Source organism: Panthera uncia, unplaced genomic scaffold (genome assembly GCF_023721935.1).
Source record: "Panthera uncia isolate 11264 unplaced genomic scaffold, Puncia_PCG_1.0 HiC_scaffold_150, whole genome shotgun sequence".
NCBI classification, from domain to species: domain Eukaryota; kingdom Metazoa; phylum Chordata; class Mammalia; order Carnivora; family Felidae; genus Panthera; species Panthera uncia.
Window position 1 is genome coordinate 1 of NW_026058140.1, and position 144,179 is coordinate 144,179.

The following is a 144,179-nucleotide window of genomic DNA, read 5'->3' on the forward strand; positions in this document are numbered from 1 at the left end:
GTCTCAAAAATAAATAAATGTTAAAAAAAAAATTTAAAAAAAAAAGCCAAAACGTAGGGGTGCCTGGGTGGCTCAGTTGGTTGAGCGTCCGACTTTGTCTCAGGTCATGATCTCACAGCTTGGGAGTTAGAGCCCTGCGTTGGGCTCTGTGCTGACAGCTCAGAGCCTGGAGCCTGCTTCAAATTCTGTGGCTCCCTCTCTGCCCCTCCCCTGTTCATGCTCTGTCTTTCTCTCTGTTAAGAATACATAAACATTAAAAAAAAAAAAAAGGCAAAACATAAACTCAAGAAAGTTGGAATTACATTATGAAGCATAACATTTTATTTAATTGTTTTCCTACAAGTGCTGTCATTATCTCAAATAATTTCATCAGGGTTTTTATCATCTCCACATTTTTACACACAAATGTCTTCATATAAAGGGATTACTTTTGCCTGACAGGTCAATTAGCATCATAAACACATAAATTCTTCAAATCTCTATTTGGAGTATTAGCTCTTTTTCATTCTGTGTATAGGCAGGTGCTGATCTTAAAAGCAGCACATTTAGCAAGAATTTAGTCTGTTGTCATTCAGAGACTGTAGAGTCAACTAAAGGAAGAAACCTGACTGTGCAATAAAACTGTCACAAACACAGGAGCAATGCTGCACACTTAAAACCCAGGAGATGAAAGTCTGGGGATGATAAGATTCTGGAAAATAGTAGCATCACATTTTAGTTTCTCTGTCTCATTCAAGTCTGTATTAGCTATAAACTATGTCTGTAAGTTAAGTCTGTAGTTAATTAATTACCCACCCAACATTTGGGGTTAAAATTTCAAAAGCAGGGATTCTTTTTGTTTTTTGATAAATACAGTTACATTTTAAAAAATAATTATTACATTTTTTTTATGTCTGATAATTGAGTATTTACTGTGAGCCAGGCATTGTGCTAAGTGCTTGACAAAATATTTAGTCAGTTAATCCTCCCAATGATCCTAAGGTAGATACCTTCTACTTTCATTTGTTAAAGGAGGTATAGATAGATTAGATAACTTGTCCAGGTTCACACAGATATTCAGGGGCAGCATTTGAGCTCAGACAGGAAAAACATAAAATTTGTTTCAAAAATGAGGTTCTCTAAAATGTTCTAAATTAAAACAAGAAGTAGAATATTATTTATAATCTATTTTACACATTGGCAAATTTATCCCTTATCTCTAATCCTATGACTAAGGCATCATTATTCAAGTTTTGTGGGTGAAGAAACTAAGATTTGCTATTGAAGTTCATAACTGTAGACATTGTAGTAGAAAGAATTACTTATTAATGAAAGCATTTATATTGAATATAAAATGAATAGGTAAAATCTCATTTGTCACTCTAAAATGGAAAAAATGGTGGTTAAATATTCCATAAAATATAAATAAAAGAAAATGCAAACACCTGCATCTCCAAGATTTTATAACTAAAAACTTGTGTTGAAAGTGTTCTCCAGGTAATAAAAAGAATTAGAACAATGATTTCAATGTATATCACTTTGGTCTTTTAGAGTTACACTGCAAAAGAATTTTAAGATTTTAAATAAGCCTCATGACATAATTAACCCATACCACTGTCACATCCTTTATAACTATCTTACCCTCTGAATATCTACACAATTCTAAAATCCTTGGCCACATGCCCTTAATAATATTTTTTTTCTTTTAATTAATTTTTTTTAAAAAAGGTCTTCTAAAAATACTCTTTAAATTTATGGGGCACCTGGCTCAGTTGGTTAAGCAACAGACTCTTGATTTCTGCTTAGGTCATGATCTCACCATTCATGAGTACCAGCCCTATGTCAGTCTCCATGCTGACCACACAGAGCCTGCTTGAGACTCTCTCTCTCTCTCTCTCTCTCTCTGCCCCTCCCCCACTTGTTTTCTCTCACGCGCACGCACGCACTCTCTCAAAATAAATAAACAAGCTTAAATAAATATTCCTTAAATTGAGGTAGTTAAAGAGAGGCGTCTCTATCATTTGCTTCTTTAGACCATCACCCACACGGTGGTTCTGAAATTGTCCCTGGTGGACATACCTTTGAGTTTATTGTGCTCGGAGTCCGCTGGGAAGAGGGAATCTGGAAAGAGCTTGGGGAAGGTGAGTCCTGCATACTTGGGCCGATTCTCCACATAGTTTCTTACTGTGGGTTGCAATTTCTTCATGAATTCTGGGCATGGCGTTCCTAATTGCTCAATCACCTTGTTCCACTGGTCAATATCTGAGAATTGAACAGTTAAGGGCAAAAAGAAGCAGACCTACTAGGTCTTGCCTTTCACTAGTTGGGAGACTAACTGCTTCTCAAACTCCTGAGTAATCATCAACATGACTGGAGTTTTAATAAGCAAAAAAGGACAAAAATCTCAAATCAGAATTGTCAGACAATGAACCCTCTTGGAATTTTAAATTCACTTGTGGCATATATACACTTTTGGGGAATTAGCACTACTTAACAAAATAGGATATCATGAAACAGTCTTTGAGTTGTAAATATTAAAAGGTATTTAAAAAACAGAAGAATTTCTTATATTGAGATAAACTTCTATATAACCACGTGATTTAAATGAGAAAAACGCGACAAAAATATTTTTGATGTGAAAATACCTCAATAACTTATTTCCTAAAAATGAGAAATACATAAATACTTTATAAGATGCATTTACATTGTTTTAAATTCCTTTTAAGATTTTTTTCCTCTTTTCTCTAGAAAAGAGGAAATCTCATCATCTGTTAATGTTACTAATGCATTAAATATGGGATCAGTATAATTTTTTATCATAAAAGAACTCATTATTCTTCAACAAAGAGTTAAAAAAATTCTACTTAGCAAAGTAGTTGCAGTTTCATACCTATTTTTGTTACTTCTGATAGTAGTGCCCTGCATTCCTGAATATTGCTTTCAGTGAGATATGAGCATAAATACAGGATGTTCAACTTAACAAATTTCCATCCAAGTATAAGTGTTTCAAAAGTACATTAAGCATGGGGATTTTTTCAGGAAAATATTATCCCTCTATGAAAACTAATACTCCCCAAATTAAGGATCTTTGACAGACACACTCACTGACTGAGATTTTCTTTTTCATCTGTCATTAATATTTGATATATCAGAGCCTTAAGACATGTCAGAGCTTTGATATGTCAGAGCCTTAACCACCCATGAAAACTCTGAAGAACCAACTGGAAGTTGATTTCAAACAAATGTCCTTGCCATGTGTCAATGAATGATAGAAGCCTTAGAAATTATTCTTAAATACAATAACACAGGAAGTGCTCTCTCTTACATTGTTTATTTTTCTACAACTCTGTCCTTTAGTGTTAATTAATTATTTTCTGCAAATGTAATTTGTGACAACTCAGGGATCTAACTATAGTATTACTCTGTTGAGATTTGTAAAAACTTTGCCCCTCGCTCTTCAGGAGAGTTAGACTGAAAAAGATCAGCACTCCTAACAAAAGACAAAATTAACTACATTAAACAAAAACAAATACTTAATGCAAAGTAGATAAAAGATTAAACAAAGATAATATCAAGCTAATTTGCTAATCCCCTTCTATCTCTCATATAATCTTAAGGAATAAAATTTAAATTATTACATATCCTCTCAATTACTGAAATAAAAAAATAAATGATTACGTAGTATTAAAAAAGTGAAATGTGGTTGGGAAAAACTGAAGAATATTCCTTTATAAAACAGTAGAGCAATTAAATAAGAACATGTTTCAATAAAAGTTCATCTCAGTTACTATGTGCATGAGAATATAGTAGTAAGTCAGACTCATTAGAAATAAAGGAACTAAAAGATTACAAAAGGTTAGAGTAAAAAGTTACTCTTAGACAAAAACTTATGTTAGTACTATGGACATAGGTAAGCTATAACTACTTAGACATATTTAAATAGAAAACGCCAATAATTAAAATTAAATAAATCTCCACGTTTACACTGTAAGTTATTAAAAGACGTCTACTCTTTAATACAGTTAGGTTATCATGGGCCTACAAAGCCATCATTTAATCATTGGTCACACCTCCTTAGAATTCTGAAGACTTGATGTGAAATAAAAATAAGGGCAAAGAAGCAGTCAGATTTTCCATAAATGACTCATTTAACAAAGTTGGAAAAATACTCCCAACACATTATTATATTGTAGTTACATTTGGCTAGAGTAAAAAATAATTAATTGCTTGTAAAGTAGCATTCCCAATAAAATTCCATGGTATTTTTACAATAAATGTTAAGGATAGTCAAATATTCTGGAAGCTATTAAATAAGAACTGTCAAAATATTTCTTTTTACAAATCATAATTAAAGTCTATGGAAGCATTCAGTGTGCTTCCTACCTTGGATTGCTTTTTAGATGAAACACTTGCTATGGTCTTAGATGTAATGGTTTACAAAAAGAAGGGAAACAAGAATATTATTGACAATGTGCTGTTGAACATTCTAACTGCAAATGTGTGGTATAGTCATCTTTAAAAGTGTGTGCCTTTATTTTAACCATTCCATTTCAAGTTCGTTCTTCTTATAAACACTAATAGTTATATTTAAGTAGTAAGTTCTTGCTTTCCCGATGTTCACAGGATCACAAGATGAACAACTGTGTCCAACTACTCTTAGTTAACCACCTGATTTTTCTTTATAATCATAATCAGCTAAATAAAAGCCAAGATTAGAAGTCATATCTCCTGGCTCCAAGTCCAGTACTTGTTCCAAGAATTCAAGTAAGGAAAGGAGCAAGTTTGGAATTGATGTGGTAGAAATTGCTTTAATTTCACCATAAAATTGATAGTATGCTTGTCACAGGCTCAAAAAAATATCTCTGAAAAGGTATCCCTCGTCTATCAGGTCAACATATTCACACATAAAATAATTAATTTTATTAATATTTTAAATAGAAAACAAGGTGACGAATTTTAAAGGAATTTTAAAATTATCAGATTTCCACAATGATCATATTTCTAAAAGTACATCAAATATTAACTAGATGTTTATGATTATGTGTTAAAAACATCATAAATATTTTTTAAAGAAGGACAAAATTATTTTTGTGAAAGGATTTATTTATTTTACAACACTCAAAAGTCATCATTTTTACACTGAGTTAGGATCTGAATATTTATAGATTCCTGCCTGTGCAGTTATCAAAAAAGCAATAAATACACATATTTTATATTTTTGATCTACTATTTTAGAAATTATCATGCTTAACATAATTATCAAAGTCATTTAATACAAGTGAAAAAAATGTCATCTATGAGGAACTATTTGACAATTTCCTTATCTAATTCTAAATTCACTATATGAAAAATAGTCATATTACCAAAAGTTTGATTTTATAGAGTACAATAACAAGATAATGTGCAAATAGTGACTATTACTAATGCCTTCAACAAATAATACTACAGGGATGAATAAAACAAAGTAAGTACAGATTGTAAAGATAAGTATCTGAAATCCCAAAATTGAAAATTATTCCAGTAAATTTTATCAATTAGCTAAGAATTAACATTTCAGGTCTCCTTTTCCTTTACCTTCCTTGGTTTGGGAAGCTTCTAAAACATTATCACAAACTGCCTTGAACGTAATGTACAAAAAAATGCTTTATCCTTCTCTGGGTATTTTGGATCGTAATTGTGAACATAATTTATTCTATGCACATTTTAGCTTTCAGAAGCTACTAAGTGGAATCATAAAGAGTTGTTTAATGACCTCATTTCTACTATGCCTTTTAAACAGCTGTATCTTCTTTTTATGTTTTTTCCCATCTTTGGTTACCTTCTGGTATTATGAATATGGTTTCCGGAGTTGACACCTCCATGAATTTAGACTTGCTGTCTATTCTGCCTCATAGTCAATATTTTGTGGAAAAAAAAAAATTTCTAACATCTCTTTGAAATTTGAAGGATATCAGTGTTTGTCTCCAAATTCGTAACTGTATTTTTAAAGATAATTTTTCCCAAGAGACCAGTCTGTTTAGAAAAGCTCCAGGAGAAGCTATTCTGTCTTGCAAGCCAACCAGCTTGCAAGCTTTGGTACTGTGTTGACAATTGTGTGGCTTTATATTACCCCTTAGGAAAGAATACTGCAATCAATCAGTAATGTCTGCAATGAATGTGCAATAAGGAAGTGGAGACATACATGTCATTTGTTAGGTGTCATGATATAAAACTGTGGCTCCCAACTTTGAATTTTTATAATATAGGGAACTTATAAAATATAGATCCCTTCCCTTTCCATGTTGATCTACAAGATTCTGAGTCCACAGATCTAGCATGCTATTTAAAAATATCAATAGTAATTGCAATCCAGATGGCCCTTGGACTATATTTTGAGAAATACTAGTGTAGAATGTACTAAAAGTCTCTTACAAATTACTAAGTCCAGACTTAAGAATACAGTACTAACATATTTCACTTTAATGCACAAATTAGAACAAGGTCGATTTCACCAAAAGATGAATCCAGACCTATTTGCTATGGAAAATGTAGGGGTTATTCACCTGGAAATACTTCAGTGAAAGAAAAATGCTGACATTTATCCCTCTTCCTCATGTCACTGTCTTGAAAAGATGATAGGAAATTACAGCAAGTGGTATACACAGTCTCCCAGCAGAGGGAGAGGGGTTCTGCCCATCATCATCTAAGGAAGGATGAAAACAATATGTTGCTATCACCCATGGGGTGCTGTTCATAAAGAGTACAAAAGCTATTCAATATAAGATTCAAAATATAGACTATTTAATTCAATAATTACTCTATTTCTCTACCATAAAATTTGCCCTCAAAAGAACTCTTACTACTTAGGACAATTTTAAAGACGAGAATAGAAATATATATAAACACATATGACGTAGTTCTGGATCCAGATTTTCATGGTTATGTCTTGAGCTGTTTTATTACTTAAAATTCTTTTCACGCTTTTTTTTATTTGAAAATGTTCTTTTTCTCTCAAAAGTCCCCCTCCAACTCTAGTAACACGAAATATGAATAAGTGACTTAATGCACAATAGTAACTAACATTTGTTTTCATTATAAATGGGTACAGGAAGAAGAAATATTATGAGCCAAAATGCATTAAAAACCTCAAAGCTAACCATTTGAGTAAAGGCTATTTGTTCCCTGGCAGCAGGCCGTGAATGGAATACCATAGGACACAGAACATCCAAAGGCTGATATCTGAAGCATGATGCATATGGATTTCAGCATAGTCCATTTTGTCTTATAAGTGTATTTATTACTGTAATCTGTATTTCCCTTACAAAGCAAAAAATGAAGAGACATTTCACATATAAGCAAATCCAATCTATATTAATACGTTGTCACAACAGTTGAATATTTATTAAGCTATTGAAGGTTTATCTTTGGGGACTCTCATTTGCACATATCCCTTATAAGACTCTGTACCTAATTTGATATTTGTAATATAAATAAATTATTGTTTTTACAAAACACCTTCCTCAAGCTACAATATCCTGGCCTCATAAAGACTGGATCTGACACTATCTACAGTTTGAAACTGGTAAGAGATCTTGGAGATAATTTGGCTTCTATACTTTATAGCTGAAAAATAGAGCTGAAAAAAGAACTTTTAAAAATGTTAAATATAATGGCTTTAAATTTTTTTAATGTTTATTGTTGAGAGAGAGACAGAGAGTGAGCATGAGTAGGGGAGGGGCAGAGAGAGAGGGAAACACAGAATCCAAAGCAGGCTCCAGGCTCTGAGCTGTCAGCACAGAGCCTGATGTGGGGCTTGAACTAACGAATTGTGAGATCATGATCTGAGTGAGTTGAAGTTGGACCCTTAACTGACAGAGCTACCCAGGTGTCTTCAGACAAAGGTGGTAATAAAACAACTCCTAACACTAAACAGAAATATAAAATTCTATTTAAGGAGAGTTTTGGAAAACTGTAGTCTCTTATTTGAGACCCTTTGATTAAATCCATTTCTGGGTATAACACTACATATAACAAAAGGGAGATGAAGAAGGGACAATCAGGTTTATATGAGATCAAGAAAACAATGCCACTTAAAGCACACTTGACAAAACATTTTATGTTTAAAGTTAAAAAACAAAAGGAGACTATCTCTGCCCCCATCCTAGTACTTTGACCCTCTTATTCCTATTTATAATCCCTTCAATACAGTGCCTTTTATCAGAAATCTCATGACAACAAGGATTTCAGTCAGTTTGTTTACTGATATATCTCTGGAGACAAAAAGTGCCCAGCACATATTTAGCAATATTTGTTGAATAAGTGAATGTCTACTTGAAGTTCAACCAGAGTTTTATAATGGAGATAATGTAAAGAATAGGACACTGAAAATATTTTAAAAAATGAAAACAGAAATTCCAAGAAAAGAAAAGAAAAAAATAAAGGAAAGAAAATAAATTTATACTTAATTACATGGTAGAAAAACAGCAAATAACGAAAGACCAAGGAAAAAATCCTAAATGAAGGCAGAGAGAAAGGACAGACTATATTCAAATATGACTATCAAATGGACAGCTAATTATTCACCAGCAATATTGGAAACAAAAAGCCAGGAGAAGACTATCTTTAAAATGCCAAAAGAAAACAACTTACTAATCTGTAATTCTGTATCCAAAAAAACTATCTTTTAAGTAAGGGAAACTCAAAAAAAAAAAAAAAAAGTTTCATCATCAAAGACTTTTACTAAAGGACTTTCAAAGGGTGTTCTTTAGGAGTGAGAAAATGATCTCAAAATATATCACATCAATAAGAGAAAGGATAAAAACTATATGATCATATCAATAGGCACAGAAAAGCATTTGACAAAGTACAATATCCATTCATGACAAAAACCCTCAACAAAATAGATTTAGAGGGAACACACCTCAACATAATAAAGGCCATATATGAAAGACTCACAGCTAATATATCCTCAATGGGGAAAAAGTGAGAGCTTTTCCCCTAAGGTCAGAAACAAGACAAGAATGTCCACTCTCATCACCTTTATTCAACATAGTTCTGGAAGTCCTAGCTGCAGTAATCAAACAAAAAGAAATAAAAGGCATCCAGATTAGTAAAGAAGAAGTAAGACTTTCACTATTTGCAGATAACAGGACACTATAAATAGAAAACCTGAAAGACTCCACCAAAAAAACTACTAGAACTGACAAATGGATTCAGTAGTAAAGTCACAGGGTAGAAAATCAATGTACAGAAATCTGTACAGTGAGCAGAAATCACTAAAAATGAGCAGCAGAAAGAAAAATTAAGAATATAATCCCATTTACAACTGCACCAAAAATAATAAACTACCTAGGAACAAACCTAACTAAAGAGGTGAAAGACCTATACTCTGAAAACTATAAAACACTAATGAAAGAAAATGAAGATAATGCAAAGAAATAAAAAGACATTTCATGCTCATGGACTGGAAGAACAAATATTGTTAAAATGTTTATACTACCTAAAGCAATCTACAGATTTAATGTAATTCCTATCAAAATACCAAGAGTATTTTTCACAGAACTGGAACAAATAATCCTAAAATCTGTATGGAACCACAAAAGACCCCAAATAGCCAAAGCAATCCTGAAGAAGAAAAAAACAAAACTGAAGGTATCATAATTCCAGACTTCAAGTTATACTACAAAGCTGTAGTAATCAAAGCAGTATGGTACCAGCACAAAAATAGACACATAGATCAACAGAACATAATAGAAAACTAGAAATAGGGCATCTGGTGTCTCAGTTGATTGGGCATCTGACTCTTGATTTCCAGGTCACGATTCTCATGGTTGTGAGTTTGAGCCCTGCATGGGGCTCTGCACTGACAGCACAAGGTCGGCTTGGGATTCTCTCTCCCTTGTCTTTCTCTCTGCCCCTTCACTGCTCTCCTGTTCTCTCTCTCTCAAAAATAAATACATAAATATTAAAAAAGTAAAATCCAGAAATAAATCCACAATTATATGGTCAATTTGAAAAAAGAGGAAAGAATATGCAATGAGGAAAAGACAGTTTCTTCAACAAATGGTATTGGGAAAACTGGACAGCCACATGCAAAAGAGTGAAACTAGATCACTTTCTTACACAGTACACAAAAATAAATTCAAGATGGACCGAAGAGCTAAATGTGAGACCTGAAATCATAAAAATCCTAGAGGAGAGCACAGGCAGTAATGTCTGTGATATCAACCATAGCAACATTTTTCTAGATATGTCTCCCAAATCAAGGGAAATAAAAGCAAAAATAAATTATTAAAACTACATCAAAATGAAAGTCTTCTCACAGCAAAGGAAACAATCAACAAAACTAAAAGGCAACTACTGAATGGAAGAAGATATTTGCAAATGACACATCTGATGAAGGGTTTGTACCCCAAATACATAAAGAACTGATATAATTCAACACTCAAAAACAAATAATCCAACTTAAAAACAGGAAGAAGAAATGAACAGACATTTTTCCAAAGAAGATACATAGATGACCAACAGACACATGAAAAGATGCTCAACATCACTAATCATCAGGGAAATGCAAATCATAACTACAATGAGATATCACCTCATACCTGTCAGAATGGCTAAAATCAACAACACAAGAAACAAGTGTTGGTGAGGATGTACAGAAATGGGAATTCTCATGCACTGTTGGTGAGAATGCAAAATGGTACAGCCTCTGTGAAAAACAGTAATGAGTTTCCTCAAAAAGTTAAAAATAGAACTATTTTATGATCCAGTAATTGCACTACTAGGTATTTACCAAAAAAATAAAAATAATAATTCAAACAGATACATGCACCCCTATGTTTATTATAGCATGATTTACAATGGCCAAATTATGGTAGCAGCCCAAATATTAATTCATAGATGAATGGATAAGTAAGTGGTGTATACAATGTAATATTATTCAGCTATTAAAAAGAATGAAATCTTCCCATTTGCAATGACATGGATAGAGCTAGAGAGGATAATGCTAAGCGAAATAAGTCAGTCAGAGAGTCAAATATGATTTCATTCATATGTGGAATTTAGAAAAACAAATGAGCAAAGGGAAAAAAGAGAGGGAGACAAACCAAGAAACGAATCCTTAACTATAGAGAACACACTCATGGTTATCAGAGGGGAGGTGGGTGAGGGGATGGGTGAAATAGGTGATGGGGATTAAAGAGTACACAAATCATGAAGAGCACTGTGTAATGTATAGAATTTTTGAATCACTATATTATACACTGAAACTAATAGAACACTGTTGATTCTACTGGAATTAAAATTTAAAAACTCAATAAAGGTTTAAAAAAAAAGAAAAAAATTAGAAAAACAGATTGTCCTGGTGTATTTAAAATTGATTCTTTTTCCCTCCCCACTATAGGAAAAATGAGGTGATCTTTCTCTCATATTTTCTGTAGGAACCTGATCAAGTTCCTGGAGGTAAATCTAACAATGTTGTGGTTCCATGCGACTGACTCTCCCTGGAGTTTTTAAATCTGAGAGTTGTCCACGCTGAGTTTCTAGAAGCTTGTCAATTATAGTTCAGATTTTTCTACCCTTGACATGAAACCCTATATTAGCCTGTTTCTCTAACGGTTGGGAGCAGTAGTTTTCTCTATGTCTTCCCCTCCCTTACAGATCAAAGAGTGTTGATGATTTTCAATCTATTTAGCCTTTTTACATCTTGTTAGGATGAAGTGACTACTTCCAAGCTTCTTAAATGTGGAACTGGAAACCAGAGGTGTATTTTATTTGATTTATATTACTGTAACAGTCATTATATTCATATTTTGATTTTCATGTAAATTGTTGTCGATGTGGAAGAACAAAGCTGATTTTTAATGTTGAAAAAAGGAAAATAATCTTAAAATAAAGGGCCAAATTGCAAGAAGTAGTGATAAGCCAAGAAAATTATAGAATTCTTTCATATCAAGGTGAATCTAAACAAATTCTAACTGTGTGCAATAATATTATAATATTGTCAATGTATGAGGCTAAAGAAAAAGAAGTAAACACTGGGTATATATAAGTTGGTACAGTAATGATCTAAATTAATTTGTGCTAAGATCCTTGAGTGTTCAGGAGAAAGAAAAAAAATTATCTAAATTAAAATAGCCAATTCCCGGGGCGCCTGGGTGGCTCAGTCAGTTAAGCGTGCAACTTCGGCTCAGGTCATGATCTCACAGTTGGTGGGTTCAAGCCCCGCGTTGGGCTCTGTGCTGACAACTCAGAGCCTGGAGCCTGTTTCAAATTCTGTGTCTCCCTCTCTCTCTGACCTTCCCCCACTCGTGCTCTGTCTCCGCCTCAAAAATAAACATTTAAAAAAAATTTAAATAGCCAATTCTCCACATATTGATCTATAGACTTAACACAGTTTCAGTATAAATACCAATAGAAATCTTAGCAAGCCAATTCTAAAATGTTTATGGAAAATCAATGATTCATTAATAGCTAAGATACTTCTGAAGAAAACAATAAAGGTGAGGTTTACCTTACCTGATATAAGTACACAATAAACATTTGTATTAAGAAAGGGTAATAGTGATACAAAATAGACAAACAGTCCAGTGAACAGAATATAGAGCCCAGCATCCCAGAATACCCCATCCCTCAATATGTGGAAATTTGAGAGAGACAGCATTATAGACAAGTAAAGAAAGAATAAGCTAGTCAGTAAGTGGAACTGAAATAAAATAAATTAGATCTCTCTTTAACATCATACACAAAAATAAATTCCAAGTGAACTAAAGGCTTAAATGTAAAAGATTAAACTTTAAAACATTCATAGTAAAGTTACAAGAGAATATAAAGGCATCAAAGGATTCTTAAGACCTAAAAATGCATGAACTATAAAAATAAAAGTAGTCCAGTGAATTTACTCTCCTACAAATAGGCTTTGGATTATCCATTTTTTGTTTTTGCTTTTACTTTTATAAACAATGAAGCTATGAATATATTCAGAGACTGGACTACTTTACAGCAATGAAAATGAACTGATGAATTAACATGAAAAAATCTCAAAACTACAATGTTAACTTCAAAAAAAAAACAAGTAGCAAAAATAATGTGACTTGTGCCATATGTAAAACACATGAAGCTAAACCATATGTTGTTTAGGGATAAATTTACCTGTGGTAAAAAATATAAGGAAAGTCAAGAAGACTGTAAAAACATATATTTAGGATGTGATGACCTCCAGGGAGAAAGGAGGAAATGACAGGGGAGAAGCACACAAAGACATTCAAAGTTCTATTTTTTAATCTGAGTGGTAGTATATATGTGTTCATTTTATTAATCTTATCCAAAAGCTATATATTTAATATTAATTCACTCATTTAATATAAAATATTTTATAATTTTTACAGTAAATATTTCTGCTGTGATGAAATTCTTTAAATTTCCCAGAGGCATCTCAGTAGTTGAGTTCTGATTCTTCTACAGTTAAAAACATTTGATTTGAATAAAATTCAATTAATATATATTAAAATACATTTAACAATTAAGTGGCATGTAAATATACAACATTTTAAGAACTGCTTTTAGGGGTGCCTGGGTGACTCAGTCGGTGAAGTGTCCTACTTCAAATCAGGTCATGACCTCACCGTTAGTGAGTTCCAGCCCCATATGGGGCTCTGTGCTGTCAGTAGAAAGCCTGCTTCAGATCCTCTGTCCCCCTCTCTCTGTCCCTCCCCCGCTTGCATGTGAGCGCACATGCCTCTCTCTCTCTCAAAAGTAAACATTAAAAAAAAAGAACTGCTTTTAGCTATCTAAATTTCTCAATGCTAAAAATAATGTGTTGAACTCTTTTAGAAATAAAAGGTAAAGGGTATAAGGCCTTATTAATATCTTAAGTTTTGCTGTTGAATTGATTTATAAAAGAAGAAGATTTGTATGACTCATATCACAAGGACTTTTAGCATTTATTTTGAGAATGTCTTCACATAAGTGAGGATATGTTGATTAAAATAATACGACTTCTAATGATGGATTGTATAGATGTATAATATACATATTGTATACTACTAACTCCATTTTAAAGGTTCTATTTAGCTAATGAACTTAGACATAATTTTATTATTCTTTAGATAACTTATTTCTAATAATAGAGAATTTAAAAAATAATTTGTCTTGCATTTTAAGAGTTTATGATATTCAGTTCATAATTTGTTTGCTTGAAAAAGACTGATTTAAACTTAAACCAACATGTTTGAAATCATTAAAAGACCACCTCTTACACTCAGAGGGGCCACTTTAGAAAATAATTAGCATTTATCCTTCAGGAATGTTAACGCTATAAGAAGAAATCCAGAAATAACTCAATATAAAAATACCAAGCTCAGGCATTGAAAGGGCATCCCATATGAGACTTTAACATCAGTAGCAGCCTAAAGCTTTACTTATAAGGGATATTTTTATTATAAAATTTATTGTAAAATTGGTTTATATACACAATGGAATACTACTTGGCAATGAGAAAGAATGAAAAACTTATAAGGGATCTTAATACCCAAGTTGGAAATGATATCCAAGCAACTTCTCCCAAGAAATGGATTCTAAGAACTGTTAATCTGTACTTAATAACTCAGTTGTGGAAATCTGATTTGATCTTTAAATAGAAAATGTAAGGAAAGTAATGAAAATCAATCATTTTAATTTAGAGGTGGGAAATATTTGTTTCAGTCATTGATTATTCTACCACAATGAACTTCTGAAAAAGCAGAATACAAAGTCAACAGATTGAGTTCATTTTAATTAAATGCCTAAAATTAGCCAAAACTTAAGAACTGTTTCATGTTCATGTCCGAAGACCAAAGTAAAGTTTAAAATCCTTTGGAATTAAAGAAACCCTGTTTTTTTTTTTTTTTTTAGAAATCTGAAGGAATTTAGTTTTTATCAGGCCAACTTACTTTTAAACAGCAATTACATAAACAAGAATGTGGCAAATTTATAGATGTTATCTAATAAAATGTATATGTAGAAGACGAAACTGCAATATAGATAGAAAAACTTTAAAAATAATGTGTGTCATATTTAAGACTAGAAAAAAGAATAGGAGAAAAACAGTGTAGCTTTATTTCTTACTGAATAAAACATTTTAGGCTAGTTCTTTCACTGAAAAAAATTAATTGAGTGCCTAACACAGTCATTTCCCAAACTGGTATTTTAATACATACAGAGAATATATATATGAAACTACATATATCCATATAAGTAATATATTAATCCCCAAAGCTAATAGTTAATCATAATATCGTTAGGATACACTGTGTTAGTAACTAAGTTTCTATTAATTATATATTAAAACCCCATTATTATAGATTTGATTTGATTTTTGAATCATGGTCATATAAGCAGAGGTTTTATCCTCAGTTTGATGAGGACATAATATCTTTATAAGTGACTTGAGTGTAAGAAAATATTTAAATTAAGGAAATAGATTATTATACACCCATATGCTAATAACACATTGTCTGTATCTATTTAATGTGCAGAGCCTCTGGTATCTTAACAGAAGATTTACTTATTCAATTGATAGAAATTTGTTTCTTCAGATATTTTATATAATCATTATTAATTAATGAGGTTTTAATTTTTGCACTTGTTAATAATGTAGATAAAATAAGAACAAGGAATTGGATCTATTATTCCTAGAAATGAAGTAAATGACAGAAAAAATTTTGAAAGAGGTTAATCTTAAAACGAAACTCATATGCATGCATGAATATATGTTAAAATAAACCTATCGTATTTGAGGGTGAAAATAAATCTGATTAAAGATTTCCATGTCAAAGCTCAGAGCCTGGAGCCTGTTTTGGATTCTGTATCTCCCTCTCTCTCTGCCCTTCCCCCATTTGTGCTCTGTCTCTCTCTGTCTGTCAAAAATAAATAAACATACAAATTAAAAAAAAAAAAAGATTTCCATGTCAAGTGAATATTTCTTAAAAGAATAAATCTCCAGTCTTAAAGCTGAAATATTTTGTCATTTATTATCTAGCTATGAATATAACTTAATTTTAAAACATCTACAACAAAAAAACAATAGAGAAGAGCATATCACTGTTACAAGTTTCATAGGACTGAATTTTAAGGCAGACCTTTTGAAAGCATGCTGAATGTTTCATATTTGATACTGTATTATCCCCATAAGATCTAGCTAGGAGGCAAGGTTACTCTACCATGATGCCAGCTGGTAAATATTTGACATTGGAGTCTCTTAGAACCAAAGGCAGTGAATATATACCATCAGCAGTGTTGTGTCTGAGGCCAAAGGGAACTGATTGAGAAAGATACCCATAGAGACCACTGGCTGCTAAGAAGGATACGATCAGTGCCAGGAAAGAGCACTGCACCTTTTATCATTTCTCCCATGATGCACCCTACTGACCACATGTCAACTGAAAACAAAAATGAAATGAAGATAAACAAGAAGATAGGAATAGAACAGCAAATAAATGAAAACACTTGGTTACTCATGCGATTGAGCAATGGTCTGACCTTTTACTGACTGGCTAGGAGGCCAGTCTTAAGATCATTAGTGTTTTAAAACATTGAAGTGGGAAGAACACAAGTCAGGGCCCTCTCTGCTATGCAACTGAATTAACTCAATACTACTTAATGTATGATAATATTACTTTGCAATTATAATTCAATGATTAATTTAGTTTCTGATTTAAAAGGTCTAATTTGCATTCATCTCCTAGAATCCTACTTATTCGTATTGTAAATTATTCTAGATTGTGTTAATATGGGAAACATGCAAACTGGTTTCTTTTTTATTCTTTCATATACCATATTTGAAAAAAAAAAAAAAGCTGAGCTGCCAGCAACTTCAAAAGAAAGGGTTTCTTTTACAAAACACATTTACTCTTATTTATAAATATGAATAAATATCCGGAAGCAAAATGCCAGTTCAAGAATGAATATTTCTAAATATGCTGGCTCGGTTTCATTGACTCCCATCAAAGGAGCATGTTTCTAAACAGGAAGTCTTGTCTTAGTCTTATACACATGGTTGCTTTATAATGGTAAGAAACACTGGCTTTCAAAACAGGATGGTTCTACATGAAATCAACAACATGATTTAAGTGCTGACACTGCTGAGACTATGAATCCAAAGAAACCTGGAATTCAAGGTGAAATTATGATGGTTTCTCTCCTATTGCCAGTTATCATCCAGAACTTAAAACCCATAAGCCGGGACAGAGGGTACACAGGGAGGGGCAAAATGGGAAAAGGCGAAGCAAGAAAGTAAAATCTCTCTCTTTAACCATACTTGATTACTCACGTGTTCCTACTGAAAAGTCAGAAGGAGAGATAGGTCATTCTTAAGGGGGAAAATAACCTAGAGGAATAAGGGATGATGAGGGGGAGCAAATAGGGAAGGGCATTAAAATAGCAGTACACTATAATTTTGCTCCACTTACTCTTCAAATTACATTTTGTAATTTGGCAGTGACCTAAAAGAATTCCTCATGAGATTCTTTCCAATGTGAAAATCTCACTCAGGTTAAACTCAAAGTTTCCATTGTTTGACTTAACACCTAAACGGAGTGATCACTGCAAAGAAATGGTTACAGATTTGAAGGTGATAAGCATACCAAGAGAAGCAAATTTGTTTTGCTTCCATTTTAGGAAAGCAAGTGACATGCAAAAATATCAGGGAAAGATAGAGCAAACAGTTGTGCATCCCTTTATCATTAATGCATTTGTAATTATGGATAATTATCCATCTCACAAGAGGTTGGAATTGTGAGAATCTTTGATTAAAGAAAAAAAAGAAAAAGTGTCTGAAAATGAATTTGTTTTGGAATTGCAAGTATTCTTATCATACTGTCCAAAGTGACCAGTCTAAGTTGCTATTTACATTATATCTATTTTTATAGATATTGTGGAAGACACAGACAAAAAAATAGAGAGAGCTAATAAACTCAATAAGCAGGATTTTCTCTTGCCTGCATCCATTTAAACACTTGGAAAAAGTGGCTTCTGCCACAAACAGAATCTGAGAGTATCTATCTGGGAGTTAGAAAACATCTATTTTTATTTTTTATTTAATGCAAAAAAAATCTCTTCTATATTATCTCATTTTTTTTCTTCTGCAGAACCAATTCCATTGCTTTTTAACTCTATAACTTTGGTCAAGTTACTTCAGTCTCTAAATATAAATTTCATCCTCTAAAGTGCAGATGGTAAATAGTATTTATCATGTAGAATTTTTTAAAAGACTTGAAAGGATTGTGCCTGGTAAAGATCCTTCTACGTTGCCTGGTACATGGTAAGTATGATTTATATACTGTAATTAAATATATTCTGGAAAGGTTTATTTATTTAATATTTATTTAATATTATATTTAGATGTAATAAAGAAATCTTTCCAAGGATCACCCACCATTCACTGGGTGATCCTTTCACTCTTAAAACCACTTGGAAAGGCATTCCACATATTCAATCACAGCTGATTCTATGGAACTTCTTTCCATTATTGAAATAGCAATTACCCTGCTTCCTCATCTAAATAACCATCTTAAATTATGTTAATATAGCCTATGATCCTTGACCACTGTTCTCCTAAAACTGGCAAATTTTTATCTTTCAGACTAAAATCCCTTGATTTTTCATCCCCTCATATATGCCTTTAAACAACAGCAATAACCGTAACAACAGGTGATCGAAATGGAATCTTAAGTCCTTGTGTTGCTTCAGTTTCAAGTGGTTCTAGACAGTTGTTGGTTTAATAACTGGTATCAATAACTGGTATATCTCCCAGTTCTTCTTTGTGTGGTTTTGCTATATCTAGATATTTCAAAGGAAAAGAAGACCATCTTTGGAAATTTATCTTTATGTCAGAATCCAAAATACAGTTAATAGACCATAAAGCTTGTCATAAAAATAATGCAGAGATACAAACTTTAGATATGAACTATCGATTAATATAATGAATTCTATTTTCTCTATTTTAAAGTATCTTTTCTGAGTAACAATACCGTAGAAATTTTTCCAATTTCCATTCCCATTTAACTTTACTCGCTATTCATTATTCTTACAGATTATCCATGTTTATGCCACCTAAGTGCTAAGCTTTGTGTCTAGAAATGATAAGCTTTATTACTATGAATTACAAAAGTATTATATATGCACATGAATTTATATGGATTTTTATACACTGAAGATACGATTATTTCTTAAGATAAAGTCCTTGCATCAGATTTTGTGAATTATTCATCACAACTAAAACAGGAAATAGGTAATAAAAGAATTTGATACTAAATCTTGTTGGAACAGAGAAGTGGGGGTTGGTGGTAAGCCTTCCCTCAGCTAATATACATAACTACTTATCAAGGAGACTATATTATTTTATGATATTTTCAAGATATTCCATTGAATACTGATTGTACATAGACCTGAGAAGAAATTAGCAAATTCAGTTACTGTAGGATTTTGATGCTGTCTGAGACAGCCTGTATTTGGGTCTCCATAAGAGTTTTATACACTAATGCTGTCCAGTTAGAATTCTCAGCGCTTTCATGAATCTGATTTATTACATTTCCTCTCCCATCATCAGTATTCCCATAGGCAGAAAGCAGATTCATTTGCAATTGTGACATTCAGAAACTGAGTCACTTTCCCTAGAAGGGATGTTAAGTAAGTTTTGGTTTTACTAAATTATGGTGAGAAAATCTAAGTGAGAAAATCTCAAGTGTCATTGTATCATTTGTCAGGCATTAGATTATGCTAAATTATCTCTTTTCTATTCTAGCCAAGAGACAAAAATGATATAACATAAGCCCTGGCAGCTTAAATCTAAATAAAGAAAGCATTATATTGCTATTTCCACATTCTGTCCAATGGCTTGGGTTGTAATCTACAATGAAATATTTTTTGAACTATGTGAATTTCTATCCAGAAACCTGGTAAATGTCTTCCACCTAGGAGATTTTGTGGCTCTGGTAACACAATTGTGAGACCACATTGCTTTTCTCCCTAACCTATTTCTTCACTTAGCATAGGATTCAGAAAATGTGCTTTGATAAATTTTCTTGTAAAGCATACCTCAAAATATAATAGCAAGAAGATTTAACATAATTTTCTAATATCACAGCACCATTTCTTTGAAAAATTTGTTTCAAAAGTTATAAATTTATATATATAACAAGTGCACATTGTTTTAAACTTCAGTGAAAAGATGGAATTATAAAAACTAAAGAAACATACATATTTTGCACATGTGAATCTGAATAAGAAAAATAACATTTATAGAATGCTAAATATTCAGAAATAAAAACAAGATTTTTCTGAGTCTACCCATTCAACTTGCTTTTCTTGTTTTATAACTTCTATGTCATAATATAATTAATTTTTAACCATTATTTAAAACATTTTGTATTCCTGGTTGGCTTTTTTTACAAAACAGAAAAAAAGCCATTGAAACTTATAATAAAGGAGAAGACTTTAGCTTTATATTAAATCATAAACCAAGCTATAGGCTAAAAGACTTATAAGATATTTCCCATAAAAAGACTGAATAATTTTTTTACTGTACCAAAATATTTTAAATGTCATCTTTCAAAATCCATGCACTTCTGTAGTGTATGTATATAAATAAGTAATTCAAAGATATCCTAATTTTGAAAAAAAATGTCTTTTTCTTTAGGTTTTTCATGTTCTAATCAACAAATAGTAAATGCTGGCTCCAAATGTCTCACATGCTCACCAATGTAAGTATCCTCACTTCATTCTGTACATCAAGTTACAAAAGTATTTTAGTAAGTAGCAAACTTTTTCTTTCTTTTCATTGTTGTCAAAATTTCACAGATAATTTTGGTTTCTCATCATTTGAGAGAAATTTTATTCTGGGTAGCCTCTTAGTTATTTTCATTTTTAATAGTTTATCTAATTCAATTTGAAGGTTATTTGGGCTGGAGTGTCTCCAAACTAATTAACTTCATAACATAAAAACTGTACTTCTTGGAGCCCCTGGGTGGCTCAGTTGCTTAAGTGTCTGACTTCAGCTCAGGTCACAATCTCATGGTTCATGAGTTTGGGCCCTGCATCAGGCTCTGTGCTGTCAGCGCTGAGCCAGCTTCAGATCCTCCATCCCCTCTCCTCTGCCCCTCCTCCACTTGTGCTGGAGCTCTCTCTCCCTCTCTCTCTCTCTCTCTCAAAAATAAAAATATTTTTAAAAATTGTGTTTCTTATCTTTGAAGGTATTTAGAAGTATGTGTCTGTTTGTAAACATCTAATGTTTTTATCACCACAGCAATCCTGTAAGACAGGGAAAGGAAGTATTTTACAAAGTAAATTAAAGTTTAGGGGGTGTCACATGACCAAAGTGAACAGAACTAGATGCCAGTTCTTGGAGCCCTATTCCAGTACGTACTTGACATTCATTTGACTGCAGAAGGCAGAAAGAATGTCCCACACACTGCTCATGGACTCTGTCCTGAGGACCAACAGGGCCCAGGGCAATTTGAATAGAATTTCACAGTAATGACTAAGGAATGTGTTTTATTATTTGTGTAGTTCTTCCCCTTCAATATTTCACAGAACTCTATGTACAGAACTCTGTAGGGGGGTAGGGGGAAAATAACATGCTTTTAAACCTGTCTGTATGCATTTCCGGGAGACAGGGAGCTTCTGGGGGACTGAGCAGTCCTAGTCCCAGCTCCTAGTGGAGCTTTATGAATGCTGGCTCTCAGCAGCCCCTCTCCAAGACATCAAGGAGTAGAGGCCCAGCTCCTCAATTTCTTGCCTTCTGTTCCACCCTGGAAGTCTGTCCTCACTTGCTGCCCCCTTGCAATATATCTCTCTGAACTCCTTTTATGACCTTCATGACTTATCCTGCCCTCTAGTGGACTCTGGCCTAGTCTCAACTTCCTGGGTGAGAGATTTTCCCCCTGTAACTATGTCCTCCTTCCATCTTTACAGACCACCTCAAGCACCAGCTCTGACTCTAGTGATTCCTGTCTTACTCAGATTTTTCTCAAAGTAATAACAATAAAATAGTTGTATAATAATAATCAAATAGTAGTAAAACTAATGGTGAGAATAGATTCTTTCAAACAAGTACGTACAGAGAAATAAAGGTGAAACGTCTTATTTTTTCTCATGTTCATGATTATCTGCCATTCGCTTATGGGTATGAAAAAATGGCTGAAGTCTTACATTGCAACTTTACTTAAATCATAAGCCATATCTTGTTTGAGATAATACTGTACCATCTCAATATTAGGTAAAAGATTATAGTAATGTATTAGTTGCAAAAGTTTATTAGAAAGTAAGCATGGTTATTTCAAAGAGGTAAGAAGGATTAAGAATCTCTATCTGCATTAGATGAGTATCATCCACAACCTCTAATTTTTATTCACTTTACTTTGATTATTCCTAATTTTCATGTTCACATTTAGAAAAGATATGACATTCATTAAGTTTGAGGATGTTTTATTTATTTATTCAAATACACTTTTGGCAAATCATTTATCTGTTCCTTAATAACTTGGCTCCTTGGCAAGTCTGTATGTACATCCTTTTCATTCTAATTGGAATTTCTCATGTCTTCAGAGGGAAAAGCAAAGGGGTCTATTTTAGCAATCAGATCTGGCATCATTTGGAGAGAATATACTTGAGGTCTAGCAATTTCAAATGAATACAGTGTGCCTATCTTTAATATCATGTAGGTCCAGGAAACTCTGGCCAAGAACTCTAGATGAAGGACTTCACAGGCCTTGCTCAAAGAAGGTGTGGCCATTTGAAGAAGAATGGAAGAAAAAAGGTAAAAAGAATATATCTAAGAGAAGTAGGCTTAAGGAAAGAATTTGTAGTATATGGAAATTCTACCAGTATTATGAGACTTCAGTAATCAAAAATACCGCATGCCCTGGTTGGGGTTTGGGGTGGGTGAGGGAATCAGTGACTAAATATCCCTTAAAAAAATTATGAGAAAAATCAACCTTACTATCTACTATTGTTAAAAGAGACAAAATCTGAATGAAATGTAAAGTCATTGACAACCTCTTTTGTGATTGTTGGACTCTTAAAGAAAATAATGGACCTCATATATTTACTGCTAACTCAAAATTTATCATGGGCCTAAGAATTTTTAGTAATACTATACATTATGTCAATAAATATGCTATGAAATAGGTTTTAATCATAACACTGTAATAAAAATTGAGTATATAATAGTATATGTTTGTATAAACTATTAATACATTAAAAACAAATATTTTATAAATGGTCCTTTGGATATTAAAAAATAGCAAATTAACAGAAAAGGAAATATGTATGTATGTATATAATGTATTTGTTTTGCCAATACTTAAATAATTAAGAAACTACCCTGTGATATAACCTGGATCATATCAATAGCCAAGAAATGTACACGTGTTCTCAAAATGCAAATACAGTTTTAATTTAGGCATATAGCTAAAACTTCAGTCATCAATGATAATTTCATAAGATTTCCCAGTTTGTCAAAGTGTTTTACTATTTTTGTCATAGGTTCAGATAAAGAAAAGGAACGTTAAAAAGTTCTGTGGAGAGAGGGGAATAATGATTATGATTATAGAATATTACCATATAATTTTTCAGCCTCAGAGAAATTTAATAAAAATTACTCTGAATAATTATAAGGGAAAGTCAAAGAACTTATGATTGCTTTGTTTTTAAGTCTCTGAAAAATCTTAGAAGTAGTCAATTAGCCTATACTAAGCTTTGATATTACTTCCAGTAAGTGCTGGAATCTTTCAATATGCTAAAATATTGGTAAGATTCTTCTCTCCATAATTACTCCATCAACCCCCAAATGTGTATCTAATCACCATGGTTAGTGAAGTTAATTCAATGCTCTGATCTCTCAATTGTTGCTGGGAAACTCTAATCATAAAATTATAATAACTGCATGTAAAGATTAATGAAACAATTCCACTCAAAAATACAGAGTACATGTAATCCACTGTTTAATAGAGATACTACAGTTTAGTTTAATTTTTAAATGTCTTCATGACTTCAGACATTAAATTATTTTAATTATAGGTAAAATGAACTAAGGATTTAAATACAAATGGAAACATTCCTAGAAAGATGGCAGTTCTTCTAACACGTTTTATCTGTAAATTATTTACTCATATTTAAGTAAAATTTAACTTAGCAAGATGTTTTCCACTATAAATGTCTTCATGTAACTTTTCCATTGACTTTTAGGTCTGTATGCAGTCTCATTATCACATAGGGCAGTAGGCTATCAAAGACCATTATTTTATATGATCATCACTGAGACAAAGGAATACAGAATGCAAATCCTTATAATGTAAATTTTTATGTTGGAATTTATTCAATTTCTAGGATCACTTTTATCAAGGATATATATTTTATGTATTGATTTTAGCACAATTTACTGTCAGTTCCAAATATTTTCCTGAAACAAACTATAATAAAGGGAAAAAAAGATCTCCAAGAAAATAATTATTGGAAGAATACAGAATTATCAATATGGTGCTATTATCTTTGTTTGCTTCTTTTTCTGAAGGATATCTTGGGTTAGAAATGTCTTGACTTTTTCTAATTGTATTGGCTTTTAAATTTAATACTGGTAAAAGAGGAGAAAAGCAATCCTGATAAATGCCTGAAGAGCTATATTAGATCTCAGAGCACCAAGCCACATGGAAATCAAGTGACCTATAACAACAATGTCATGTGGAAATGAGATATTTTGTGACTTATCTTCCACTAACTAGGGCATTATAAAGATGTAGCTGTGCAACTTCACTTTAAGTGTTGTGAAGTTCCCCTTTTTTTGTCTGAAATGTACTCCAAAGACGAAAACACATACACATACACACAATCCTACTTTTATATGAAACCAGTACATTTAAATATGAATGCGAATTATAATATTGTTCTCATCAACTACATTGGATATATAATTTATCCTCAAAATATAAATAATTTAAAATAAAATGAAAGTAAAATGAATTATCATTTTAATCAATATAAAAATTATTGAGATGTTTTACATGCTTTCTTTTTATATCCTCAAAATCTAGTATGCATTTTGTGTATAAAATATATCTCAAATCAGACTCATCATAATTTAAATACTGAATAGCCACATGTGGCTGCCTATTGGACAGTATAGTCCTAGAAGATGTCATTACTCTTGCCTTATTATTGGAATTTAGAGAATATCTTACTAATATCCAGCAGAATAAATAAATATCTACATAATGAGTGCTCATAGTGGTATAAACTTCTCACTGAGTCAACTAAATAACAGTCATAATCTTACATAATAAAAGAGTTCCTTAATACAGCTTTCTTGTTAACCAAATATAATATTTAATAGTTATAGACCACATGTTTATTGCCAATTTCTAAAACAATTTCATATATAATAATATACTGAACTCAATATTGCATTATCACTGTTAAAACTGGAAATTGTTGTTGTATTTAGATTTGCACTATTGTGTGTTAGCAGGGTATTTCTATATGCATAAAAATATATTCTCTATTAATATGTAAACTTTATTACGTATATATTACAAACACTAATATGTGACTTTGTTAGAGAGTAAACTTTGGATCATTTTAGACATATATCAGCTCATTTAATAATTCTAAATCATACATATTTCTCCAAGAAATTTCTATTGTAATCTAGCCCAGAACTCAAGGGTAGAACTTGAATAAACACTGCTTTTTAAAATTCTAAATTTCATTGGAAAAGCGATTATCTGTGTCTCAGTCAACTTGACTTGACTGTCTCCAAGTCAAGTAAGAGAAGCTTATATTAAACCCAGCTGATCTCTGGCAATTTGAATAACAATTATGGTTTTTAAACGTGGAAGTTCATGGTTGAAGGGGGATATGCTATATTGACCTATTTAAGACTGGATATAGTGTCAAGAGTAATTCAATTCAATGAAACTATAGACAGAAGCTTAGGATATCAACAAGGAGAGAAATTATTATGCCTAAATGTTGAAGAAGCATACAATGATTTTAGGAAAAAGATGGAAAATACTTGCAAAGAGTGACTTCTTTTGCTAGTTACAAAGATATTTTAATAATTTGGGATTTGGTGACCTCTATTATTTATGAAAAAATAGCATTGCTATTTTGAGTTACAAACAAGAAAATAATTTAAAGGAAAAAAAGCCCATTGAAATTTAATTAAAACAAATCATTGCAGTAGGTAATCTTCAGTACTGGTCAGATTATATAAATCATCACTTTTTTTTAAATCACAAATACACCACTTACCCAACTTTTTGCTTCTATCTTTACTCTCCTGGTAAAATCATTATGTGTTTAAAGGGAGAGAGAACAAAACAGGTAAAGCTGCAGCAAAAGGTACAAGGATACAGTCCCTTCCTGGAAAGAGGATTTTGTGGCGAACCATTTCTCCCATAATGCATCCCACAGACCATATATCCACTAGAACAGGAGAGAGGGAAGTGAAGAAAAGGGAGGAAAGTAAAGTAAACTAAGATCATTGATCTCTGAAGGAGGAGGAAAAAGAACAGTTTCATTAGAAGGTACAATTTTTGTCTCCCCCCAAAAGTTGCCCCAAAATTAAAACCAGCACTGTAATATTACATTAACAATGTTTAGCATGAGAACTCAAATTAATTTTTAAAAATTACTTTATGGGTACCTTAGATTGCCTCTGTAGTGCCATAAAAGGGTGATATGGAAAAACAGCAGATAAACCAAACGTGTCTCCATGGTGGGTGGCGGCTAAAAGCCACCAAGAGGTTTTTTATTATTTGCAGGATATAGAGAAAATAATCTTAAGCAACCTACAGGAGTGGCTGTTTCCATTTTCTATTACACTCAGTTACATGGAATAGGGCAACCAAAAACTGCTTTTTTGTTCCCTTTGTTTTGTTTGTTTGTTTGTTTGTTTGATTGGTTGGTTGGTTCAGAATAAGGTACATGCAAGCACATCCAAGAAACTACGAAATGGCAGGAACCGTGGTTTACAGGCAGAAGTATTGGAATCCCTGGTATTCAGGACTTAGTTTTTCCTTCAGAGGTTATCCTTGTAATAAACATCAGTTTTAGTTTCTATTTGAAGTATTTCAAAAATAAAGATACGATCAATTAGCACATATATAAAGGAGTCATCTGGAAGTAAAGTGAAAAAAAGTATTAAAGGTGTTTAAAAATTGTTTTATTTATTTGTTTGTTTTCTTTATTTCTCAGTTGTCCCAGTTGTTAACAAAACATGCTTCACCTTCTCTTACCAATCTTTACCCTCTTCCAACTTGCTTTTTAGTAAGGATCAAAGGAACTTTGGGGCAAAGACATTAGGCTGAAATGCTCCTTGGGGAAGGAAGGCAGGGTTAGGTGCACAGGATAGCCAGGCATGCCTGATGTAGGAACAAGCGGGTGTTTCTGCATGATAACCTTCCTCTCATATGCAAGAGGGCAGCACAAGGGTGTTAGCTACATCTTCACAAATCTAGAGAAATGAAAAAGCTAAGGACGTGACTTGCAACCTTTTCTAGTGAGAGAAGGAAAATGGATGAAATTACATGCCATTTGTTCTGCAAAGATCTGGAACACCATCAATAGGCAAATGCAGCCCCTAACGCCAGACCTCTGTAGATCCTTGATTTCTTGAATTTTTTAATTAATTCCCCTTTGACGTTTTACAAGTAACCTGTGAAAAAGGTCTACAAATGTCTTCTTTTCCGAAGAAGTTAGATGTGGTTAGATTATTCCTTGGGAAGAGGACTAGATTTGCCTCTTCCAAGTCAAAAAGTAACAATTCTGCCATTGCTCACCAAAGTGAACCTGACCTTCCTAAGAGCTGACTTTTCACTTTCTTCTGCACAAGTGCACAAAAGTATTGGCTCTCTTCTAATGTGAAAGTACACAAAGAAATTTGTTTAAACTGGTGACCAGGGAATTTTCATAAAGGTACCCTGTAGCACCTGCACATAAAAATATATAGATAATTATTTTTGTAAAACTTACAAAAAATAGACTGCTAGGAATTAAATAGAATAAAACATAAAATAAGCATGAAATGTACATTTAGGATATATATATATACATATATATATACATATATATATATATGTATATATATAAAATCTTAATTTAAAAGAATTTTAATTCCTAAATATATTGGATATATATTTTTAATATGCTACATTACTTATTAGAGATATTCTTTTCAAAATAATGTACTTCAATGCATTCTAATAGGTATTTTATAAATCCTTTAATAAAATCAAATTGCAATACATTTTGAGGATTCTACTTTTTCTTTTGAAGTGTTCATGAATACTAGAAGTAACATAAAATTTAATATTTTCTCTATGATTCAGAATTTGGAATTACTAGGTAATTGCTATCCTAAATATTACTTACAGAGCAGTTTAAAGCATTGAAGAGACTCTTACCTAACTTGAACAATTTGGATTATTCTAAATTGATTATCCAATGAGCATTTGTAAAGATTCTTGCTCCAAGGCTCTGTGATATCTTTTTGTCTTCTCCTAGGAGTAGAGCCATCAATCTAAGATAAGCCATAAAGCCAAATGGCTAACTGTAACAGACAGATTTCTTCCTGTTTTCATACTCAAAACTCTGAGTTGAGCTGCAACCCAAACAGCATTTTTTCTCAATATCTACAGCATGTGTGCTAATCCATATCTGTTTTCAGATGCCATCCACAATTCTTTTTAGCCATAACATTTTAGTGTTCTTGCAGCAAAGCTTACTTTTCAGAAACATCCTTCACATTTTTAATGAATGATTCTTCATAGTAGTGTTTTTAAACACCTCTTAATATGAAAGCTGGCAACCCTATTAAAAATATACATTCATATGCATGAAAAAGAACACTGCCCTTGGCCATCTAAAACATATGCACATTTTCTTCATGGTTTCTGTGACTGCTATGCAGAAGCCTCCTTACCGTTCTCCTTGTAGCCCATTCCCAGAATAACCTCAGGGGCTCTATAATAACGGGTAACCACATAAGGAGTCATCATGAAACTTGTGCCTGCCGTCCTGGCGAGTCCAAAGTCGAGGATTTTCAATGTACAATCAGACTTGACTACAATGTTACTTGGTTTTAAATCCTGACAATAGGAAAAAGAGAAGAAATTAAAAGCCAGAAGCAAACGGAACATATGATCTCTATCTACTCAATTAATATGGCAGTCTTGCAGTAGTATTGATAGGGCTCCCCTTGCCTACAGAGCACAATATAAAGCAAATGATTAGCTTTTTATATATATTTTTAAGTATCTTCAAAAACTTATTAAACCCAGAAGAGAAGTGTACTATCAATTTTACAGTTTAGGCTCATCTTGGGAAGAGCTCTTAGAATAAATAACATATCATTTATTGTCATCTGTTAGATTTTTCCTTATGGCAACATAAACCTTTCAGCTTATTTTTCATTTCTTGGCCTGACAGAAGAGTGAATCAAGGCAGCTGTCTTTGTACTGCCAGCAACAAACTGTGGAAATGAATGGTCTTATTTCAGCTGCACATATGACCTCTGCCAATCAAGGGCCTAGAAAACATGAGGCTTCTCAGAAGCCAACTCTCAATGAGCCGAAACAAAATGCTAAACGAAATCAACTGAAGTATAGCTACAATTTTCTTCTGTATGTTAGTGGACTTTGTGCTAGTTCTATAGTCAAAGAAATGAGGAAGTACATTATATTCAACCTACCCCCCGCTACATAAAGAAAACAATCTACAGTTGCTCTCTCTCTTCTCCAAAGGCACTTTAATTATAATTCTGGAGTATGTATTCTTACCCTGTGAATAATTCCAGCAGAGTGGAGGTGCTTGATGCCACACAACATTTGGTATAGCAGGTAAGACATTCGCTCATGGTCTAATTCCATCTGAATCACCTGACACAAGTTGGCATCCATCAGTTCCATTACTAAGTAACTGGGAAGTAAATCCACAAGGTTAGTCCCAAATCACAAGATCCATGAAGTCCTTCAAATAGGTCAGAATCCTCTCCCAAATCTGTAAGTCTTCCAAACTTCTCAGTTCTACCTTTGATTGAATTGAGAACATGAAAACTTTCCAAGTATTACATATATGTTAGCCATGGTAACTCTACCACGAGGTCACCAGCAGAAGCAGCATTTATTAGTGTGTGGTTCCTACCCATATATTTTCTACCTTCATCTTGTCCTCACGTTTCCCTGAATTCACTGAACTGTTTCTTGAGTATTATGATTAGAAATTAAAGAAAAAAAGTCAGGGGTCATCTGGGTGGCTTAGTTGGTTAAGTATCCAAATCTTGATTTCAGCTCAGGTCATGATCTCACGGTTTGTGAGATAGAGCCCTGCATTGGGCTCTGCACTGGGCAGGGAGCTGGCGTAGGATTCTCCCTCTCCCTCTTCCTCTGTCCCTCCCCTGTTCATGCATGCATGTGTACAAACACTCTCACTCCCTCAAAAAAAAAAAAAAATAGCATCTCCTATTAAATGCAATGTATCTGTGCCAAACAAGACAATGTGTTAAGATTTACTTCCTCTCCTCTGCTATTGTCACTATACTTCTAGATAGGTTATTTTTGTACAAAATCAAAGGCACCACAAAAAATAGAAATAAAGATTTAAAAATTATTTTTATCATATCCCTTTTCTTGATATTTCTCAAAGTGAATAGACTCATTCCAGAAAGCTCACAGAATCAATTAATAATAAAAAATACATAATAAATAATAAATCTTCTCTGATTGAACCAAGAACATAGAACAACAAAGCACAAGTGCCAGAAGGCCAAAAAGAAGCAGAAGTATCTTTCCAGGAAGGAACACCAGAAACAGAACCTTCTGTTCTATCACTGGATCCCTTTCATTTGCTGTCAGCTCTTAGTTCCCTTTAATCTCTACAAGAGATTTCATCCACTGATGTATATCAATTTCCCTTGAGTTATATAAGTGCTATGCTCTTCCTTCCTTCATGAGTTTTGTTACTTACACATCCTGGAACTCCTCCAGTGTTTTCTGGGGTGTGAAGACATTTAATAAACTAATAATCTGGAAAAGAAATAGTAGAAGGGACAGAGGAAAGAGAGAAAGAAAAAGGGAGAGATTGAATTATTCAAAAAGCATACTGAAACAAGTATTTAATCCAACTCAAAGTCACACACTAGTGCTATGGTAGCAATAGAAAAGTTGGGAAAAAACTTCTAGAACTGTTTCACAGAACATAGAAAAATGTACTCAGAAAGGTCATATATATGATATCTGCCTTTGGGTTAAATACAATTAAAAGCGCTCAAATTCTTAGGCAGAAGGAAGAATCAGAGAAAATATATAATTGTGTAAATGCTTTAGAGTGTGATTCTCCTTGGTAGAATATAGAGTTGTAATGCAACTAAGCAAAAATGGAAGGAAGCCATGTAAGAAAAAGATGGGCAGCAGCAAAACACCCAACAAGATGTAGCAAGGTCATGGTTTTCCTCCAAATGAACAAGACGGTGCTCTAATTTAAGATTTTTTTGTGTGTTACTACTTTAGTTTCTTTTGCTTCTATTTCACACACAAATACTATTTAAACTAATGCTATACTGATATGTTTGGGGAAATGTATAATATCCTGGATGATATCAATAATGAATTTAGTGGAAAATGTATTTTAAAAGTTACTGCAATTCTGTCTCTTAAATTTTTTGTTGCCTGCTTTGGTTATTTTATATATTAGGTAGCAAAGAAGTTTACCTTCTAGCATAAGTAAATATTCTCTACTAACGTCAGTGGGACATAAAAATAAAAAATAGGGATAACGATCTTCTCACAGGATAGATGCAACCATTTCACAAAACTGGATAAGTACAAGATTAAGATTTAAACATCTTTAAACTAAAAATTAATAAATTTTGGTAAATTTTGTAAGTGGTATAGAAACATATGAAATAATGAAAACAAAACAAACTGATTATAAACATCTGAGAAATGTGATCAAGTCCACAGAATGCTTTGGGTCACATGTAGTTTTCATTTGTTGAGGAATTATTGAGAAAAAATTCATAGTACAATGCATATTTTCATACACACACACACACACAAAATGTATATATGGCAATGGTTATTACATATTAAGAAAACTATGATCATCTCTTCTAAAGGAACCTTAGGTTCTTTAGGTTATGGAATATGCATATAGAAATAAAATTATTTCAAAATATCTTTGAAACTTGTGATGAAAGTGTCTTATTCTGTATACTGATAGTGTGTGCTGAAACAATGTGTGATATATCTGTCATTGTATGTACATCAAACATATACAGTGGGTTTGTTTTTCTAGTATTTTATCAATATTGCAAAGTAATTCATCTTGATATTTGGTCAAACAAAAACATCAGAGATTGTGCACAGGGCACACACACACACAACACACACAAACAACCCTTAAATATGGAAAAATGCTAACCCATAACACCTGGTAAATAATCTAGGTATTTGAAAATTAATTTAGAAAATAGCATTACAATTTTGAGTAAATCAAGATTATTTTAAAAGGTTAATTCCTCACTATGAATTCTTATTTTCACTGGGGCACCTGGGTCACTCAGTCGGTTAAACATCTGACTGTTGGTTTCAGCTCAGGTCATGACCTTGCAGTTCATGAAATGGAGCTCTGTGTTGGGCTCTGTGCTGACAGTGCAGAGCCTATTGGGATTCTCTGTCTCTCCTCTCTCAGCTCCTCCCCAACTGGTGCTCGCTCTCTCTCCTTCTTTCTCCCAAAATAAATATATAAAAACTTTTTTGAAAAATTCTTATTTTCCCTTTTACTATGCCCTTGCTTCATCACCTTCATTTTCTTTGATTTCTCTCTGTTTTTTCTTTGCTCCCTTGTAAATTCTAATTCTTAACAATAACCAATTAAAAATTGTCCCTTTAGAAACATATTATCACAGGTATTTTCATTTTAGTTCAACAGTTTCACGCAGGAATCTGATTCAGTTCCTTTATTCCGACATATTAAAATGCAGATACGAATTAATGTTTGTTATGGCTCCACAATCACATTAGCCATCATTTCCTAGAATTAGGTATTCATTCTCTAAATGGATTCTCTTCTCTATTATTAAAGATTTAGTTGGGATTCTTCACTGTTTTACTTTACTTTCCACAGCATTTACAGAGTTCTGCATTCTGACTGCTTTTACTTAATATTACAAGCACTCGTGTGGAGGGGCGCCTGGGTGGCTCAGCCAGTTAAGTGTCCAACTCTTGGTTTCGGTGCAGGTCATGATCTCATGGTTCATGAGTTTGAGCCCGATGTTAGGCTCCGCACTGTCAGTGCAAAGCCTGCTTGGGATTCTCTGTCTTCCTCTTTCTGCCCCTTCCCTGCTCATGCCCTCTCTCACTCTCTATAAAATAAACATTTAAAAAAAAGTACTAATGTGGAATTTACATTTGGTCATAAGTGAACTTCCTTTCATAAGTGAACAAGTTCCAGATATTTATTTCCATAGACATATACACATGCACATGGAAATACACACATAAAAGGGGGATAGCAGGAAGAAAACCATTTACAGATAATCCTTTCAATTGGGAACTTCTTTTTAGGTATCATAAACATGAACTTCTACATTTCAGTCAAGAACAGGGAGGATGATTTCCTCAAATGCACCAAGTAAGTGGAAATTTCTCCACAATGTGTTTATTGCATTATAGGAGCTGAAAGGAAGATGAGGGAAATATAAGTATATGAAAACACTATCAAAATCTCCCATACTGCTGCTTCACTGATTATATCTATCCATTTTCCATTGCCCATGGTATTTCTCATCCTCTCTGCTATGATAAAAATAGATTGCATTGGCCATGTTGTTAGTCTTGTTCCTGCCTTCATTTAACATACTGAAAGAACAAATTGGTTTAGTAGAATGACTTTTCTTATGAATCATCCTTTCCATCATTTATAGTTACCTTCTAGAAGTCTTGTGTTTCTTGCATGGCAAAATTAGAGATGGGTACGTACTTCATAAATTTGCCTTTTTAGTGAGATCTTTCCTGCTCAATCTATTTTAAAAAGTAAGCCCACCCACCAGCACTGACCAGAATAATTTTCCTTTTGCTTTGTTTTACTTACTAGTGCTTATCACCATCTGACATTCTATACATTTACCTATTTTTTAGACCATCTTTTTCTCTCATCAGTACAACATGAGCTCCACATGGTCAGGGATTCATTTCTGTTATCTCTACTGATGTAATCTTAGCATCTAGGTTTATACATGGGGCACATTTTATTTAACAAACATGTCAAATGACTGAACTACAAGTCATTGGAGTAGAGTAATAGAAGAAAAGAGAAACACTGTCATCAGAGAAACAATCCACATATTTGTATTTCAAACATCTTGCAACTAAACTCTTATACATTTGCTTCTTCTTAGTGCCAGTGATAGATGGTTGGCCTTATGACAAATCCACTTGCTTATAAAACTGCACTGATAATTTTATATATTCTGTGTGATTTTCATACTTAAGAAAAACTATGCAGACTTACAGCTATTTTTATAGTTTTATTATAATAATTTGCAATTATTTTCATTATACATTTATATGTAATAAATTATATGCACTGTACTTATAAATTATTTATTAATAATAGTCATTATTAAAATAATGAATTATCTCCCCTGTATCCTTACTAAAAGTAATGGGAGCATAGAAAGAATTCTAGAGGCCTTTATCTGCAAATGTAGAAGCTTATATACTCTGAAGTGAAGAATGTGATATAATGGTATACACCCTACTGAGTTCCCATGAGAAATGCTCTTGATAATCCTGTTCTGAAGTGCTTTGCAGATACGTTCCTGTGCATTTGCCCAACTCTACAAAAAAACAAGATGCTGAAGCACAGTGGGTACAGTAAACATTTGAAGGCCACTGACAGACTATAGTCAAAAAAAAAAAGGAGATAAAAATCTTCACCTGTTAATAATAAAGAAATATAGTATATTGTTCTATAGGATATTTTAGGGTTTTGTATTTGTTTGTTTTTTATTGTTTTCGGAAAAGTATGGAGCTCTCTGGTTAATTTGGAGCAAGATACCCAAATATGGTTAATTTCATAGCAGGAAAATATCTATCAAATTCATCCTCTCACACCATATGGTTTTTAGATGGTTTTTAAGCAGAAAGTTATCATGAGGACAATGAAATAAAATGTAGCATATGGACTGGATAAACAATCTTAACAGGCAGACATTACAAAGTAAAGAAAGCCTTTCCTGCTCAAGTTGGCACACAGATTTTCTTTCTCCCATCTCACAATCTCCCACTGCCAGAGGTTTAAAAATAACTCACGTTTTTATGGTTCACACACTTCATGAGGACTAGCTCCCGGTAAGCTCTCTTGGCATGCGTTTGGTTCTGAAAGGGTCTGCTGAGCTTCTTAATGGCCACATTTCTGTCAAGAACGGCATCATACGCAGCACTGCAGAAACCCAAGAGCAATCCAGAATTAGGAACAAAGAAGCCCATAAAATTCCTGTCTACGGATATGGGTAAAGGATATGGATAAAGAAAATACTATCCTGGAATCCTACTCAGATATCTTCTCTTCAGGTCACATGCCAATCAGGCTGTAAATAAAGACCTAGGAGTGGGGTGCTTGGGTGGCTCAGTTGGTTGAGTGTCCGACTTCGGATCAGGTCATGATCTTGAGGTTCAGGAGTTTGAGCCCACCGTCGGGCTCTGTGCCGACAGCCCAGAGCCTGCTTTGATTTTGTGTCTCCCTCTCTTTTTGTCCCTTCCCCGCTCACGCTCTGTCTCTCTCTCCCTCAAAAATATAAATAAACATAAAAAAATTTTTTAATAAAAAAAAGTAAAGATCTAGAAGTGACTAGTATCAAACCATTCTACTTACTAAGAAAAGTAAAAAAGGACAGTATCTTGCCCACTCACCCCAGAAAGAAACCCAGCATAAAATTGCCTCCTTGATTGGGAGACAAAACAAAAGTGCTCCACTCTCCCACCAGCCATGTGAATGTGGCAAGTCATTTCATCTCTCTTGGCTTGAATTTCTCATTTAATAACATGTGATATTTAGGTTTTCTCTAGCTATAAAACTCCACTGTTATTTGGTTATTTTAAGAGAACATTATTCTTTCCAGTTTTTAAGGTATGACATTCATTGCCATGAATGCACAGGTTGGTTGGTGCTCAAGTGTACCCATTAACAATAACAAAGCTGAAAATAAGGAATCCAGTAGGAGGGTTTTTAGAGCATAAATAACTGCATTTCAATATGAAGACAGAAATGGATGCTACTAGCATTTGAAGCTTTCAAACTATTTGAGAATGAAAATCTACTATGCTTTGAAGGCAATCAATTTTTAGTGCTTTTTCTCTCATAGTAAAGAATATACGGATCTGGAGATCAAATAAGGAAGTGAATATCTTCTTGGTATTTACCTAATGACTCACACACAAAATGGTTTTTTGTTTGTTTGTTCATTTTTGTTTTACCCCCATCCCTGCAGCTTCAGATTGTGCTGGATTTTGTCTTAGTTGCCAGAAAGGAATGCAGCAATCAGTGTCCCCTACCATTGATCTGTTGAATTGGAAGTGGTATTAACCATTCAGTATTCATGCCACTAAACTAAAAGATAAAGAAAGGGGGTGGGGTGCCTGGGTGTCTCAGCTGGTTAAGCATCTGACTTTCGCTCAGGTCATGATTTCACAGTTTGTGGGTTCAAGTACTGCACTGGGCTCTCTGCCGTCAGCACAGAGGCCGCTTCAGATCCTCTGTCCCCCTCTCTCTCTCTGACCGTCCCAAAAAAAGATAAAGAAAGGGGTTACTGTATTGTAAGATAATGATAGATTAGTGGGATAAGGTTCGACAAGATCTTAGAAGTCATCTGGTCCCTGACTCCATTTAATTATTCCATTTAATACTATTCTTCTCCAAAATATCTCCATCAAAAGTTTGACCAGTCTCAGGGCACCTGGGTGGTTAAGTTGATTAAGCATCTGACTTCAGCTCAGGTCATGATCTCACAGTGCATGGGTTTGTGCCCCGCATCAGGCTCTGTGCTGACAGCTCAGAGCCTGGGTCCTGCTTCGGATTCTGTGTCTCCCCTCTCTCTCTCTGCCCCTCCCCTGCTCACACTCTCTCTCAAAAATAAACATTAAAAATATTTTTTTTTTAAGTTTGAGCAATCTCTGCTTGAGCATCTCCAGAAACATGGACCCCTTTAATATCAAGGCAGCTTTGAGAGTTGGAAATGTCACCATTCTAATAAGCATAGTTTTATCTCTGTGGTTCATATTGACCACTCTCAGCTCTGAATGCTGGGGTAACTCTCAAAATAAAATACAGTATTCTCTTTTCTATTATGGTAGGTCCATAATATTTGAAATCCATTAAAGGCCTGGGCATGATCTTTGACCTATAGCTATAAGTTTTTCTTATTTTTCCCCTAAGTTTTTTTCTTTCTCAAGTTAACTATCACCAGTGTCCTACCACCATTTGTCAGAATGTCATTTCAGGTCCTATCACCATCTGGCCAGTTTCCTCTGAATATACTCCAGTGTGTTGATATCTGAAAATGTGGATCCTGAACTAAATAAACATTGCTAATCCAGGCATGGAGTGTCAGCGAAGATTACGGTAGGGCTATCAATTCCTTCATTCATTTACTAGCTCATTCATTCTGTTGACACAGTTAATATAACTAAGTCTCCCTTGGCTTCTTTGATAACTATGTCACACACTATTGACTCACAGTGAGCATGTTAATTAAAAATGTTGTCTTTTTAAAAACCTGTGCTGCTCTCGGTAGGCTAATGAGAACAAACACAAGAACAGAAGTATCAGTGCTAACATGAAGAGGTGAAAAGCAGCACAGGTAAAGGAAAGAGTCAAATGGGCCTACATCTTCTAAGCAGTACCAAAGAACAAAAGTGAATTCAGAGGAAGAAAACTTGTTTTCTGAAGTTAAGAAATTGTATCAGCAGGAAACTGATCAAAACAATCACCTTAAAGAGAAAGAATACATTTTAGTCCAAAACAACTTAGCTGAAGTCATTAAATTATCTTAAAAAAGAACAGCAATCAGTCATGCATTCCTAGAAAGAAAAATCAGGAGGCAAATTCTGGCATTGTCTGGTCAAATAGGAAAGTGTCTTTCCAGGTAGTTCCAGGCATCCAATCAGCCAGGCAGACGTTTACAACTGTATTGATTGTCAGAGACTATGGGCAGTTAGCATTCAGATCAACATCACTTTATACTGATTCTATCTTCTTGCGGTCAACATTCTGCTCATCATGCTCCCCTTTGGATCTTTGCATACAGAATATTGCCTATATCTGGTCAGCTTGACTGGCCAATGCAGTTTTACTATTGCATTTCTCATAGTTTAGTACATCGGCCTCTGGTTTTTTATATAAGCCTTTAGTGAAGGCTGGTCACTGTGAGTCTGAGTCCCTGAGATACTGACCAGATCCTGCAGGACAGTGGGCCAGCCTCCAACTTCACGGGAAATGGCTGAGAAAATGCCATCCTCTGGGGCTCTTGGCAGGTTCTGGCCAGTTTCTGCCAGAAATGTTGTGGTTCTCTCCCTCCCTGTGGTACCTCTTCCTTAAAGTTATTTTAGGGATGAATCTCAGCACTGTTGTTTACTAGATGTGGAGCTATGGGCAAGTCACTTACACTTTCCAGCATTAGTTTCCTCACATTTGAAATGGAGATAACAACCTGACAAGATAATTGTAAGGAGTAAATGAGATAATAATGCAGCTATAGTGCCTCACCTAGAGTAAGCACTAAATAAATAATGACTATTACTATTTTTAAAATAGTTCTTGTTGGAGTCATTGTGTAAGTCAGGGCAGGATAAAATATTAATTCCTATGGCATGTGCTACAACCTGACATGTATCTACTAATCATCAGTTTTTAATCTTTCTACTAATTACACATCCATTCACCTATACCACTATCTTGGCCACATTTCATAAGTTTGTCTGGTGATATAAAAGTTAAGGGCAAAAGCCTTCTTAAAATCGAGATACATTATAGCCATGTAGTTCTATTACTTTCCATTTTAATAGGTTATTCAGTATGATTTGCTTTGAACGGACCCTTTATTCCCAGGGATTGCTACATCCTTTCTTAATAGCTCACAGGGTGTCTTTTGTAACCAATACTAAGACTAATGTCAAGCTCAGCAGATGTCTCATAATCTCTTTCTTTCCATTAAAGAAATTGGAGTGCTTGCCTGTTTACAGTTATATTGAATACTGTGCTTTGGGCTCACTGAATTTCCATTCGCCACCTTGCATCATGTCTTCTTGTACAGAAGGGACTTGGAAGTTAAATGTACAATTCCCAGATACTCTGCAGTTAGTGGTCTGGACTCCAGTAAGGTCCTGCCACACAGATACAGCTAGGAGAGATTTGTGAGGCGAAAGGGAGGGTGGTCATCCTCTAACATTTCTGGGTTGGCAAGCAAGGCCTCATGGAGATATGAAATTTTCTTCTGTAGCAGTGACTCATTCCCCAGATTTCTGGGTGAGAGAAGGGGTTGAAGCAAAGGCAACAGTGGCCTCCAGGTTGCAGGCCCCTGTCACCAGCATCATGGGGTAGCGACAACAGCAGTATTAAGTATACAGTTTCAGCTCTCTGATTCCTAAATCTCAGTTACAACCATGTATTCTGGAAGCTCAGTGGTTCTAGGACACTCTCAGAGGTAAGAGCTCCCCTTGTGATTCAGCTCTCCGGTGTCTGGGAGTCATTCCAAGAAACCCAGACTAGAGCTCACTTCTCCAGGCCTTCCAATGATTTTGCAAGCACCCAATTTACCGTATTAAATCTTTGCCTACTTTAAATGTTTCTGTCTCCTGCCATGAAGCCCAGATGACACTCAAGTCTTTCCCATCTTCTATAATTCCTCAGTGATTACTGGCAGCTGTTTAGCAAATACATCTGCAAAATTGGCATCACTGGTGCTGTATAATCACAACTTAATGTCTGAAAGTTTTCCATTACTGTTTAGTCATCTTTTTTTTTTTTTTAAAGAGTCTTGGTCTACAGCACCTTACTTTTTCTCTTTCAGTATTTTCTTTCTTTTATCTTCATGCAGATAAGGGATAAATCTTTGTGAAGATTTTCCAGCAACTTCCAGCAACTTTCCAACAATTTTGCTAAAAACTTACCAGAATTTCTTGACACAAGGTACTAACTCACCTCCACTTAAACCAGGTTTGTTTATAAAAGAAAGACGTAGCCTTTTGTTATACTCCTGTCATTTAATCCAGTTTTATGATGCTATAAAGTTAAGTTTACTTCCTTGAATGTATTTATATAACCATACACACAAAGACATACACATGTGCACACACACCTCTCTGTAGGCAACCATTATTCTCTATGTATTTATCATAGGTTTTTTTTTCTTCTGGAAACCTCTTGCACATATATTCTTTTTCCTAAATAATAACCATTGATTCAATAATCTTTCTTATTCCCTTTCCCTTTCACATTTAAAATGTTCTTGATCATATAAATGTTTATGGGTAAAAAAACATCTCTAGGCCTTATGAGAATATTATGTCTTAAAAGCAACAACAACAGCAACAACAACAACACAGCTTTAAAAACCTTATCATGGCCGCATCTTAAACATCTTAAGCTATAGCCCAGCAGCCCAAATTCCATCCTGGGAGAAACTGTCCCCTTCATCACTCTTTTCTCACTTTCCCACATTCTCATCTGACCTTTCCAAAGGCCTGGACTTTAGTTGAAAGCTACTAAAAACTTTCTTTCCAGTGCCCCCAAATATCCCACTTTGGTACCCCAAATTCCAGTCCGTAGAGATGCTATTGAGACACTGATTCCACCCTGGAGAACCACGTTGGGGAAGCTGCCAAACCCTGCCTCAGGCTTTCACAATCATTCCTCCTCCTGCCAGGAATGCTCTTCTCACATCCTCACTTACCCAATTCCATCTTGTGATTCAGGTTTCAGCCCAAATATTATCTCCTCAGTACAAGCCTTCCCTAATCATCCCATCAAGAGTCAACAGTTGATTTTTTTGATTACCTGATTTTGTCATTTGAATTGCTTGGCTGTAGCAGTTTCCTTATATTTTGTCAGGGAAGCTTTTGATTGCAAGCAATAGAATTTTAACTAACAGTGACTTAAGTAATGAAAATGTTAATGATATTACATAATGGAAAATCCAGAATTAGGCATATGCAGCTTTCAGGGATAAATTACAACTCTTTGGGGCCCTAGACACTTTTGACTTTTGATTTTCTGCAAATTGGTTCTCAGCACATCAGGTGGGGGTGGGGGGAAGCCAAGGATAGAACTTCATTAGTGCATCAAAGGGAAGGATAGGTGTTGTGCTGCATTGCTAAGATTCCCCTTTTATTATCCTAGCTGCTGGAAGTGCTGCTCACAGATGGTCCCTCAGCTCTTAACCCCCTTTGGGTAGAATTTCAGCCAAAAAGATCTGCTTCACCAAAGTCTATGCTTTCTTCATGGGCAGCCTTCACTCAATAACTGATGAACCTGGGATTATAAAAGCCTGGCCACCTCATCCCAGTTCAGGACAGCTGGTAAGGCTCACTCCATCTTCAGAACTCCCAGTAGGGTCAGCTGAGTCTTCCACTGAGAATGCATTGCAGCAAGTAGGGACCAGCAAGGGGCTCAGAAGCCCCTGCCTCAAAGACAGCATCAAAAGTAGCCACTAGTCTAAACACTATAAACTGAAACAGTGCTTAGCAGCCCTTCGGTGAACTAGTGACAAGGGACATTTCACAAAGACCGACTACCTTGATGAAGAATATGGGACCAACTAAACAAACTCACCACCACCAAAAATTAGATGAACCTAAAGAAGATGGCTGTCCTAGATGGCTGCCTGATTTCCATTTCTTGGAAATCGAGATGGGATGATGGCATTGGAGAAGAAACTGAAGGCCCCCAGAGAAGAACTGCTTCATCTCAGAGAGATGGGGTTATAAGGCACAGGCAGGCACTGCCTCTCTTTTTCTCATTTTATCTTTCTGATAAGTTTTCTCATGCCCACCCTGATGCCCTTCATGACCATTGAGTGCATGAACCACCCATGTATGTTCAAACCCATGTTTGAACCTACAAAATCCACAAAGCTGCCAGCCTGCCATTTGATAGGGTAAGCTGGAAACTTGGAAATTTAGAGTTTGGCTTGATATGAAATATGTGATGGTCCAGAGGCTGGTCAACCTGCTATAAAGCATAGGGAGAGCACATAGAGAGTCGTCAGAATATCCTTGGTATGCTGACTTTGCCATTTGTGTAGCATAAAGCTATATTTACGTATTTAGTATTTAGTAAACCTTAACTTTTCAATAAACACTTTTGACAAAAATAAAAAAAATGAGACCACATATTTAATTAAAATACTATATACTGAATTAGACTTCTTGTGTTTTCTCAGGTACAACCAAATGAAAACCAGAAAATAATCCTCCTAAAGGAACATCAGTATCTATTTCAAAGTCAGTAACTATTTCAAGAAGACTGTGCCCAAACACAGTGATTTAACACATGCACCTGCAAAAGATGCTTTTACAGATTACTCTTGAAACATGACTTTTCACTTAGGTCAAATGGTTCCTTTTCTAAATTAATCCTTTCATTTTCAGTTCCAAGGTGCTTGGTTTGGTTTGATTTGCGGGGCGGGGGGGTGGGGGTGATATGTACAAAAAGTTATGCAAAGCTGTTAATGTGTTCTATTGGCAAAAAAATAATTTTGTAAGCATTTAAACTTTTATATCATGTTACCAAATGCTTCAAATATAAAATAAGTATATTTAATAATAGTTTGATTTTCTATCCAATGACTCAAAGCTTAGAAATTCAAAATGAAACCCTGACAATAGGATGAAAACTTATAATTTTAGTTAAAAATGACATTGAAGACCTATCAGTTATTTTTTTCAATAACACAAATACAAATTATTTTGGAGAATATTGTCATACTAAAAACAATGTTCTGACCAAATTAAAAAAATCTATGGAGTAGAAATGGATTTGAATTGGTTGTGATACAAATGTAATGAATATTGGGTCCAAATAATTTGCAATATTCTACAAATCAAAATATAACTTACATATACCTTACACTTATATGTCAATTACATATTAATAAAAAACAGAATATATAGGCACCAAAATTTGTAAATATTTTTATACATACTTGGTGAGAATCACTTTATTACAAAATTTTGGAGACAAAACTGATGTTGAATAAAAAAAATCAAGTTGTTTCAGCAAGTCAATCAGCATTTTCCTGGAAGCCTTCATCATTCTGGTTGATGAACAACTATGTAAATAAGTCTTAAATTTTGGATCCTTTTTTTTTTTTTTTTTTGCCCTCAAAACATTTGGAAATCTTTAATCGTGGTATTTAGTAAATGGGGCATCCCAATATTTCAGCTTTTGAAATTCTTAGGGGATAGCAGAATAGCTCTAAACAAAAATTGCAAATAAAAGCACACTGAAATGCACTGGAAGGAACTGAAACAAGAAGGGAACTAAGAAATCAAATCCAGAAAATGAGTTCTCAAAGAGAGGACAACATTTAATTTTGAAAATCCACAAATATGATTTAGAATATCTTAGTTTGTAAAAAAAATAATAATAATCTTTTGATAGAGTTCATAATTTTAGGAAGCATTCATATGATACATAGGATTTGAAGGTGTTCCTAATTTGGGGATATTCTGATTATAAGTGCCTATAATTTTTCAGCATCTAAATGTGACAAACCATTAAAAAGACCCTAAGTAGGGGCAACCTATTTGACAAGTTCCATCTTACACAATTATTTGTTAGCAAAGGAACTCTAAACGAAAGGGGGAAACAGAACTTTCATGAAAAAACTTGGGCTGAAACACTCCTATATTAAAATACAAAAATAAAATAGAATTGATAATATTTTCAACTTAGTAGAATTTGTTCTTACCAGGTACCTAAGACCTTCTGGGAGTATTTTACAGATAAAAATATTGTGATCTATATTGAAGGTGCCAAGATTTCAAATTTAGTAACCACAACATACAATTTTGAAGATTTCCAGAAATTTAACAAAAGGTTAAAAATAATACAATCACATTAAGAAAAATGTCTTCTTCAGAAAATATCAACGAAACTGTACTATAGACAGGGCTAGGAAGTTTTGGTTGATTAAAATACATCAGTGTATATCCAGAATAATTATTCTTCTCATGTTATATTTTTGATATGTAGGTAACCAATATAAATCAATTTTTAAATCTTATTTGTATTTTTAGTTTATTTCTTAAGAATTAGTTAATTTTTTTTTTTAATTTTTTTTCAACGTTTTTTTTATTTATTTTTGGGACAGAGAGAGACAGAGCATGAACGGGGGAGGGGCAGAGAGAGAGGGAGACACAGAATCGGAAACAGGCTCCAGGCTCCGAGCCATCAGCCCAGAGCCTGACGCGGGGCTCGAACTCACGGACCGCGAGATCGTGACCTGGCTGAAGTCGGACGCTTAACCGACTGCGCCACCCAGGCGCCCCAAGAATTAGTTAATTTAAAACAAATTTTAAGGGCACTATTTTTACATCCATCAATGTATTTGAATGTGTCCTTTCACTATCAAAATTTTCCCAACTTAGACATAAATGATAAGGTCCCTGTCGCTCATGACCACTGGGGTCCTGGTTGAAGAGGCTTTTGTATGTCACTCCCTACAAGATGCAAGAGGCAGAAGCAAGGAACTGCTCTTCCAGAATTACTGCTACATTCCCATTTTTAGTCATTTCCTGGCAATAAAATTTGAAGTATGGTTTATATCTGGTAGTTTTATTATAACAAGATTTGCCTTAAAAATCTGCATAGTAACCTAGGTTAAGTTTCAAAACTTGGATGATGTCAGACTTAGCCAAGGAGTGGAAGCTAATTGAATGCATCATCTTTTTTTGTGCAAGCAACTCAAACTCTGGAACAGTTGACTCTCAAATTGGCCTGTGATAAGAATGTGCTATGTTTAAAATTAACAAACTAGAGACAGTAAGATGTTCCTTTGGCTCAGAAGTTGGGACTATCGATTGCCACCTGAAAAATTGATCAGACCCGTTAGGGGACTCACAGGAATCATAAATGGTTCCTGCACATAGGACATATGATAGAAATAAACATTGCCCAACCTATGGGCCCACTCTCTCTTCTTCCAAGCCTACCCAGCACAGTATTTCTGGTTACAATCATGACTGCTCTCCACTAGCCTGACAACTGGAGTAGCACTGCTCACTATGAATGGCCCCCAACACCTACCAACACATCCATGTAGAATTTATATTGGCTATTGTTTATGCCCCTGGACTTCTTTATACATTTATCTTCTCTTTATTCACTTCTCCTACTCTGATATTTGGGCTGATATTTATGAAACGGAGTTCTAGCTCTACAGCAGTTTGTTTGTAGCATCATTATAGGAGACTTATTACACATCGCCTTTTATTGCATCATTTTCTATCCTCAGAGTTGCGCTCCTTAATGGCCAAAATCCTGAAGGATTTAGCTCTGTATTCCCTATATGCTTTATGTATGAAATTATATTTGCTACTTTAAATGTTTATTTCCAAAGCTTTAAATATGTTAATAAAAGGACATTATATATGCTAAAGGGCAAAATTTTAAATAAACTAAGCACCATATTTTTTAAGTGGCTCTGTTACACAGAATGCCAAAATATTATCTCCAGCTACGATGTCTTTATGAAGGCTCCTGATTCACACATATAACTGTCTACTGAACACCTCTAATTGGATGTCTCAGAAATATCTGAAAATTAGTACGCCCAAAACTGAACAAGCTTTTGTTTTCTCTCTTAACCTTAAATTGTCCCCCTCCAATCTTTCCCTTAAACACCCATTTGTTCAAATGTACAAGTCATCTGAATTTTTCTCTTCTCATCTCTTCCCCATATCCAGTTCATGAATAAGTCTTTGTATTTACCTCCAATGTAGATTTTCAAACTGATCCACTTAACTCAAACTCCATTTCCATTACCATGTGTCACATTGTACTATAGAGACTGACTCTTAAGTGATCTCCTTGCACTGATTCTTGCTTCTCTAAACCTATACCTGACCATTCTCACAGTCTTAATATATTTAAATTGGGCTATCCCTGCCCACATTATTTTATGTCTGAGAATCCTGCTTATTTTTAGCACTTATCAAGAAAATATTTTGAGTAGCACAGCCTTAATAAAATAATAGAATCTCATACGTTGTTATGAAAATTATGTTAGCTTAACAACAGCAAACCTGTCCCACTGCTTGATTTCAAGCATGAGGGCAGGAGCACATGAATCTTCGTCACCATTTTCTCCCAGTTTTATTGAGATATAATTGACATACAACATGATATTAGTTTAAAATGAACAATACAATTATTTGATAAATATATATATTGCAAAATGATTACCACAATCTTAGTTAACACCCATCACCTCATATAGTTACAACTTTTTTTTCTTGTGACGAGAGCTTTTAAGATCTTTTCTCTTAAGAACATTCAAATACACAATACAGTATTGTTGGCCAAAGTCACCATGCTGTGTGTTGCGTCCCCCAAATTTATGTCTCTTAGAACTGGAAATCTATATCTTTTAACCACCTTTACCCACCCCCGTCCTCACCCCATCTCTGGCAAACCCCAATATGTTTCTATATCCATGTTTCTTCTCTTTAGATTTCATATATAAGTGTGATCATATATTATTTATCTTTCTCTTTCTGATTTATTTCACTTAGTATAATGTCCTCAAGGTCTATCCATGTTGTCACAAATGGCAGAACTTTTTTATTGTTGAATAATATTCCACATTTGTATATATATCCACATTTTATTTATTCATTCATCTGTAAACAGACACTTAGGTTATTTCTATGTCTTGGTGATTGTAAATAATGCTGTAATAAGAGTGTTTTTCACCTTTGCACTAAGAGTATGGTATGGTGTCTTGCATATATTTAACACTAAATAAGTATTTGTTAAACAAGTAAACTGACGATTGAAGTACTCCCAGTGGTAGAGCAGAGTGAATTTATAGGTCTCAAATTTCTACAAACATGAGTTGAATAGCTATTAAATATTTTTGAAGTCATATACATCATCTTTAAAATTCATGTAAAATGTATATTTTAATCCCATATATATCCATGTTTATTTTAATGTAAAATTTCATTTCCCCATCAACACATCAGTCTTCACATGAAATTTCAGTTCCAGGATGACCTGCCTTGTTTATCATGGAGCTCTGAGTATTCCTGACTATTGTACCCACACCCCTCCCTGGCTAGCCCCCACCCCGAAGCACAAAACCCCCGGTGTGAAAAATGGGAGATTAACAAATGAGCTGTTGTCTTTTTACCAAAATTTTATTGCACTTTGTATAAACAATATTTTTACTGTACCTTTTCCTACCAGTAAATGTTTTTGGAAAATCAAATATTTTGCCAGATTTGCTTCAGCAAAGATCAACTAGAATCATGCTCACATTGGTAGCTATTGAAATGAAATCTAGGGAAACCCCAAATGGAAAGACTTGATGTAATTATTGACTCTGGGTCACAAAAACAAACAAACAAACAAACAGAAAGAAAACCCACTATGCAAAGTCCATTTTGATTTTATTGTAGTGTTATTGAAGTAATCCTAGAATTTGGGATTGGGTTTCTTCCAGTAAGAAGTTTTATTATTTATGTAGCAAAAGATGTCATTAACTTAGGCTGGAAAAACTTTGGGCATCTAAATTTTATGTATGCAATAATATTGTAAGATAGGTACTTATTATCCCCAGTGTTCAGGTGACAAAACTAAAGCTTAATAATAACAACCAACATTTATTAGTTCTAAGAACCTTATCTCCCACTCATTTGCTTCTAAAGCTCCTAACACTCTACATATGTGAACTCTTTTGAGCCTCAGTAACACATATAAGTGTTATTATATTATTATAGCTATATTTACTATTCTTGCAACATTTCCACTATTTTGAAATTATTTCAAAATAAAAGGTTAAAGATTTTTATTATAAATAAATAGAAAAACACACATTTGAAAAATTAAAATGTAACGGATATTATATGACTGTGACAATGTGAGATCTCTTGATTTTCCTTCAGTTTTTCTGTAAATTATTAGAATTTTCTATATTTCCTTTCTTATCTCTATTATCAATAAAAATTGCACATATTTGCAAAATATTTCCTTAAGATTACAGACTTTCTGATTCTAATTTATCGTTCATTCATTCATACATTTGATCAATAAATAGTTAAATACTATTTATTTTGATAACTGAGAGAGTTGATAATAGAGAAGTCACTTCATAACTACAATTGGCATTTATTTTCTGGGCAGATATTAACATTGCTTTGCTGTATTTTTATAGAAATTTGGTGAACTAGTAGAGCTAAGAAAACTGAGGTACAGAATGGTTAAATGACTTGCTCACAAAAAAAAATAGCACATGAGAGATTTGGGGGCACAGTTCCCTCCTATTGAAGTTTTACCCTTTGTGTTTATAAAAGAAAAAAAATTTAGCTTCCGAGAAATACTAAAAACTAAAAGCATAGGAAAATCACAAAACTGGTTTTTATAAAACGAGTTTCTATGATAAACATGTGGTAAAACCAGATAAATGGCCAGTAAATTCTGTCAGTATTAGTTGTTCTTTGTTTTAAACAAACATGAAGATTGTTCAGACAAGTTTTGGTCTACACAGCATTCTTCTCATATAGCCTATATCCCTGAGAATTTGACACACTGATAGGAAACAAGCAATTTGAGACTACGCAATGGGATTCCTTTGCCCAGCTATCAAAAAGTACCACACCAATCAAATACGAGTATTGATTCATGCCCACTTCTTGTACTCTCCACCTTCTTCCTGTTGGTTGGTGTCATTAACAACCTGTTTACTGACCCCAAATGGATTTCCTGACCAGCTGGTTTTAACAGCCCTCCCACTACATCCTGCTTTTGTGCTTTTATGTGTGCACAGTTAGGGACAGGAGGCCCCCAACATTCATAAGAACCAAAATGGAAAAGATAGTTATTTATGTACTGTTTTGTGATGCAGCCCAAGTTTAGGGAAAGGTCAGAATGTACAAGATTCATTTAAAAATAAAATTCTCTTGTCACAAAGTTTCTTCCTGTGTCATTGGTAAAAATGAAAGCATTGTATTTGTATGTTTACATGTGCTTGTGTGTATACATATGCACGTGCACGTGCACATATGTATTTTTATTAATCATCTTATTCTGGGACACCAGAATTATTATGTGAGATCACTTGAACACTTAAATTCTGTGTCCTGGGATTGTAAAAATAATACTTCTCTTTGTCTTTTCACTAGGCACTATAGGGAAATGGAATTCTACTGTGTGTTTCTTTTTAATTTGAATACTCATTTTTGAAACTGAATTTCATTTAAAACTGTTGTGTGGTTTACTTGCTCAATAAAAATTTACTGATATTTTACCATGTCTCTATTTTTACTTATTGGATATTTTTATTGGGGTAAGTTAAAAGACAACACAGAAGACGGTTGAATTTAAATGTTAATAAATCATGTCACATTTTACAAAATTAAGCAAAAACTTGCTAATATTTATTGTGATAGACAAAAAAAAGTTACAAGTTAAGCTTCTTGTACAGTACTCAAAGAACTGTAACATATTGGGGAATACTAAATAGGGGAATAAAATACAAACTAAATATATTGGGTCAAAAAAAAGATAGGAAATACTAGAAGCTAATGGATCTAATTTTAAGGAAATATGGAGGATGGCAAAGAGGATAATTGCTGGAGGTGATAAAATGGAGAGGTATCTAATTACAAGCATGGGTTACTTTATATAGGATTAAATACTGTGCGTAGCATCAGCAGGGAAAGTCGGTTAACTGAGTCCAGATGACAGTATATAGTAGCTATGGTGGTAGGGGCACCTTGTGAAAGTTCATTTTGTTGGCTTTTAGTTTTTCAGTGAAATAGGAAGCAAGATCATCAGCTCAGTGACAGGATGGGGTGGGGAAAATATTTAGAGTTTTAAGGAAAGAGTGAAGTGATAATATTGTCACCTAAAATAGAAACATAAATGGACTAGAAATCCTAAACAGTAACAAAACTCACTCAATCTTGCTAGTCTTGAAATTAGGTATGAATAGTCAACACAACTGAGTGCATTTCTCCAACCATATTCATCTATCTTAGGGTTGAGGAGTTAGATTGAACCAGCATTTGAAATTTGCCAGAAAGGAAGAGAGAAGAGAATTGATAGTTTATACAGGGGATACAGTGTAATATGAGGCACAACATCTAAACTGCGTAAAAAGGAAAATGAGTACATGAGTGTGATCAGGAACAGAGAAACAATGGCATTTTGCTAATTGTAGGTTTTTGTGGGATTAAAGAATTATTGAAAATAAGGCACTAATATCAAATCAAATGCATTGCTCCTTCTAGAAACAAAAATTTTAGGTGAGATAGTTTAGCTTCATTTAATAATTGAAAACACATACAAACAAGATCTGGTTGTTTTGATTATCTAGTGAACAGGCATACAAGAAGTTTGAGTCAAGAAGAAATAGAGAAAATAATAAACATAAAGAATTATCACTGCAGAATGTGGTATTGAATTTGAGGATTTAAAAAACCAAACTGCATGTCAAGGCTAATATATCAGTTTTAAAAGGCACAGGTAGGGAAATACCTACTTAGCTAGGATTTTATCTTGGCATCTGTACTAGTTGCTATATTTTTAAAATGGGAACTATAATTTTTCCCCAGTCTACATCATAAATTATACCTTTATTGCAGTTTCAAGGTAGAAAATGAGGAGGGGAAAAAAAAGAGGCTTCACGAGTTTATGGTCGAATTACTGGCAGCCTGTTGTGCCAAAAATGCAATTAGTCAGTTGTTTCAGCATAAATCCTATCTATAGGTCAGTAACAAATATAAAATGTTAATGTTAAAAAGTGTTCTACTTGCCACTAAATATTTTTAAATCCTGTTATTTATGAGACAATGTAAATCCCATTTTACATGAATGCTGACATAGACTCTCAAAATACCACATTTAAATTATGAAATAAGACTTTGAAATACTAACTTGGAAAACACAGCCAACAATATTTGATAAGAGCAATGAAATGAATTGAAATGTACCAGATAAGAAGGGATTATCAAATATGAACTCAATGGAATACCAACCTAAACCCAACTCCAATGTTCACCTCACTTTTGTTCTACCTCTAGTGAGAAGATAAGATAGTACTCTAATCCATACATGTCTCACATAATGAGGTAATAAGCAATTTATATAATCCTTCATACTCAGATAAAATTTAAAGATAATTCTTCCATAATTTTCTTGCTGATGCATATTAAGTTAAAATATTGAATAGTATAACAGTTATTCTTGTAAACGTTTTATATTGCCCTTTGTTGAAAACTCAAATAGAATGTATTTTCTTGTATTAGAAAATACATCTAACCAAATACATTTATCTTGTTGAAGATTCACAGCTAATATGAATTTTGAAACTATATAGATAGACTGTGGTAGTGATCATAAATGCATTTTCAGCAACATGGATGGAACTGGAGGGTATTATGCTAAGTGAAGTAAGTCAGTCAGAGAAAGACAGATATCATATGTTTTCACTCATATGTGAATCTTGAGAAGACCATGGGGGAAGGGAAGGGGAAAAAGTGAGTTACAGAGAGGGAGGGAGGCAAAACATAAGAGACTCTTAAATACAGAGAACAAACTGAGGGTTGAAGGGGGAGTGGGGGAGTGGGAGAGAGGGGAAAATGAGTGATGGACATTCAGGAGGGCACTTGTTGGGATAAGCACTGGGTGTTGTGTGTAAGCAATGAACCACGGGAATCTACCCCCAAAACCAAGAGCACACTTTACACACTGTATGTTAGCCAATTTGACAATAAATTATATTTTTAAAAATGCATTTTCAAGACTATGAAGCCAAACTGATTAATTGTGTCATATAGTTCAACAAAAATTTGCCCCTACTATCTCTGATCTTAGGCTCAACTCCAATTATATAAAGTTCAAGAAAGCAAATCTTACGCTGTTCACATTTAGATTTTCTAGGGTTAAGACCATGGTCTCCTTACACTCCTGCTTTCCTTTCACCAACTTCCCCTTTAATCAGGTAGAACTGGAGTTGTTACAAACACTTTTGGGATACGACTAAGGGGAAATTAACTTAGGAATACATTTATTGTGGTTCAGTGGGTTATTATATATTTTGCAATCACTTATGTATTTAAATCATTGCAACTTTTCCAGGCATAGGTATGATTTTCAAGAATATTGCTACCACTGGGCCCACTCACCTGGTGCCCAATCTTGTGGCAGACAGTGGAGGGCCAGTAGTTATACCACTGTGTGAATATTGCCTGATGCTGGAAGCATGTAACTATGCAGGTAGTGGTGGAGAAACAAGGTTTGAAATAACTGAAGCCAGAAGGTAGTCTGGGAACAGTGTTTCCTACTATTACAGTCCATACTTAAAAGAATTAGAAAGAGTTTTTCCCAAATTTGACAACAATTTTAAGTATGTATATGGCAATATCAGTAATGAATTGTGAGGACGAAAAATACTTTCTAAACTATCAATAATAAAAGATAAGTTTCAACCAAACAGGATAGGAAACTAACTTTTCTTTATATTTTCTCTACTGGTAACAATATCATGAAATCATTGTCATATAAAGACATGCCCAAAGAGTATGCAGCCAAAAATATAGTAAAAGGAGTATTATATTAGGTAATTAATAAACATATTATTTTTCTGGATTTTATGATTCTGCGGTGTCAGCTTTTTTTCAATTTGAGATTTGCTGTAATTTTTTTCAAAGAATTGACTTATTTATTTGTTTCTTATTAAGACTTTTCTTTTTTAGGGCAGTTTTAGGTTTGCAGCAAAATTAAGGGGAAGGTACCAAGATGTCCCTTATCCTCCCTGCCCCCACACATGCATAGCCTCCCCCATTATCAATATCCTCCACAAGAGGTAATTTATATTTGATAATATATATTTGTTACAGTTGATGAACCTACACTGATACATCATTATCTCCCCAAATCCATAGTTTATATTACAGTTTATTCTTGGTGTTGTACATCCTATGGGTTTGGACAGGTTATCCATCATTGTGGTATCACACGAAGTATTTTCACTGCCCTAAAAATCCTTTGTGCTCTACCTATTTATCCTTACCCCCTCATGTAATTTATTTTTATTCTAAATAAATAATTTGCTTTCATTATTAATTTTATATTTATGATTTTTCTTAAAGAAGGTCTCCCCAAATATTATAAGCTTACAGCCCAGCAAACCTGTGTGTCCAATCCATAATATAATATTTCGCATGCCCATAGTTGAAACAGTCTATAGGGTCAACAAATAGCTAGAACAAACTATTTGACATTTCTCAAAGAAATGTGCTGCTGTGGCCTGAATGTCTATAACAACCCCCAAACTCATATGTTGAAATCCTCATGCCCAAAGTGACAATATGTGGAGGTGGAGACTTTGGGAAATGATTAGATCATGAAGGCAGAATCCTCACAAATTGGATTAATACCCTTATAAAAGAGGTCCTAGAGAGATCCCTCTACCTTTCTGCCAAGTGACGTTATGCTAGACGGCACAGACTTTGAACCAGAAAGCAGACCTCACCAGACACCGAATCCGCTGGTGCCTTGATCTTAGACTTCCCAGCCTCTAGAACTGTGAGAAATAAATTTGTTCCTTATAAGCCACCAAATCTTTGGTAGTTTGTTACAGCAGCCTGAACAGACTAAGACATGTGTCTATAGTTTTGTGTTTAAAGAAGAGTATGAACTTTAAGAAACTCATTTTGTAGGTGTTAACATGTATGAATCCAGCATACCTAGCCAGAATTTTTGGTTTAGACATGGAGTCTAGAGCCAGACATGTTCACGGTGACTCCATCTGAGATTCAGTCCTTACTGACAATGTGCTGAATAAGTTGAGGAGATATCCCATTCCAAATCTAAGAATAAGATTACCTAGGCCACCTTCTAGCAGCAGATTCTCTGCTTAAAAGCATTGATAACTGTTTTAAAAAATTGTTTAATATTTATTTTTGAGACAGAGAGATGGCAGGGGGAGGGCAGAGAGAGAGGGGGAGACACAGAATTGGAAGCAGGCTCCAGGCTCCGAGCTGTCAGCACAGGGCTTGAACCCATGAGCGGTGAGATCATGACCAGAGCCAAAGTCAGATGTTCAACTGACTGAGCCACCCAGGTGCCGCAAAGCATTGATAATTTATAAATAATGTCTCCAAGGTAACAAAAATCTACATGAACTTAGAATAGCAATAAAACTTAAAATTTCATTTCATTTAACATTTCACCAAATGAAGAAATTCCATGTAAAATGCAACATCTCTAAGAGGTACTCATCCAGCCAGCTTTTGCTTAAAACTTATCAGTAACCAGGGCAGGACACCTGGGTGGCTCAGTCAGTTAAGGGTCTGACTCTTGATTTCAGCTCAGGTCATGATCTCATGATTCTGAGATCAAGCCCTGAGCTGAGAGCACAAAGCCTGCTTGGGACTCTCTTCTCTCTCTCTCTCTCTCTCTCTCTCTCTGTCCCTCCCCTGCTCTATCTCTTTCAAAATAAATAAACTGAAAAAAACCCTTATCAGTAACCAATTACTTACACCTTCACAAGGAAGACAACCACTGATGATTGGCCCTGACTCTGATAACGTTCTTTCTTAAATTGAACCAAAATCTAACTTCTATTAATCCTAGGATGTTCTCTGGAGCCAAACCAAGTAAGTTTACTCACAGGTGTCTTCAAATATTTGAAGATCTCTTCCAACTCCCTGAAAAGTCAACCTTTTTCCAAACTAAACATCCCTAGCTCTAATTCAATAACCATTCCTTTACTATGTATATTATCAAATGTAATTATGAATTCATAGACCACTAATCTATTTAGCCAGAGTCAAATATCCATGCCACTGAATGTAAAAAGTCCTTTGTCAAACCAATTTTAAATTTTAAGTTGAAAATGTCTAACTCAAACTTCAGTTAATAGCAATTAATTATCAAAGCTTACAAAATGATGTTAGTCTCCACCCCATTTTCTCTATTCCATTGCCATAGTGCACACACACACACACACACACACACACACACTACTGCCTGCTGGAGATGTGAAACTTGGTAATTACTTCCTAGGCACCCAAACTCTGCTTTATACCAGATGCACAAATAAATACTTTGCAAAGCACTAAAAGCACTGTGCTTGTCAGCAGCAATTTTCAAAAGGGAAGAAAAAGCATATTGTGCATTTCTGTAAATAGCAAATGGTCTACTGAATTTTTAGCTAGAAACTAGCTAGCAAGATTTTTAGTCATTGAACCAATACCCTCATTTTATTTAGACATAAGGAAATTAGGCCTAAGAAAAACAACTTATCCAAAATCACATGGCATATTTGTGACCCAGATTCTATAAGATTTTGTCCCATGTTCTAAAGAAATGTTGAAATACACAAGTCAATATCAGCATTGTTAATCACCAAGATTACCATGTTAATCACCAAGATAATCACCATGAAGGGATCATGAAACCATCATACCATAAGGATAGTCTTTATAAGAAATAATACTAGTATCTTAGAAAAAATTATAAACACTACAGTCCCATGGTGAACATGAGATATTTGTCCCTTGAGCAAAATACTAAGAGATACAGCATATGTCTCAGGTCATCCAACCATCAAATCATCCAGATCTTATCACATCTAAATACCTTCACTGAGCAGAACCCTCTAATTGTCAGAGGAAGGACAAAAACAGGTATATAGCGTTTTTGGAAAAACACTGTCTGAACAAGGCTTATTTCTGTCTCAGTATGCTCTGTATTAAAAAGTGACTCCCTGGAGCTCCTGGGTGGCTCAGTTGGTTGAGTGTCTAACTTCAGCTCAGGTCATGATCTTGAGGTTCATGAGTTCAGCCCCCCATCTGGCTATCTGCTGTCAGCACAGAGCCCGCTTCTAATCCTCTGTCTCCCTCCCTCTCTATCTGCCCTTCCCCTGCTCACACTCTCTCTCTCTCAAAAATAAATAAAACATTAAAAACAAAAAAAGAAGTGACTCCCCACTCCAACCCCATTTAAGTAAAATAAGTAAGTGGTGAATTCCCTGATTGCAGGAAAGTTTAACAATGCTAAGTACACTTCTAGTCCTAACATGTTAATGACTCAGTAGCCATTAGACATAAATTTGTGTAAAATCCTCCAGACATGGGAATATAGGTATATTTGACACATTTCCAAAATCTCCTCCCCTTTATAAGAAATAACTGTGGGGACCCCTAGTGACTCAATTGGTTAAGCGTCTGACTCTTGGTTTCTGCTCAGGTCATGATCTCACGGTTTGTGAGTTAGAGCCCTACGCAGGGCTCTGTGCTGACAGTGTGGAACCTGCTTGGGATTCTTTTTCTCTCCCTCTCCCTCTCTCTCTGTCCCTCCAACTCTCTCTGTCTTTATCTCAAAATAAATAAATAAACTTATAAGAAAAAATGACTGAGGAAGCCTGAGAAAGGCAAATGAGATAATCGTGTATTAGTTTTCCAGGCTGCATAATAAATTACCCCAACTTCAATGACTTAATATAGCAAACATTTCTTAGAGTTTTTGTGAGTTCGGAGCCCATGCATAGCCTAGCTGGATCCTTTATTCAGGGTCTCACAAGTCTATAAGCAAGGTTCTGGCAGGCTGAAGAAACTTTTTGGAGCTCCAGGCTCTCTTCCAAGTTCACATAGCTGTTGGAAGAATTTAGTGTCTTGTGGTTGTAGGATAGAGGTCCTTTTCCTTGCTAGCTGTCAGCCAGGGGCTCCTGTGAGCTCCTACGTAGGCTCATGGGCTCACTTTACATAGGCTCATGGTCCACTTACAATATAATGGCTTTCTTTTCAAAGCCAGCAGAAGAATCTCCCACTCACTCTCATAAGAGAGTCTTACAACATCACCTAATCAAGGAAGTGATTATCCCATCACCTCTGCCATATTTTGTTGTCTAGAATGTTATCTGTTCCATCTGAACCCTAAAGGAAGGGCTTATAGAAGAGTTTGACTCACTGGGGACTACCTAAGGCCATGTTCACCACAGACCTTGTTGTGGGCTGAATGTATCCCCCCAAAATTCAGGTTGAAACACTACTCCCTAATGTGAAGGTACTAGGAGGTGGTGTCTGTGGTAGGTAATTAGGATTATATTAGATCATGGGGGTGGAGCCCTCATGAATAGGATTAGTGTCCTTATAAGAGTCCCTAGAGATCTTGCTTCCTCTTTCAACCATGTGATACAGTGAGAAGATGGCCATCTATGAACTAGGAGGCAGGCACTCACCAGACACAGAACCTGACAATGCAAGCAACCTGATCTTGGACTTCCAGCTTCCAGATCTATGAGAAATAAATTTCTGTTGTCTATAAACTACCCAGTTTATGGTATTTTGTTATAGCAGCCTGAGCTGATCAAGACAAACCTCAAGGCAAAAGGTTTTAGTGAATTTAGTCATCCAGATTTCCTTGTTCATCAATGACCTTTCACTTCATCCTAAATCATTTATACTTTCTAATGTGGAAATAGAACAAAGGGAGGCTATCCATCTGGATTGTAATGGTTCCATAGGAAAAAAACAAAACTCAATTATGAAAGAATTACAATAAACCACAAAGAAAGTAATACAAATTTCATTCTTTTGATGATCCAAATAATCCAACTAAATTACCTGCTTTGCTCTTTTGTTTTGGGATTCCAAATTAAGTCACTATCTTGATGCATCAAGAGATATACCAAAATTTCAATGCAATTTGCCCAGAATTGGTAATTCAGCTGCTTCTGGAGAGTCAATATCCATTCCTGCACTTTTGGAGTACAGAGTAGGTCAATTCTAAAGTAGTGTTACTGAGAGCTTGTTTTCTCCTTCCATTTTAGTTAACAAAAATGTAGGATATTCCAACCCCCCAAAATAAACAAATACAATAAAGGACATATTTGTTATTATTTTTACAGTTATTTCACTGAATAGCATTGTTTCCTTAACATTGTTCATAGGACATTTACTTTCTTGGGAGAAGAGGGAAAGTAAAAAAAGAAAAAAATATTTCTACTTCCTTTAGATTTGAGAGGAAAATCCATTTGTTTCATAATTTTTTTGGTCAGAATTAAAGAGGATAAAGTATAGGAATTATCTACTATACACCCAAAGATATTGCTTGGCACTTTTTATGCTCCTGCATTGACATTGAAAACAAGGCTCAGAGATTATAAGTAACCCATCTAAGGTCACTCAGCTAGTTCATATGGTGATGGCACTGTACTCACCCAGTCAGATTTTCATTCAAGGTTTCTTTATTGTTTGGTTTTTAATATATAAGCTGTGACTCAAAAAGAAGGGAACTTCAGGTGGATGATAAAACTAACTCAAATCACGATGCTAAAGAAATATGTGAAGGGAGCAATTTTTAAGTTAATCACAAAAAGTCTACAAAAAAAAACCCAGAAAGCAATGAATATAATGTAATGAATATAACCAGCTCACAAATGTACATTTTTGCCTACATAATGTTAAAATAAAATTTTAATAGATTTCACACATTGTAACAAAAACTTAAATATTAGATTTCATACACACACAACACATACACACACAGTGTGTAGCAGATATATGTGTGTGTGTGTGTGTGTGTGTGTGTGTGTGTATATATATATATATATATATATATATATACTGCCTCTCTAAAATAATCTGAAGATCTGACAACAGTCTCCAGAATTTCCTTCTGGCAATAACTAGAGCTACCCACTGCAAGCCAATTATTAACGGGCAATGTCTACTCAGGACTCAGTGTCTCCACAGGTGAAAATCAATACAAAGTCAAGTAAGAATGTGCGCTATGGTTTCAACCATCTACACTCTGTATACCCAAGTATCCTCTTGCATCAGTAACTGTTTGAGGAAAGATAGGTCAACTGGTCCCCCAGAGACCTGAAAATGATAAACTTTGGGAGTCCAGTCTCCCTGCATTTGGGGAGACTGAGATATATCTGGCCTTGTAGACTCTCAGATATACTCAGGATGAAGCCTATCTCTCAGGGCCATGTCGCAATTCTCAAGCATGGCTTTAGAGGAGAAACATCAACCCTGAAGTTTACACATCTATCTCTACCAGACCACTACCAAGTTCTACAAGCAGTAAAAACAGAAATTACTTTTTAAAAAGCTGGCAATTTTTTTTCCTGGCAGAATACTGTTTTGCATCTACCAGCAATACTAAAAGGCTGTTCAAATTCAAAGCAGCATTTTAATGAACACATTATTACTAGAAGAAATTTGAGAGTAGTTCATGGTCCTGAAAACTTTATGTTCCCGATATCAAATATTATTTTCCATACATCTCAATGAGTAAGTTATAATACATTGTATTTTTTTTAAAGCAGTGCTTTCAAAAACTCATGGTCATTGGAGTCGGACAATAGGAGTTTTAAAATTTCATCCTTGCCAATATCAAATTATGTAATCTTGGTGGGTGTGGGGGTGGTTCACAGTATGGCCTCTCTAAGCCTTAGTTCTCTCATTTATAAAATACACACAGTAATAACAATTTTTCCAGACTATTGAATGATTACATGAGACTGGATACATATAGCATCTAGCACAGAGAGTGGCACTTCACAGGCACTCCATAATTGGTAGCTTTGGTTATGGATGTCTACATCATATAAGATAATGTCTTAATATATGCTGTGTGCTGTTCTGTCAATGCGGGATAGTGGCTCTGAAACCTGAGTAAGCATCTGAGTCACTGGGAGGGCTTGCTAAAACCCACATTGCTGAGCTTGGACCCGAGTTGCTGAGTTTCTGGGTCTGGGATGGGAGGCAAGAATTTACATTTCAAACAAGTTCCCAGTAAAGTCTGATGCTATTGCTGCAGCTAAGGAATCATGCTTTGAGAACTACTAACGAAGAAGAATATGTACTTAATTTAGAGGCAGCTGATCTGAGTATGAACCTCAGATCTATCTGTTATAGGGCACCTAAAAATTCAGAATCAATGCAACATTGAAAAGAACAATGAATTAAAAGTCAAAGCCTCTAATATGAGTAACTTATATAACAGGCAAACATTCTCAAGTTGAACCCCAGTTTTTTACCTGTAAAATTGGCAATTAGATGATATCTTTATTCTCTTCTATAGCTTAAAAGTATATGATTATCCTCAAATATCTTGGATAATTATAAACAGAAGATGAGAGAAATACAAACAATAACTCTCATCCTGAAAACATTCAGAGCCAGGTTATAAACTCTATGCCTAGTTCCCTTTCTGTCCCCAATAGAACGATTTGCAGAGTCGAAGAAAAACAAGGCTGGAGATGCCTGGGTGGCTCAGTCAACTAAGTGTCCAACTTCAGCTCAGGTCATGATCTCACGGTCCACGGGTTCAAGTCCCATGTCAGGCTCTGTGCTGACAGCTAGGAGCCTGGAGCCTGTTTCAGATTCTGTGTCTCCCTCTCTCTGCTGCTTGCACTCTCTCTATCTCTCTCTCTCTCAAAAATAAATAAACATTATTTTTTTTCCTGAAAGTAAAACAAGGGTGGAAAAAAGAATGTAAGTCATAGCCACTACTATAACATGTCATTCAATGTCATTCATTTGTTTATTATTCATTCAATGAAGATTTTTTTTTTTTAGTAGCTCTTGTGTTCCAGACAGTGTGAAAGGCTGAAGGAGACAGACAGGATGATTGCATCAGGCTAGCAGAACACAAATCCATTTATTTATCATATAACTTACGCTACCTTGCGGCATTTCTTGAGAATCAATTGGCCCTAATCCATATAATGCAGCTGGCTGGGACACAATTTAGAGGGATCAAGAACTAAAACCTACACTGATTTAAAGCAGGGCCCACAAGTCAAAGTCAGATGGACAAGAAAAGGGACTGGGTATCAGTTATCAGATCCAGAAACTGAAAAAGTACTGTTTCAGAGACTTATGGTTTCCCAAAATCCATCCTCTTCCTCCTCATAGTTATAAGAACCTCCCTAGTTTAGATAGGCATATGGCATTTGGCAGCAAATATATTTCCCAGCTTCCCTTTCAGCCAGATGTAACTCTGTGATTCAGTTCTGGATGATGGATGAAAGCAGAAATGAAATATTCAACTTCTGGGTCATAACCTTATGGATAGATTGCTTCTTTCCCACTTACTATTTATCTCTTCCTGCAAGCTAGAATGTGACATTTGTGACTTTAGCATGAGGCAAGAACAACATTGTCAAGATGCCTGTATTTCTGAATCACGTTGTAGAGCAAAATTGCCCTATCCCCTGGAACCATGCAGCTTAGAGTTTTATTGGAGAGAGAAGTATTTAAGCCACTGTACTCTGTATCTTTGTTAGAATATTTAAGGATATATCTTATTTAAAGCAGATATCTATAGCTAGATCCTATCTACTAGACAAAATAATTTAGAAAGAGAGTGAGAACCATATCCACTTTTGCTCGTGACATAGTTTCAGCATCTAGCATGCTGCCTAGAACATATTAGGTGCTAAATAAATAAGTAAATTCAATGGAATGAAATAAAATAGGTGTGGGTCCTGATTTCAAGGCAAATCATTTCACTATGAGAAGACAGATATTCATATTTTTTAAATTTATATATTGGCAAAGTTTAAGTCCCTCTTATAAGCATTTTAGAAACCAAGGAAAATAGTTATCGGGTGCTAAGCTTGCTAGAGAATAGGATGTAAATAGCATTGAATCTCAACTATAATTTTGCTATTATTGTGTTCCAAACTAAGTTAGTAATAAATATTTTTTAGTGCATACAACAGGAGTTAGCAAGGTTTATATGAACAGGTACCAAATTACTGGTCCTTTTCCTTTAGTGTGTTTTAAAGGGCTATTTTGATTTATGCACATAGAACCATCATGTATATATAGCCACACCACATGTACTTATAATTTAATTAAAATATTAAAAGATCTTGTATTCTAGTTAAATGAGAGTTGTTAAAAACAAAAATGTTTTTATGAAACAACCATTATTTTAAAGTTATTTTTAAATAGCCATTTTATAAGGTTGATCCAAGAAATGCTATTACTTTATAAGGCTGGAATTTTATATTATTCACGCAATTAATGGTACATAACTCATAGAGGAGTTTTAATGTTTCTGCATCATAAGGGCTTTCTAAGCAAAGAAAACTGGAACCTGGCTAAAGAACAAATAGTGGAATTAAAGAGTCAATAAATAGAGACTTCTGGAGAGAAATGTGTTTATTTCAAAGCAGGTGAAACCCAGAACCACCTGTTTACCTTTCAAAGGATTATAAAAGAGGGATCTTTCCTTTCTCTTCCCAGAGAAGATCTGTTTATACTGGGGATATTTGATATCTATCTATCTATCTATCTGTCTATCTACCTATCATCTCTCAGAAGGAGAAGCTGGCAGCTGTGTAACAGTTCCTATACAAATTCCCAGATTCATAATTTCTTCTTGGTAGTGCAAAAATGCCCTTGCATGTACATATAACATTTGGCCTTGATAACACAGCCCTAAAAGGGGAGAAGGGTCATAGGTAACTGATGCAGTTACTGCTGCGAGTATCAATAGTCTGTCTCTGATCTAGAAACTTCATGTTTGCTTTCAGGACAAAATTAATGAAAATTGATATTAATTACTTAATATCAATAATTAATAATATATATAAATAATAACAATAATTAATTAATTGATATTAAATACTAACAATGGGTTATAAAAGAAACAAAGGTCTATGAACACTGTTAGACAAGTTGTACACTATGGATGTGGTAGTTGAGTCTACATTTCTATTCCCTACTTGTTACCATATTAACGGAAAGAAAAGGTGTCAATGATAAGAAACTTTGACCAATGAGTTTCATCCCCCTCAAAGTACAAAGACACAGAAGCAGCAATTTTGCAAGAATGGCTCTGTGACTAATGCTCTTCTCTAACATTTGCCCTACTTTTCCTTTCAATTGCCTTTTCACATGTAGCTGCATAGTCAAAAGACTTCTTTGTGCATTCAAATTTCCACCTCGATTTGAGAGGAAAGCAACATTAGTAAAGAAATGTTACACAATATATCAAACACGGTTCATTGTAAACAAAAGAAAAAGGGTTATTTCGATTTTGCTCTCTCATGGAGAATTACTGTCTCTTTTCAAAGTTAATCTCATTAGGATCTCCTTGCTTTCTCTGAAATTGTTCTCTGACAAATATGCTTTCCCTTTCTGGTATCTTCAGTCTCCGTCACTCTCTATTTTTCTCTGGGTGTCTGTCACCTGCCTGCTTTATGTTCTTGTGTGTCTCCAACTCCTCTCTTCCTCTTCTTTTTGTGTATCTGTCATCTATTTCTTGCTCTTTCTCTCTGTTTCTGTATTTCGGTCCTCTCTTACTGTCTCTAGGAGTCTCGGGCCTTATCCCTTTCTCCTCTCCACACACACACCTCCAGCATCCACATTTCCTCTCTGATGGAGTACACAGGCATTCTTATCTTTTGAAAATATATTCCTTCTTTCCCCATGAGACTGCAGGCAGTTAACACCCAAGAGCTCTCCTTTGAAAGCCAACCTCACAGAAAAGGGGTCCACGTAAGAACTGAAAAAGTAAAATTGAAAAATTCAGAGGTAGGGGCGCCTGGGCGGCTCAGACAGTTAAGCGTCGACTTCAGCTCAAGTCATGATCTCACAGTTCGTGAGTTCAAGCCCCACATCGGGCTCTCTACTATCAGCACAGAGCCTGCTTCAGATCCTCTGTCCCCCACCTCTCTGCCTCTGCCACCCTCGCCGTCTCTCTGTCTCTCAAAAAATAATAAAAACATTTAAAAAATAATAAAAGTTTAAAAAAAAGAAAAACTCAGAGATAAACTTTAAATAAAAGAGTATCAAAATGAAGAAGCAAGTGCCAAATAAAATAAGACGGAGACCAAAGATTCCTTGACATCTTTGGCATTTGGTTACTGGTAACAACGAGGGCCATTCCAGCAGTGGCGTGCACAGAGGTGGATTCCAGTGAGTTGAGAGTGAATAAGAGATGAACAATTTACAGCAGTAAATATTTATTAAGTGCCTACTCTGTGCCAGGAGCTGCGCTAAGCTTTAGAAGTACAATTGGGAGCAAGTCTGACAGTCTCTGCCTATAAGGAGTATATAGCTAGTAGAAAATGAGACAATGTAAAACTAGTGTGATGATGATTTGACAAAGGAAAATTCAGGGAGATGTGGAAGCATGTCAGATGGGCACTGACCCTGGATTCGGGGGAACGATGAACATTTAAATAGGGCAAAGACTACAAATCCTAGTTCTCCTCTTCTTCTTGGGCACACAGCCAGATGACATTTCCAGCCTCCTATACAGTTAGAGGTGGCCATATAACTAAGTTCTAGCTGGCAGAATGTGAGCAGAAGGGAAATACACCACTTCCGGGCCTTCCCAATAAAGGTCACTCTGTGCTTTTATACCCGTCTGTTATTTGGTGATCTTGGATGCCACAGGTGAATATGGCAGGGTCTTCATCAGCCTGGCTCCTCACACCCCTGAACAGAGCAGACACCTTCCCCTTATCCAGTTCTTTATCTCCCAGGGGAAAGGTAAACAGAAAAGAAATAAACTCCTATTGTGTTTAAACCTCTGTTGGGCTTTTTGGTCAATTTATTATAGCAGCCAGAATTATTCTAATGTATACGAATTGGAGGAGGTGAAGGAATTAGCCCAAGAAAAGCAATGCCATTTATAATTTACATGTTTATGTGTCTATCTCCTGACTGAATAGATGGCAGGATCTTTGACCCTGTCTATTCAATTTTATATCCCTATGACTTAGCACAGTGTCTAATATGAATCAGTCACTCAGTAAACATTCATTGAATGAAAATTAATTAGTAAGTTACCTCAGGGATAAGATTACATTTTTAAAATCTGTGTTTTATCTTTATTTCAGATTTATATGAATCTAATGAATCTAAACAACTATCATAATTTACATTTTCTTCATTTTATTAAGCCTAGTCATTCTCCCCTTAATCCAGTAATGCTCCTCATATGTACAGCGCTATTAAATATATCCCAATATTGACTTTAGCTGTATTAATGGCATTCATGTCTGATTTTTCAAGCCTAGTGCATTCTGTATGGATGCCATGAATATAAATTTACAGTGACTATGTTATCTCTTTCACATTTAGACACAAAAGTATTGAAGAGTATTTTTAGTGACTCTTCATCAAGTCCTTGGATTGCATTTTTTAATGATTCTTTTAGAACTTGCCACTTGTCCATGGTTTTCAATATTATCAGATCAAATGCAAATTGGTATAGCATTTAATAAATAATTTTAAAAATCGATTGTGTTGTTATAGTTGCATTGGTATCTATTTCAATGCTAGTCTCTATTTTCAGTATTTTTAAATTTTTTTATATTAAATATAATTTATTGTCAGATTGGTTTCTATACAACACCCAGTGCTCATCCCAACAGGTGCCCTCCTCAATGCCCATCATCCCCTTTCCCATCTCCCCCACCCCCCATCAACCCTCAGTTTGTTCTCAGTATTTAAGTCTCTTAATAAGAGTATCTTAAGTATCTTAAGAGTATCTTAAGTCTCTTAACCTCCCTGTCTGTAACTTTTCCCCCTCCCCCATGGTTCTGTTAAGTTTTCTTAGGATCTACATATGAGTGAAAACATACGGTAACTGTCTTTCTCTGCCTGACTTATTTCACTTAGCATAATACCCTCCAGTTCCATCCACGTTGCTACAAATGGCCAGATTTCATTCTTTCTCATTGCCAAGTAGTATTCCATTGTATATATAAACCACATCTTCTTTATCCATTCATCAGTTGATGGACATTTGCTATCCAGTTCTCCCAGCACCATTTGTTAAAGAGTCAGTATTTTTAAATTTTTTTATGTTTATTTATTTTTGAGAGACAGAGAGAGAGACAGAGACAGAGCACACGCAGGGAAGGGGCAGAGACAGAGGGAGATACAGAATCCAAAGTAGGCTCCAGGCTCTGAGCTGTCAGTGCAGAGCCCAATGCCAGCTTGAACTCACAAACCATGAGATCATGACCTGAGCCAAAGTCAGATGCTTAACCGATTGAAGCCACCCAGGAGCCCCTGAGTATTTTGATTATTTATGTATTACTTCTGAAATTAGGGAGACATACTATTTACTTAATACACAGTAGGTAGGTAGATAGATATATAGATAGATAGACAGACATACACATTATAGTATTGATGGATTTAATATGCAACAATTCAACATTTAAGGTGTTCTCATTATGTTCCCCACACTTTTGAAGTCTTGAGACTATAAGGATGAATTAGCCAGATCTTTTTCCCAAGGAGATTCATCATCTGACAACAGACACAGACTTAAAGAGCAATAAAAATATGAACAGCACCAAAAGAGATGTAAATGTAGCATGTTATACCAATACAGGTAAGAGAGTACCTCTTTTGCTAAGCAATAGGAAAAGTGAGTTAAAGTTTGACAAATATAGTAAACTTACAGCTGAAAACTGAAATGACTAGCAGTTTCCCAGGTAATATGATAGACAGGCCAAGACCATCTCAGGTGAGGGGAAATAGCTTCATATATATATAAACAGAAGCAAAAAAAGTGGCCAGCACATTTGGGAACAATGACTAATATGTCATTTTTAAATACACGAATTTTAATTTGTAAGCAACTTTACTCTGTAAACAATGTCCTAGATTCATTGCATTGTTCCCAATTTCTCCCACTTTGATACAGTTCCCTACTGGTTCTTGAAACTTGCCTTCCTCCCTCACGTAGAATCTCCCTCCCAACAGGATTAGGAATTAGTTTCTGCTTCTCTATCTCCTTTTGCTCTGGCTCTTAATTCCAATCTTGCCTTCAGGAGCTTTGGATTAGAGTCTTTTACTGTCTTTGTGTTCATTAAACTATAAAAAACAGTTCTCCATGTAACCAATCCCTTAGAAACTGCCCATGACCCAGGTCAGGTAACACTAATAAATATTAACATGTATTGACTATTGACGACAGCCAGGCATTGTATTAACTAATTTAGACCGCTTTAACAACTCTGTACATACATATTTCTATCAGCCCCACCTTCCAGTGAAATAACTGAGGTCACACATAGGTAAGACCTAGTCAGGATCCCAGCCAGGGCACTCTGGTTCCAGTCTGTATTCTTACCCACTATGTTACGCTGCTCATTATGTGCTGGCCAGTTCATCCAATTCCAAACAAAGGGCAGGTTTTGAAATTTCCCAGCTTGAAAATCAAGGGAAGACAGACATTCAAGAAGAATTTGATGAATATTTAACATTTCCAAACATTACAGAGAAGTAAAAAGTAGGAGCTGAGAAAGAAGCCAGTGGATTAATCATTTAGGGAGTCATGGTAGCCTTCTCCAGAACATCCTACTCCACCAGAGGACTCATGGTGATAGAATTGGCACTGTCCGTGAAATGAGACTTTACGTATGTAGAGGCACTACATTCAGACTACTGTATTCAGAAGCTTGATGATGAGGGAGAGTCAAAGAGGTAGTTTGAGGGGCAGGCACATCCTAAATAACTTTTTTTTAACATGAGAATTTGGTGGGAGGTCTTCTAGAAACAAGGGAGAAGAAGGTCCTGGAGAACAGATAGCAGGTGATGCAAGATAGAGAGAGAGCAAACCCCTAGGTCCCGGTGGTGGGGGAGGGAAGGGATGGAAGTGAAAATACAGGTGGGTGGCCAGCCTCCAGGCAGAGAAGACTGTAGATGACAGAGTTTGGAGGTGGAAGGGGAAACTGGGAGCTCACACGCCTGGGGACATCTGTTTTTTCCAGGAAGTGGGAGGTAAAGCCTTCTATAAAAAATGGGGCAGGAGAAGTAGACCTGGGAGCTGGCAATGCCAGTTGTAAAAAGGACTGTCACAGCCACCATGGGAAAAGAGATATGGAGCTGATGAGACACGTAAGTAAAAGGATTGAAGCAACAAGGGCCCAGCTGAGGATGAAGCTCAAAACTTATAATGGAGGAAATCAGCATGATTATGTGATTTCACAAGCTGAGCGCTGCCTTCCAGCAGTACAGAAAACAGCTGGTTGGGCTGATCTGAAAGGGGGTTTAGAAAACAGGGAGCTGCAGAGGACAAAGAGGTAAGAACATGGAGAGCATCAGAGACTGTCTTTGAAAATCATTTCCACAGTTCCAGGCTAAAGAGGAAAAAGGTAATCCAGCAGGAGAATGACAGACTCAGAGAACAGAGGGCCTTGAAAGACTCGCGTCCATAAGGAGATGCAAAAGGAGGTGAAAGAAGGAACATGGTTCATGTGCCAACAATTTGCCTTATAATGTTCCTCTGCTTCCTGATTCTTTAAATTATCTTGGGCACCTTAAACCTCCATGCCAGTGAATTATTTAACATTCTAAGTCTGCTAGATTTTTGCTATACTAGTTATTCTGCAACTTACACTTTTGCTAGTTTAAACTGAGTTTCTCTCATTGATTGCCTGGCAATCTAAAATTCATTCATTCTTGGGGCACCTGGGTGGCTCAGTCGGTTAAGCGTCCGACTCCGGCTCAGGTCATGATCTCACAGCCAGTGAGTTTGGTCCCGCATCGGGCTCTGTGCTGACAGCTCAGAGCCTGGGGCCTGCTTCGGATTCTGTGTCTCCCTCTCTCTCTGCTCCTCCCCCACTCATGCTCTCTCTCTGTCTCTCAAAGATGAATAAATGTTAAAAAAAAAAAAATTAAAATTCATTCATTCTGTATCAGCTGCTAGCCCTGCAGTGGGTATGTAACTAGGAAAAGGCAGCTCCTCTGGGTAAAGGGGACACCTCAGGGCACATTGCAGGATGGTGAGGGCACGCCCACATGCTCCTCCATCCATGTGCCCTTGTGCAGGGCAACATATTCCCCAACCATATTTTCCAATCCCAGGTGGAACCAAAGAAAACAACTTTTAAATATATTTGGCATTGCATCTCTCTGGTTTGGAAGTAAAATCTTGATTTTTATGAATGGACATATTAAAATCTTCTGTGGAAAATATTTTCAGTGATAAAAAACAAATATAAGTATAGGTGAGGAAGAGCATCACTAAGAGAACTTGAAAATACATGTCTTTAAAAAAAAGAAACCCCGTATCAAATGAAGTGGCTACATTCCCTCTCTGATTGTAATTTAGACTCCCCCCTCCTACAGAGAAGCTTAAAATGCAATGGTTCAACGCTGGATTCATAACTTTGGACATGTAAAATGAAACTCACTTGACAAGGTCAAATATTTTAAATAAACTTAATAAATCCGGGAGTAGAGAGCGGAACAAGGAAATGATAGGGCTGTCACTCAAACTTTCAAACTGAAAGATGTCTTCCTTCGTCCTCAGCTCCCACATTCAAATCCGTCATCAGAAAGACAACTCAGACTCTATAAACAGAATGTGATGCTGTAATGGGCCAGAAGCATGACTTTGGAGAGAGAGGGGCCAAGTACCTTCCTTCTGAGCTTTATAAAAAGCTCCTCTAAGCCTTAGTATTTTTAGTTATAATATTTATAACACCTACCTGCTCTTCTTTTGTTTTTTGTTTTTGTTCTCAGCCATTTTACCTACAGATAGAGTAGTAAATGAGAGTGATTTCAGAGTAGGAAATGAGAATGATTTCTGGAATCTGAGGAAAAGCAATTGCCATCTGTTATTTAGCATAATCTAACTGAAGACTTTGCTCCCTTTATATAAGGAATGTTGGCTCTTCCAAGATGCATTGGCTAGTGCAGGATTAGCCTTTAGGTATTTATATTTAAATTAGTTTATTTGTAAAAGTATAACCATGGATGCAATTCACTTATTTACTTTTAATCAAAAAAATGTTTAGTCCACCAAGGACTGGAGGATCCACTTTCAAGATGACTCACAAACATGGCTGGCAAGTTGGTGCTGGCTGTTGGCTAAGAGTTCAGCTGGGATTAAAGATTTGGGGACCTTGATTCTTCTCCACCCAGGCCTCTCCATGTGCCCAGGGTTTCCTCACAACCGGGAGGCTGGCATCCAAAGGCAAGCATCTCCACATACAGGGAGAAAGCCAGGCAGAGTTTGCATTGCCTTTATGACAAAGTCTCTGGGGTTAAATAGCATCACTTCTACTGTACCTCATCAATTAAGGCAGTCACAAAGGCCTGCCCTGGTTCAAGAGAGGGGCAAGAGTATGTGGGACCAGAATCATCGTTGTGGCTGTTTTTAGAAAATACAACCTCCCACATTGACTTTGTCACACACTAAATTCCTAAGCAGATTTGGATCTATTTCGGGTTTTGTTCATTTAATCTGTCTGTTGCTATATACCAGTACCATAGTGTTTTAACTGTTGAGACTTTATAATATGGTCTGATATCTGATAGAGCTCTTCTCCCCTCATTACTCCTCTCTTCCAGAGATCTCTTGGATATTTTTGCTTGTTTTTATTCTTTTTTCGTACTACTAATTTTTAAATTAGCTTGTCTGATTAAGAAGCTGTTGGTACTTTTATTGTGATAACATTGTACTTATAAAGTAATTTAAGGAACACGGACACTGCTTTAATGACGGAACTTCCCATCCAAAATCATGGTATACCTTTGAAATGCATAATAAATACATTTGTTCAAGGAAAAAAAATGTTTAATGTTTATTTTTGAGAGAGAGATAGAGTGTGAGCAGGGAAGGGCAGAGAGAGAGGGAGACACAGAATCCGAAGCAGGCTCCAGGCTCTGAGCTGTCAACACGGAGCCCAGTGTGGGGCTCATACTCACAAATCACGAGATCATGACCTGAGCCAAGGTCGGACACTTAACCCACTGAGCCACCCAGGCTCCCCTGGATGTACTTTAATCCTAACAATTAATCAGGATTTATGTATCTGGAAAAACAGTACATGGACCATAAGCCATTTTTATTTTTGCAGTGAAATCTATTGAAGCCTTGGAAGATAGGTCCTTAAAGAAATAAGAATCAGTCTCACTTAGTCATTTAATCTTTGGGATTAAAGTAGAGACTGAAAATACATACATACATACATACATACATGAATACATTCATAAATGATAGATAGATAGATAGATAGATAGATAAGGTTTACTAATTAATTCTCCTGATAAGGGACCTTAGCATTTCTACCAATATCTGATTTATAAGACTCAACCATCTGTAAGTACATAATTACCTCTGGAAATTTAAGTGACTATTTTTCCCCTCTGCTAAGGAAAATGCTACTGGACTACAAGTTCCTGCTATCAGTTTTTACTAAAGGGACACAAATTAATTACAAATTTACTGAAGGATGACAGATTCAGAATAAATGTCCATAATACACTCTAAAATCAAATATAATTTTTAAGATTATATACTACCAGCCCGTCAGTTTCAATTATCACAGTGACAATTATATATTTACAAATATGAACACATGCATACTTATTGATTAATACATAGAAATAGGAATTATATATATGTATATTATGTAAGCATACTGCCATTAAACTTCTACATAGTTTCTCAAAGTACCACATTTTCTCTGTGAAGGAAAAAATATGATATTTAAAAATCTTAGTTGTCAATGGAGAAATACAGCAAATATGTATTTGGGGATTGTGTTATACAAAAGGGCCAAAGGGCAAAATGTAGGAAAAAGATACAGTTTCTGTCCTATTGCACTGGACCACTGCCACCTCACACCTCTTATCAACATAAAAGCAATATTTGAAGCTCAATGTTCCTTATATCAACAAGGTTGCAGTTAAAGGTCTAAATTGTAAAATTAATGGGAAATAACAGGGATATAAAATGTGCTGGTATTCCATATGTGGATCAGGATAATCATCTCCACTGGTCAGGGGCTAACTGAAAATGTGTGATTAAAGCTGCATCATTTAGCACAACAGTTGTTTAGGAGCTCTAAGAAATGTGCCTTAGGACAGTGAGTGATGTTTCCAGAAACCAAGTAAAATCATCATTTGAGACCCACAGATCCAGTGTCCTTTGTGTTATTCAGGAAGTCTGTTATTTTTCATCAATACCCTGGATGATTTCACTTAAAATGATGGATACTTAAAATCAATCCTCTGGATGATTTTACCCATTTTCCTTCACACCATCAGCCTCATGACCACAAAACTCTTCTATCTAGTCTGTGCTTAAAGATGGTTAGCTGGGTCTGTGTAGCCACGTTACAAATTTAAAAACTAATATTTAACACTTGTATAAATATTGTGAATAATCTTGGTTAACTGAATCTCAGAATGAAGGCTATGACCAAAATGTTCCGATATTTCTTTGCTAGACTCAGCTATGGAAGAGTAGTAAAGTCGTTTTTTAAATCCTATGTTTGTAACTGTAATGTGAATATAATATGCACAATCTGCTAATAACACAGTTGTTACAATCAGCCATCTTCCTGGGTTATGTAAGTTGACCTTTTGCAATTTTCCACAGGTAGAAAAGAGTAACATTAAGTCTACCTTCCATGTTAAAGTCATGAAAATATCAGACTTAAGGCAATTTCTTGTATCTCACTTGTTTTAAACTTTGTGAGTCCTGTGAGATACTAATAAGTCCCCGTTTTATAGATGTGTAAACCAAAGTTATAGAGACTGAAAATTAAATACAGTCATTGATTAAACACAATGGTAAATCCAATTACCTTAAGGCATAAGTACATTTGTAACTATAGTGACTGAACATGATAATATAAGGTATCTTAAAGCATCTGCAATTGAATCGATAATATTTAAATGTGCAAATATTTTACAGAATTCAAAGAATTTACTCACTTAAATTCCTTCCTAATAATAATTATCAATAAACAGATATTCAATATCTTTCCATCATGTTGCTGAACATTGCCATGTTTCCATCTCTTTTGTTCTGGTACATTTACAAATATTCCATAACCTTTCCCAGCCATTTGGGGCGGGGGGGGGGGGGGGGAATGTGCTATTAGTTCAAGGGTGATTAAATCAGCATGTGCATGGAATAACTCCAATTCATCACTAAGATGAGAAAAGCTGTTAAAAGCATCAGTGACTCAATAGTGTCTTTTTCTTTAATAAAAATGAGCACATTAAAAAGAGGACTTACAGTAAACCATTTTTTAAGTACTTAAAGGCTATTATTATTTGAAGAAGTTTCCATGGACAGTGATTGCTCTACTAATATGGGTTGACTTGACATTTTATATATATAATTGGTAATAATATTAAAGTATATATATAATTGGTAATATTTATAGCATAATTATTATATATTATTACATTATAATATTATATCATATTCAATTAAGATAAATTAATCCATTGGATTAATATGTGTGTATTATATATATATTTTATATTATAATATAAATTATATATTAGTTATATATTCATTATGTGTATAAATATATGGATATATATCCAAGTTAACACAGATTAATACACTGGATTATTTCCAGGGCATCTTATAACTACAATTATTTTAACTTTAATTTAACTCTAATTGGAATTTCATAAAAATTTAGTTAACATAAAATGTGTCATCTTATTTCTAAATATTTAATTTTCTACACACAAGTTTTTTACAAAAAGCCACCCAAAGTCTATGCTTTTGTCAGTATTAAGCTGACATCTTTGATATAAATATCTTATAAAAGATCACCTTGCAAAATTGGATTGGGATTGCTTACAAGTTGTTATATGCAGATGACAAAGAGAACAAGCCCAAGAAGGAAAAGAATATGGTTTTCCTTCCTGGCATTTAAACTGTACAATCAGCTCTTTCCAGTTAAAGAGCAGACCAGCCTTGGCAAGTCTTCTCTGCTTAAGTTTGGTTGCTGACTTTTGCCACCACTTTGTCAGTTTGAATCATCTTTGCAGAAAGAAATATAGAAAACAGAAATGTTTTTTGGCTGGGCAAGCAACAGCAGGATGGAAGCGAGAGAAGATAGTGAGCTCTCTGCTGTTGATTTGTTCCTATGTACTTTTTTTGTTCTGGAGCGGGTAGTAGAAACAAAAAATCTGTAGAAACTCTTCTGATTGGAAAAATATTCTGAAAGGATTTTCTCATCTAGCTCCTGACCACTGTTGTTAAAAAAGCATCTTATAGATTACAATTCCCCACCTAGAAAGCTACAGAGGACTTATTTGTTCACATCGAGCAGCAGAATCATTGTTTCTTTCTTCTTTTTATTTTAAATTTATTGAGGTGGGGCACCTGGATGGCTCAGTCAGTTAAGCATCCGACTTTGGCTGAGGTCATGATCTCATGGTTGGGTTCGTGAGTTCGAGCCCCAGGCTCTGTGCTGACAGCTCAGAGCCTGGAGCCTGCTTCAGATTCTGTCTCCCTCTCTCTGCCCCTCCCCCACTCATGCTCCATCTTTCTCTCTCTCTCTCTCTCTCTCTCTCTCTCTCTCTCTCTCTCTCTTTCTCTCTCTTTTTCTCTCCCTCTCAAAAATAAATAAACATTAAAATTTTTTTAATAAAATTCATTGAGGTATAGTTGACATACAATATTATGAGTTTTAAGGTATACAACATAGTGATTCTACATTTGTGTATGTTGAAAAATAGTCACACTATAAGCCCAGTTAACCATCTGTCACGTTACAAAGCTAATACAATGTTATTGACTATATTCCCCATGCTGTACATTACATCCCCATGACTTACTTACTTTATAACTGGAAGTCTGTGCTTCTTAATCCCCCTCTCACATTTTGCCCATCCCTCAACCCTCCTTTCTTCTAGCAACCACCAATCTGTTCTCTGTATCAGTGAATCCAGGTTTTGTTTTGTTTGTTTTGTTTATTAGATTCCACATGAAGTGCAAAAATCATGAAGTATCTGTCTTTGAACTCAGTTTGCTAATATTTGGTTTGAGGATTTTTGCATCTATGTTCATCAAGAATACTGGCCTGTAATTTTCTTTTTTTGTGGTGTCCTAGTGTGGTTTTGGTATCAGAATGATGCTGTCTTCATAAAATGAATTTGGAAGATTTCCCTCATCTTCAGTTTTTTGGAAGAGTATGGCAAGGATAGGTATTAAATCTTTGTTAAGTAGAATTCACTAGTGAAGCTGTCTTGTGCTGGACTTCTGTTTGTTAGGAGGTTTTTGCTGATTCAATCGCTTTTACTAGTAATCAGCCTCTTCAGATATCTTAGTCTTAAAAGTTTATAAATTTCTAGGAATCTATCCACTACTTCTAGGTTGTTGGCATTTAATTTGTTCATAATAGTCTCTTTTGACCCTTTGTGGTATCAGTTGTAACTTCTCCTTCATTTCTGATTTTATTTACTTGATCCCTCTTTTTATCTTGATCAATCTGGCTAAAGGTTTGTCAATTTTGTTCATCTTTTCAAAGAACCAGTTCTTAGTTTCATTGATCTTTTCTATTATTATTTTAGTCTCTATTTCATTTATTTCCACTCTGATCTTTATTATTTCTGTTCTTCCACTAACTTTGGGCTTCATGTGTTTTCCTTATTCTAGTTCCTTTAGGTGCAAAGTTAAATTGTTTATTTGAGATTTCTCTTGTGTCTTTTTTTTAATGTTTATTTATTTTTGAGAGAGAGAGAGAGAGAGAGGGAGAGAGAGAGAGAAAGAGGGAGTATGCACAAGTGAGTGAGAAGCAGAGAGAAAGGAAGAGAATCCCAAGCAGGTTCTTCACTGTCAGCACATAGCCCCAATGCCAGGCTCCATCTCACAAACCTTGAGCTCATAGCCGAGCTGAAATCAAGAGCCAGACACTTAATCTACTGAGCCACCCAGGCTCTCCCTCTTGTGTCTTTAGGTAAATGCTATGAACTTTTCTCTCGGAACTGTTTTTGCTGCATCTTCTAGATTTTGGTATGTTTTCTTTTGTCTCTAGGTTTCTTTTTATCATGTTGTTCTATCTCTTTATATCTGTCGTTTTTACAGTATTCTTCTTATAATTGATTTTTAGTTTCATATCATTGTGGTCAGAAAAGATGCTTGATATGATTCAATCTTCTTGAATTTATTGAGACTTGTTTTGTGACCTAATATGTGATCTATTCTGGGGAATGTTCCACATGCACTTGAGAAGAATATGTATCCTGTTGCTTTTGGATGGAATGATTTATAAATATGTTAAGTCCATCTGGTCTAATATATCATTTAAGGCCTATGTTTCCTTATTGATTTTCTATCTGGATGATCCATCCATTGATAGAAGTTGATTGTTAAAATACCGTACATATTGTATTGCTTTCAGTTTCTGCCTTTAGGTCTGGTAGTATTTGCTTTACATATTTAGGTGCTCCAATGTCAGTTGCATATGTATTTACACCTGTTTTATCTTCTTATTGGAGTGACCCCTTTATCATTAGGTAATGCTCTTCTTCTGCCTCTTTTATTATAGTCTGTTTTAAAGTCTATTTTGTCTAATATAAGTATAGCTACCCCAACTTTCATTTTGTTTCCATTTGAATGAAACATCATTTTCTATCCTTTCACTGTCAGTCTGTGTGTCCTTACATCTGGAGTCTCTTATAGGCAGTATATAAATGTGTCTTTTTTAAAAATCCATTCACCCCCTCTATGTCTTTTAATTGGAGAATTTAGTCCATTTACATTTGAAATCATTACTGATAGGTATGTGCTTATTGACGTTTTGTTTGTTGTTTTCTGGCTGCTTTTGTAGTTCTCTCTTTTTTCCCTGCTGGCTGGATGACTTTCTTTAATGTTTTATTTAGATTCCTTTCTTATTTTCTTTTTTATATTTACTATAAGTTTTTGCTTTGTGCTCACATATAACAGCCTATTGATATAACAGTCTATTTTTAAGTCAATAGCAACTTAAATTTGTACACATTCCAAAACTCTACACTTTTACTCCCTTGACAATTTATATTTTTGATGTCACATTTTAAATCTTTTATTGGATGTGTCATCTTTTATTGTATGTAGTTTTAGTTAATTTTACTACTTTTGTCTTCTGACCTCTTTAAGTAGATTTATAAGTGATTAACTTACTACCTTTTCTATATATTTACCTTTTCCAGTGAAATTTTCACTTTGATATGTTTTCTTGTTATTAATTTTTGCCTTGTTTTTCAGCTTAAAGAAGTCCCTTTAATATTTCTAAGGCTAGTTTGGTAGTAGCTAATTCCTTTAGCTTTTGCTTCTCTAAAAAACTCCTTATCTCTTCTTCAAATCTGAATAATAATCTTTCCAGGTAGCGTATTTTTGGTTGAAAGTTTTTTTTTGCTTTCAGCACTTTGAATATATTGTGCCACTCCCTTCTGACCTGAAAAGCTTCTGTTGAGAAATGTGCTAACAGCCTTATAGAATTTCGTTGTATGAAAGAGTTTTTCTCTTGATGCTTTTAAGATTCTCTCTTTAAGTTTTGACAGTTTAATTATAATATGACTTGGAATTATAATTATCTTGGCTTCCTGGTCCTGGATGTCTGTTTCCCTCCCCAGGTGAAGAAGTTTTCAGACAATATTTCTTTAAATAAGCTTTCTGCCACTTTCTCTCTCTCTTCTTCTGGGACCTCTATAATGGGAATGCGATTCTGCCTGATGTTGCCCAGAGGTCCCTTAAATTATCTTCATTTATTGTTTTTCTTTTTGCCTCTCATTCTGGATGAGTCTATGCTGATCCATTCTTCTACTTTATCCAGTCTGCTGTTGACCCCCCTCCACTGCCCCCAGCATATTTTTCAATTCAGGCATTGTATTCTTCAGCTCTGTGACTTCTGTTTGGTACTTTCTTATATTTTCTACCTCTTTGTTAAAGTTTTTATTATGTTCATCCATTCTTCTCCCGAGTTCAGTGAGCATCTTTAATAACCATTACTTTCAATTCTTTATGAGGTGTATTACTTATCTCTGTATCATTGAGGTCTTTTTCTGAAGTTTTGTTTTGTTTCATTTAGAACATATTTCTGTTTACCTATTTTGTTTGGCTCTCTGTGTTTCTATGTATCTGACAAAACAGCTACTTCTTTCAGTCTTTATCCTTCTTATTCAAACTTTCCCTAGCTTTTGGGTTTCTTGAACCTTTGTAATTGTCTAAACTGCCTGATTTATTCTTGATATAGCCCCTAGTTGAGGGTGTGCCAAGACTTTTCAGTGATCCAAGGAGAAGAATCTCATTTAGCACCTGGTTTCAGGCTGATGGGAGCCAGACCCTCAGGCAGCAGCTTTTAAAGTCTGCAAATATATACAGTCCTGTGGGACTGCATTTATAATACCTGTTGGCCTTTAGCCCAGGAGATCTGGAGGTGTCCCTGGGTGAGTTGCAATTGGGACTCCAGAAAAACTTACAAGCTCCTTTCTGGGAAGTATCATCAAACTGAGCTATCTATAGTCAAGGGAGTACACAAGGATGATGTATCCTTGCTTATGTTCCCTAGGAGCACCTCCTAGACCTCTAGATGTGTGGGAAACTGGAAGCCTGTCCATCAGGCTGAAGCTCCAGGCTAAGTAAATAGGTCTTTTTCATAGGAAGATTGGACTTGTGTTTCAGTCAGCTGTGTACCTCCCTGGGGGTGGTGGCCTGTCAAGAGGTGTCTTTCTGATTGTTACAGTTCCATGGAGTTCTGGAATGCCAGTCCTCTTGGCACCAGGGTCAGGTGATCAAGGGATGCCCCCTGTGTAGATTACACATGGCTTCTGGCTTTAACAAGGCAGCTGAAGAGTGTACTAGGCAGGGTATGCCTGCTAGCTTCAGAAAGGCAGCAAGAAAATGTCTTGTTTATGCATGCCTGCAGGCTTCAATGATGCAGCAAGAGAGAACCCTGTCAGTGCAGGCACTAGTGTTAGGCTGAGAGCGGAAAGATGTCATAACTGCTTGTACTTGTCCACGCCAGCCAGGGAACAGGGAAGAGTTACAACTACCTGTGCTCTCCAGTTTCAGCAAGTGCTATAACTGCTTACCCCAAACTGTCCCAGCAATGCCATGATGCCATTTCCAAGCTCACCTGCTTGTGCTAGCAGGCTGTGTGAAGAGTATAATGATGGCATCTGTTAATGCTTCTGTCTCCAAGGAGGATCTCAACTGTCCTTCACTCCTCCAGCCAATGACCTCAAATCAGCAAATGATTCTCCTTCACATATAATCTAGGTATTTTCCAAACTGCTGTTTATTCACTTGGTCTTGGGAAGAGCAAAACCACACATGAGCCTTCCAGGAGGGGAACATCAGTTTCCTATGGCACTCTGAGATCCCCAGACATCAGCCCCATTGGTGCTCCAAACCAGACATTCTGAGGACTCATCATTCTGGTGCACATCTCAAGGGCTAGGGTGCCCAATGTGGGACACCAGCCCTTTTCTCCTTTGGGATATGTGCCTATCTGGTGAGATCCCTCACCAGATATGTTGCTGCACTGGGGGTGGGATTTTTACAAGATTGTTTCTCTGCCTCTCCTACCATTCTCAATGTGGTCCTTTCACCCTTTGTTGTGGAGAAGAGTTCATCTAGTTTTCAGATCTTTTCCATATGAAATGATCCATATGTAGGTGTAGACTTGGGAGTCTATGGGAGGAGGTCAGTTCAGGACATTGCTACACTGCCATATTGGACCCTGCTCAATCATTGTTTCTTTCTGTTACAATAGATTATCTTTTTTTCTCAGAGGTAGAAAGGAAATTTTCATTTATTCCCAAATATTTCATATTAGATTTTATTTAATGATTCTCAGTAATGACACTGTTGGTCCATCATCCATGGTGAATGATAGCATAGTAGTGATTAATTCCTTTTGAAGATATTTTGCTATTGCCTGTGTTCCCCTGATAGTAAATAAGCAATGAAGCAATCCAAAGAGAGGAAAGAAAGTATAGGAACCCAATAATAATTTAAAGTAATTGAAACAGTAGAAATGAGAATCCATTTCAAACATAAGTACCAATATGCCAACATTTACACTTGAAAAGTAAAATCCTTCTTACACAAACACACAAAATTTTATAGTGACACATGCAAACAAAAATTGATCCTCCATGTTTTATTCCTGGTTATAAATAAAATAAAGCAAAATAAATGAATCATCTGTTTCAGATTGTCTGCCCCACATCCCAGGATCCCCAGATATGCCCAGTTTCCAATATCTCCCAGTCACTACACTCAGAATTGTATGGGACATTCAAAACACACAAATTTGAGTTTTCGTGGACAGAGAAAAGGTCTGTGGATTTTAGAGACATGTCTGAAAATGGATGTGTGTTTGATATAAGGGATAGGTGGATAAACTCACCAGTGACAAAAGGCAATAAGAAGGAAATTAAAAGGCTGTGGAGAGGGCACATTAATACAACAATAGATACTCAAGAGAAATAAAACATTATAGACATGAGTTATGATAAATAAAGATATCTCAAAGCTAGGTTGAGGAAGAGGGACAAGGAAGGGACAACTACATTCATGTCTAGAAAGGAATGTGCCGGAATTGTGGTGTCCTGTACAGATGGTAGAGTAGTGAATTGGAAGATGAGGAAGAAGAGGATGCCATCCTATTTCTGTCCCTTCATCTTGGTCTTTGCTAGCTTTATTTCCCTCAGCTGTAACCCAAAAACTAATAATAATCCCAGGAAGCTCCAAGGCTAACATTTTGGAATTCAGGTATCTTTTCTGACAAATTTGCTGATAAATTTATTGTAAAACTGGATTAAAAATTTTACTCAAGGACACATGATTTATTGAAATCTATTTCAGTTAGTATACCTAAGAACTAAGATGATTTCTGTCCTGTACAAGGAGAAATAGAGGCTCAAAATGCCCAAAGAAATTTTTCGTGTATTTTCAAATCTTTCTGGTACAGTCTGCTAACTTCTTGAGAAAAATGGTGTTTTGGATCTATTTTTAAATCATTAAGGTCTATCAGTTTCCTTTCATTAGTGCCCTTACTTTCTGTGGCTGTTTTATTTAATGGAAAATAAAACAATCCCAATGAGTAATTTCAGCATCTGAACTGAGAAATGTAGGAAAACTTTCTCATGTTCTATAATTTTCCTTTTAAGAAAGGTAGCCAGAAATTCCTCTGCTTTCTCCATCTCCTCTCTTCCTTCATAAGATTTTTTTTCTTTTTGTCTTATTTCCTATTTCATTTTGAAAGTTGTTCATAAATGCAGTGATATCCCAAATGGGATTCCCACTCCCCAGGTAGTATACAAGACATCTAGTAGAATGCAGAAAATATAAACATACATTGTAATGTAGAAAGGAAATTAAAATTACTAATATTTAATAAACAAATTAATACTGGTCTCTCCCAAACACAATTTGTCCCCTGTCCCCTAGCAGCTGGTTACATATTACCTAGGGTAAAAAAATTTTAAAAGGAAAATGGAAATTTCATGGTTTGAGGGGGATTGACAGAGGCACCCTAAATTCCTTCCTCTGAAAACATTATAGTTCGGTGTGCCTGCTCTAGGAGATTTATCTTTACTATACCAATGGTATTAGTGTTGCTGCCACAACAAATCACCACAAACTTAATTGTTTAAACAACACAAATTTATTACCTGACAGTTCTGCAGATCAGAAGTCCTTACATGGGCCTCACCAGGCTAGTCAAGATGTTAGCAGACTGGTTCTTTTCTGGAGGTGCTAGAGGAGAATTTGTTTCCTTGCTCAATTGGGTTTGTTGTGAGACTCCAATTCCCTGTGGTTGCATGACTCTAATGCAGCCCTCTATTTTTCTTACTGATTGGCAGCTGATAGCAATTCCCAGCTTCTAAAAGCCAGACAATTTCTTGGCTCATGACCTTCTTCCTCTAGCTTTAAAGCCAGCAACGATAAGCAAGCCTCTCACATGTCTTAAATCTCTTATCTCTATTTTCCCATTGCATCTCTCTGACCCACTCTTCTGCCTTTCTTTTCCACTTTTTAAGAACTCATGTGATTAAATTGATCTCTCTGAATATTTCAGGATAATCCCCCCATTTTAAGGACTTAACCTTAATCACATCTGCAGAGTCCCTCTTGCCATGTCAGATAACATATTCATTGTTTCTGAGGATTAGAGTCTGGGCATCTTTGGGGGACCATTATTGTGCCTATCATGCCATGAAATTACTTTGTGCCACAAAGAGATTCAACTCATACCTGCAGCATAATTAATAAATAATAAAAACTGAAAATAAGAATTCCTTTAGCTGTTTAAACATTTGAAATGAAAGGTTTGGTCCATCGTTAAAAATATTTAACTGTTCCATTTTTCAAATTGCAGAAACAATTACTGATTGACATTAGGTAATTACTAAGTAAATTTCAATAAAGGCTTTGATATATTTGATAAATGGGGTTTAAATGCTAGTAAATGATTTAGTGAGTGCACCAACCATGCACAGCTGCCATTTACATTGACTAAGAATTGAGAATGAACTTAAAACCAGTTATCAAAATGAAGTAAATGTTTAAAACTTATGTCCACAGAAAACCTGTACATGGATGTTTAAAGCAGTTTTATTTATAATTGCCAAAACCTGAAAGCAACCAAGATGTCCTAAAGTAGGTGAAAGAATAACCTGTGGCATACCTAGACAAGGAATTATTCAGTGATAAAAAGAAATGAGCTATCAATCTATGAAAAGACGTGAAGGAATTTTAAGTGCATATTACTAAGTGAAAGAAGCCAATTTAAAAAGGCTATATTCTGTTTGATTCCGACTATATGACATTCTGGAAAAGACAAATCTATGGAAAGAGTAAAAAGATCAATGGTTGCCAGGAGTTGGGAGTAAGAGACAGATGAACAGGTGGAGTATATAGGATTTTTAGAGCAGTGGAAATACTCTACATGATACCATAATAATGGATACATAACATTTTACATTTGTTTAAATCCACAGAATGTACAACACCAAGAATAAATCCTAATGTAAGCTATGGGTTTTGGTGATTATGATGCATCAATGTAGGGTCACATTCTGTAATAAATATACCACTTTTGCTGGGGATGTCGATAATGGAGGAGGCTATGCATGTGTGGGGGTAGGAGGAACATGGAAAATCTCTGTACCTTCTTTTCAATTTTTCTCTAAGATGTTTTGCTCTTAAAAAAGTATTAAAAATAAAAAATGAAGTGAATCAGATTTTGAAATTGTTTTATGAAATATAAAATGAAGGTGTAATGAACACTACCACATTGTTGTCATCATAATTACATTATATCAAATGAGTGAAGAAAAGTTGTAAAGTAAAATCTGTTTTTAAATAAAATTGATTTCATCTTTATCTCATCTTTTAAAAGTATGCTTCTAAATGGACATTACTAATGTAGCAGTAATTTATATAACAAATAAGTATATTGATCTAAGTAAATATCCTCAATAAATAAATAAATAAATAAATAAATAAGTACATACATACATACATACATATTTATAGTACATATCCTAAATTTTTAGTTATGAGTTATCAAATTGAAAATTATTATACTAATAAGTTCATACTAAATACATTTGGTGGCTACATTACAAGTCAAAACTACATAGAATAAATGCTTATCAATCTGATATCATCACTTTTGCAAAAATTTTACCGAAGAGTTAATAAGATTTTGATTTGTCACCATTTCAATTTGCCACTAAAAAATGTCATAAAAGAATGGTTATTAAGGATGCCCAGAATCTTTCCATTTTGGAAACATTCAACAAACATTTTAAAAATACCACTTTTTCTAATAGGTAACTGAATTTTAAACATAGAACTTTAAAAGTCACAGGAACATTTGACATATAATTTATACTTATTTAGAATGCAGGGAATTTTATTTGCTGGTTATCTTAACACATATTTCTTGCTGCTAAAACATCCAAAGAAAATTTTCAAATGCATTAGCAACAGCTAGAAAACCTCCAGTTTTCTTGGTTTCTCCATGGTTGTTGTATAATGGACATTTTTTTGTGAGTAGAAAAACTAGTTACGAGCAAAATCGTAAATGTTTTTAGCACACGGGCAATGAGTTACAATAATGCTCATAATTTTACTTGTATTTGATAGAAAGTATTCTTCCATTCTCAAATCATGCTATATTTATTTATGTTTATTTGTATGCATGTTTATGATTAGTTGACATATACAGCATTGTTCCCTTTAAAAATACAAGTGAAATAAGTCAGACAGAGAAAGATAAATAGCTTGATTCCACTTATATATGGAATCCAAAAAACAAAACAAAGAGACAAACAAACAAAAAAACATACTCTTTTTAAAATTTATTTATTTAAATTCAAGTTAGTTACTGTGTAGTATTGGTTTTAGGAGTAGAACCCAGTGATTCATCACTTACATAAAATACCCAGTGCTCATCCTAACAAGAGCCCTCCTTAATGCCCATCACCCACTTAGCGCATTCTCCCACCCACCTCCCCTCCAGCAACTCTCAGTTTGTTCTCTGTATTTAAGAGTCTCTTATGGTTTGCCTTCCTCTGTGCCAAAAAACAGAATCTTAAATACAGAGAACAAACTAGTGATTGCCAGAAGGGTGATGGATGAGGGGATAAGTGAAATAGATAAAGGGGATTAAGAAGTACAAACCTCCAGTTATAAAATAAAGAAGTCACAGAGATGAAAAGTATAGCATAGGGAATACAGTCAATAAGATTGTAGTAATGTTGCTTGGTGATGGATGGTGACTACACTTTTCATGGTGAGCACTGAGTAATGTATAGAATTGTTGAATATGTTGCACACATGAAACTAATATAACACTGTATGTCAATTATACTTCAATCAATCAATAACAAACAAATAAATAAATAAATGTTAAATCCATTCCACTTACCAAACTATTCCCTGAGCCCCAGAGCCAATAGGCTTTAAATTCTGGTAGCGCTTGAGAACTGTGAAGGTTGAGTCTCCCACTTCCACACTGTAGAATTGGTTGTCAACTTTGCTTTTGCTCATGTTGTAATGTTTGGCAATATATGACACATCCACTTGTTTATCGAATCCCTATGAAAAGAAGAACAATAAAAATGTGAGACAAGCGAGCAACCAGAATGATCATGAGCTGTAGAAAAGCCTGTTCTTTTAATGATTACTAATTCAGTCATCTATCATCATTATATAAACCTGCATTTCATATGCAAAATATGTATTAGTCTATGTAAAATAACCTGGAGTAAAAGAACTTAGAAAAAATACATTAAAAATATTTGTTTTTGGTATTAAAACTAATAATAATAAAATAATCTTAGATTAGGTCTACATAATCTTTTTTGAAATGTTTCATTAAAACCATTTAATTATTGGGCCACCTGGGTAGCTCAGTCAGTTAAGCTTGGAACTTCCGCTCAGGTCATGATCTCACTGTTCCTGAGTTCAAGTCCCGCATTGGGCACTGTGCTGACAGTTCAGAGCCTAGAACCTCCTTTAGATTCTGTGTCTCCCTCTCTCTCTCTCTGCCTCTCCCCCACTCACACTCTTTCTCTCTCTCCATCAAAAATAAAAAAAGCATTAAAAAATTTAAAAAAAACATTTAATTATCTGTGAAGCAAACATCTACCAAACATATATTGGGCCCATATACTATGCTAGAAACTTCAGAGGTGATTCCTGATCATCCATTATAAGAGACGAGAAAGGATAGAAGATTGTATCTATATCCCTTTTCAAAAAGAAGTGAGATACAGAATAATGTGTAGTTTTAATTTTTTAATTAGGTAAACTTGAATTAAATGGTGTTGACTTCATTTGTTCTCAATAATGCCCAAAATGTTATTATCCTTCATTAAACACTGAACAATTTTAGTCCAAATTAACAGTATTCTAAAATGACACATGACATCTTTTTATTCTTTACAAGCTTAGATTTAAATATGTTGATTGTTGTATGTTTTGTTTATCTTTAAGACAAGTCCTACTATTTATTACGTTTAGCAATGGAAGAATCTTTCCTTGTAATTTGAATTATAATTTGTGAATATAATATAAATATCCATTATCCATGATTATTGTTTACCCATAAATATTTTTTTACTATAAATAAATTTATACTGCATTTTGTGACATTAAATAATTTCAACTCTGTAGCTGGAAAGGGCCTTACAAAATATTGTCTAGACTATTTCTTGTGACACACACTGGTGGATGCCTACCCAATAGTCATCCCCTCTCCTTCTTGCTTGATTTTGTTCAGGTTTTGAGCACTCTCATATTCTGTAGCCTCCTCCCCATACCCAGAATTGAAAACTGAATAATTCTCTTTAGAGGTGACATCGACCCTTGTGGTATTTGGGTGATTTGTGGGCATGTTTTCATATACCATATGACAGAAAATGTGCCTTGTACTTGGTTGGCTTATTGAATAATGCTAGTTGTCCTGCAATGAGTGGGACATTCAGGAATAATTTCTTATACAATGAATAGTTTCTTACATACCTTAGACTTTTGAGTTATGCCAAAGGTTTAATTACTAAACAAACAAAACCAAAACCCTGCCTTTAATGTTCTGAGCCTAGAATCTAAACTAAAGGATCTTTGTATGGTTTTAACACACATTGACTTCTGAAAACCTGATTCTCACATAATTTGAAGGAAGATTTAGACCTCCTTTGTCTCTGAACCTCTGGTTGGTCATAATACCACTGTCCTTAGAGATTTTAAAATAAAAATTTCATTTCTAAATCTAAAAAAATTGAAATATAAGTACAAACTAATTTGCCCCTGCATGTTCTTGGAAAGGGAGCCAGACACTACAAGTAATGTAAATGAGGAGACGACAGTGTGGACTGCATGGACATGAGTGGCAAAACCTACGAATCTAGAGCAATCTTATGCTAGCATCTTACAAGCCCAGACTCAAAGCAGAATGCAAGTCACAGGCACCCGCCTATGACTAGAAGACATATGGTGGCAGCAATCCAGTAGAAATGCACACAGACCTCAAAGAACAGAGTGGACTATAGATGAGGAATCCAGGTTTAAACTGAAAATTGAAAATTCAGGTAATTTATGAATACAATAAGGAGAGGTCTGAAATTCAGGAGACAGTCCAGGAAGCATGGAACAGGAAATTAAACAAGGCTATTAAAAATCAGGGCGTTGTAAATTTATTCAAGGAGGCAAAAATGGGATTTAGAATTTAAACAATGAGTGTGAACAACAGCAAAAACCAGAACATTAATATTTAAGCAATCCTTGATGTTAACCACAGTATCAGGAACTTCTCTCCATACTACAGTCCATTTCTACTCTAGGCTTTTTGGGTATCTCAGCAGACTAACCACTATTAAGATCTTCCCCCCTCCCCACCTGGCGTTGAAAGGTAAAAAAAGTAACTGCTGCTAGACTAACAAATGAATTCATTTGTCAAGGTTAATTTGGGATGAAGGAAGTGCCTTAACTCCATTTGTGTGTTCTGGCCCTTTTTTACATCCTTTAATGTTCTCATTTCTGACCACCCACAAAATTCTCAGCACAAACTAGCTTCATCAAACCTACATTATCCATTTCTATAGCCCCCACTTACTCTCTTCACTTCTGAAATGTCACTTGTTCCAACTACACTGCATATATATACTAATCTTAAGTAATATTTTATGTTCCAGACACTTGACTTAATGCTGTATCTTGGTACCACCCCACTCCTTCAGACTTGCCTATGGCTTTTCTAGCTCAGTTTTCAGACTAATCCTAAGAGATATTCTACTCAACATTTACAATCATTTAATCTAACAAATACTGATGATGTACATATTATGTGCCAAATGCTGGGGTTGGCCCTGGAAAAACAACAAAAAGAGAAGGTCTCTGTCTAGATGGAGGCAGTCAAGTAAGCAAGTAGTTAAAATATGGATGATATATTCTATAGTAGAATAAAGAAAAGGTGCTGGAAGCAAACAAGGAGTAGCAACTAATTGCTTGCATTCATTCATTTTCATTAATTCATTCATTTACTATGTATAATAAAAACAACTGCTAGATGCCAACCCACAGGTATAAATTGGTAATGCTTGAGAGGAAACATGATCAGTGTTTTCCCTGGACCTCCCTTCTAACTGGTTTTCAAATGTGAATGGGCACCTGAGGAGCTTGACCAAAGGCAAATCACTGTCATACCACATTGGAGATTTGGATGTAGACCACCACATAAATCCTGATAATCTGAGGATTAGATTCTGACTTGAGGAACTTGAGATTTGAGAATCTGACTTTGAGAAAGACAGCATTACAGCAGTCATTCTCAAGATATGCTTCCTGGAGCATCAATATCAGCATCACCTGGAAACCTGTTAGAAATGCAAATGCTCACTCCTGCCTCACACCTATTGAATCAGAAACTCTGTGGTCAAGGCCCAACAATCTGTCTCATTAAGCCCTTGAAGTATTCTGACGCATGTTGAGAACCATACACTATAGTGGAAGGATCACCCGAAGACTTTGAATCCGAACTTATACCTCTGCCTGACATATTTGAAAAGTAAAATGAGATTTCTGCATCTGCGTCAGGGAACACATTTTGCGTATTTATGTATTGCCAAATTACATTGCTCCTGGCACACAAATGGGAAACCAGAGTCCTAATTATGACAAGGATTACCCCTCATCTCATGTTGAAATATTTGAGAGAACCTCACTGACCCAGACTCAAAGCCTCAGTATTAAGAAAGGTCAACAGTTGGCCAAGTGCTATAATGGACTATATCATTTCATCTCAGCAATAATTCACAGTCCTGAGAAGCACCCTGTCATTTTTCCCAGTGCATGTCTGTAACAGAACTTTTTACAGGATGGGGAAGCTACATATAGTCTTGGCAGTTTGATAAAAATGGTTAAAACAATCACAGAGTGTATACCAGCAGCAAGATTTCAGTAAGAAGAGTATGAATTCCCAGTCAAAAAGTGACAAATAAAAGCTATCTAGTGCCTTGACACATTTTCTAAAATAAAAATTACTTCATGATCTTTTTTCTCCATTTTAAGCATATAATTTCTCACAATTACATTGAAAATCATCATTTTTAACTAATTAATTAATTAATTTTTAATATGAAATTTATTGTCAAATTGGTTTCCATACAACACCCAGTGCTCATCCCAACAGGTGTCCTCCTCAATGCCCATTACCCACTTTCCCCTCCATCCCACTCCCCCATCAACCCTCAGTTTGTTCTCAGTTTTTAAGAGTCTCTTATGGTTTGCCTCCCTCCCTCTCTAAATTGTTTTTCCCTTACCCTCCCCATGGTCTTCTGTTAAGTTTCTCAGAATCCACATAAGAGTGAAAACATATGGTATCTGTCTTTCTCTGTATGACTTATTTCACTTAGCATAACACTCTCCAGTTCCATCCACATTGCTACAAAAGGCCATATTTCATTCTTTTTCATTGCCAAGTGGTATTCTATTGTGTGTATAAACCACAATTTCTTTATCCATTCATCAGTTGATGGACATTTAGGCTCTTTCCATAATTTGGCTATTGTTGAGAGTGCTGCTATAAACATTGGGGTACAAGTGCCCTATGCATCAGCACTCCTGTAACCCTTGGGTAAATTCCTAGCAGTGCTATTGCTGGGTCATAGGGTAGATCTATTTTTAATTTTTTGAGGAACCTCCACACTGTTTCCAGAGTGGCTGCACCAATTTGCATTCCCACCAACAGTGCAAGAGGGTTCCTGTTTCTCCACATCCTCTCCAGCATCTATAGTCTCCTGATTTGTTCATTTTAGCCACTCTGGCGTGAGGTGATATCTCAGTGTGGTTTTGATTTGTATTTCCCTGATGAGGAATGACGTTGAGCATCATTTCATGTGCCTGTTGGCCATCTGGATGTCTTCTTTAGAGAAGTGTCTATTCATGTTTTCTCCCCATTTCTTCACTGAATTATTTGTTTATTGGGTGTGGAGTTTGGTGAGTTCTTTATAGATTTTGGATACTAGCCTTTTGTCTGATATGTCATTTGCAAATATCTGTTCCCATTCCATCAGTTGCCTTTTAGTTTTGTTAACTGTTTCCTTTGCAGTGCAGAAGCGTTTTATCTTCATGAGGTCCCAATAGTTCATTTCTGCTTTTAATTCCCTTGCCTTTGGAGATGTATCAAGTAAGAAATTACTGCAGCTGAGGTCAAAGAGGTTTTTTCCTGCTTTCTCCTCTAGGGTTTTGATGGTTCCCTGTCTCACATTCAGGTCCTTTATCCATTTTGAGTTTATTTTTGTGAATGGTGTAAGATACTGGTCTAGTTTCATTCTTCTGCATGTTGCTGTCCAGTTCTCCCAGCACCATTTGCTAAAGAGAATGTCTTTAATCCATTGGATGTTCTTTCCTGCTTTGTCCAAGATTAGTTGGCCATACATTTGTCAGTCTAATTCTGGGTACTCTATTCTATTCCATTGGTCTATGTGTCTGTTTGTGTGCCAATACCATGCTGTCTTGTTGATTATAGCTTTGTAGTAGAGGCTAAAGTCTGGGATTGTGATGCCTCCTGCTTTGGTCTTCTTCTTCAAAATTACTTTGGCTATTCGGGGTCTTTTGTGGTTCCATACAAATTTTAGGATTGCTTGTTCTAGCTTCGAGAAGAATGCTGGTGCAATTTTGATTGGGATTGCATTGAATGTGTAGATAGCTTTGGGTAATATTGACATTTTAACAATATTTATTCTTCCAATCCATGAGCACAGAATGTTTTTCCATTTCTTTGTATCTTCTTCAATTACCTTCATAAGCTTTCTATAGTTTTCAGCATACAGATCTTTTACATCTTTGGTTAGGTTTATTCCTAGGTATTTTATGATTCTTGGTGCAATTGTGAATGGGATCAGTTTCTTTATTTGTCTTTCTGTTGCTTCATTATTAGTGTATAAGAATGTAACTGATTTCTGTACATTAATTTTGTATCCTGCGACATTGCTGAATTCATCAATCAGTTCTAGCAGACTTTTGGTGGAGTCTATTGGGTATTCCATGTATAATATCATGTCATCTGCAAAAAGTGAAAACTTGACTTCATCTGCCAGTTTTGATGCCTTTGATTTCCTTTTGTTGTCTGATTGCTGATGCTAGAACTTCCAACACTATGTTAAACAACAGCGGTGAGAGTGGACATCCCTGTCGTGTTCCTGATCTCAGGGGGAAAGCTCTCAGTTCTTCCCCATTGAGGATGATATCAGCTGTGGGCTTTTCATAAATGGCTTTTATGATGTTTAAGTATGTTCCTTCTATCCCTACTTTCTCGAGGGTTTTTATTAAGAAAGGCTGATGAATTTTGTCAAGTGCTTTTTCTGCATCGATTGACAGGATTATATGGTTCTTATCTTTTCTTTTATTAATGTGATGTATCACATTGATTGATTTGTGAATATTGAGCCAGCCCTGCAGCCCAGCAATGAATCCCACTTGATCATGGTGAATAATTCTTTTTATATGCTGTTGAATTCAATTTGCTAGTCTTATTGAGAATTTTTGCATCCATATTCATCATGGATATTCGCCTCTTTTTTTTTAGTTCTCTTTTTTTGCTGGGTCTCTGTCTGGTTTGGGAATCAAAGTAATGCAGGCTTTATAGAATGAGTCTGGAAGTTTTACCTTGCCTTTACATTTTTTGGAACAGCTTGAGAAGATAGGTATTATCCCTGCTTTAAATGTTTGGTAGAATTCCCCTGGGAAGCCATCTGGTCCTGGACTCTTATTTGTTGGGAGATTTTTGATAACTGATTCCATTTCTTCGCTGGTTATGGGTCTGTTCCAGTTTTCTATTTCTTCCTGTTTGAGTTTTGGAAGTGTGTGGGTGCTTAGGAATTTGTTCATTTCTTCCAGGTTGTCCAGTTTGTTGGCATATAATTTTTCATAGTATTCCCTGATAATTGCTTGTATTTCTGAGGGATTGGTTGTCATAATTACATTTTCATTCATGATTTTATCTATTTGGGTCATCTCCCTTTTCTTTTTGAGAAGCCTGGCTAGAGGTTTATCAATTTTGTTTCTTTTTTTCAAAAAACCAACTCTTGGTTTCATTGATCTGCTCTACAGTTTTTTTAGATTCTATATTGTTTATTTCTGCTCTGACCTTTATTATTTCTCTTCTTCTGCTGGGTTTGGGGTGTCTTTGCTGTTCTGCTTCTATTTCCTTTAGGTGTGCTGTTAGATTTTGTATTGGGGATTCTTCTTGTTTCTTGAGACAGGACTGAATTGCAATGCATTTTCTTCTCAGGACTGCCTTCGCTGCATCCCAAAGGGTTTGGATTGTTGTATTTTCATTTTCATTTGTTTCCATAAATTTTTTAATTTCTTCTCTAATTGCCTGGTCATTCTTTAGTAGGGTGTTCTTTGACCTCCATGCTTTTGGAGGTTTTCCAGACTTTTTCCTGTGGTTGATTTCAAGTTTCATAGCATTGTGGTCTGAAAGTGTGCATGCTATGATCTCAATTCTTTTATACTTATGAAGGGCTGTTTTGTGACCCAGTATGTAATCTATCTTGGAGAATGTTCCATGTGCACTCGAGAAGAAAGTATATTCTGTGACTTTGGGATGCAGAGTTCTAAATATATCTGTCAAGTCTATATGATCCAATGTATCATTCAGGGCCCTTGTTTCTTTATTGATTCTGTGTCTAGATGATCTATCCATTTTTGTAAGTGGAGTATTAAAGTCCCTTGCAATTACCACATTCTTATAAATAAGGTAGCTTATGTTTGTGATTAATTGTTTTATATATTTGGGGGCTCCTACATTCGGCTCATAGACATTTATAATTGTTAGCTCTTCCTGATGGATAGACCCTGTAATTATTATATAATGGCCTTCTTCACCTCTTGTTACAGCCTTTAATTTAAAGTCTAGTTTGTCTGATATAACTATGGCTACTCCAGCTTTCTTTTGACTTCCAGTAGCATGATAGATAGTTCTCCATCCCCTCACATTCAATTTGAAGGTGTCCTCAGGTCTAAAATGAGTCTCTTGTAGACAGCAAATAGATAGGTCTTGTTTTTTTATCCATTCTGATACCCTATGTCTTTTGGTTGGAGCATTTAGTCCATTTACATTCAGTGTCATTATTGAAAGATCTGGGTTTAGAGTCATTGTGATGTCTGTAGGTTTCATGCCTGTAGGGATGTCTCTGGTACCTTGTGGTCCTTGCAACATTTCACTCACAGAATCCCCATTAGGATCTCTTGTAGGTCTGGTGTAGTGGTGATGAATTATTTCAGTTTTTGTTTGTTTGGGAAAACCTTTATCTTTCCTTCTATTCTGAACGACAGACTTGCTGTATAAAGGATTCTCGGCTGCATATTTTTTCTGTTCATCACATTGAAGATTTCCTGCCATTCCTTTCTGGCCTTCCAAGTTTTGGTAGATAGATCTGTCTTTGGTAGATAGTCTTATCGGTCTCCCTTTATATGTTAGAGCGTGTTTATCCCTACCTGCTTTCAGAATATTCTCTTTATCCTTGTATTTTGCCAGTTTCACTATTATATGATGTGCTGAAGATGGATTCAAGTTACGTCTGAAGGGAGTTCTCTGTGCCTCTTGGGTTTCAATGCCTTTTTCCTTCCCCAGATCAGGGAAGTTCTCAGCTATGATTTGTTCAAGTACACCTTCAGCCTTCAGCCCCTTTCTCTCTCTTCTACTTCTTCTGGAATTCCTATGATATGTATATTGTTCCATTTGATTGCATCACTTAGTTCTCTAATTCTCCCCTTATACTCCTGGATTTTTTTTATCTCTCTTCTTCTCAGCTTCTTCTTGTTCCATAATTTTATCTTCTAATTCACCTATTGTCTCCTCTGCCTCTTCAATCTGTGCTATGGCCACCTCCATTTTGTTTTACACCTCATTTATAGCATTTTTTAGTTCCTCACGACCATTTTTCTAGTCCCTTGATCTCTGTAGCAATAGATTCTCTGCTGTCCTCTATGCTTTTTTCAGGCCCAGCAATTAATTTTATGACAATTATTCTAAATTCTTATTCTGTTACATTGCTTAAATCGGTTTTGATCAATTAATTAACTGTCTCTACTTCCTGGAGTTTCTTTTGAGGAGAATTCTTCCATTTCATCATTTTGGGTAGTCCCTGTGGTAGCTAAACTGCAGGGAACTTCCCCTGTGCTGTCCGGAGAAACTTGTGTTGGTGGGCAGGGCCGCAGTCAGACTCGATGTCTGCCCCCAGCCCACCGCTGGGGCCACAGTCAGACTGGTGTTTACCTTATCTTCCCCTCTCCCAGGGGCTGGACTCACTGTGGAGTGGTGTGGCCCCTGTCTGGGAAGCTTGGACACTTCCAGGATTGTGGTGCTCCTTCCATGGGATCTGGCCAAGGGCATATTAGAAGGGGTGGATCCCCAAGGTGCACAGGGGCGGGAGAGGCAGGCTTAGCTCGATTTACCATTGGTGGTCCCCTGTGGGAGGGGCCCTGCAGCACCAGGAGGGAGGCAGGTCTGTTGGAGGGATGGATCCACAGAAGCACAGAATTGGGCGTTTGCAAGGTACAAGCAAGTTCGGTGACAGGAACTGGTTCCTCTTGGAATTTTGGCTGGTGGATGGGAGAGGGAAATGGTGCTTGCCAGTGCCTTTGTTCCCCCACCGAGTTTTGTCCTTCCAGGGCTCAACAACTCTCCCTCCTGGCGTCCTCTCTCCCACCCTGCTCTCTGAGAGCAGAGCTGTTGACTTTTAACATTCCAGATGTTAAGTCCTGCTGTCTGTCAGAACTCACGGAGTCTGGCCCCTCTGCTTTTGCAAGCCAGACTTCAGGGGCCCTGCCTTTCCCAGCAGGCTGCCCCTCCACCACCCCGGCTCCCTCCCACCAGTCCATGTAGTACACACTGCTTCTCCGCCCTCTTGTCTACCGTCAGCCTCTTCTATGGGCCTCTTCTATGGGCCTTCTATGGGTCTACACTTGGCTCTGGAGAGAGTCCATTCTGCTAGTCTTCTGGTGGTTTTCTGAGTTATTTAGGTAGATGTGGGTGGAATCTAAGCGATCATCAGGACAAGGTGAGCCCAGTGTCCTACACTGCCATCTTCGAAAATTATCATTACAAAGTTTGTGAATTCACACACACACACACACACACAATTTACTTTCAAGTATTCTCTTTATACCTAACTTTGAATTAAACTTCATATAAAATCTAAAAGTTAGAAAACACATCCTTGAAAGTACCTCAAATAATTGGGAAAGGCTATTTTAATTATTAAACAGTAAGACAGAGAGATAATGGTACTGGAAATTTTCTTGGATTGATGTTGTAACCAAAATTTTGATGGCAAATATGTTGTGTTGAAAAGCTTCTGCCAGATTTCATCTGTGCCCCAAGTTTACAAATCCAAATTGAAACTCAAAAAGCTCAGAACATATTTAATACAGTATATTTTATCCTCAATTTCCATGCAGTTTTTTCATGATTATAAAGTTCAAATATAAACTTTCTCTTTAAAATGTTCCTATGAAAGTATGCCATTAAGTGTACTATAAAAAATTATCAATGCTAAAAAAAATTTTCCCAGTTCAGGTCACTGGGAGCTGATGAGCTGAATCCAGGAAGGGAAGAACCAAAATTTCACACTGGGAGGGCATGACCAACCAATAAAGATTCTGAAGTTTCAAAATGGATCAGAACTACTTAAAGCACTTGTAAGAGATGGATTACTGAGCCTCACTGAAAGTTTCTGATTCAGTAGAACTGGGGCAAGGCTAACAGTCTGTATTTTTAACAAATTCCTCACTTAAAGAACCACTATTTTATTTTATTTTCTTTAATACAATTTATTGTCAAATTGGCTTACATATAACACCCAGTGCTCATCCCAACAAGTGCCCTCCTCAATGCCTATCACCCATGTTCCCCTCCCCCCACCCATCCCCATCCACCCTCAGCTTATTCTCTGTATTTAAGAGTCTCTTATGGTTTGCCTCCCTCCCTCTCAGTTTGTAACTATTTTTTCCTCTTCCCTTCCCCCATGGTCTTCTGTTTAAGTTTCTCAAGATCCACATATGAAGTGAAAACATAGAATATCTGTCCTTTTCTGACTGACTTATTTCACTCAGCATAATACCTTCCAGTTCCATCCATGTTGCTGCAAATGGAAGGATTTCATTCTTCTCATTGCCAAGTTGTATTCCATTGTATATATAAACCACATATTCTTTATCCATTCATCAGTTGATGGATACTTAGGATGTTTCCATAATTTAGCTATTGATAAAAGCACTGCTATAAACATTGGGATACATGTGCCCCTATGCATTAACACTCCTGTATTCCTGTAGCGAAATTCCTAGTAGTGCTATTGCTGGATCATAGGGTAGATCTATTTTTAATTTTTTGAGGAACCTCCCCACTGTGCTCCAGAGTGGCTGCACCAGTTTGCATTCCCACCAACAGTTCAAGAGGGTTCCCATTTCTCCACATCCTCAACAGCATTTGTAGTTTCCTGATTTTTTTATTTTAGCCACTCTGGTGTGAGGTGGTCTCTCAGTGTGGCTTGGATTTGTATTTCCCTGATGATGAGTGACACTGAGCATCATTTCATGTGTCTGTTGGCCATCTGGATGTCTTCTTCGGAAAAGTGTCTATTCATGTCTTCTGCCCATTTCTTCACTGGATTATTTGATTTTTGGGTGTTGACTTTGTAAGTTCTTTATAGATTTTGGATACTAGCCCTTTATCCAATATGTCATTTGCAAATATCTTTTCCCATTCTGTCAGTTGCCTTTTGGTTTTGTTGATTATTTCCTTTGCAGTGCAGTTTTATCTTCATGAGGTCTCAATAGTTCATTTCTGCTTTTAATTTCCTTGCCTTCAGAGATGCATTGAGTAAGAAATTGCTGCGGCTGAGGTCAAAGAGGTTGTTGCCTGCTTTCTCCTCTAGGGTTTTGATGGTTACCTGTCTCACATTCAGGTCCTTTATCCATTTTGAGTTTATTTTTGTGAATGGTGTAAGAAAGTGGTCTAGTTTCATTCTTCTGCATGTTGCTGTCCAGTTCTCCCAGCACCATTTGCTAAAGAGACTGTCTTTTTTTCCACTGGATGTTCTTTCCTGCTTTGTCCAAGATTAGTTGGCCATACATTTATCAGTCTAATTCTGGGTACTCTATTCTATTCCATTGGTCTATGTGTCTGTTTTTGTTCCAATACCATACTGTCTTGATTACAGCTTTGTAGTAGAAGCTAAAGTCTGGGATTGTGATGCTTTGGTTTTCTTCTTCAATATTACTTTGGCTATTCAGGGTTTTTTGTGGTTCCATACAAATTTTAGGATTGTGTGAAGAATCAGTATTTTAGAGAATAATAAATATAAGAGACGTAAGAGGTCACCATTTAAAGAGGGCTAGTTGGAGAAGTAAAAACGGGAAGCAATGCATGTCAAACCAAGTAAACAAAAGACATGGAATTAAAAATGTCATGGTGACTCTCCTTGGAATCATCACCTCATTAGCAGGCCCAGACATCATATTCCCAGGGATGTGTTTCATAGGTATAATATAGTATCCAACTGATGCTCTCTCAATTAGCTCATAAAAATAAACATTCCAAAATCTGTTTATATTGAATTTATACTAAAACACAAAGGTATTCATAAATGCTCATCAAAATGGAAAGTCTTTCCAGAGAAGAAATTAGTTAATTATAAATAAGTAATATTGTATTTAAAAATTATAAATCACCACAGTGCTAACTTATGAAAATCAATACAGTTCAAAATAATTATAGGTTTAGAACAGTCTATTCTATTATTGATTCACATTATTTTTTTAAATAACTCATTCCTCCACTGAATATTAATATCATGTTTAAATTTCTTTTAATGTTTATTTATTTTTGACAGAGAGAGAGAGACAGAGCATGAGCGGGGGAGGGGCAGAGAGAGAGGGAGACAGAATCCAAAGCAGGCTCCAGGCTCTGAGCTGTCAGCACAGAGCCCAACGTGGGGCTTGAACTCACAGACTGCCAGATCATGACCTGAGCCGAAGTCGGACGCTCAACCAACTAAGCCACCCAGGTGCCCCTCATGTTTATTTTTTTTTTAATTTTTTTTTAACGTTTTATTTATTTTTGAGACAGGGAGAGACACAGCATGAACAGGGGAGGGTCAGAGAGAGGGAGACACAGAATCTGAAACAGTCTCCAGGCTCTGAGCTGTCAGCACAGAGCCTGACGCGGGGCTCAAACTCACGGACTGCGAGATCATGACCTGAGCTGAAGTTGGCCGCTTAACTGACTGAGCCACCCAGGCACCCCGTGCCCCTCATGTTTAAATGAATCAATGTTTCTATGTGGATATAGGAGAAATTTTTTCTGCAAAAATTCAAAGCAAACCCATTTCCTCCCTATCCCCCATCTGTGAAAAAATTTTAAAGCTAAATTAAAAGAAGATATTATTGCCACTGGCAGTCTGGTAGGCAGAGAGGAAATCTGAATATAATCTGTTCTGTGAAAAGACTGCACTTTATGCAGACCTGTAAGAAAGGGCTTTGTGGAATGAGTCCGCATTATCAGTTAGTTGCTAGCCTATAGCTATGGAGTTTTGCAAAGAAAAATGTCCTACATTACTGATCTTATCCTGCAGGTATCCAAAGCTTTGACTTCATTCTTCTCAAATTTAATAACCTGTATGCATACAAGTATTCCCTCCTCATTTTCATTTGCGTATGACTGTCCTATGTTACTGCTAGTCATTTCCTGAGCAGGAGACATTAAGGTTTAAAAATATGTAGAGGTCGAGCTTCCTTAGTTTCTCTTGAATGGTACAGCTGAAAATAACACCAAGCCTGGATTAGTTCTGCACTTAACACCTGTGAAAACTTGAGCAAGTCATTTTATTCTTTCATTCATTTATTATTTATATTCTGTGTGGTTCCAAAAAGGATTTGTGTAGAACACCATAAAGGATATGGGAACAATAAAATCATTAAATCCAGTTTTAGGAACAGACCTCAAATAAAGCAGGCTGGGAGATGACAGTTTTACCAGAAGGCTTAAGTTATGACTATCTATTTCTTTGAGCACAAAACTTAGTGTCATTCTTCCACTAAGCCAAAAGAAAAACATAATGACAACCAACAACAAAACACAATTAAGTGGCAAGTTTTGATTCATTAATCTCACAGAATATATCATACCAGACCACTTCATAGGAAAGATAAAATCTCTCTAGTACTTAACTCAGGAAGAATATTCAATAGTTCTTTATGTAATAACCCGGAATCAAACATCAAATAGTAGATATATTTTTAATCAAAAGCATAAAAATATTTTTCATATGATTTACATGACATCAGCTCTCAATAATTCAAGGGGAGAAAGAAAGGTAAAGCAGTATTAATTGCTTACTTGCTAAAGGTGAACTCTGTATTCTGTTAAATACTGTAACACTAACTACAGGCGAGGAAAGTGGCGTACAGAGCTGTTAATTGGTTCAACATTGGTTGAATTAATGGTCTTAGAACCATTAATTAGTCATGTCAATTAATATAAATTGAAGTTTATTCAACTCTAAAACATGTGTTTTTTTTGTTTGTTTGTTTTTTGGTTTTTGGTTTTTGGTTTTTTTGCTAAACCATTCACTAGTTCAGCTAGAATAATTTAGAACAAGGATATGGTTTTCTTATGATAAGGTGAGCTATAGGAATAGAGCTTAGAAGATCAAGAGAAATGAATGAATAACATGCCCTTCTTTTGTATTTATCTATTGTCTTAGCCTGGAGTTTGAACTTAGATGAACATTACATAATTCAAGATTGAAGTAGACAGTGTTGATGAGGGAAAGGTGGATTTTCAGAACTGCCTAGAAATTTAAAGGGTCTGATTCTATTTGCTTGTTAAATATATATTGATCACTTACTGTATGCCAGGCACTATTGAAGATGCTATGGATATACCATATCCATGCTATGGATAGCCAAGATAAATTAGCTACAAAATGAACCTACAGAAAATTAACTGGTTAATCTGTTAGATATTATTTTAGTATTGTCATTTGGATACAGAAAAGTATCTGCCAAAAGTGGTGATTGTGCTTTTGGCATAAATGATGTTGAGCTATTCATTCTCATATAATGACCAGTTATTTCATGCAGTTATTCCATGCAGAATGAGTTATTTCATGCAGAATGACCATGAATATTATGCAGAATACCATAATATGGGTTCAATCCATTTTCAATCTGAATCAAATAATTTACATATGAGTTTTAAAAAGGGAGATTTGAGACAACAATGCTTAATGATATTTAGGATTAGATTCTGTTTTGTCAAGAGCATATTTTCTCCACTCTGTTTCTTAAAGTATTACTCTCTGAGGAGGATTACAGCCTGAAAGGTATATGACTTTTATATTGGTTGCCCAGAGATGGATACTCTGTGGAATCAATGGCTTATAACAAATCAATAATGCAGTAAAACTTTAAGACTTAAATTATGTTTAACCATTATTTTCAATGACGTGAAAAAGCACATTGCAGTAATCAATAATAAAGTGGGAATGGCTTCTGTCCCTTGTCATTTATATATGAGGGCAGAAAAGTAATACTGCTTGAACGCCTGCTAATCACCAAGCTAGTATTAGGACAAGACATTGTGCTAGGTGTGTAATAAATCATTTCATGTAAGACTTAATATTCTGATTTTGCAGTTGAGAAATCCTAGACTGAGAACTTTAGCAAAGGGTAAAAATCCAGCTTTTCTCTAAGAATCATGACTGTCAGTTCTCAGTCAAGCTTTTTACAATCTTATACTCAGTATACTTATTTATGGAATAACAGCGATATGCTACTCTTTTCATTAGTGAGAAGGTTAAATAAGATCATCTATGTAAAGCTCTTAGTATGGTATAAGCTTACTTAAAAAGCCATCAACAAAGTTTACTACTACTAGTATAATTATTATTATTGATAATAATAATTATACTAGTACAATTATTATTATTGAGAAGATAACATTTAAAAGCACGTAGCTAAATAGCAATTTTATAATGTTTTTAACAAAAAGTTGGCTTGAACTGTAGTACCATCCCAAGACACTATAATATTGCTATATAGTCAATACATAACCAACAGGGTTCAGAATGGTTAGGTAATAAAATATTTTTCTGTGTTTTCATCTGTGGCAAAAACAGTGTTCCATGAATATTCACATCCTCTACTACATTCCCCAGCCTTCCCCTGCAGTACTGTTGGGGCCATGTGATGATTTCTGGCCAATGGATTACAAGTAGACATGGCAGGTGTTAGCTAAATTCAGGGGCATTTAGGGGATGTGCCACCACAATCCATCTCTTTCCATACTATGGTGTCTCAGCTGGCACATCACAAGATAGTAAGAACCTAAATTCTTTAGTCACCAGATAGAGAAGAACCCTTGTTAACCTGTACTAGACTTTGTATAAGAAGAAATAAACTTTTGCTCTGATAAGTCACTGAGACTTGAGGTCTATCTATTACTGCAGTATGTTTTTCATTCAACAAATACTTACTTTGGTCTTACAATTGTCAAGCAATGTTCTAGGCACAGAGAATATAAAGTTCCTGCCCTCAAAGAGCTTAATAAATTCTCCCTTACAGGATCAAACTTGGAATGCTGGCTTCATTACCACAATGATTTAGCCTAAACCAATCACACTGAGTTCTACATTTTTTTATTTACACGTTCTCAATTTGTCTACAATAAAAAAAGAAGTATAAAATAGCCAGTAATAAGTGGTATTATATAGTCAAGACAGGAAAAATTTTCCACCTTATTAAATAATAGTTAATTTTTAAAGAAACTCTTTCTTAGGGTAGGAGTAAGAGGTTATGTTTCCTTAAAAGGAAAGTAAAATGTCATTTAGGAATCAAAATGTTTACAGAGTTGTCTCATATGTTTTTTAGAAGGGGAAATTAGAGTTTATCAAATGCTACATTTAAAAATATGGACACTGGAACCCTGTTTTCATTTACACAATAAAGAACATTATTCTTAAATCCAAATCATTATATTATTAAGATTCTTTCATTGCACAATTATAAAAAGATCTAATTAGTACTTAAGTTTAGTAGTTCCATGTTCTCCGAAGTCTGGGTTTTCATCTTTTGGATATGCACTTTTGTAACTGCCTTAACATTTTTAGGAATCAGTTAGAGATGTATAGAGTATATAACCAAATAAATATTCACCTTTAGAGAAGATGAACAAAAGAAGAGTTGAATGACACATTCCAGATTGGAACTGGTTTTGGAACTCATGATCTAAATTAACATTATTCTTCTTAACCTACTGAAAAATTCAGCTTTTGTATATCATGCACCTCAACTTCAAATAATACCTGTACAGAAAAGCAAAATTATCACTTAATGTATTTTCCAAAGTCTCACGTGGAATTAAAATAGTGCATAATGAATGCATTGATTACTAAAGAACACTATGCAGATCAAAATAGAATGCACATATTGATGCTTTCCTTACAGAGCATGATTTACCATACACTGAAAACCACAGGTAATTCTGGGATATTTTATAGCACAGCTATTTTTAAAGATGTAGGCAATAACTTCATTTAATCTGATTAATACCTTAACCATAATTAAACTTATAGTACAAAGCTATATTTATATTCATGTTTAAGATCATTCAACAAGAAGTCAAGTTTGACCTTTTCGTGCTTCAAGCAAACCAAACACATACCCACAATCAACCAATACAGAAAGTTCACCAGTATAGAAACAGATCTTAAGAACTTTACACTTTTTTGTTAATCTTTGTAGCATAACTAAATCTATTCATTAACTCAAATAATTATTTAATAAGTCATTAGGAAAAAAAAACCTTCCCAAGGTATAAGACATAAATATAACATTAAATTTTCTCTTTTGAAATTTTCTGCAGCCATTGTCCCATGTGAACATATGGAAAAAAAGTACTTTCAAACATGATGAAACATTCATTCATAAAAATAGCTATGCTAGCTATTATCCTGATAGTATATATATCTCAGTGATTTATTTCATGATTCAAGATATACCATGTTTTCACAAGAATGTTTGCTATGTCTTTAGTAATTTACCCATGGACAGCCATGCATGAAAGCATATACATACAGTAAAACCTTGGATTATGAGTAACTTGTTCTGCGAGTGTTCTGCAAGATGAGAAACATTTATAATAAATTTTAACTTGATAAACAAGCAATGTCTTGCAATATGAGTAGTATGTGACACCAAATGTCACATGATCACAACTGAGCCAATGGCTCTTCTCTATCTCTCTCTCACTCGTTGCAGTATTGTGGGTGACCATCTCCCATGCTCGGATGTTAGCCATGGTATTTGGCAGAAATCAGTGATTTTTCAGAACATTGAAAGGTGCCCACAACCAGCACTAGTGTATTTTTTGTCCCTTCAAAGTACCAATGGACAGTGTTTTGTTTTTCCATACAAGAGTAAGCTTAGGAATGCGTTGCTTCATTCTAGGTCAGACTGCCTGCAGATATAGACCCTTTCCTCTGCTGCCTTATTGTGAGTTACATTAGAGTATATGACAAGAGCTTATTAATACTGTAAATGTAGTCAACATCCAAGCGTATACAATAGCCCCATGCAGAAAAAGATTCCATTGAGCCAATAGCTAGCAGTGATTCCATTAGTGATAGTGAAAGTCATCCTACACAATAACCCACTTCTCCTCTTTCTTGTCTCCCTCACACCAGTCATGAAGGTTTTCAAAGGTAAGTGCAGGTTGATTTGCTTGTTTTTCTTTATGTTTTGAATTTTCTTTATTATTTTGTGCTATATTACAGTATTGTAATCATTTTTATATGAATATTTTTGGGTTGTGGATGAATCATCTGAGTTTCCTTTATTTCTTATGGGGAAATTCACTTTGATATATAAGTGCTTTGGATGATAAGCATGTTTCCAGAACGAATTATTCTCACAAACCAAGGTTTTATTGTATTGGGATTTTAGACAATGAATGCAAAATTAAACGCAATGTATAAAAGCAGATATAGAAGAAAGTCAGAGCTGGGCTTCCTCAAATAATACACAGCACAAGAAATCCCTTGAAAGGAAAAACTAGGATAATTTTTTTCTTTCCCTGTTACATGAAAAACTAAAATAATAAAGGAAAGGTTTATCAGTTTATATCTCAAAATTATAGCCATTCATTTACAAAATACAAAGAACTTCAAATATATCCATGCTCAATCTACTGATTCCCTTAAACCATATTTATAGGAAGTCAGTGTCTAATTTGGTGTTTTGAGGTGGCAGACAATCTCCCCGAAAATCTAAAATATACAAACAATGCCATTTATTTCATAGACCATCAAAAATGGTTTTCAGTTTCCCTGTAAGATTATACAGGTTTTCCTTTGCCTTGCCCTATCAAAATGTCTTTTCCTTTGCTGCTCCACTCCTCTATGTTGGTATAAAAGACTTCTTTCCATCTAAGATGGCCATCCAATGAAGTGTAAAAGTTTTAACCACATAGTTCCATCATCTTTGAAACAGAAACACAATAACCCATCAAATGAAATAAACTTGAGCAAATCAAGATACTTCAAATTCAATATGCTTTAAAGCAAAAAACTATTTTTTTAGAACTCTATAACCCCGGCATCAGGTTTAATGATATTTTTTTTAATGTCCTAGGTACTGTAATCTGAACATATCACTTAAAACTAAACCATTCCATGGGCATTCTAGAATACCCATCTTTTTAAGTTCCCTGGTTTACTTATTTCCAGGTTTATAAAAAGTTCTAAGAAGTGAACATAGCTCATAAAATATTTGCTAACATCCTCAAATTTCTAAAGATTAAAAGAGGAGCATGATGCACTAAAAAATAATAAATCAGAAGTGATCAACAATGTTGCTACAAGAGTAAGTTTTTGTTTCTGTTTTTGTCTTTGTTTTTGAGAAAGAGAGAAAGAGAGCTCAAGCAGGGGAGAGGGGAAGAGAGAGAGAGAGAGAGAGAGAGAATCTTAAGCAATTTAACTTTCTATATTTTCTGTAACTGCTTATTGATAACAAATGAAAAAATTGGAAATATTACATAGTATAAAAAGCCACAGATTAAGATTCAAGAGACCTGGCTGGATTCTGAATACACTTGACCAGTTGTTGACAAATTACTTAAGGTCTTTGTGTATTGTCTGTCTGACAAGAAGTTGGAAACAACCTAACCCTGCTGGTGATCAGGTTAAACACAACAGCATACCAGGAACCTGTGAAATGCCTCAGGAAACAAGAAGCTTCCAAAAACATAGTTTGAAAGTAAATCCCTGTGCATAACTGTCTCTAAAACTGAAAACACTCTTTTCTCTAAGTTGCTAGAGTAGTAAGTCAGGCACAGGGCTACAGAAAAGAAAAATAAATAAACAGACATTATCAAATAAAAATTCTACATGGAAAGTAAACAAAATGTTCAGAGTCACAACCAGCAACATTCTGCTTACTATAATATTTTTAGATGTTTTAAAATCTATACAATATGCACGTATCTAGATACCAAAAGCTAAAAAAAAAAAAAAAGCAAAATACCAAAAGAAAAAAAAAATCAGTCATTAATAAAGCTCATGCTTTACTTCTCTTTATTCCTTTGCTTTAAAAGAACTCTCACTAGAAACAGACATTCTGCATCTGTGCCCAAAGATCGGGAGCTGATTGGAAAAATAGAGTTAACCTACAAAAAGACTCTGGATTGAAAACTACAGCTTAAGTTTTAAGGTCTTTTTTATTGATCATCTTTGAAGTTCAGACTTAACCTTGAGACTTAACCTTAACATAAAACATGAATTAGTTTTTTGTTTGTTTGCGGTTCACTTTATAAGTGTTAATGGCCATCGTTAATGAATAGGCTCTCGGACTCTAAGGAAACAGCACACAAATAGCCTGCCAGTGGTAGGGCCCAGACATTCTACCCAGAAGTTCAGGCCTGCTCATTTCAAACAATGCACAGTCACAGTTGCAACTGCTTACCTAAACCAAATATACATCATTCATTGATTCATTACGCAAATATTCAGTGACAGCCCACGCCACGCCACATGTTGTGCTTAGCACTCTGGCACATCAGTGTGCGAATGAGACAAAATTTCAACAGCATGCTGGGTAAATATTCAACAACCACAGGGAGGGAGGACTCTTGTTTGTAGTAATTGCTTATTTACATAATGTACATACTCCGATAGTAACAGACTTCAATCTACTGACCTCACACCATTGAACTTTGAGTTGGGGAGAGAGGTGCTCAATCAACTCTTGTGAGCCTGTGTGAGCTTGCTCCACCACACCAGTGAAAAAATTCCTGCCCTTGTGAAAAATGCATTTTAGTGGAGAGAGAGACACAACGTACTAGTCACACATATGGTATACCAGCTACCAAAAAGTGTTATAGGGGAAGAGGAAGGCTGAGAAGTCAGGTAGGCAAACTAGGTAAGAAGGGGCAATTTTAAATAGGAGAACCAGGAAAGGTTCCCTTAAAAAATGACATTTGAGCAAAGTCCTGATGGTGGTGGAGGAGTGAGCCAAGTGGACATTAAAGGAAGAGCATTTCTGGGAGGGGGTCTCTAGGTGACTACATGGTAAAGGCTTGGGTATTTATTTTAAGAATTTTGGTTTTTACCATAAGTGAGATGGAAAGACATTGAAAGGTTTTTCTGTTTTGTTTTGGTTTTAGCCAAGGAGAGGCATGGTCTCACTTATACTTTTCAAATACGACTTTTGCTGATGTTTTGAGAGTTCACTATGTGGGGGTGAGCAAAGGAGGAAGCTCTGGTGATCATCCAGGCAAGAGGCCATAGTAGGTTGAATCACTGAATTCTACTCCTGAAACTAATTACACTATCTGTCAGCTAACTAGAATTTAAATAACAGTTGGGTCAAAATGGTTGTGGACAGAATGTTGGGAAGTGGTGAGATTTCAGATATATTTTAAATATAGAGCCAACAGTATTTGCTAACAAACTGAATGTGAAGTGCTACCCAAAAGATGATTCCAAAGATTTTGTTCTAAGGCCCTGAGAAAGGTGAATCTAGCATTTACTGAATTAGAGTAGAGCAATTTTGGAGGAAAGTTCAGGAATTTGGTTCAGTGTCTGCAGAGTTTGATAGGCCTGTAAGTGAAGATGTAGGACAGGCACTTGGGCCTGAGTCTGATTTTGGAGAGAGGTTTGGGTTGGCCACATAATTGTGGACATAGTCAAGATACTGATAATACTTAAAACACTGGGACTCAATTGGAGCACCAGAAGAATGAATGAAAATTTATTTGAAGTTTAGTTAGCCATTTAACAAACACATGTTCTAGCAAGTACTAACTCACTTAATTCTCATGACCCTGGAAGGTAGGTACTATGATTGTCCTCTTTTTGCAAATTTAGAAACTACAGCACCGAGAGATTAAGTAACTTGCCCAAGGTCACAAGTAAATGGCTAATAAGTGGTAGATTTGGAGTTTCTAACCAAGGCTGTCTAGATCCAGAGTTCTTGTTAGAGACTGGAAGTTATCTAAAGGCCTGAGGCCTCCAGCATTACAACATTCAGAGGTCAGAGAGATGAGGCAGATCAGTAAATCCTATTTGTAGCATGTAACAAACACGTTTTATTCTCCAATAGAAATTCTACTTATACTCAGAGAGAATATTTGTTTCCCTGTATACGTTTTTACATTTTCTGTAATAAGCACATATTACTTCTAGAATCAGAAAAAACTGTACTAAAATAATAGAAGGTGTGGTTATTTTTTAAACCTTGTTTCAATAGATGCATGTCACTGCCTGTTTATAGTACAGCTCAGTGAGAAGATACAATGAAAATCATTACAGAAAAACTGAATTGCTTTTTGCTTGGGGCATGAATAAAGTTACTATATAATTTATTATCAAAAGAACAGTCCTGAGAGTAAAAAGGAGCACTATTAATTATACCATAACAATAGGCTGAATTTAGGATTACCCTAAACATACCTATAGTAGTAAAAAGCACCCCAGGTAGCTTCTTTTTTTTTTATTTTTTTTTTTTAACATTTATTTATTTTTGAGAGAGAGAGACAGACCGTGAGCAGGGGAGGAGCAGAGAGAGAGGGAGACACAGAATCCGAAGCAGGCTCCAGGCTGTGAGCTGTCAGCACAGAGCCCGACACAGTGCTCGAACTCACGAACCATGAGATCATGACCTGAGCTGAAGTTGGATGCTTAACCTACTGAGCCACCCAGGCACTCCCAGGTAGCTTCTTTCCTAAGAATAGTGTGTGTGAATAGAGAAAAGCAGTCTTTTATCTGGTCCGTTTACACTACCTTCTTATTATTGTTCGTTGTAGGTTAAATATACCTTTATTTGCTATTATTATTGTTTACCCTTTTACCAACTACCAGTTAGCACTGGGCATCAAAAAACAAACGGAGCACCCCCTGCATGTTACTATATGTGGGTATCAGAGAACTGCTACATAGAGCTCATTAGTCCTTAGGATGAGAAATGATAACACAGACTTCAGCTATTTTGATGATTGAAGCCACATTCAAGGATTAGGAAAGACATATTACTGACATTAAGTATAAATAAAATCTAAAAAGAAATCACATTACACAGTGATTAAACACTATTATTTGTAATCATTAAAAAGAATTATCTTCATTTCTATTCTAACTTAAGAAAACTGGGAAAGAAAAAACATCTAACTACCCACCTCTAATTCCCAAGTCATTTTAAATCTATATCAATACTAACTTGGTGTAGAACATAGGCAAGCTGAAATGGCAAAATGGAAATACAAGGGAATATACTGTACCTTGTTTTACCTGTAAGGAACACACACCTGACAAAAGGCAATTTTCACATCCAAGGTTGGTTCACTGCAGTAGTACAATAAATGGAGGCTCATAAATACCTATAGAAAAAGGGGGGGGGGCATGAATTTCTAAATCACCTAATTTTTCATTATTTAATAGCATAAACTTTAATATAATTTGAATTAAACACAAGGTGTCATGCATAACATATATTCAGCATAATCCTTATCCCGACTAGTACTAGGTACTTTTCATAAATCATAAATAGTAAATAATAAAGTAAGGTAAGATGTTTTATTTTTATAATGATCAACACCATCACAATCATAAAGATTAGATAAAAAGAATTGGATATACTTAATAAGTTAAAGTTTAGAACAATTTATTATACAGTACTTTCAGTTCTAGGCAACTAACTTTAAAAATCTCAAACATATGCTCAAGAGCATATATATAAGCATGCTTATTGCAGAATAAAGGGACTTTTAAATAAACACTAATTGATAATAGAATTATATATAGGACTTGAAATAACTGAATTCAAGCTTAAGGTATCAGTGTAGATAAATTTTTCAAACATGATGTTGAGTGGGGGGAAAAGGCAAGTTTCAAAAGGGTATGAAGATCATTATATTATTAATATAAAATTTTAAAATATACAAAATCATACACATTACTTTGTTATATAATCATAAAACCAAAACCAAGAAAAAAAATGGGCACTATATTAACATCAATTTAATCTTGGTTTAAGTACAAAGATTTCAATTACATTATTTTCCATATATTTAAAATATTTTATAATTTTGCAAAGTATTAAGGACAGGATAAAATCATGTAATGGTGGTAATGCCAAATTAAGCACTGTCTTATTGAGTATGATGAAGCAGCATCAGAGAAATCCAACTGAAATCTTTTTCAGTTCAGTTAAGCTCACTTTACTGAATATATTGTGTGCAAGACACAATTCTGTGAGTTAAACAATTTTAAAACCACGACTGACACAAGACTTCTGTTTCTGGAAAAATGAATGATTTGATATCCTAAAAACCACTCGGTGTAAAACTCCTAAAAAATTAAATGAAATGTACAAATTATATTTTTAATGCATAACTGAAGTGCCAGAAGGAAAAGAAAGAAAGAAAGAAAGAAAGAAAGAAACGAAAAGGAAAGGGAAGGAAAGGAAAGGGAAGGAAAGGAAAGAAAAAAGAAAAGAAAAAAGAAAAGAAAAAAGAAAAAAAAGAAATTAATTCTGAGGCTGAAAACAATGTGAAAGAATTCATGCAGAGAAGTGAAAGAGCTGAAGTTGCCTCTTGTCCCTAGGTCATCTGCTGATGTCTGAAGATGAGAACTTTCATTTTTACATAGTAGCATGCAGAGTCCAAGAAACAAAGCTTAGAATCTATCTATGGTGGGAAGTCACATTGAAGACACCTGCACGGAGCTTAACAGAGAACTTTTAAACAAACTTTAGAACTAGCAAAACAATCCTAGAAGGAAGGTCTGAATTGTAAGAAAAAATATTTTACGTGGGAACTTGGTAGATTTTTTAAATTTAAGAAAGAATGAAAGGGCAAGAACATATAAAACATTCCTGAAGAAGAGGAAAATGGGTGTTTGTGGAGGTTAGGAGGGTCCACAGTTGTAGTTAGTAAATGTATGTGGGATTGATGCAGAACTAGACCTATAAATTAATAAAGAGCCAAAAACAGACACATACATACATGGAAACCTAATTATGTTAAAGTTTGCATCGCAAATATTTGGGGAAAGAAGAAACTATGCATTAAAACATGCTGAGACAATAGGTCATGCATCATAAATATGGGGGATGTAGGTGGGGTAGAAGCACACCCCTGTTGAAAGACAATACTCTATCAGATCTTTCACACTTCTCCATATCTTGCAAACAGAAGCACTGGCTGTTTTTATTCCAGACTATCTTCTCAACGATAATTACAAAGCAAACAGTCTTGGAAGAGAGAGATAGTATCTCCCTCTGGAACAAAGGGCAGGTTTGATTACTCTCCAGTATAATAAAGATAAGGTGTCCCTCTGGGACAAGCCATGCTTACTGCCATTATAAATACATGGCTTCCTTTGCCAGTATAAATACATTCCTTTGGAGTTCCTCTTCCAAAATGTAACCCACTCTATATGCAGTAGTCACCCGACCTTTGAGTCACCCTGCGTGATTGAGGGCTGAGGAACGGGCATGAATGTTGACATTCTAGCTACTGCTATTAATGTGAGTAACAACAAGAATCTGTGTCTACTTCTTCAAGCTACGTGGTAGAGTCACACATGTTTGTTTCATCATTATTTTTTTACTTATTATATTTTTATAAAATTTTTTTATGTTTATTTTTGAGAGAGAGGGAGAGAAAGTGAGAGTAGGGGAGGGGCAGAGAGAGACAGGGACAGAAGATCTGAAGCATGCTCTGCACTCGCAGCAGAAAGCCTGATGCAGGGCTCAAACTCACCAACCGGGAGATCATGACCTGAGCCAAAGTTGGACAGTGTCCACCGAAGTGTCCTTATTTCACTATTATTTTTTTAAACCTTACATATATGAAATACCATTTGATATGTCAAATATTTTATAATAGGAAAAAATTCAAGTGACACAAGGAACTAGTGGTCCTTCATTCTTTTGCTAGACATTGCTGTGTACGCACAAATGCCTGGAATCAAAACACTCATAATAGCCATTAATGGGAAATGATCTTGAAGAGAAATGCTGAGGGGTATAAAGAAGGAAGATAGAAGAAATTGTGCTTGATGATAACATTAAACTACTGAATTAAGAAATTCCGGAACTTTTCTACTTCTAGACTTTCTGTTATATAAGAAGGTAAATCCCCCATTAAAAAAAAAAAAAAAAAAAAACTACTAAAATATACTCAGAAAGCAAAAACTAAAACAAAGCAACAACAAAAAATATGGTTTACTCCTCAGATTTTAATCTGTGAGATTATTTGATTGTATCCATGAGATTTCAAGGAGATTTATATATCATTTTTGCCAATTACCTCTACTTTTTAAATTTTTAAATTTAGTTTTAAATCAGGTATAATTTACACATAGCAAAATGAACTGTTCTTAAGTATATATGTTGATGAGTTTCGACAAATGCCCATATCCACGTAACTCACATGCCAATGAAGATAAAAAATAGTCTGATAACCCTAGCCCCCCCAGGCAAACAATGTTCTAACTTCTTTCAACATAAATTGGTTTTTCTTGTCTTTGAACTCACATAAATGCAACCATACAGTATGCACTCTCTTTTGTTGGGCTTCTTTTGCCCAGCAATACGCTTTTAGTATTCAGCCATATTGGCATAAATTTTAGTAATGGTTCATTCTATAATGGCGTTTAATGCATCACAATGTGCTATCCATCTACTTTAGGACATTTGAGGTGTCTCTAATTTTTAATATTATTAATAATGCTCCTATGAATACTTACCTACATGTATTCTTGTATAAATATGCTTTCATTTCTCTCAGGAAAAGTACCAAGAGAAAAAATTGTTAGATCATGAGATTAGGAATATATTTTATTAATGAAAAACTGACAGACACATTATCAATCCCCTGCAGCAATGTATGAAATTCAGGTGTTTTACATCTTTGCCAACATTTGGTTTATCAGTTTTCTAAATTTTAATCATTCTAATGGGCATTTAATTACATTTTGTTATGGTTTTATTTTTTATTCCCCTGATGACTAATGATGTTGAGCTTATTTTTATTTGTTTATTGGCCACTTATTTATAATCTTTTGTGAAGTGCCTTTTCAATTTTTTTACCCATTTGGTGGTGGATTATGGGTGGGGAGAGGAGATTATCTCTTATTTTTTACAAAATATAGAAATCTTTTATTTCAGATGAAAGTTTTCTGTCATATATACATATTATAAATATTTTCTTTCAGTTTGTGGCTTCATATTGAACTTAGAAATGCTGTCTTTTAGGAATATTTAATTTTTATGAAATGCATTTCCTTTGTCTTTCTTTTATTAGTAGTGCTTCCTTGAGTTTATCAAGGGATCTTCCTTGAGTTTATCAAGGGTGTGATCCACACCAAGTTCACAAAGATATTCTTCCACATTTTCTTCTTGAAGCTTTGCGTTGTTAATTTTACTTTTAGGAATATAATCCACCTGTAATTAATTTTAATCTATGGTGTGACTTTTTTTAACGTTTATTTATTTTTGAGACAGAAAGAGACAGAGCATGAACAGGGGAGGGTCAGAGAGAGAGGGAGAGAGAATCTGAGAGAGGGAGAGGGAGAGAGAATCTGAAACAGTCTCCAGGCTCTGAGCTGTCAGCACAGAGCCCGACGCGGGGCTCGAACTCATGGACCCTGAGATCATGACCTGAGCTGAAGTCGGATGCTTAACCAAGCCACCCAGGCGCCCCATAATCTATGGTGTGATTATATATTGAGGTATATACTGAAGTTCATTTTTCTCCTTATAAATAGCCACTTGTTCAAGTACCCTCAGTCATAATAACTTCCTTTCTATACTGAGTTACCTCACTGCCTTCGTCAAAAAAATCAATTGACTGTACAAATGTGGATCTATTTCAGGAACTTTTTTTGGTTCCATTGACCTACTATCTATTTTTACCCCATTATCATTCTGTCTTGATTACTGCAGCTTTATAATAAGTCTTCAAATTAGGTAAGTCCTCCAAATTTTTTTCTTCTTTTTATTTGTGAGACTCTTCTGGATCTTTGCATTTCCATATGAATATTAAAATCAGCCTGACATTTCAAAACATTATTTAAAAACTGTCTGCAATTTGGCTGAGAATGTAGTAGAGCTATAGCTCACATTGGGAAGAAAGACATCTTAACAATATTGGGTATAGTTTATCCATAATCATGGTGTATCTGCCCATTTATTTTAATTCTCTCTAATTTACCTCAGAAATGTTTCAGAGTTTGCAGTGTATAGATCTTGTATGTTTTTCTTTAAGTGTATTCTTTAGCATTTACATTTTTGATACTAATGTAAATGGCATATTTTTAATTTCCATTTCCCAAATGCTTATTTCTTAAAATAATGTTAATTTTTGTAAGTGAACTTGCATTCTACCACACTGTTAAATTCATTTATTAAATCCAGTAAATATTTTTAGTTTGTTTAGGATTTTTCTTACACATAGAAAAGTTGTCTGCAGATGAAAATAGTTTTTCCTTTTTCCTTTCCAATCTGTTTTTCTTGCCTAATTGTTCAAGTACAAAGTTGAATAGAAGGAGGAGATGTTAATGATCTCTGTCTTTTAAGACATGTATATAGTCCACTTAAATTTAAAGTGAATATGAATATTGCTGAGATCAAGCCTACCACTGTACTCTTTGTTTCATATTTTACCCTTGTATTTTTTATTCCATTTTTTCCTCCTTTTCAGCCTTTTTTAGAAGAACTGGGTATATTTTTGTTTTCCATTTTATTTTACCCAGTAGCTTATTATTTATACATATTTTTTAGTGGTTGTTCTAGAGTTTGCATTTTTAATTTTTAGTCATCTAACTTCAAATAATATGATTCTACTTTACATATAGTTTAAGAAACTTACACTAGTATACTTCAATTTTCCCCTCTAGTCCTCTGAACTATTGTTGTCATATATTTTACTTATACATGTTTTATAAGCCCCATAACACATGGCTATTATTTTTGTCTTAAATAAGCAATTCTATTTTAAGGAAATTTAAATTACAAAGAAAAGTATTGTATATTTGCTCACATATTTTCTCTACGTAGTTCTTTCACATGCTTCTTTAAGTTTATTGTTAAGCATTTATGTTTTTGATATTATTATAAAAGGTATTTTTATTTTATTCCCATTTTCCAAATGTTCATTTCTGGCATTGAATGGGAAAATGTTCTCCCAGCCCCTCTTCAGTTTTTCCTTCAGTCTTCTCACAGCACTTTGTTCACGCTTTTATTATGAATATCTTATAATATTGTAACTGTTTTTTCATATGTCTATTCCATACATACTACATTATGTCCTTCTCAGGTAAAGTGACCATGTTTTATTCATGTTCACAACCCCAGGGCCCAACACTATTCTCAGTATAGAGCTAATGTTGAGTAAATGTTTATTGAATAAAAGCAGACTCAAATTAAAAAAGCCTCCTTCCTTCTCTAGTACAAATCTAAGTATTTTATTATCTCTGCATATTCAGATCTATAAGTTTTCAGCAAATTTGGTGCTAATAAATTAGGAATGAGGAGTTTGTAGTGGTGGGAGTATGAGAGTCCAACACAGATGACCTCAAAATGCTACCCAGCAAGGCTGTTTTTAGTTCTGTACTGCTGAATTGGGCATGTGGGAAATAATAATATCCAGCCCGCCACCTAAAATGAACAATGTATTTTAATTTTTAATGAGTGAATAATCTTTCTATGGAAAGTAAGCATCCTGACCTTTCCTGGTTGCATTATAAAGATTCTAAATGTAGCACAATGACTAAGTCACTAAGTCACTGCAGAAACTCCTTGTTCCACAAAGGGACATTACAAGAAAAAGAATGTTCAGTATGATATTCTCAGTGATTTACAGAAAACTAGTCTGGTAATAATATTCCCTAATAACATGGCAGAAAGCATTTGGCACCACTGCATAGAAACAACATAAATGGCCAGGGCATTATCTCGATATTAGTCTAAAGTATAATTAATGACAATATCTTGGTGCAGTATAGGACCCATGAGTAGCTTGAAAAAGGAGGGGATGCTAATTTGGGGAGTTTAGTGCTTTCAATTACTGATTGTTCTTGTGGGAAAAGTCCCATATGTGCACTCCTTGCTGTGTAGTATACTGAGTTTCTCTTCGTTACATGGCTATATGTGTTAATGACTACCCTGAACAAAGCAGTAGGCCAAGGTGTATGAATGAGATATACTTAATTTATTAGATTAAACTGGTGCACAACAGCTACTATAAAGAATGTAACTATGATATGTTTTAATAGCTTAGATCAATACTTAAATTCGTTTGTATGTGAGATGTGCCAACAAACCACAGGAGGTTTAAGAAGTTTTACAGATGCAAAAAAATCAAATTGTTCTGGGCAGCTCCAGGCTCCCATGGTTTGTCACTAAATGTAATACATGCAAGAGTAAACTAAATGAGCAATTAATTACACAATATGTTTTGAGATCCAGCACTTTCCAAGTTTAACTGATATACAACAAATTCATTATCTGTAAATACTGTAAATAGTTTTTGATTTATTACATATGACTTATTAAAATATGACTCTCTTAACAGCCTGTAAGCATATGTACAATATGAGAATACAGAGTCATTGTTAATCACAAGAACAAAAAACACTCTGTCTCTTCTATTCCCTAAAGAATTCTCCCAACTATGTATAAAAAACATACATATTGGGGCACATGGGTGGCTCAGTCGGTTAAGCATCTGACTCTTGATCTCAGCTCGGGTGTTGATCTCAGGGTCATGAGTTCAAGCCTGTGTTGGGCTCCACGCTGGGTGTGGAGTCTACTTTAAAAAAATTAAAAATTAAAAAAAATTAACATTTTTGAAAAGTACATATAAAGAAACAAATGAAAAGTAAATATACCATGAAACAAGTAATTATCTTTTTAGTGCTGACAGAAAAAAAATTAAATTTAATGTTCTATTAAGAATTGTGCATTTGCTTACTTTAAGATATTATTAAACCTTTTGGTCCATGGACTACAATTTTTTTCTCAGGGACTACCATTTAGAGCAGAAATCAGCAAATTGTGGCCCATGGACCAAATTCAAATCACCACATGTTTTTGTAAATACAATTTTATTGAAACACATCCATTCATTAGTTTACATAGTGTCTATGGCTGCTTTTACACTATAATAGTAGATTTGAGTAACTATGATAGAAACTATATGACCTGCAAAGGCTAAAATATTTACTATCTGACACTTTATAGAAAAAGTTGCCAGGAGCACCTGGCTGGCTCAGCTGGTACAGCATATGGCACTTGGTCTTGGGGACAAGAGTTCAAGCCCCACATTGGGCACAGAACTTACCTCCAAAAAAAAAAACAGAGAAAGAAGAAAGAAAGAAAGAAAGAGAGAGAGAAAGAAAGAAAGAGAGAAAGAAGAGAAAAAATAAAAGGTTGCCAACCTCTGATTTAGAGCACTCTCGATACAAACATGTAGAAGCACATCATTAGCTTCAGTATAAAGGCAAAAATAATTCAGTGACTCTAATCATAAGTATATAAGTACACAAAATACTTTTTCATAAATTATACTTAAATTTAATATATATTATTTCTTTCCAAGTAATCTATGCTTGTCTTTATTCCTTTCCAAGTAATCTATGCTTGTCTATATCTAAAAGCTAAATATCTCTTAAAATATTGTTCATATAACAAGATAATTGCTTCCAAAGAAATCCTTTGGTAAACTTATTTAGCAGGAGTAAAGCAATAGAGACCAGAATATAAGAGATGAGAAAGCAACAAATACATAAGAAATAGGAAGGATTATTAAGAGAGAGGACATATAAAATAAGAAATGTAAAAACAGCAAAATTCACCAATTCAAGAATTATAATACAAACATTTTTAAGTTTCTTAATATTGAACATATAACATTGCTTCTGGTCCTAGAAACCTGGTAAGGTTAGCTAACATGGAAACTCTCACATCACAAAACTCTAGATTAGCTGGGTAAACTGTAACAAAAAGTAGTTTTGGATTTACATTAAAAAAGGAAAATTGCCAGTGGTGTTATGAAGTTGGCTCCTATAATCAGCTAGCAAAAGCTGATTGTGCACATCTTTTCCCAACTCTATGCCTGATGACGCTACTTCAGTGGGGTTTAAAATTGTTTCTTGTGGGAACATTTAGACCATAGAAACTGGTATATTCTACAAACCAAGCTTTCTTCAGAGAATTGGTGATTAAACATTGAGTAGTACACAACTGGAAGTTACCAGGTACCGGAAATGAAAGAAGACACTAAAAAAGATAAATCACAAATCTCCAGATATATCACAAGGAAAGCAAATAACTCAAGTGAGAATCATCAGATACTATAAAAAAAAAAAGTATCACCACCATAAGAACTTTATATGATCAAAACAATTAGAAAGACCATAAGTAGGAGTGAGTGAAATAATTAAAGAGTCAGAATAAGGAACAAAGGAGGAGGGTTAAGATGGTAGAGAAGTAGGGTAACCCTAGGCTTGCCTCCTCCCTCAAACAGCAAGATAAATATCCAATTATTCTGAACACCCAAGAAATTGATTGGAAGTCTTAAAGAACAAAGTTGCACATCTACAAAAAGAAAAACAACAACCCATGGAAAGTAGGAACTGAGAAGAGTTGATTTGTGGGAGAAAAGAGCTTCAGGTGCTGCAGTGGGGAAGGATCCCTGATCACAGAGAGCGGTAAGCTAAGAGTAAAGAAAAACAAATAGTGAAAACACACAGGGGACAGCACAAGAAAACACTTCCCCAAAACCACTGGTAGGGAAAAAAGAAAGGGTTTCAATACCACCAGTTTTTTTATAAACAGCAAAGTTTGAGGTTTCAGAGCTCAGTGCCTGACAGCATTCCAGTGAAGAAGCAGGACAGAGCCATGGGAGTGGGCTGCATGTTCTGAGGATCCCCTGGGATCCTTGGAGTGCTTTCAATAGAGGTGATAGTGTCCCTCCATGGGCAAAAGACCTGGCCAAAGCCACTGAGCTGTCCCATTCACTAGTATAGGAACAAAGATGCCAGCTGAGGGCAGCAAACGGTGGTGCCAGCTGTGTGTTGCAATTTACCATAAACTCTGAGCTGCTGCCACCACGCAATCACTCAACTGTTTCTGGGACAAGCTCAGGCTACAGGGCAGCAAGACCCTCCCTCAGAGGATCAGCACAGGTAGAAACCCAGGGAGCCTCTGAAGTGTGGGGTTTTCAAACACGGCTTTGTCTGAGATAAAACCCAGGAGGGCAGACAGTTCACACAGACAGGGTGAAAGGGGGGATCTGCCGGAAGCCTTGGACACAGAAAGGGTGACTGCGCATCTCTGACATAACCAACTTCCCACTCTGGAGAGTAGAGAGGAGGGTGAAACCATTTTTATTCCTATCCAACAAGCACTGATCTACCCCAGTGAACTAAACAGCGCCAACAAGTGGAGAACAGAGCTGTTACACCAAGCCACACACCCCTCTGCCCTCCAAACACATCTCTACTAGGGCAAGTTGGCCTGAGAATCAGAGCCACAGGCCCCTTCCACAGAGAACAAGCACAGCCCCTCCCAAGCACTAAGTCTACAGATCATAAAGTGTGTAAAGCTTCAGCTCTAGGGGAAATGTGACCTAGCTTCTTTTGGGGTTTGTTTTTGTTTGTGTGGTTTATTTTTCTTGGGTACAGAAAGAGCAAATTTTTAATTTTTTTAATTTTTTAATTTTCAACTTTTAATTTTTTTTATTTTTTTCTTTTTCTTTTTTCTATCAAGCTTCTCTTAATAACCAGACCAAAACATACCTAGGATCTAGCTTCATTATTTTTTTTAATCTTTTAATTTTAATTTTATTTTATTATTTTTTTCTCCAAAATGACAAGTCAGAGGAATTCACCTCAAAAGAAAGAACAGGAAGAAATGACAGTAAGAGATTTCATTAATACAGAAATAAGTAAGATGTCTGAACTACAACTTAAAACAATTATAAGGATTCTAACAGGGCTTGAAAAAGCATAGAAGACTCTGGAGAATCTCTTACTGCAGAGATAAAAGAGCTAAAATCTAGTCAGGCTGAAATTTAAAATGCTATAACTGAGATGCAAACCCAATGGATGCCATAACAGTAAGGATGGATGAAGAAGAGGAACAAATTACTGATGTAGAAGAAAATTATGGAAAATAATGAAGCTGAAAATAAGAGGGAAACAAAGGTAATGAATCACAAAGGTAGACTTAGGGAACTCAGTGACTTATTAAAACTGAATAACATTCATATCATAGAAGTCCCAGAAGATGAAGAGAGAGAAAAAGGGGCAGAAGATTTATTTGAGCAAATTATAGCTGAAAACTTTCCTAATCTGAGGGAGGACACAGACATCAAAATCAAAGAACAGAGAACTCCCATTAAAGTCAACAAAAGCCATCCATTGCCAAGGTATATCATAGTCAAATTCACAAAATACACACACAAATAAAGAATCCTGGAAGTAGCAAAGGAAAAAAAAGTAGAGATAATAAAGACTAGAGCATAAATACAAGATACAGAAATAACAGCAACAACAATAACAAAACACACAGTAGAACAGATCAATGAAACTAAGAGTTGGTTCTTCAAAAGAATTAATAAAAATGATAAATCCCTAGCCAGACTTACCAAAAAGGAAAGAGAAAGGACCCAAATACATAAAATCACAAATGAAAGGGGAGCTATCACAACCAATACCCCAGAAATACAAAAAATTATAAGAGAATATTATGAAAAATTATATGCCAACAAACTGGACAATCTGGAAGAATGTATAAATTCCTAGAAATATGCAAACTGCCAAAACTGAAACAGGAAGAAATAGAAAATTTCAATAGGTGCATAACCAGCAAAGAAATTGAAACAGTAATCAAAAATCTCCCAACAAACAAGAATCCAGGGCCAGACGGCTTCCCAGGGGAATTCTACCAGACATTTAAAGAAGAGTTAATATCAATTTCTCTCAAACTGTTCCAAAAAATAGAAATGAAAGGGAAACTTCCAAACCATTCTATGAAGTTAGCATTACCTTGGTTCTAAAACCAGATAAAGACACCACTAAAAAGGAGAATTACAGGCCAATATCCCTGATGAACATGGATGCAAAAATTCTCAACAAGATACTAGCAAATTGAATCCAACAATACATTAAAAGAATTAATCACCATGATCAAGTGGGATTTATTCCTGGACTGCAGGGCTGGTTCAGTATTTGCAAATCAATCAACGTGGTAAGCCACATTAATAAAATAAAGGATAAGAACCATATGATTCTCCCAATAGATGCAAAAAAAAATTTGAGAAAATATAGCATCCACTTGATAAAAACCCTCAACAAAGTAGGGATAGATGGAACATACCTCAATATCATAAAGGCCACATATGAAAAACCCACAGCTAATATCATCTTCAATAGGGAAAAACAGCCTTTCCCCTATAGTGTCAGGAATAAGTCAGGAATAAGACAAAGATGTCCACTTCTCACCATTACTATTTAACATAGTACTAGAAGTCTTAGCCTCAGCAATTAGACAATGACAACAACAACAACAAAATAAAATAAAAGGCATCCAAATCAGCAAGGAAGAAGCAAAACTTGCACTATTTGCAGATGACATGATACTCTATGTAGAAAACCCAAAAGACACCACCAAGAAATTGCTAGAACTAATATATGAATTCAGCAAATCATAGCATATAAAATCAATATACAGAAATCTGTTGCATTTCTATACACTGATAATGAAGCAGCAGAAAAAGGAATCAAGGAATTGATCCCATTTACAATTGCACGTAAGACAATTAGATACTTAGGAATAAACCTAACCAAAGAGGTAAAAGATCTGTACTCTGAAAGCTAGAGAACTTCAAGAGGACACAAAGAAATGGAAAAGCATTCCATGTTCATGGATTGGAAGAACAAACACTGTTTAAACGTCTAAACTATCCAAAGGAATACACATTTAATGCAATCCCCATCAAAATACCACCAGCATTTTCACAGAGCTAGAACAAACAATCCTAAAAAAATGTGTATGAAACCACAAAAGACCCCAAATAGCCAAAACAATCCTGAAAAAGAAAAGCAAAACTGGAAGCATCACGATTCCAGATTTCCAGCTATATTACAAAGCTGTAGACTTCAAGAGAGTTTGGTGCTCACCCAAAAACAGACATATAGGTCAATGGAACATAATAGAAAACCCAGAAATGTACCCACAACTATATGGTCAACTAATCTTCGACAAAACAGGAAAGAATATCCAGTGGAAAAAAGATGGTCTCTTCAACAAATGGTGTTGGGAAAACTGGACAGCAGCATATGAAAGAATTAAACTGGACTGTCTTATACCATACACAAAAATAAATACAAAATGGATGAAAGACCTAAATGTGATACCTAAATGGTTTTGTCAAAATCTTAGAGAATAGAGGCAGCAATCTCTTTAACCTTGGTCACAGGAAATTCTTACAAGACACATCACCAGAAACAAGGGAAACAAAAGCAAAAATGAACTAATGGGGCTTCATCAAGATAAAAACCTGCACAGTGAAGGAAACAATCAACAAAACTAAAGGCAAACTATGGAATGGGAGAAGATATTTGCAAATGACATATCTAATAAAGGGTTAGTATCCAAAATCTATAAAGAACTTATCAAACTCAACACCCAAAAAACAAATAATCCAGTTAAGAAATGGGCAGAAGCTATGAATAGTCACTTTTCCAAAGAAAACATCCAGATGGTTAACAGACACATGAAAGATGCTCAACATCACTTATCATCAGGGAAATACAAATCAAAACCATGATAGGATACCACCTCACATCTGTCAGAATGGCTAAAGTTAACAACACAAGAAACAACAGGTGTTGGTGAAGACACAGAAAATGGGGAACCTTTTGTACTTTTGGTGGGAATGCCAACTGGTGCAACCACTCTGGAATATGGATGTTCCTCAAGAAATTAAAAATAAAACTACCCTATGACCCAGCAATTGCACTACTAGGTATTTACCCAAAGGATACAAAAATACAGATTGGAATGGGTATATGCAACCCAGTGTTTATAGCAGCATTATCAACAATAGCCAAACTATGGAGAGAACCCTAATGTCCATTGACTGATGAAAGGATAAAGAAGATGTGGTATGCGTGTGTATACACACACACACACACACACACACACACAATGTAATATTACTCTGACACCAAAAAGAATGAAATTTTGCCATTTGCAACAATGTGGCTGGAACTAAAATGTATTATGCTAAGCGAGATAAATCAGACCGAGAAACACAAATACTATGATTCCACTCATATGTGGAATTTAATAAACAAAACAAAACAGATAAACATATGGGGTATGGGGAAATGGAAAAAAACCATAAGAGATTCTTAATAACAAGGAACGAACTGAGGGTTGACAGAGGGAGGTGGGTGAGGGATGGGCTAGGTGGGTGATAGATATTAAGGAGGGCTCTTGTTATGAAGAGCCTGGGTGTTGTATGTAAGTGATGAATCACTGAATTCTACTTCCAAAACCAATATTTCACTGTATGTTACCTAACAAGAACTTAAATAAAATTTGAAAAGAAAAATAAATAATTTAGAAAGCTACGTAAATTAAAAAAATAAAAAGGAACAAATGCCATAAGAAATAAGTTATCACTACTATAAGAAGAAAAATTGGTAGATCTGAAAATGAACTAAATAGACATTGTGGGAAAAGTAGCTTTTAAATTAAAAGCCTAATAGGTTAATAGGCTGAATAGAAATAATCGAGTTAATGAAGTAGAAAAAGATTCATAAGCATTTATCACATACTAATAAAGAGATGAAAAATATAAAAGATCTAGAGATACAGGCAATAGAATAACAAGGTCCAAAATAAATAAAACAAGTTTCAGAAGGAACAAAGCAAATCAAATGTGCAAGGGGCAATATTTGAAGTGATAATGACAGTTAATTCTCCTATATAGTTGTAAAACATACTGAAGTCCTTAGCAGGATAGATAAGAATAAATCCATGCCTAAAAAGAGTACGAAGAGCAGCCAACACAGTAATAAAATCCTAAAAGCAACTAGAGATGAGTCAGAATCCCCATAACAGAACAATTGGACTGAAGGAAGGCTAATGCGTATATAAGTATTAAAGTAAGAAAAATGGTACCTTAGAATGTCACTTTAAAACACAAAATAGAGGGCTCCTGGATGGCTCAGTTAATTCGGCTCAGGTCATGAGCTCATGGTTCCTGAGTTCCAGCTGCACCTCAGGCTCTGTACTGACAGCTCAGAGCCTGGAGACAGGCTTCGGATTCTGTGTCTCCCTCTGTCTTTGCCCCTCCCCCCACTCGTACTCTGTCTCTGTCTCTCTTTCTCAAAAATAAATAAACTTAAAAAAAAAAATAAAACACACAATGGAACCATAAGAAAGAAAAAAATACAAAACAGAACCAACACGATGAGAACAATAAAACATATAAACAAACATTAAACAAAAGATCAGTTTACTACCAACATATAATAGAAAGTAAAGTTCTCTAATTTTGATGAGAAAAATTCTAATTTTGATGGCAAAAACATCCTATAATTTGCAACCAGTTGGAGGACAAGTAACAAACATTAGAGGTCACCCCCCCCCCCCAACGCGTTCATCAAGTAGGGACTCAGAAGCCAAGCAAGGGAGCGCAATAAAATAGTCCCAATACAAAACCACCCTCAAAGTAACTTAAAAAAAATAGGTTTTCTGCTTAACAGCAAAGAAATAAAAAATAAGATATTGTTTTACCTCTCAAATTCTTGAAGTTTTGATGATTAACATTCAATGCAGAAGAACAGACCTAACCTGCTATCTTCCTCCCAGACATCTATTTCAATATCCTACTTTATTCATGTCAATGTAAAATAGCACTAAATAAATATTCGTTAAATGAATTGCTATATGTTGCAAATTAAAATAGATACAAACTGTGGGGGCAACTTGACAATAAGTTATGTGATTGCTTTAAAATGCATTTAAATTTTTTTTAATGTAATTTATTGTCAAATTGGTTTCCATACAACACCCAGTGCTCATCCCAACAAGTGCATTTTAAATTTAAATAATTCCATATCTAAGTACTTATGGCAAAGATATAATCAAGTATCTGTACAAAGATTAATCTATAAGAATGTTCACCATAGCATATTCACAGTAAAATAATTGAAAAACTAAATGTTCAATAAAAATAGATTAATAAAAGCACGTTAAAAGCATATAGCATAATTCCATTTAGCCATTTATAAATTACAATATGTATAAATGTTCACAATACATTGTCAAGTGGAAAAATATAACAAAAATGGGTTACAATATGACCCCAATCTTTTTTAAAAAATAGATATGAGTATAGTCTTATAGAGACAGAAATGTGCACATATTTAATTTTTGTGCTTTTATATGTTTTTCAGTTTTACAGTGAAGACTGCATCTTTTTAATTAAAAATACTACTACAGTGTATAGTAAAATAACAGATATAAAGCTTTCTTCAGTTTCTTTTTTAACTGAAAGAAAACATAACAAATATCTAAGCAACTTCTTTTCATAGATAAGAAACTTAAGACCTAATAATAAATGGTTAGGAAATCTTCCAAATTCATACATCATCAGTGAGGCAATAAGGACTCAAATTCAAATGTGATAAATGTTATGTAGTAAACACAGATTAAATTTCTAAAAACACTGACCAGCAAACATTTTAAATATATTAGAAATGGCCTCTCAGGAATTGTTTTCTAATTCTACCTAAAATTCATGTATCTGGGGCCCAAACCTAAACACAAGTATTTCACTTAATTTTCTAAAATATCCCGTACAGAATTACATTAACACAGAGAAAAAGGATTTTTTCATCATCCTTTTCATTTGGAAAAGTATTGCTTAAATTGGTTCTAACAGTTTTAACAGGCACCACCAGTTTAGATCTCACTATCAATCACAAAAAGCATTTTATCCAGGTGAAGTATATAAACCACTACCTTTGCCTAGTTACATCTTTTTTCTTCAACATTCCTCAAGACATTTTGCTATTCAAATATCAAGAGGTATAAAACTCAGCTCTTCAGTTACTTCATGAAACCCTATGTACCTACCACCACCACACCTATAATTCTACTCACACAATACTCAGCCTCTAACATCCTCATGCTCCACACATCTGTAATAATTTCTAGGTTTGTATATGAATTACACATGATCTTCTCTAAATAGGAGCCAGAAAGGAAAGATGACATTGTTTTCCTCACCGATTCTACATTAATAAGATAATATTTGTAAAGCATATAGTGCCTTTTACATAATAAGCACCAAATGTATGTTTCTTATATATACAATGTGATAGATAGAAAGATAGATAGATAAATAGATAGATAACATTTCACATCACAGATGATAAATACATAAAGACTACAAGTCCCAAAAAGTAAAAACAGCAATAGTGATACACACTAAAGCATTTGGGTGTGGTCAGAATTCCCTATAATATGTAAAAACATTTTTAATATTAACCTTATTTCAAGAAGAAAATTCAAATTCCCATCACCTGGACTAAATGAAAAATATCCATGTATTTAGTATCCACTGTATGTCAGGTAGCTATACTGGACAGCCATGTACAATACCGAAGAATTCAAAAATAGAAGGTGAAAATCAGTGCCTTTATGGAATTTCCATAAAATTAAAATATTTGCATATACACGGGTTTATTTTTAAATCCTCAAAGTTAAAAATTTACCATTAAAGTAACTTTTAAATTTTTCTAAGGATTGACTTTTTAAAATATATTTATTTTAACACAGATGGACATAATAATATGCCTTAAGCAAGAAAAAAAAGAAAGAAACCTTTGGGCAATTATGTCAAAAGGCAAAATGAAATCTTAATTCCACTAAACAAGTAGCATTAATGCTTTAATTATGTATCCCCACAATAACCAGGCCAATAGAGGCTATTCATTAGGTGAAATGTCAACTTGAATCCTGGAGAGGTGCTGAACTTACACAAACAACTTGGTCCCTTAAGTGATGTGGAAAAATCTAACAACGTAATGAGAAGAATAAATTCAGAGGTCACTCTATCTTCCAGTCACTTAGCAACTAAATTGGAGTGAAGAGGGCAAGAGGGAAATGATTTCTAAAAATAATTAACCATAAACTCTGAAGTAGAGATAAGTAAAAAAGAGGATGAAAATGGAAGCAGCTTTTTCCATGGTTTCAAGCCAGCTCTTTTTGTAGGGACATATTTATCACCACCCAAAGACCCAAATGCAAGGTCTGTTGCCCTTCCTTTCTGTCTATACATCTCTCTGTCCCTTCCACTTCCCCCTCTTTCTACTGCTACCTAGAGCCTTTCTCATGGCCTCCCTCATGGTTTCTTTCCACCATGGGGGAAAGATTTATCTGACTAGCCCCTTCTGCAGATATAATTAGCATACATCTATCTTGCACAGTCAACTCTTTAAACTCTAAAGTATAAACTTCAGAAAACACAAATGCAAACAGATACTCATCTCATTTAGCAGCATAAAGTTTTGTTTGTTTTTAATTTAGTCAAAACTTCACAGAATGAAGAAATAAAAAGAGGGTATTTGGGATATTGCCAATACAAACTCATAGCACAACCCAATGCTTCAAGCAGAAAAAGCAGGCCATAAATTCACATAAAATCAAATGTTCTCTTATTCTTTTAGCCTTAGTGCAACAGATAATATTTTTAAACCTTTTTTTAATGTTTATTTATTTTTGAGAGAGACAGAGACAAGTGCAAGTGGGGAAGGGGCAGAGAGAGAGAGAAACATAGAATCTGTAGCAGGCTCCAGGGGCCATCAGCACAGAGCTTGACATGGGGCTCAAACCCACTAACCACAAGATCATGATCTGAGTTTAAGTCAGACACTCAACTGACTGAGCCACCCAGGCACCCCAGTGCAATGGATATTTTAAAAGAACATTTCCTGGGGTGCCAGGAGTAATATGATTTCAAAAGAATTTAAGAATCATGAATCATGTCCATCTTTTTTCAACAGTGGTAACAGAGCCTTTACATTTTTAAAAAATGTTTATTTATTTATTTTGAGAGAGGGGAGAGAATGTGAGTGCATGAGAGCAGGGGAAGGGCAGAGGGAGAGGGAGAGAGAAAATCCCAAGCAGGCTCCATGCTGCCAGCACAGAGCCTATTGTGGGCTCAAATTCATGAACTGTGAGATCATGACCTGAGCCAGAATCAAGAGTTGGACGCTTAGCCAACTGAGCCACCCAGGCACCCCAGAACCTTTACGTTTTGATAAGTAGACAGGCCACAGGTAGGAAAGAAGGGCAATGATGTCAAGAGTTTTCCTTAAAAGCAAAAGAAATATTTTGTTTTCCCCCTTTACATATATTTATTGTATAATTAACTGGTTGGTATTTAGAAGGATATATATATATAGATATATATAGATATATATACACACACACACATATATATATAGAACTCCACCTGCATTTAAAGTTGGAAAAGCTAGTTCAAATTGTATGAGTATTTCTTAACAACAAACACAATGTTTTTGGTTTCTTCTAGTGATATACTCAGCCTAATATATTTGTAATGGCATTTGTATCTAGAATTTTAGCATTTGGATCAGGGCAAACATCTCTGTTTATTAATTTCTGTCCTAATCTCTAGGCCCTCTATAACCTTTAAATATGTCCAGTAGACTCAGTTGTGTCTTAATTATCTCACAACATAGGGAAATTTTGAAGGAACAAATTGAATATTGCCAAAGATGAACATTTTTATTTTTTGTATCACTCTCCTCTCCAATGAACATGTTTTGGAAGCTCTCCCTTTCCTTGAATTGAAGGCTGACTTCAGCTATCCCAGCTGGGACAGAGCCTGCTGAGTAGAAAAGAATTGGGAAATGTCAATCAGCTTTGACAGTCAGGATTTAAACTCCAAGGAAAAGTACAGAAATGTAAAAAATCCAGTTCGGATCCAGAAAGCATTTACAGGTTAGGATCAAACTAAACAGGAAGAGTATGAAGAATTTCTCAATCCTGAGAAATTGTGTTGAGAAAATGCCATTCAGCATGTCACTGCCTTTTACAGGTCAGTGGTTTGACAGAAACAGTTCAAAATGTAGGAGGAAAAAGCCATATTGGATGGCTACTCTGCTAGTATATCTTTTACAGTAAACAAGACAGTATAGAAATTATAGTGACCAAACATATTTATAGATAATAAAACAGGCACATTTCTCATTTACAGTGGCTTCTGTGTCACAATGCTGGATTCCCCCTTCAGGACTGAGCCACTCATTTCTCCAGCTGCTGGGAGTTTTGTCTGCTGACCGCACACAGCGGAGTCTCTTCCCAGGAATGGCCCACTGCTAAAGGGAGCTTCTCTACCCAAAGTTATCCCCCTTTCCCAGTGAATGTGGGGTACCAGCCCCCAAGCCCCTAACACACTTTGTCTTAACTGAAGGCATCTCTGTAGGGTCACTCCCAACTTCACAGCTCCCCATGGGAAATGCATTGTAGTTTGGCTTCACCTTCTGCCCATGCTGCTGTTCCTACCTCCTTACAGGTGTTTTTCTAAAAACACTCTCCAAAGCATCACTCTAGCTCAGAATATGTTGCCCGGGAAATCCATCCTAGAAAAGTTGATACCAGGAATAGTACTGGGAAGCCCACTTTAAGATGGAATTTGGATCTGGATAACCTGTCTGGTAAGGATGATCCCATCACAAGGAATAAGGCCTAGTATGCACTAGTGGAACAACTGCTGTAACTTTGACAAGCGATGACCTGAAATGCAGTGCACCAACAGGTGCAATATCTTAGATACCTGAGAAGTTGAAGAGACATCATAACTGAAAATACTGTGAAGGCATGCCAAAGGGGCACAGAGCCAATCTGAAAGAGTCACCAATGGCCAAATGTGGAACCATTTAAGCAACAATATAAAAAATGTAGTATTGAATTATATTCCAAAATACAAAATAAATACACATGAGTCCATAATTGACATAAATTAATTATTAAGTAAATAAATTAATGGGGGAGAAGAGACAAGTCTCTCTACAGAAGTGTTCCAAATAACTTATGTTGATATCCACCCCCTCCAGGAGGAGAAACTTAATTTCTACCTTACTATCTCACCTCCTGATTCCCCAGGGTGAACTTCCTTAGTGATTTATATCCAGAGTATAGAAGGGGGGAAAAGTGATATTAGAATGGAGAAACCTGGCCAATACTACCTCAAAGAGGTGATCAAAGCTAAATTATCAATGATAAGTCATGTTGAATTCATGAACCCTTTATATGATATGATGAGAATGGCACTTAACTTTGTGGTATCCTCCAAAAAAAAAAAAAACCTGCGAACCCTGTCTAACCATAAAAGAAGCAGTGGACAAACCCAAATCAAAAGACTTCTGAAAACAATAACAACAACAACAACAACAACAACAACAACAACAACAGAACTTGACCAGTGTGCCTCAAAAATATCAAGCACTGAGGGCAAGGAAAGTCTAAGAAACTAGTCACAGACCAGGGAAGCTAGGGAGATATTGAAGTAATACATAGTGCTAGGTCAGCCAGAGAACTGCTTGGTAGCAATGAATAATGGGAGTAGGCAGCGGTAGCAGGTGTCTAGAAGCATCAGAGTGCAGAATCATTCCATTTTTTAGGCTCTTACCTATGCCTTAACCCTTGGTTCTGGACTGGTCTTCCAGCCATCCAGAAAGATCTGTGAACCCTTTTACGGAATCCCTTTCTGCTTAACCTAACAAAGGCAAAAAATAGATCTTTGCAGAGTAGAGATTAAACAAAAACCACATAGTACCTGGAGAAGGTCCACTTAGAACCAATACCAAAACTTTCCCCCAGTAAATTGCTAAAGATTAGCACTAGTTCCTTAATGGGGAAAAACTGGAAATTAATACTGTAATACCCATTACTCCCTCATTATTCAATTATGTATTGATCTCATTAGGGAAATTGGCTTGATGTTTTCAATGAATTCTGTCATCCTCTTCATAACATTCTGAGTTAAAGAAAACTTCTAGGTATTTTTTCACATGTAGATATCTGGACTAGATAATTAAAATCAATATTATGTTATTTAGGTGGATAAACCTAGAAAAGTATAGGAGAGAATATTCTTTACCTCCCCTGAGAAGATTTTAAATTCAATATAGATAGTCCTCCTTGCTAAGAGCTATTAGACTAAGTTACAAATATATGGAAATTTTCAGCTGCAAAGTGCAAAAAAGTAAAATTGCCCTAGAAATGCATTTTATCACAGAACCAATAGTCAAAGACAACATTAGCCTGAGTTGCCAAAGCATATCTAACATATTCCCAGCCTCTTTATTTTAAACCACATTTAATCACTTTTCAATTTTGCTTTCTGTTTGTTAAAATCTGTATGTCAACAAATTTGCTTTGGAAAATAAAATATAGTTCCAACTAAATTTCAAATAACCTCTACTAGCATAAATATTATTTCAACTTTGAAATACTTTAAAAATCAAATGGATTAAGTATTCCCAAATGTGGGGAAAAACACATAAGCAAACACACTTTTTAAGCAAACCAAGTGTATAAATAAATTTCACATCATTGACTAATCATAAGATAATTTCCATTAATGAAATAGCTTAATTGATATTTCATGTTATTTGACTATAGATATAGGCAATTATTTGAAAACCACAGTTCTACAGCCATACCACCCTGAACACACCCAATCTCATCTGAAAATGAGCAGTACACACCCATGGGTATTTGTATGTATGTATAAGTGCATATGTGTTACTAAATTAGAGATGTTGGTCCATAGGCCCACAGCCCCTACCGTCTAAGCCATGCTTTGTATCTTTTGAGCCACACTTAACCCCTTCACAACTGATTAGACTACGCTAACCTAGTTGATCTGGTTTTTCTTGGGAATTTAAATTAGAAAATTAAGAGACTATAAATTATATGAAGGAATAAGTTGTGTTTCAAAATGAGGCTATGGAAGTGAAAATTGAGCCACATGTTACTACAATGATACATTTAAGTCATCACTAAAATTTAATAAACATTAAAATTTTTTGAACACTTATGTGCCCAGAACTATGCTAAATGCTTTACATGCATTATCTCATTTAATCTTCACAATAATCTTATGAGATGGATACTACTCCTGTTAACCACATTTTATAGATAAGGAAATTGAGTTACAGAAGGGTGAGTAACTTGCCCAAAGTCCAACCCTGGCAATCTGAATCCATACTTCTTATTCTTATTCACTCACAGTATTTTCAGTAACATTTTTTTAAAAAAAAGGAAACTAAGAGAAACTATAAGAAGATGATGTAGTTCCCTGAAAAAGAAAGAGAATCTGAAATAAGAATCTTACATATCCAGTTCCCTTGAAAACTAACTATAATATACAACCTGCTATTGGGCTCATATGAGATTTCTATATAATTAAAATCAAATGTACCAAATAAACATAATTAATTTGTGTACTTGCATAAGCTTAACAAATCGCTTTATGTGTTATTCCTTCTAAAGTTTCCAGTGGATTGCTGTTTCTAATTACTTGTCTTAATATATTTAAATTTAAACAAACAACATGGTACTCTGAGGAACACCAAAATTCTGAAATTGAAATTAGGCTTATAACTTAACAAAATTATAATTAGCTATTTTTAATATCAAAGAGGCAAAAAGTACTTGTCAAAGAACCCAATTACAAGTATTTATTCAGTAGCTAGTATTACATTGTTCAGACATTGTGAGGGTATAGCAATGAGCGAAACAAAAAAAGAATGCTTTACCACATTTAATTTACATTCTATTCATATCAGACCATTTTAAAAATAAATTAAGTGTTGTATAGTGAAAGATTCATGCCATTAGGCAACTTCTAGGAGAATGATGCCAAAGCACAACTTAAAACTGCAAGGCCAGAACTGACCAACCTCAACCCACATAACTGAAAAAGAGGCCACTCTTATGAGAACTCTTATTAAATCAGCCTACTGGTTGAGCTTTACATTTGATCTTTTAAATAAATATTTACATATTGTGGCCACAGAGAAGTCATAAATTGTAATGACTGTCCAAATAAGAAGTTTATTTGCTCATGCTCATTATTTTTTTCTTTTATATATTTTTTTAATTTTTTTTTTTTTTTTAGGGAAAGAGTGTGTGCACACACATGCATGCACACAAGTGGGAGAGAGCAGAGGGAGAGGAAGAGAGAGACTCTTAAGCAGGCTCCATGCCTAGCACAGAGCCCAACACAGGGCTCGATCTCACAAACCAGAAGATCACAATCTGAGCCAAAATAAAGAGTAGAATGCTTAACCAACTGAGCCATCCAGGAACCCCACCCCTGCCCATTCTAGTTGACTAACTTCCTACATGAATTCTGTATGACAACACAATAAAATTCAGATGGAATTCATGATGCTGAACTAGACTCATAGAATAGTAATTAAAGCATGCAATGCCAATAATTGACTTAGTAAATCAGTATTATAGTAAACCTTTATATCATATTATATAATTTGAGAATAAGAGAGCAGGAAAGGTTATCTTGGGCATGGTTTTTAACACATATAATAGGATTATTTACATAAAAATAATATACCCAACATTTCCTATCAACAGACATACTTCAAACAGCAAAATAGGCTACTCAGAAATGTACATGCAGATCTTTACTACCTTCATGTTATATAGAGTCTAATTTCATTCTTGATGTTTGACAGCTGACAACTTTCCAGCTCTCCTCTTTTCCCATCACCTCCCCCACTTCTGTCTGGGCAAGTTGTTAAGAAAGCTCAGATGCTCCCTTTTTTGGTGACATCAGGAAGTTCAAACCAGTCAAGTCCTAAGCACTGCACACAGAAACCCTCATCTCAGCCCCACCCCTAATCAGAGTAAAATCCCAACCCAGTCTCCTTTCCCTGTTTTCTCAAACCCATTTTTGACCCTGCTTAGGAACATGTCTGCTCTCCCCCCAGAAAGTCTCATTATATGAGTAATTAGACTTTTCACAGTCTTGGTGCATGTATAGTATCATTATTCTCAAAATCTAAAGCAAATTTTGGGTGGGAGACCCATCTCTCCTCTGCAAGGTGACCATAACAATTGGCAAAGCATGCATGTCTAGATGATAATTGCCATTGCTGGGGGTCTTTCTACTCTTGCTTTGGCTTGCTAATGGACTCTTCTGCCTGCTGAAGAGCATGCACTTTGAGCTGCTGCCTAGCTTGTGCTTTGAGCTATGCTACTTTGTGCTACATTTGCTGAGTTCTACTGAGCTTCTGTTAGGATTTAACTGACCTAGGTAGGACATTTCACTATTTGGCATCTAGGGACTAGAGTATGGGATTGGGGCCTTCCTTAAAGTGGCCCTGGATCATGTGTCTTGGCCAAGACCTATCTGTGTATCTCAGATTAAAACTTGTGTCTTGATTCCAACATATACCACCACTGATGCTAGGCTCGGGATGTATGTTTCACCCAGGAATTGGCCCTTTCTTCAGAGTGCTTAGGAGAAAGACTGAAATCCTGTGTAACATATAGTCTCATTGGGTGGTCTTTTGTGTGGACCTGCTTAGGAACATGCCCTGCTCTCCCCAGAAAGCCTCACTATGTGAGTAATAAGTCTTTTCATACACGCTTGGTGCAGAATGACATCATAGTCTCAACATCTGAAATAAATTTTGAGTAGGGGTCCATTCTTCCTCTGCAAAGTGAGCATAACACTCCTCCACATTAATGACTTAAATATGCCACAGTTTTTTTTTTTTAGGTCTTGTTTTAGCTATAGCTTAGTTGCCTTATATATATCCAAAATTCCATATGTAAGAGAGTTAGATCTCTACCTCGATTCTGATGACCCAAGGGTATGAACAAATGAAAACAGCCCAAAGTTTTCATGTAATAAACATTTATTGATATACAACAGGCCTGAAATTCTGCTACACATTGAGGATATAGTGGGGTTTTCAGTCTAATGGTAAGAACAAAGATTAATCAACATCATTTCAAGAAATGTCAATTTTCAACTGTGACAACTTCCAGAGAAAGAAAGTATATGATTCTATGCTGGCCCATCTATTATAATAGGATCAATCCTGGTCAGTTAAAAATATTAAGGAAGTGATATATGGGCTGAAAGCTGAAGAATGAGTAGAAGTAGATAGATAAAAAAAGAAGTGTAGAGAATGTCAGACAGAAGGACTAACATTGGCAAAAACACAGTGTTGGAGGGAACATAGAGAAATGTGAGTGACTGAAAGTCAGAGCAAGCATTATGGATGAAGGGGTTCAGAATAAGCATCATATTATCAGACTTGTACATGAAAATGATCAGTCTGGGAATGCCTGGGTCACTCAATCGCTTAAGCCTCCGACTTTGGCTCAAGTCATGATATTGTGGTTCTTGAGTTTGAGCCCCATGTCAGGCTATGTGCTGACAGCTCAGAGCCTGGAGCTTGCTTTGGATCCTGTGTCTCCCTCTCTCTCTGACACTCCTCCAACTGCACTCTGTCTCTCTCAAAAAATAAATAAATAAATAAACATTAAAAACATTAAAATGATCAGTCTGGGTAAATATAAAGAATGATTTGAAGAAGACAGAGTAGTTGAAAATCAAATATCAATAACCCAAAATCAGCCCTATTAATTTAAATCATGAACATATGTATTTCTTCCCTTTCTTTATCTCCGAAATTTTTAAAAATTTTTTTTAACGTTTATTTATTTTTGAGACAGAGAGAGACAGAGCATGAACGGGGAGGGTCAGAGAGAGGGAGACACAGAATCTGAAACAGGCTCCAGGCTCTGAGCTGTCAGCATAGAGCCCAACGCCGGGCTTGAACTCACGGACCGCGAAATCATGACCTGAGCCGAAGTCAGCCGCTTAACCAACTGAGCCACCCAGGCGCCCCTATCTCCGAAATTTAAGAGAACATAGTCACTGCATAGGACTATATATACCTCAGTTTGTGTTTTCTTCCAAGTTTGAGATATAATGTAAGAGAACCTTACCTTTGAAATAGAAGTTAAATAAAAATTACCAAAAATGAATGAGATTCACCATTTATCGGAATAACATCTTAAATACAATTTCTCTATTGCAATGAAAATCAATCCTCATTTACTTCACAGTAATCTAAAACTTATAGACACCAGATGTTTGGTTGGCCTAAAGAAACTGAAGTTAACGTCTCCCAATTAGTGTATAAATTCAACTACTAAAGCACATTAATACCCTAGGGGGAAAAAAGTTTTAATACCCAAACAAGAATCTAAATAGTTTAATATATTTGGTTTCTGTGTAGTAAAAAAGTTAATAGCAGGCCTGAGACTGCTATCCTTCAAAAGGCCTGCTTGAAATTACAGCCACTGACTAAAGTCTGGAAACTTGGATTGGAGAGATGCTTCTGCCATTGCCAGAATTGATTGTAATGTCAAAACTGTATGTGCAAGCAATGTGGTTTATGCTGAACACCTGCTCACCTTATGAGACTCTCAAATTTTGGTATGTGCCCGACAAAGGGGACAACATGACTATCCCCCAATAAACATCTTAGGCCCTGAGTCCCAACTGAGCTTCCCTGGTAGCCATATTGTCACAATTTGTTGCTGGAGAAATTACACATGTCCTGTGATACTCTACTGGGAGAGAACTCTTGGAAGCTTGAGCATGGTTTCCTTCAGACGTCACCCTGTATGTTTTTTTTTTCCTTTTGCTAATTGTACTTTGCATCCTTTCACCTTAAATTTTTTTTTTAATGTTTATTTTTGAGAGAGACAGAGTGCAAGCAGGGGAGGGGCAGAGACAGACAGACAGACAGACTGACAGAATCTGAAGCAGGCTCCAGGCTCTGAGCTGTCAGCACAGAGCCCAATGAGAGCCTTGAACTCATGAACCATGAGATCATGTCCTGAGCCAAAGTCAGACATTTAACTAACTGAGCCACTCAGGCACCCCGCATCCTTTCACTTTAGTAAATCCTAGCTGTATGTGGAACTATATTCTGAGTCCTGTGAGTTCTCCTATGAATCTCAAAATTTGGCAGTGGTCTTTGGAACCCTGACACAGTTGTCATATTTTATCAGGAAGTAAAAGGAGAGTTAATATATCATTTATTCCTATTTTAAAATTCTTACACTTAATAATTACTAATAAAATATTAACACATAGGAGCGCCTGGGTGGCTCGGTCAGTTAAATGTCTGACTCTTGATTTCAGCTCAGGTTATGATCTCGCAGTTTGTGGGTTCGAGCCCCACATCAGGTTCTGCGCTGACAGCGCAGAGACTGCTTGGATCCATTCTCTATCTCTCTGTCTGTCTGTCTCTCTCCCTCTCCCCCTCTCTCTTTGTCCCTCCCCTTCTTGTGCTCTATCTCTCTAAAAAATAAACTTTAAAAATATATATTAACACATATTATTTACCTGGTCACATTTCATAGGAAACATTTCCAGATGACACTGTATTCTTGGTGCCCACTGATACAAGATTTATTGTTAGGTTTCTCTCCTATATATTCTCTGTAAATGTATCCCTGGATATATAACCCAATAAATATATAGTTATAAGTATAGATAGTGATAAGATATCTTAACACATATGCATATGCATTTCAAAAGAGAAAGTGGAAACAGAAGCTTCTATCAATAGATTTCTCTGAGAGTACATCAAGAGAAGCCTTTTAATTATGACAGCATACAGGGTAATGCAAATGGTACATGTATCAAGCTAATTAAATATGGAATTTCATTTTTTAAAAGTTAAAAATCTAGCTCTCAGCATGTGCTCATATACGTGATTCTCATTGAGGTGAGCTTGGCAGGCATGACTTTATAAAAAATGGAATCTAACAGTGTGAGGAATTCACACGATAAATAAGAAACAAGCTTCTGTTTTATCACCTGGGTGTCTAAATATCCAATACTTATTTTCTTTCCACTTTCCACTTTACCAGACTTTTAGTGGACAGTTATGTTTCAAGATCATAGTGCATTTTTGAATTATTTTATGCAAATATAATGAAAGAAATGTAATTAGTTTAAAAAAATAGAAGAAAAACAGCATATTATTAGTGACAGGTTAAAAGATCATTGTTTAATAGTCATAATTACAGTACATTATCCAGAGTTTTAAGATTATTTTGAAATTCTTTTATAGGACACAAGCTAGTATAGTAAAGAACATCAAACCTTAAATATATTTTCCTCTAAGATTTTAAATCAACACTGTGAATTGTGTATTATTTCAATCAGTTTCTGAATGAGCTACCCAACTATGTAAGAATCTAGGAGGAAGCCATCACTAACTTCTCCTCAAGAGTTTCAAAGATAGTTTCAGAAAATATGAAATGACAGATGTGCTTGGAACTTAATTTTCTATTCTATGTTAGGACAATATGCTGAAGAATTCTGTGTTCTCTGTTACAAGTATGACTGAAGACCATTTCCATAGTGAGAATGAATTTCTTAAGAGTCTGATATGGCTGTCCCTAAATATTTACCAATATCATTTCAAATTATTAAGTTTTGCACATGAGAAATATACATTCCCAAAGCATTGTAAATCCAATTTACCTGGCTTCACTTGGAAGCATGTTTTCAATGGCTTTGGTGAATTGTTTTCCTTGATTTTTTTTTAAAAAAAGTTTTATATCTAATAATAATGTATTGTGAATGTCACAGTTTGTCTTCTGAGTAATGAAAACATAAAATCCCTAATGAACCAGAAATGAAAAGGGGGCATTCTCATAGTTACCCCCACATATTTGTTCTCCTGGGAGTGGCAAAAAATGTAAATATATACTTTGAATATTACAATTATTTGAAAAAAGACATATAAATAATACTACTATTCTCAGGTCTCTAGAATATTTTCTCATCTGTCAGCAAAATCAGTTACAAGGTAGAATCCGTCCCAAAAGACATTTAGACCAGCCTTGGGGATTATGTACAGCCAAACTAAAATTATTCAGAGATTCTCAAAGAATGGCATTATTATACAGGGAAAACAAACAAACAAAATATAAAATCCCTCAGCATAAATACAGAACCACTTGTGGGAAGAGCACAGTGGGACACTGGCTGCCTAACTTGCATACACTAGGTCCTACCACCCTATGCTCTGATGGAACTGCCCCTCTTAGTCACACTTGCCTCAGTCCCAGTGGATAGACCCCTCCCCCAAAAGACAGCACAAACCCCTGCCCACACCATGTCTCCTGACAGGAGAGTTTTGCAGAGCCTCAGTTTTGATGGAGGTGGTGATAGGTCTTATTTCACAAGCAGACCAGAGCACATCTAATTAAAACCCACCAAATTCAGGCCAGGGACCAGACACTGCTCACGGCAGGCAAGAAGAGTCTCTGCAGACAACTGGCCTAGAGAATAGAGCAGCCAAAACACAATAGTAGGGTGCACGCAGCACACGCCAGAGACACTTCCTGAAGTGCCATGCTATGGGCACTACATAACCTCTTCTTCATAAGGCCATTACTTTTAGGAGCAGGAGATATAATTAGCTTTCTAACACAGAGAACAAAGCAGAATCTTAGACAAATGTGAAGATATAGGAATTTAACCCAAATGAAAGAGAAAGATAAGGCCATGGCCAGAGATCTAGGTGAAACAGATATAAGATATAAGTAACATGCTTGATGGAGAATTTAAAGCAACAATCATAAGGATATTCACTGGACTTGAGAAATGAATAGAAGACATCAGTGAGACACTTACCTCAGAGATAAAAGAGTTAACAAAGAATAAATCCAACCACAAAAGACTCTTAATAATAGAAAACAAACTGAGGGTTGATGGAGGGAGGGAGGTGGGAGATGGGCCAGATGGGTGATGGGTATTAAGGAGGGCACTTGTGATGAGCACTGGGTGTTGTATGTAAGTGACGATCACTGAATTCTACTCCTGAAACCAATAGTGCACTGTATGTTAACTAACTGAAATTTAAATTTAAAAAAGAATGAGAGATGAAAGTACAATAAACAAGATTAGAAACACGTTGATGCAATGAACACAAGGCTGGAAGAATCAGAGGAACAAATTAATGACCTAAAGGATAAAGTAATGGAAAAAAGTGAAGCTCAACCAAAGAAGGAAAGAAGAAATGAAAATAAACTTAAGAAACTCCATCAAACATAATAACATTCATATTATAAGAGTCCCAGAAGAAGAAGTGTCAGACAAAAGAAGGCAGAATATTTATTTGAAAAAATAATAGCTGAAAAACCTCCCTAATCTGAGGAAGGAAAAAGACATCCAGATCCAAGAGGCACTCTCATCAAAATCAACAAAAGCAGGCTCACACCAAGACATATTGTAATTAAATTTGCAAATATAGTGACAAAGAAAAAAAATCTTAAAAGTAAAGTAGCAAGACAAAAGATGTCCTTAACTTATGAGGGAACATGCATAAGGCTAGCTGGAGATTTTTCAACAGAAACTTGGCAAGCCAGAGGGAGTGGCATATATTCAAAATGCTGAATGGAAAAAATCTGCAGCCAAGAATACTCTATCCAGCAAGGCTATCATTTAGAATAGAAGGAGAGATAGAGGTTCCCAGATAAAGGAGATCATGACACTAAACCAGCCCTGCAAGAAACAGTAAAAGGGACTCTGAGTGGTAAGGAGAGACCAAAAGTGGCAATATAAAGGCAGTTAACATAAAAACAGTAAAAATTATTATTTCTGTAAAAATAAGTCAAGGAACTCACACCAAAAAAATGATATAAAAAATAATTATATATACCTAAAATGTGGGGAGGAGAGGAGAAAAAAATGGGTTCAAACTTAAATGACAATCAACTTAACATAGATTGCTATATGCAGAAGATAACCATATATCAAAAACCACTAATAAACATGCAAAGAATAAAGAGAAAGAAATCCAAATATATCACTAAAGAAAATCATTAAAATATGAGAGAAAGACAAGAAAGGAGTAGAGAAAATCTCCAAAAAAAAAAAAAAAAACACAAACCGGTAATAAAATGGCAATAAATACACATTTATCAATAATTACTTTGAATGTAAATGGACTAAACACTCCAATCAAAAGACATAGAGTACCAGAATGAATTAAAAAAAAAAAAACCATCAATATTTGCCAATAAGAGACTCATTTTAGACTTAAAGACACCTGCAGATTGAAAGTGAGGGGATAGAGAAACATTTCCCATGCAAGTGGATGTCAAAATAAAGCTGGAGTCATAATACTTCTATTGAACAAAACAGACTTTAAAACAAAGACTGACAAGAGACAAAGAAGGACACTATAATAACAAAGGGGACAATAAAATAAGAAGACATAACAATTATAAATATTTATGCACCCAACATGAAACACTCAAATATATAAAACACTTAATAACAAACATAAAGGAACTAATGGATAATAACACAACAATAGTAGGGAACTTAACCATCCCACTTATATCAATAGACCATCTAAACAGAAGGTAAACAAGGAAACAATGGCTTTGAATGATAACACTAGACCAGACGGGCTTAACAGATATATTAGGAACATTCCATCTTAAAAAGCAGAGTACACATTCTTTTCAAGTGTACAGCGAACAGTCTCCAAAATAGATCACATATTAGGCCACAAAAGAGGCCTCAACAAATACAAAAAGACTGAAGTCATACCATGCATCTTTTATGATCACAACACTTTGAAACTAGAAGTCAACCACAAGAAAAAATCTGGAAAAAGCACAAATACATGGAGGCTAAACAGCATGCTACTTAACAATGAATGGGTCAACTAAAAAAATCAAAGAAGAAATTTTTTAAAAAAGCACATGGAAACAAAGGAAAAAGAAAATACAACAGTAAAAAATCTTTGGTATGCAAGCAAAAGTGGTCCTATGAGGAAAGTATATAGCAATACAGGCTTACCTCAAGAAGCAAGAAAAATCTCAAATAAACAACCTAAACTTACACTTAAAGGAGCTAGAAAAAGAACAGCAAATGAAGTCTAAAGTCAGCACAAGGAAGGAAAAAATAAAGATTCGAGAAGGAATAAATGATGTAAAACTAAAAACAAAACAAACAAACAAACAAAAAATAAAACAAATCAATGAAACCAGGAACTTGTTCTTTGAAAAAAATCTATAAAATTGATAAACCTCTCACTAGAGGAGAAAGAAAAGAGAAATGACCCAAGTAAATAAAATTACAAATGAGAGAGGAGAAATACCAACCAACACCACAGAAATACAGCAATCATAACAGAATATTATAAAAAACTATATATGTCAATAAATTGGCATTAGAAGAAATGGATAAATTCTTAGGAGCATATAAATTACCAAAACTGAAACAGGAAGAAATAGAAAACTTGTACAGTTCAATAACCAGCAAAGAAACTGAATCAGTAATCAAAGAACAACAAACAAGCAAAAATCCAAGTCCAGAGGGCTTCACAGGCTGATCCTACCAAATAGTTAAATAAGAGTTAATACGTACTCCTCTCAAATTCCAAAAAATAGAAAATGAAGGAAAACTTCCAAATTCATTCTATGAGGATAGCATTACTCTGATACCAAAACCAGATGAAGACACCACTAAAAAAGAGAACTACAGATTAATATCCCTGATGAACATGGATGCAAAATTCTCAATAAAATATTAACAAACTGAATCCAACAATACATTTAAAAAATCATTCACCCAATCAAGTCTGATTTATTCCTGAATTGTAAAGGTGGTTCAATATTTGCAAATCAATCAACCTGATAAATCACATTAATAAAAGACAGGATAAAAATTATATAATCCTTTCAATAGATGCAGAAAAAGCATTTGGCAAAGCACATTGTCCATTCATGATAAATAAGAACCCTCAAAAAAGTAGAGTTAGAGGGAATATACATCAACCTAACACAGGTCATATATGAAAAACCCACAGCTAATATCATCCTAAATAGGGAAAAACTGAGACCTTTTTCTTTATGGTCAGGAATAAGACAGAGATGTCCACTCTCACCACTTTTATTCAACATGGTACTGAAAGTCCTAGCCACAGCAATCAGACAACAAAAAGAAAAAGGCATTCAATTCAGCAAGGAAGAAGTAAAATTTTCACTATTTGTAGATGACATGATACTATATATAAAAAACCCTAAAGACTCGACCAAAAACTGCTAGAAATGATATGCTAATTCAGTGAAGTTGCAGAATACAAAATCAATGGGCACAAATCTGTTGCATGTCTATACATCAATAATGAAGCAGCAGAATGAGAAATTAATGAATCAACCCATTTACAATTGCACCAAAAAAAATAAGATACCTAGGAATAAACCTAACTGAAGAGGTGAAAGACCTGTACTCTGAAAACTATATAACATGGATGAAAGAAATTAAAGACGACCACAAAGAAATGTAAAGACATTCCATTATGGATTGGAAGAAACAATATTGTTAAAATGTCTACGCTTCCCATAGCAATCTACAGATTTAACGCAGCCCTCTCAAAAATCCCTACAACAGCATTTTTCACAGAGCTAGAAAAAAACAATCCTAAAATTTGCGTGGAACCACAAAAGACCCCAAAGAGACAAAGCAGTCATGAGAAAGAAAAGCAAATCTGGAGGCATCACTATTCTGGATTTAAGTTATATTACTAAGCTGTCGTGATCAAAACAGTGTCATACTGTCACAAAAATATACACACTGATCAACAGAACAGCATAGAAAATCCAGAAATGAACCCACAATTATATGGTCAATTAATCATTGACAAAGCAGGACAGAGTATCCAGTGGGGTGCGGGGGGGGACAGTCTTGTCAAGAAATGGTGTTGAGAAAACTGGTCAGCTACATGCAAACTGAACCACTTTCTTACACCATACACAAAAATAAATTAAAAATAGATTAAAAACCTAAATGTGGGACTGAAACCATAAAAATCCTGGAGAAGAACACAGGTATCTTGACATCAGCCATAGCAACTTTTCCTAGATATATCATGTGATGCAAGGGAAACAAAATCAAAAATAAACTATAGAGACTACATCAAAATAACCCTATGCGCAGCAAAAGAAATAATCAACAAAACTAAAAAGGAATCTACAAAATGGGAAAAGACATTTGCAAATGATATATCCAATAAAGGGTTAGTTTACAAACTATATAAAGAATTTATAAAACCCAACACCCAAATACCAAATAATCCAACTAAAAATGCACAGAAGACATGAGTAGACATTTTTCAAAAGAAGACATACAGACAGCCAACAGACACATGATAAGATGCTCTACATCACTTATCATCAGGAAAATGCAAACCATAACTACAGTGAGATATCACCTCAAACCTGTCAAAATGGGTAATATCAACAACATAAGAAACAACAGGTGGTGATGGGGATGTGGAGAAAGGGGAACCCTCTTGCACTGTTAGTGGGAATGTAAACTGAGAGACAACAGTATGGACATTCCTCACAAAGTTAAAAATAGAACTATCTATCCAGCAACTGCACTACTATTTACCCAAAGAATATAAAAAAAACTAATTCAAAGG

At 35.2% G+C, this 144,179-nt stretch overlaps 1 protein-coding gene across 1 annotated transcript; it reads right to left on the reverse strand.

The window, feature by feature from the left end:
* Positions 1–1,876: 1,876 nt before the first annotated feature.
* LOC125917114 (mitogen-activated protein kinase 10) lies at positions 1,877–108,916 on the reverse strand. The gene is made up of 8 exons (XM_049623375.1): positions 108,851–108,916; positions 84,908–85,077; positions 35,304–35,433; positions 30,955–31,013; positions 29,769–29,907; positions 28,913–29,078; positions 26,344–26,415; positions 1,877–2,241 (listed from the first exon to the last, which is right to left on the reverse strand). Exons 1-8 carry the CDS (start codon positions 108,914–108,916, stop codon positions 2,009–2,011), a joined length of 1,035 nt encoding a protein of 344 aa, XP_049479332.1. The 3' UTR covers positions 1,877–2,008.
* Positions 108,917–144,179: the final 35,263 nt, after the last annotated feature.

What these genes read in the sequence shown, in the direction of transcription:
- LOC125917114 (XM_049623375.1), bottom strand. Translation starts at nt 108,916, where the DNA reads ATGAGCCTCCATTTATTGTACTACTGCAGTGAACCAACCTTGGATGTG. An exon ending in TGAAAATTGCCTTTTGTCAG is followed by an intron (nt 85,078 to 108,850) that starts GTGTGTGTTCCT and finishes TTCTTTTCATAG; the next exon opens with GGATTCGATAAACAAGTGGA. An exon ending in CCTCTTTCCAGGAAGGGACT is followed by an intron (nt 2,242 to 26,343) that starts GTATCCTTGTAC and finishes TTCAATTCTCAG; the next exon opens with ATATTGACCAGTGGAACAAG.